This window comes from Mixophyes fleayi, chromosome 3, assembly GCF_038048845.1.
Source record: "Mixophyes fleayi isolate aMixFle1 chromosome 3, aMixFle1.hap1, whole genome shotgun sequence".
Classification (NCBI taxonomy): Eukaryota; Metazoa; Chordata; class Amphibia; order Anura; family Limnodynastidae; genus Mixophyes; species Mixophyes fleayi.
This window is the reverse complement of record NC_134404.1, coordinates 120530856-120667738: the sequence shown is the minus strand read 5'-3', so window position 1 is coordinate 120667738 and position 136883 is coordinate 120530856. Positions and strand designations below refer to the sequence as shown.

Genomic DNA, 136883 nt, shown 5'->3' with positions numbered 1-136883 from the left:
GGGGCTTAATGACGCAAATATCGTGCCATTTTAGCTCCACCCCCTGCTGTAATTGGCTAAAACTGTGACAATCGTTTAGGGGGCGTGCCAAAATGATGCGATTTGTCAAGTCCCGCCCCTGCACGCCCACCTCTCCCTGAAGCCAACGAGAAAAAGTTGGCAAGTATGCTTTATCTGAGGCCATTTTACTGTAAAGTTCTGTAAAACCATAAAAATACTAGCAAAGTCATTACGTGGTTAAAGTCCTAGCTTCACAATACACCTCACTGACGGGGTCATGTAAAGTCAGACCAAAATCAGATTAATAGGCACAAAAATAACTTTTACTTATTGGGCCAGCTCACAGACTGACACGTAGGGGGAAGTAGCTGCAGGTACACCACTAGGAGGGGTAACTGTTGCAATTGCTTCCCCCCTGGAACAAGATCCATAATGATGAATATGATCATCAGGACAGATCGTACTACATTAATAAATACAGTGGTCAAAAATGAAAGATTGATTTTTTTTACCACTGTATTGTGTACATTTATATACATATGTGACCAAGTTTATTATATTTGTCATTCATATCTTTTGTGAATTGGCTGTGCGCTGTAGTATTTTTGTTTATGTGGTATATCTAGGAGGTTGGGAATCTCCACTATTAGCAGCACGCCAGTTGATTGTTGTCTACGGAGCTAGTGCGCTGTTGTCATATTTTTGTCTTTTATATAGCAAGTAAACCTGCATCGTAGGATCCCCCTGCCATAGTGACAATCAGCAAACCTGTCTAGAGTTTAGGGGAAAGGGTATTTTGCCTGACTTTATTTTTGTATTTTATTTTAACAGTACATGGTATATGGGGTCTGTTTTATGAGCAGGTGGCAAACACACCTAAAATTCTTTTCTCTACTGAATGGTTCCCATAAAAGGTTTAGGTGCATTTCAGTGTGCACACATAGAGCAAACGTAATAAAATTATTTACACACACACAAAAGTGACACATGTAATAAAAATAAGTTAAATTGGAAATGGTGACCAGCCAGGAAAAAGCTAAGCTTGCAGCTTTGCTTCTCTAGTTCATCTATTTCAAAGGGGAGGGTTACTAGAGCGCATATAGATCCTTAGATCTCTATTACAGAATTGAAGATAAAAAGAAATACAATAGTGTGGTTTGCGTGATAAATGTATTTAGTTTTAAAAAATTAAGAGCACTCACACATTAATGGTGATATTAACACTTTGGACAATACTGCACTGATGTCCGACATGGTTGTTAGATATAACAACACTGGATACAGTGTGTGGTTCGTCGGGTATCAATCTACTATACCATCTTGGTTACTCATCTTTAATCGGTTGCTTTGCCAAAGAAAAGATAAGCTTTTATTACACTATTCGTTTTTGTGATTCATCTTATGGTATAAAAAAAATTCAGAAAAAATATCTATGATTTATGTGCATAAAATATTACTTTAAAAAAACAGAATCCCTGCAAACCTTATTTAGTAAAAAAATTCAATTTATTATCTAAAGAGAATTTAAAATGCAAGATGTATGAAATACAACACATTATAGATCAAAGTATTCAGAAATAAAATGACATAAAAATAAAGTAAAATAAAATCCTTCTCCACTCATCAGATACAACAGGTTTCTCAGACCTCAGCTTTGTCATGTAAGTAGGGAGGGCAAGAAAGTGCTGGTATATATAGGAAATCCTTAAGAATGATTGATAGTCAATTTAATTAGCAGGTCAGTAATGCTTAATCATATATATCTCAAAGAAACTGATTCAAATAAATAGTGGAACTTAGTTACATAGAAAACATTTCAATAATAATAAAGATATGTAGAAATTAATTATATATGGCAGCCTAATCTAAACTCAGCAATTTGAATTAGTTACCGTTCAGCGTATACTGGACAATTAATCATTGAATAGTCATTACTTTCAACATGTATAAATAAATTAAATAAGTAAATTAATAAGCTAGTCCATTATTGCCATTAACAGGTTATGTCTAAATAAAATCATATGTGAATAGTTCTAAAATTCAAATATATGGTTGATCGCAGCTTTCATAGCACTGTAAACGCTAAGGAAAAAAAACCCACAGTAAAATACTCCGAAGAACTATTTTGTAGAATACGTGCAAAAAAATAAAAGGAAATCTGTGATAGGAGACACTGGTTGTCATGATAACTGAAATGAAGCTTAGCTTACCATGTCACCAAGATTCCAGTGAATATAAATAGTAGACAAAGACGTGAAAGTACAAAAGTGGATTTAATATATGAGATGCCCAGATAGAAATGTCAATTGATAGAATAGGATTTAGAAAACTGATGCCTTATAACGATAGAGACCTTCTATTGATTAGGATAGACGGACTAGGGGAAATGAATATCTAGGGTATCAGGCTAAAAGCTATACTACTATGCCAATTACAGAATAGGAGGTGTTACTAGATCAGTCCAACACAAAAATACTAGTAGAGATGGAATAAGGAATCCTAATACCTAGGGCATGAATGATCTAGACATTGGTTATATTACCACTGTCAAAATCATAAGGCATGTTATTCACAAAATTCTATTTACTTGATGTTGGAGAAATGATTTTTGGATATTAATTCAAATTCAACAATCTTATTATAACACCAACTATGTAATGACCCATGTATGGTATACTAGGTAATCATTATATAATTCTATTGGATTATTCCTTAATCAAATCCTTCCATCAATTTAATAATTACACATAAGTCATTTGTGTTAACATATTATATTGATATCTGAAACCTATATACCAATGCAGGTTAATCTGCAATGTGAGGTATATAATACAGAAATATAATAAAGATTACTTTGTCATACAATAAAATTAAACAACACAGCGAGGCTTGGCAATCTTTTGCCATTTTAACAATTTTTATTTAATATTTTTTATTTGTCACATTTTCTCACCTTTTTTTCTTTTTATTTCGCTACTAACGATATTCAGGTTTACTTAAGGGAACAGTATTTTAATAAAACTAATAAAAGGTATATTTTAATAAAACATGATCATCACTGAGTGCCTTTACTAGACATGTTTCTTCTTACCCTTTGTCTTCAAATTTGAATTAATCTACATGTCAAAGGTGCACCATTCCAGTCACATAATAAATATATAAATAATAAAGTATCGGATAAGACTGGAACTGTGATTACCGGGTGCGGTGGTATAAATCTTCTTTTGCATGCCCAGATAGTTGTAGTACATATTTGCAACAAATACAGGTTTTATAATAGACCTGAAAAGGATCCTACGTTAGTATAAGTATAGGAACTGTTTCATATAGCATAACATTTAATCAGAATGTCGGTGCGCTGTAGTAAAAATAAACTTTCAAGCCGCATCTTTTATCTGTATTCTTGAAATCTGGAGAAGGGCAAGCAGTAAAATATTCAAGGAAAAATTAATTATGTGTAAAATGTGCCTATTATACAAGTAAAATAGCGGTGATGATGACAACCAAAACAATACCTTGGTTGCTGTGTCAGTGACATGTGAGAGAGATTTACCACTATAACCTACTAATACAAGTGAAAATATGTGAAAATATCCAGCTCTAAACAGGGAGTAACAGACAGTGATAGTCAAGAGATGTGGAAATATCAGTGAGGAATAAAGGTTATGACAAATAATCCCTTTCTAGTTTGATATAGTCTCATTGTGTGGTGGTCGAGTACTGATGGGAATCCTTCCCTTACCTTGTCTTCCAGACACGAGTCAGGTTCTTTTCTGTTCGGATATCCGGTGGTCAGGAGATAAATACTTCAATGAAAGGGACAAGGATTGGTCAAACAACTTGGGTTTATTGAGAATGCGGTAAGGATAGTTTTGGTAAGCCACCGCGCCACTGACCTCTTCAGCTCAATAGTAATGACAAAATAATGCGTCTGATCAGCATAGAGCACAATAGCATTTAACATATGACATACACCCAGGGCCGCCGAGAGGGGGGGGGGAGCGGGTACTAATTACCCGGGCCCGGCATGTCAGGGGGCCCGGCCCGGGCCCTTGCGCTGCTGATTTTTTTTAATTTTTTAATTTTTTTTTTCAAAACGTTTTTTTTCCTTTCCTTTTTTTTTTTTTTTTTGGCGGGGGGGGGGGGGGGGTGGGGGGGGTCTCGGTCGTTGGTGGGGGGAGCAGGCTAGTTTAAAAAAAAAAAAAAACATACTCACCTGATCGCGGAGCCGGCATCCCTCCTCTCTGCTGCTCTGTGCTCTATTCAGACTGTCTGAATGCTGGGTGTGATGTCATCATGTCATGCCCAGCATTCAGTCAGTCTGGAGCAATGGAGCACAGAGCAGCAGAGAAGACCAAGAGAGGAGAAAAGGTAAGTGAAGGGAGGAAAACGAGGGGGGCACAGAGGGGTTAAAAAACGGGGGGGGGGGGGGCAGCATGACAGAGGGGTTAAAAAATGAGGGGGAGCACAAAGGGGTTAAAAAACGGGGGGGGGGCAGCATGACAGAGGGGTTAAAAAATGAGGGGGCACAGAGGGGTTAAAAAACGGGGAAGCAGCATGTCAGAGGAGTTAAAAACGGGGAAGCAGCATGTCAGAGGGGTTAAAAAATTAGGGGGAGCACAGAGGGGTTAAAAAACGGGAAAGCAGCATGTCAAAGGGGTTAAAAACGGGGAAGCAGCATGTCAGAGGGGTTAAAAAATGAGGGGGAGCACAGAGGGGTTAAAAAATGGGAAAGCAGCATGTCAGAGGGGTTAAAAAATGAGTGGGGGCACAGAGGGGTTAAAAAATGGGAAAGCAGCATGTCAGAGGGGTTAAAAATTGAGGGGGGAGCACAGAGGGGTTAAAAAACGGGAAAGCAGCATGTCAGAGGGGTTAAAAAATGAGAGGGGCACAGATGGGTTAAAAAATGGGAAAGCAGCATGTCAGAGGGGTTAAAAATTGAGGGGGGAGCACAGAGGGGTTAAAAAATGGGAAAGCAGCATGACAGAGGGGGTGAAAAAATGAGAGGGGCACAGATGGGTTAAAAAACGGGGCAGTATGGCACAGTGGGGTTAATAAACAGGGGTCAGCATGGCACAGTGGGGTTAAAAAATGGTGGGCAGCATGACACAGTGGGGTTACAAAGGGGGGGGGGGAGGCATGGCACAGTGGGATTGAAAAAGGGGGGGAGCAGCATAGTATAGTCTGATGAAGGGGAGCCAGATGAAGGGGGCAAAAACAGCATGGAGGGCACAGTGTGATCATAAGGCATGGCGATGATGAAGGGGCACATTATTGTAATATTGGAGCTGGAGGAAGGCCTAATTATTAATCGTGGGTGCTATTGATTTAACGCTGGGGCTGGCTGTAATTTTCTAAATGTAGCCATTTTTTTTTCAAAATAGGTCCTTCAACATTTCTGGATCCGGACAAGCCACAACTAAAGAAAGCAGCAGCCACAGGTGGAGAAAGTGAGAAGAACAGGTAGGAGAGAGCAGCACAGTGTGTGAAATGTTGTGATTCTAGTAGGGACAATACCAATTTTTGGTGAATGTTGTGTCCAATGTAAGGTGTAGGCCAAGACTGAACTGTTTGTGTACACACTGCATTGTTTGTATACTACCCTGTGGTGGTAGATGTCCTGAAAGTCAGGAGTGCTTAAACATATGTGACGCTCCGGCGAATTGAGAGCCTAGTGGTTTTTATGTTAGCCACGCCCCAATGGCACGTTTGCCACGCCCCCAAATGCATGACCGCACCTCCCAAAATTTTTGCACTGCCGTTTGGCTAGCCACGCCCCTGAATATATGACCATATACCTAATCTTTTTTGCGCCGCCGTAAGGCGGCGCAAAAAAATTTTGGGGCTTACTTCACTATGAGGGGGGCCCCATGAATTTGTTGTACCCGGGCCCTGAATTCTTCTTGGCAGCCCTGCATACACCTGGTGAGTATAAGGCAGAATAACGACAACATCTTCAATGCACATTGTCTAATAAGGCACACTGGTAATCACAGTTACTACTTTCACGTTACCAATATCTGACTGGTGATGATGCAAAAACCATCAATAATAACCCATCAAGACTCTTACGGTCACTACCGCGCCCACTAGAGGGCTACTTCTTATTCAGGTGTTTGGGGTACCGTGCTATTCCCTATGGGTCAGGCGCCCCACTTTTACCATCTACTGCTGAGTAAACTTGAATTGCAGCAGTACCACTAATACTGAATGTCACACCTTCAATATTAATAAATCAATTCTTAGGTAAATCACATAACATTAACATGCATCTCAACATTTGGTGCACCGATATTATCCCTGGTAACGTTACCATATTTTCCACTCAGTCCTGGGCTGACCTGTGCACAGGAATTTGGTAGTGTTCCAATGTCCTGCAGAGGTTTCCATCAAGGGTTAAGTATTATAGTAGAAAGCAGGGCTGTTGCTCATTTCAGCCACAAGATGGCGCTGTTCTCTCAACAGTCAATGAATCTCTATCAGCACATGTGCTCTGCAACAGGGTATAATGTCCAGATATCAGCACACACACAGGATATAGCTGAAACGACCGTCTTAATTGTTCCCTGCAGCCTGTGTAAAGGTATGATCTGGGGGGAAAAGCTCTCACAATTCTTCCTTGTACAAGAATGCAATGTCAGTTTTGGATAGATTCTCTCATCACTCTTCCCTCTGACACTGGGGTGTGTGCAGTACACTGCAGGCTAGGGTTTTACCTTGAGACGGTTCTGCAGTTAGTGGAGACTGTCTTTGGTGCCCCGCTGCGTGTCCCCAGCTGTTCTCCATCCGCTTTGCTGGCAATGTCACAGTTCTGGCAGCAGCTTATCTTCTCTCTGCTCGGCTGCACATCCTCCCCATTGTTATTCTACCATGCTGCTCTCTCTCTCTCTCCTCCTTCCTGCACATCCTCTTCCTGTTACTCCCCCAGCCAATCAGGGCCTTCATCCTCCTCCTGTCAATCACTCCTGGGCTCAAGTTTTCAGGAGCACAATTAACCCCTTGTAGCCCTGCATTTTAAAAGCGTTTATGCACTCCTCTGTGCTGTTCAACAGGGCTTTGGGGTAGCACAATTGTATATCTAAAAGTATCATTAGTGGACACTGAAACTGTCGACAGTCAGACTGTAGATTCAGTGTGTCTACATGGTTAAGGTCGAAGGATTGGAGAAGGTAGAATCGTGATGTGGGTTCCAACAAAACAAGACTTCTTCAAAGTACAAGCAGAACAATTTTGTTCCTGCAAAGGTTTTTAGAACTGAGTGACTTATTAAGGCTACAAACAGGTGAGATTATTTTTTAGGATTGGCATAACCCTCTTCACTGAAGGACTTATTACAGAGTTAGCAAATGTGCTGATTACAGGAATTGAGAAAAGGTGTTTATAGCTGTCATTGTGAATTATTATCTGTCATCTGGAGCTACTGTGGAATCCTCACAGTAATTGTTTTCTGACAGCTGTCATCTGGAGCTAGTGTTGTAAATCCTCACAAAATGACTTGAGCTCGGTCACAGCCAGCTTGAGCCAAGACATACCCTAATCAAACAATTGAAAACCAGCTAGAGAAGCTGAAGGAGAGTATGAAATTAAGTGATTCTGCTAAGTATCTTGGCCTTGAAGATCAAGTACTTTGTTCGCTTTACTTGGACCCAAAGATTTTCAGCATCTTTAAATTGGATCACTAGATTTTGGCAACTATGCTTGATATTAGGTTTAAGTCATATGCAATATAAAAATAGTCAGGTTCTGGGCGCTTGTAAAGGAAAGATATATCAATTTAATATGGATAGGTCCACAATACGCTCTGGCCGTGAACGAGACAGCTTAGATGTGTTAAACAATTAACATGCATCAATTGACACTGCCGAAAACAATGATAATGGTAAAAAACACTATAAACTCAGTGTGATTGAAAATATGGTTAGAGTGCACTTGCAAGCTACTAAAATATGAAATGACAATTGATATGAACCGCAAAAAGGGAATGTAAGGAAATATAATGTCCAGAGTTATAAAATAAAAATGTTGGTGATGATGAAAAATGCAAGCAAAAATGAAATTGGTAGCCGTTACTCACATGAAGCAGGGATGTCTGGCTGTCTATAATGCAGACAGGCACTTAGTAGCGGTCCCAGAGTCTGTGCTGATGAGGTTAGATATAACGTTGATTTTAATGATAAAAAGCACCCAGCAGAATGCCAATTTTTAAAACAAGAATGAGGAAGAAAGTTCTTCTAGTTCCTAAAGGGAAATCCTCTCCTTCTTGTTGAAAGAAAAAATGATCCCGCTCAAATAGCGTGTGCACGCTGTGGGATATCTTCGTGTTGAGATTAAATGTATGGATATCAAAATGCCTCCAATAATGGACAGGTACCCAGCAGAATATAGGTGGTGATGATCCAAATGTAGTCCTCCTAATCCCCAACGTAGTCTCTCTCTTTCTCATAAAGTTGAGGCTAAACAGGGGAAGCGGTAGTGCCACTACGGATGAGCGCATACACGCTACAGGCTGGTCTCCGATGTGGATGTCTGTATATGGTAATGTAAGATGCTAGCATGCTAGTAAGTTGAATAAAACTGAGTTGAGGGACAGTCTCCAACGCGTTTCGCCCGGTGGCAATGGCCAGTGGGCTTCCTCAGGGATAGTAATGTCCAACTGGTCTTCCTAGCCAGTTTTTAAAGAGATCCGGATGTGCCAATCAGCCAAGAGGCAATGGAGTAATTAAGTAATTAGTGAATAAATCTGAGTACTGGTGATTGCACAACAATCCAACAGGCATGATGGAAAAAAACAAAAGAAAACGATAGTGCACTAGTTGCAAAACAAAAAAGAGCATGTTTGAACATATATAGAAAAATATATATAAATAGATCTGGTTGCATAAATATTAATTGGTGATGTACATGGTATATATATGAAATGAACAAAAATAAATAAAAATAAATAAAAATAAAAATAAAAATAAAAAAAAAAAAAATAAAAAAAAAATAAAAAAAAAAAAAAAAAATTAAAAAAAAATAATATATATATATATAAAAATAATAATAATAATAATAATAATAATAAAAAAAATAAATAAATAAAAAAAAATAAAAAAATAAAAATAATTATAAAAATGAAAATAAAAATAAGTATAAAAATAAAAATAAAGTGGGAATATGGTATAGCTGGCATATTATTCCCATTGTATCAATGTGTATAAGGACAAATATAGTGGATACATTATGAGTGGAGAAAATAACCCAGGTCAAAATCCACATTCAATCCTTTTGGGATCAGGGTTTTAAGATTAAAAATCCATCTCGCCTCTTCTTTTGAAATGAGGGAAATGAAATCTCCACCTCTCCAAGGTTTATGAACTTAACATATTCCTAAAAACTGAAGTTTAGTGTGGTCGTGGTTATGATGTTTAAGAAAATGAGATGATACGGTATGATTATCTAACTGATTGGTGATGTTGCGAAGGTGCTCTGAAATTCTAACATGAAGTTTCCGGATAGTGCGCCCTACATATTGTAGTCCACACGGGCACTCCAACAGATAAACCACACCCATAGTATCACAGGTGATTTTGGTTTTGATCTGAAAGGAGTCACCTGTGGTATGAGAGTGGAAGTTGGTGATGGGCTTTGTTCCCTTATGATTAATAGTTTTGCAAGCATGGCACCTATTGCAATAATAAAAGCCCCCACTTTTCTCTTCCAGCCAACTCTGTTGGCATTTTTCTGCAGTTGTTTTTGGAATGCAGCACTTGACGAGCTTAGTGTTAAGCGAATCTGATTTTCTATAAATGATCCTTGGATGTCCGGGAAGGATGTCCTTCAGATGCTCATCCATGCGTAATATGTGCCAATGCTTCCTTACAATTCTTTCAAGTTCTTTATGATTGGAATTGTATTTTGTGATGAGGGCCGGTGGTAAAGGATTTGAAATGTACTTATTTACTTTTGATGGAAGTAAGGTAGCTCTGTCCGTGTCTCTAACTTGTTCGAATGCTTTATGTATTTCAACATCATTATACTCTCTTTCAAGGAATCTAGTCTTCAAAACCTCAGATTGTTCCTCATATAGTGCCAGATTAGAGCAATTCTTTTTTTATTATTATTATTATTTTTTTTTATTATTATTATTTTTATTATTATTATTTTTATATATATATTTTTTTTTTATTATTTTTTTTTTTTATTTATTTATTTTTTTTTTATTTTTTTTTATTTTTTATTTTTTTTTTTTATTTTTTTTTTTATTTTTATTTATTTTTTTTATTTTTATTTATTTTTATTTTTATTTTTATTTATTTTTGTTCATTTCATATATATACCATGTACATCACCAATTAATATTTATGCAACCAGATCTATTTATATATATTTTTCTATATATGTTCAAACATGCTCTTTTTTATTTTGCAACTAGTGCACTATCGTTTTCTTTTGTTTTTTTCCATCATGCCTGTTGGATAGTTGTGCAATCACCAGTACTCAGATTTATTCACTAATTACTTAATTACTCCATTGCCTCTTGGCTGATTGGCACATCCGGATCTCTTTAAAAACTGGCTAGGAAGACCAGTTGGACATTACTATCCCTGAGGAAGCACACTGGCCATTGCCACCGGGCGAAACGCGTTGGAGACTGTCCCTCAACTCAGATTTATTCAACTTACTAGCATGCTAGCATCTTACATTACCATATACAGACATCCACATCGGAGACCAGCCTGTAGCGTGTATGCGCTCATCCGTAGCGGCACTACCGCTTCCCCTGTTTAGCCTCAACTTTATGAGAAAGAGAGAGACTACGTTGGGGATTAGGAGGACTACATTTGGATCATCACCACCTATATTCTGCTGGGTACCTGTCCATTATTGGAGGCATTTTGATATCCATACATTTAATCTCAACACGAAGATATCCCGCAGCGTGCACACGCTATTTGAGCGGGATCATTTTTTCTTTCAACAAGAAGGAGAGGATTTCCCTTTAGGAACTAGAAGAACTTTCTTCCTCATTCTTGTTATAAAAATTGGCATTCTGCTGGGTGCTTTTTATCATTAAAATCAACGTTATATCTAACCTCATCAGCACAGACTCTGGGACCGCTACTAAGTGCCTGTCTGCATTATAGACAGCCAGACATCCCTGCTTCATGTGAGTAACGGCTACCAATTTCATTTTTGCTTGCATTTTTCATCATCACCAACATTTTTATTTTATAACTCTGGACATTATATTTCCTTACATTCCCTTTTTGCGGTTCATATCAATTGTCATTTCATATTTTAGTAGCTTGCAAGTGCACTCTAACCATATTTTCAATCACACTGAGTTTATAGTGTTTTTTACCATTATCATTGTTTTCGGCAGTGTCAATTGATGCATGTTAATTGTTTAACACATCTAAGCTGTCTCGTTCCGGCCGGAGCGTATTGTGGACCTATCCATATTAAATTGATATATCTTTCCTTTACAAGCGCCCAGAACCTGACTATTTTTATACGTATCTAACATTGTTGGGAGTTTAGGGGTCCCCCACACACTCTCAGGTTCGCATTTGGCTGCTTCATATATTTGGAGGAAGCGCAGCCTATCCCTCTTTTTCAACCATTAAGTCATATGCAATGTCATTTTTTCCAACTGTCATAAATCATCACAGATGGAAATAACTCCAAGTGAGCAGCAAGCTGTCAGCTCAAGTTGCACATTACATGTCCTTTGCTTAACCTTCTCCTAAAACTGGTACTGCTAGAAAAAAGTTACCTTTTCTAAGAGTCCTACTGATGATGAGTCAACACAGCGCACCAATGTAGAAGATTATTATAACATCTGGTCAGGCTTAAAAAAAATAATTAAATCAACTAACATTGACACCTGAAGAACATTATATAATTTGTTATTTTATATTCCATTCTCCCTATGTAGTAGAGATTGAGAAGAGACTCTGCACATATCTCTCCCCTTAAACCATAATTAGAGAAACAGGTTTTGGCCTTGAGACTACATGCCGTGAGAAGCTTCCTGTGGAAGGTTAAATCCACCCAGAAGATAGGTATTATCTCATGTAACACAAGACAACGGACCTCTCTCTCTTCCCTGCTTCCACCCTGATAGGACATACAAACACAGCTCCTAGCTGAACATGTTGGAAACTGTAAGCTTAATGGAATGGAGGTCTGTGCATGTGAGAGGCCTGCATTGCTGTGAATAGAGTTAGTGAGACAATGTGATGTTGTAGATCTGATACAATCATGGGAATATATATATTTATTTATATATATATATATATATATATATATATATATATTGATTTTTGAGACACAGTGAAATAGGATTATGGTGCTTGAATGGAATATGTAGAGTTTGCATTCTTTGTATTTGGTTTTTAGCCATTTCACAATCCATATTTGGAATGGACTTTGGAATGGCTGAAGGTAGTTTGCAATGGGAAACTTTAAAGTAATGCAGTTTATTGCTGGAGAAATTGAGTTTATGGAATCATAACTACTATGGCAGCGAGATGATAAACTAGGCTGAGTTTCAGACAATAGAGAAAATTGAGGTTGATCTAATCCCTTCATGCCTCAAGATGGCTGCCATTGTAAGTTAATGTGATCATCATGATTAGACAAAATGGCTCCTATGTGAGGAAAGTAAAGTCTTTGCTGTCATGCTAGAAGTTTCCATGTGAATGAATGTGAATAGTGAGCGATGGCTGAATAAATGGTAGAAGTTTATATGTGAATAAATGGTAGACGTTTATAAGTGAGATAAATATATATAGTGTGATATGTTGTCAAATGGATGGAAGAGTGAAATTTGTTTTGATTGCGTAAAATGGAGTTTAACCTTAGAGACTATCTCTCTCTTCCCCCACACACACAATATACAGTCATGGCCAAAAATTTTGAGAATGACACAAATATCATTTTTCACAGAATCTACTGCCACAGTTTTTATGAACGAAATTTGCATCACTGGTAGTCACTCTCACGTCACATTCCAATGACCAAAAAAAACATGAAGACTGTAACAGCGACCAGAAGAAAATATCCACTGACCATCGTTGGAATGTAAGCCGGAATTATCACTGATGTGAATTCATACCTCACCCATTTGCATATACTCCAAAATGTCCTGAAGAGTGATCAGATGAATTGCAATTAATTTCAAAGTCCCTCTCAGCCATGACAATGAACTTTATCCCAAAAACAAAATTTCCACTGCATTTCAGCCCTGCCAGAAAAACACCAGCTAACATCAGGTCAGTGATTCTCTCATTAACACAGGTGAGAATGTTGGTGAGGACAAGGCTGGAGATCACTCTGTCACGCTGATTGCATTAGAATAACAGATTGGAAGCTTTGAAAGGAGGGTCGTGCTTAAAATCAATGTTATTTTCTCCAGGGAGGTGTGAAGGGAGCTCATCTTTAATTAAGTCTGCCAATCCTCTCTGAAAGGAGGCAGATAGTGACATGTTGTTTTATATGGTCTCTGATGTAAGAATCCAGAATTCAAGGACATACTGGGTTACAAAGCAGCATCATTGCGCAATCTGGGCCAATTTTTAGTCGATATTGGTAGGCCAAAGCCTGGCCAGTCAGCAGGGAGATGACATGTCCCACTTTAATCTGGAATATGAGCCAAGAACAACAATAGTACAGCGCTTGTAATCATCAATTGTCTGGAGCAAGGAACTAGCACAGTGCCTGTAATCACCAACTGCCCAGTGCCCGAAGCTATCACAGTGTTTGAAATCACCAATTGTCCGCAGTCAGGAAATAGTGGAGATTGATGCTGCTTGTAGTTCAATCTGCAAGCAAGACGGTGCCAGGAATATCCTTGTAGCTTTTGGAGATGCTTTCAAAATGTAAGGATACAGAAATTTGAAGCTCAAAAATGAGTAACACTATTTGTTGATCCTAAACAAAAAATCTGGGATTCTGTAATCTAACGTACCCTGTAAATGCCCATCAGACCTCCCGACATGCCATAAGATCTCTACACATGCCTCTTACATGGTCATCAAACCTCCATACCTGTCACCATACTCCTCAAATTTTATTTACATGCCCATCAGACCAACCCACATGCTATCAGACCACCCCACATGCCCCTTACATACTTATTAGACCTCTCCACAGACCATTAGTTATCAATCAGATGGTGATTCTCCAGGATTCTCCGCCAATTGGTCTTCATATGCTATAGCCTCCTTTAGAGCCATTAAATAAGCATTTGTTTTCACTCCTGTCTTAAGACGTCCTAATCCTGACTTACCTTTTGTAGTGGAGGTAGATAACTCTGATGTGATCACAGACTGCATCCCTGTGCATATTTTTCTTGTAAATTCTCTTTGCTGAAGTTAATTATGATGTGGGCAATCAAGAACTTCTGGCAATAAAATGGGCAGCTGAAGTATAACATTATTGGCTAGAAGGAGCTTTTCATACCATCTCTGTCATAACTGACCACAAGAAGCTGTTATACATCGAGTCTGCAAAGTGGTTGAATTCCAAACAAGCATACTGGGCATTATTTTTCACACACTTTAAGCTTGTCATTACCTTTTGACCAGGTTCTAAGAATATCAAGGCGGATGCACTGTTTCAAAATTTCATCTCCCATCATTCCCCAGCTGCTGAACCACTGCCCATTATTCCGTCCTCGTCTATTCACGTTGGACTAGCTCAAGAAACGAATGTAACCCTCAGCCAATTCCAGAAACTGGTTCCTCTGGAAACTTCTGCAAACCGATTATTTGGTACAGTCCATCTTAACAAGGCAGTTCTTTCTTTTTTTTCAGTCCTATGAAAGCAAGACCTCTGGACAACCTGGTATCTTGGTATCTCCGACCATTGAGATCCTCTCACGTTCTGTCTGGTGGCCTTCTTTGTCCTTAGATGTCAGGGACTTTGTCCTTTCTTGTGAAAAATATGCTAAATACAAATCCTTCAGAAGCGGTCCCTTGGGCCAGCTTATCTATTCCTTCAAAGCTCTGGACACATCTGTCAATGGATTTTATTGTGGAACTTCCTCTTGGTCATCTAGTCCCAACACCATCTGGGTGGTAGTAGATCGATTTAGTAAAATGTTCCATTTTATTTCTTTAGCTAAACTTCCTAATACTCAAAATCTTGCATCATTGTTTACCCAACACGTCTTCCAACTCCATGGTCTCCTTACAGATAATGTCTCAGATCGTGGCTAGCAATTTATTTCCCTGTTATGGAAGACCTTCTGCTCCCTCCTCAGGATTAACATCAGTCTCTTATGGGCATATCATCCCCAGTCCAACAGGCAGACTGAAAGGGTCAACCAATCCCTGGAATAATTTCTGCGGTTATATACCTCTGAATATCATGATAATTAGATGTTTTTGCTCCTGTGGGCTGAATTTGCATATAATAATTCTTGTCATTCCTCCACCCGCACCTCTCCTTCTTTGGCGATCTCGGTTTTCATCCCAGGTCTAATTCTTTGTGCTCTCTCATCCCTTCCGGAGATACACCCTGCTTCAGGTCTCCTTCTGGTCCAAATCCAGAACTTGCTTTTTCAAAGTGAGTCAAGAAGTCTGGCTCTCCACCCGCAACATTAATAAAGGGATTCCTGTAAGAAATTTGGTCACAGGTTTATTGGCCTTCAGGTTGAAGAATCCTTACACTCTGAGAATTCCAAATACTTTCCATTGCTTTCTTCTTAAGCCTGCATTCTCTTAAAGCAAGTTTAGACCTTGTTAACCACAGAGACCTCGCCCCATCAGGGTGGATGGATGTCAAGAGTTTGTGATGGAAAAACTTTTTGACGCCAAGAAAGGTCAAGGGCACGTCTATTTTCTGCATTGGAGGGGCTATGGTCCCGAGGAATTGTCCTTTATTCTGTTGAGGCATTTACATTCTGACAAGCTCATCAAGCAGTTCTTCAAGAAATTTCCTAGGAAACTGGGACGTCAGGGTTCCTTAACCCCTCCTTAATGGGGGATACTCTTGCGCGGCAACGGTTCATCTGTTTGTATTCAGGGCCGCGTCCCAGCTGTTATCCTGAAAGCCAGGACATCACTTCGCCTCTTTAATCACAGCTGTCACCAGGGCAACAGTTGGAATGCTCTGTTATTCACTACTGCAGTCCAGCCAATCTGACAGTCGGATGCATGCTAATTAATTAATAGTCTTCTGAGACTGATTGTAAGCTTCTGTGTCTCCACTTTATTGATCTCCCATCTGTGTATTTAAGGCAGGGAGGGCTTTGTCTCCCTGCTGGTTATAGCGTCCTGTGTGCCACACACTGTTGACCAGCTCCACTCCTGTGGATACTCTGCTTACTTACTTGATTCCTGATGCCTCCCTACTTAGGTGCCAGATCTTCAGATCTCCTTTCCTGCTAGGACATCTCCCCCACTGGCTCCTGTTTACTGCTTCCACCTCGCTATTTGTTAAAATCAACAACCATGCTGCAGATCGTTGCGCATCATCTCTGATTCTGCTCCAGAGCTTCCAGCTCATCAGGACCTCAGTGCTTCACCATCCTGCAGCCTGTTGCTTTCCTGTGTATTTCTGAATTACCTCTGCATTCAAGACGCTGCTGCCACTCTGCAGATTGTTGTGCATCTTCTCTGATCCTGCTCCAGGGCTTCCAGCTTATCAGGATCTCAGCGCTCTGGCATATCTGCATTGCCACCTTTATCTCCTGTCAACTCATTTAGTCTCGCTCATTTCCCCCCCTCCCTAGACGACCGCGACCTGCGGTTAGGGAGCAGCTAAGTCCATATCCCTTTGCTGGGATCCCTTTTGAAAACCTTTCTTGCATTATACTCCATGCCTCTCTGGGAGTAGTATCCACCTGAGCAGACTTTGAGGCCCATCCTGACTCCGTGACATTTAGATTTTTGCCCATTTTTTTAAACCTAAAGGAAATGGTACTAGATCTCAAGCTCTAAGCGAAGGGAGCAATTAAACAGAGAACAAATGTGAAGTGTACAGGGTCAGGGTGGCTTCCATCTACAGTCACTTGATGCAGAGTACCAAAATATTTGAGGAAGAGAACATGAAAGGCAAATTTAAGCATAAAAAATTCAGTTATTAGACATATATTATTCAGCACCACCATAATGTGTTTAGATATGAGTCACTGTAACATCAACAAATACACTGTAGGTAATGTTTTCATTGTATTCTGAGGCTTCATAGTTGTCACTTATGCTAAATGGGTGACTCTCTGTGTATTATCAAACTGTACAAACAGACATCAATAAATGTGTTTTCGTGTTTGGCACATTTTCAATTACCCTGAACTAGCTTAGTTTAAACAAACTAATGTAGATAAGCCTCTGCCTACTGACCTGGCCTCTGTAAAAGGGAAGACATGCAAGTGTTCAGTAGCAAACACAATGGACAGATTCGTACAAAATTCCATAATGACTTACGTTATCTATAGATTTTGTCTGTTTGGCCAGGCTCAGACCATTGTGAATTATTAAAACATTACAGGGTAGTTAAGTTATTGAGACAAATGAGCGCTTGGACATCCGTCACTAGTCGAACTAGATAATGTGTTGTTGTGTATTTACAAGGATAACAGGTTGTTGTTCTGTGACTGAGGTAATAGCAATATTCACTGTGTCATGTATTACTAAACATTAATATACAGACACACAGCAGACAGTGCACACACCACTATAGCCTTAGGCTCTTTGCAGAAATATCTACCTATTGGAATAAGGACTGGAATGACCATTGATCTTAGTTGTTCTGCTAAAGTTAGGCCATGTCTGCTGATTAAGTGTGCTTACAAACAATAGGGTGAATGTGAAGCACTGGCCCGGTGCCAGCCACTGTGCCTTCACACTATCAGAAAAGGGTAAGGCTTTCTTATATTTTAGAAAAATGCCCATAATCAGACCAGTACTGATTGGAAGTTACGATTCATGACCTTGGTGCATACCTTGAATGGAATAAACTAGTCCATTAGTTGCTTTAGAACCTGTGATTGGTGTAACATTATTGAGAGATCACACATTAAACTTATGAAATCAGCTTGGTTTGAAGTATTTCCATACGTAGCAAGGAACACTGTAGGTTGAACATCCTTTGGTAGACACCATTTACTCACACAAACCATGAGACACTGCAACTGGTGTAAAATATGTTTGCATTTTGAAGCCACAACCCAGTATGAGCAAATTTCAAAATCCACCTAATGTCTCTGCCATTCACATGACACAAATTTACATTATAACAAATTAAAAACCTGAATGGTTATGTACATTTGTGCAGACATTTTGAACTTTAGTCTCCTGTTCAAAACCATGTTTAAATAAAATACTTACCAATGTGATCACTATGTAGAAATTAATGTTATGCATGGCTGCTTTGTCATGTAGGACACCACTAAATAGTTATTTTGCAAAGACTGATATTTAGAGTTGACATTTGTGTGCTACATGACAAACAAACAGAATTGAAACTAGGTGCAAATTCAACAAATATATTTGCACATTGGCATTTGCACATGGTTTAGTCCAGCACACTTCAGTAATAAATGTCGGGACTAAGTTGGTAAAGGAATCAGGCCCTACTAGACAAACTTTGTAGGGACAATTTCCACATGGATTCAGTTTAAAAGTCCTATATTATGTCCGTAAGGGTTTAAACTAAACATGTACATGCAATACAGAGCCCAGGACAATGAAACCTTGCCTTGCACTACAGATAAGTTGGGAAGACACAATAAGGGGCAGACAGGTCTAAATATCTTGCTATTTGTCTGAAATGTGTACATTAAGCATCCATGATACTCACTCAGAAATTTTGTAGACTACTGTGACATTATACACTTGTCCCTGTGGAACAAACTATTGGAGTGTCCTCCTGGATTTTCAGTACTCACGTGTGTACCTTGGAGGTTTGGGCTATTGGCTTGTTGTGGGTGAATGCTTGGGTATGTGTATTATTTCACTTCTCACAATCTTTGACACAAATAGACATAGGATGACAGGTTGGCACTAAGTTGGCTGACCATTTTACACATAAATGTCTTGTAAGACACTTTGCAAACATTTTATGAACGAATGTAGACTCAGTGTTCTGAGATAACAATGTCATGAGACTGGGAAAAATGTCTGATTTTTTTACATCAAGAAATGGAAAGTAGATGGGCTAGGGTCTGGGCAGGGAGAAAGGCAAGAGACTGGGCAAGGAGGGGGGAGGCAACAGACTGGGCAGTGAGGGGGAAGTCAACAGACTGGGCAGGGAGTGTGGAGGAGACAGACTGGGCAAAGAGGGTGGAGGCAACAGACTGTGCAGGAAAGGTGGAGGCAACAGACTGGGCAGGCAGGGTGGATGCAACAGACTGGGCAGGGAGGGTGGAGGCAACAGACTGGGCAAGGAGAGCGGAGGCAACAGACTGGGCATAGAGGGGGGAGGCATCAGACTGGGCATGGAGGGGGGAGGCAAAAGACAACTGGTTTTGGGGGGTGTGGAATGGATCAGCTGAAAAGGGGAAGGTAATGTGCTGGAGGTGCGTTGGGAGTGGGCATGCAAGAGATCACCCAGGAGTGTTGCAATATGAGTAAAGGTGGAATTGAGAGTAGCCATTTGGATGGTGATTGTGCTAATGAAAGTGGTAAGTTGGTGCTTCATGCGGGGTAGAGTGCTTGCTATTTGTACAACATGAGTGTTCAGTGATTCGGTGATGGCTTCAAATGGATGAGATGAAAGTGAGAGTGACTGCACCCTCGAGAGTTCAGCCTGCTCCCACTGAGGCTCCTCCACATCACGGGCAGCTTCCTCCTCCACCTCCCCAGCAGCCCGGTCTTTACGTTCTGTATATAGAGAAAAAGAGAAGAGAAGATATTAAATCCAAACTTTTACACTAAAGGTTACCTTTTTAAACATTCGGCCACAAGCCTGATGTAGCATTTTACAAGATTAAGATTTCAGGGAATTTGCAAACAAACAGCCCTTGCCAGTCCCGAAAATCAGGCATAGGCATGTATTTTGATAGCATCTTGCAATGGGCCGACACATTAATACAATTTCTATTCAGTGTGTACATTTCATTTGCTAGTATGTGATAGACAAACACATTTTGACAGTAACGTTTGACAGAAGACACATCCTGAGAGTTGTCACATGTGCGGATACAGAACACAAACATTCACATACATTAAAAAATTATGATCATCATCTACCTAGGGGAGAGAGCTCTCCTATTTGTGCTGGGCTCGAGCCAGTGTCTATGTCGCCCACGCCTTCTATTTCACACATTGAAATGGCAACACTTGCACGCTCCTCAATTGGTGTTAATGTGTCCTCCAGGGGAGGGCCCCCGCCTGTCCCTTGGGCATGGTGATGTGCCTTACGAATTTTACGTTTGAGCCTTAGTTTATAGTCAGACCATCTGTGGAAATGAAAAAGAATATGCAGTTCAATGGCAAAATAGTACTAAACATGCAACTGCATAGAGTCCTTTTGCAATTAGCACACCAAATAACAAAAACAATACACAGTGAAATGTGTGTGGCTTTTCATGCGTGGATAATATATAACATTGAACATGTTTTTGTATAAAAGTACCATGGTAATTTTGTAGTATAACTAAGGCCTTGCTAGAGACTTATACAGACACAAGGATGTGTTAAGCTCACAGACATCTAAATATTAATATGTTTTGAGTCATCTAAACAAAAGAGTGCTTTTGAATAAACATTGGAATTGTACTGTTTCTGCACTTCTGCAGGTTTACACTGGCATTGCGAGACCACATTTATTTTGCTGGTTATTTCGGCCCATTTCAGGGCTCTATGATAACCAGTTATCGCTTGTTCACCAGAATGAAATGCAGCAATCACTTCTTCCACCATTATTGCGATGTCAGTGTCTGAAAAATTTAAGCGCCGCCGTTTGGGCACCGCTGGCGGGCCTGAGCTGCTGGGTCAGCCTTCTTCGACATTTTACTATATAAAAGAAATGGAGGGTGTTTAATTGCAAAGCAAAGAGTCAGGTGCAATTATACATTGTAGGCCAACCCACCCCCTTAAAGAATGCATTTGTCAGACTCCAACCTGGTTATCCAGCACATGCACCTTCTTCTAAACAAGCTTGTTCTTTCTATATATACACACATAACAGTCACTACTCAAACTGACACCAAAAATTAGTTTGGCAAATTAACTGAATTATAGTTTTGCAAATACTACCACTAGTCACTGTTGACTTCATTACATTGTTATTTACGTTGACAACACAGTTAACTCATCTATCTTCCATTCCAAAATCAAAACAGGAACAAAAAAATGTTATTTAAAATGTAAGGTAAAGGAAAAATAAATGCATAAAGAGGATTAGGTGTATACAATATATAGTCCTTTTTGTTTTTAATAAAAAAAAAAGTGCCTAGATACATTTGCAGTAATCTGACCAACAATGCTATAATCTACTTAATAGTGGGTTTTGTGGGGAGAAAGCCATTAGCAGAGTGTTGCAGTAAATTAGATACTTTGCCTGTACATTTGGAGGGCAAGGCCACTCCTAGAAAGTTGCATGCACAGTACAAGGTTGGGCCCTATTCTTAAGCAAGCATGTTGTATCTATTGCAACATATCACATCAAATAGCACTTACTGTCAAATTTATGGTTCCAAATTCTGGGTTAATATTCCAAAATTCAAATGACACAAAAATTGCACAACACCATAGCCTGTCACGGCAAATAGCACATGAGCAAGAATGAAATAAGAGTCCAGGGGGGAAATGTATGAATCTCCGGATTCTTCATCTCCGGCGTGTTCAGCCTCTTCAGCGCTTAAATTTAAAGCGGCGCTGCATTGTAAAGGGAAGTTTCCCTTTACAATGCAGCGCCGCTTTACATTTAAGCGCTGAAGAGGCTGAACACGCCGGAGATGAAGAATCCGGAGATTCATACATTTACCCCCAGGTAGGTTTAAATGTATGATTTCATTAATAGGCCAGGTGTACAGAGTGTACACTCTCTTCCTAATTGCAGAGCACAGAGTACTCGTGTCACCTGCGACGGGCGCAATGTTTTTGGATGGCGAGGCAACCATTACAGACACAGGTGTCTGAAATATCCGCGTAAGACGTGAGCGCGCCCATACGTGCTCAGAGAACCAATCAGAGCATAGAGTACTGCAGAGTTAGCTTCCAGGAGAAGAATGAGGTCTGCAGTGTTTGCCCGACGTGAGCTGAGGGTTCTAACCGAGGGCATGGACAGCATTCCCTTTGGCAGATACATCAGCAATGAGAGGAAGCTGCAGGCATATAGTAGGGTTCGAAGATATCTCAGGCTGCGGTTCAATAGGCGCAGGTCTATAATCCAGCTCCAGAGGTGCTGGAACGACCTCCGGCGACATCAGCCCCAGCTGCTCCTGGAGCTACGGGAGGAGATCGTAAGAAGTGAGTTCTCTATTAATTGCAGAAAACGTGTGTAAACATATATTTTTGGTATATGTATCCAAATATGTTCACCCAAATCACCTGACATGTCCTACCACTACATATCAATCTTCTTCCACAGTGAAAAGGTCATTCCCCTTCCAATGCACCCAACCTGCTTTGGCTCCTGTCTCGTAAATTTGGCTAATGAACATTTACTTTCCTAAATGATTTATTGAGAAACTTCAGAACATTAATGAAGGTTTTTAAATCGAGCTCTCCAACTCTTGACTACAGTGCTGTGACTTGATGACCTTAGCTTGAAAATCATTCAAACATTATAGTGGCAGATGTGTTTTTAATATTGTCAAAACATTTGAAAGGCAGCTTGGAAAACAAAGTCCGTAACTCCTTTTCAGAGATTTGCAAGGTCCCATAAGGTGCAACTGGCTATTTGTAATGTGAGGGAGTCCCAACAAAGGACGACTTCAAAAGTATTGTCATCATCCACAGTATTTGATATCCCTTCACTAATTAAGTGGCGCTGTACAGAGAGAACTCATTCACATCAGTAACTGCCCCATTGTAGCTTACAGACTAAAATTCCCTACCATATCCACACAGACTACTGGCAATTTTTAATTTTTGCTAATTCAACGGATAGTAGTATGTTTTGGGAGTGTTGTAGTCAACACATGCAACTATGGAGCAAACATGCAAACTCCACACAGATAAGGCCATTGTCGGGACTCAAACTCCTGACCCCAGTGCTGTGAGACCAAAGTGCTAACCACTAGGCCACTGAGATATTCCACATCCTTACAGCAACAATCATTTGTTACAGGTCATATGAAGTGTTTGTGTCTATCATGTTTATTTTATTTCTTTTGTAGCTATAAATATTTGTCTGTGCTGGCAATGAGAAGTTTATTTCTATTGTCTAATCACAAGATTATTGTACTACTATCGTATATTAAGCTGTTGATTCTTTGAAGAATATCCAGTTAATTTTTGGCTTGTTTCAAACAGACCGGGCACGTTGGGAGCGGCGGCAATGCCGACAGCCGCTGGTGGAGGAGGAGGAGGATGATGAGGAGGAAGAGGAGCAGCTGCAGCAGGTGCCAGTCTGGGCCGAGGGGGATGGAGACGCAAATTCCGAGGACGAAGCCGACACAGAGACAGAGGTGGAGGAGCAGGGCGAGGGCCAGGGCCAGGCAGAGGAGGAGTCAGACGACAATTCTGAGGTCAAGTCCCAACCTGAGCCCCAGTCCTCCACCTCTGGTGAGGCTGAGTAGGAGTTGAAGGTGGCGGAGGCGGAGCCAGACCCTGAGGTCCAGCTGGACCAGGAAGCCTACGGGCAGCTGGTGGTGCCTCAAGTTGGTGAGGCATTAGGAGATAGTAAGTATTTACATTAAAGGGTTTTCAGATTTTGATAACATTGCAATGTCCATTAATCTTGTAAATAATCCCTGCTGTCACACATGTTGATTAAAAGTCACAGGTTTCAATCATAATGACCATCCAAATGTGAGTTTGTGTAAACAAGAAAACAAAAGTCAGAGCCATCTTAACACATGGGCACGCAGGGCAGGGGCCACACGAGCAGAGGGGCAGGCAATAAAGAGAGCTAAAGGTTTGTTTGAACAATTGATTAATAATAAAAAAATTGCTAGTAATGTGGTACTGTGCCACCTCTTTCTGTATGATGGAATGGAAAATCTTGCTTTACCAAATCAAGGATCATGTTATATTAGACAAACATTTATATATTAATGTCTGCTCCTTTTCATCATCATCATCATCATCACCATTTATTTATATAGCGCCACTGATTCCGCAGCGCTGTACAGAGAACTCATTCACATCAGTCCCTGCCCCATTGGAGCTTACAGTCTAAATTCCCTAACATACACATTTTAGTGGTAAAAAAATGAATTTGTTGGAGGTACCAATAATGATGATCTGAATTTTCGATACAATTTTGGATTAATTCCTGTGAGTGATTGTGTAGGTAGGGCCCCAGTGTACTGCTTTGGCCTGGGGCCTATAATGCTGTTAAGACGACCCTGTCCACGGCCCTCTCCCCAGGGCACATCATAATTTTGTACATCTTCAAAAATGCCACACCAAAGCCTTATCAACGTCTAATGTGCGGTCAAATGCATTTGGAGCCAGAGGCCTAACAGTTTAAAGTAATGTAAAACTACACATCTGTAGTAATTCCTGTCTGTTTGACAAAATAGGTTTGCATGTATTTTTTTTTTATTTATTTCTTTCAGCACACATGACAAGCTGGCAATTGCCCCCCCCCCCCCAACATTGACCGAAATGAGGGCAAAAATGTCCAACTTTCTGCAAAAAATAACAAAACTACACAAAAAAGAAAAATGGCCTACTGGTCTACACTGTCTGCATATTTATTTGTTTTTTCGTTATGTTATTTTAATGTAAATAGTTTCATTACAAAGTGTAAATATGTTTGTATATTTGAATAGATTTATAATTATATAAGTTAGAAAAAAAGATTCATTGGTGTGTGCTTTTATGAATCTAATTACCCAACATGTGGGTCTGAGGACAAAAGAGAATGTATATAATAACTCAAAAAGAGTAACATTTAAGGAAGATGGTTTGTTTAGAACTCCATCATCATTTCTATAGCAGAAAAGGTTTGCATTTGCTCTTTGCATGTCATCAAAAAGGAACATGTGCCCTCCAGCAACAATCCACCCCTCTAAGAGGTAGGCCATCTGTAATTAATTTTAAGAGGTATATCGCAAATGCCCTAGCTAATAAACTAGTTCCCCAAATCATGTTCCATTGTAGTGATGGTCCAAGGTTAACTTCAAGTGTCAGAAAAAGCCAATCACACATTGAAGAGAATATCCAAACTGTACACAGATGAGTCCATGTTTGGTATTTGAACTCATGCCCTCAGTGGTGTTAGGCAGAAGTGCAACCGATGGAAACCACCATGCTACTCAACTGTGGTGAGCCAGGGGCGAACGCAGGATTTAGAAGGGGGGGTTTCCGCCGCCCCCCCGGAAAAAAAAAATATTGTAATATTCGGCGAGTCTGAATTCTACAGCAGCCGCAGCGCTGTCAAGCAGCATCCGCGGCAGTGCTGTATTATACTACAGCTGTACAGTTCCGTTGGTTTGCGGAGGGGAGGGGTTTCTGGAGAACCAGAAACCCCCCCTGCCCTGTGTGCGCCACTGTGAGCGTTCTGTTTGGGTAAAGCTGAGTACATCACATAACCTGTCAGCCGTAGATCCAGATAAAACTAGTGTTGCAGTCAATGTGACATTTAACTTCAGGGAGCCTGTCCCCTCCAAATCCACCCTCTCTCTTCCCCCTCTTAGGCCATTCGTAGTAATAAATGTCAGCATGTGCATAATAATGTGCATGTGAACTGTGGTCCATGCCACTTTATGAAAGTTCAAACATTGACATTGTCAGCCATGAAAAAAGGAACTTGCCATAATAAAGTTGCATTAGAGTGGTAGATACATGTTAAATATGAGGGCAGATTTGACAGTGTGATCAAGCGTATAGGACAAATTTAAAAAAAAAAAAAAATTGGGATTAGTTCCTGAGGTGTTTGTTAGATGAATGATTGCAGTCCACAATCTGCACACAAATGTTATGGGTATTCTTGGTATTTGAACTCATGCCTGCAGTTTTGTGAGTCCAAAGTGCTAACCACTGAGCTACCTGTGAGATTATTATTTTCTGTGTAATTTGTCTGAATAATGAAGAGTATTATTAACTATCAGTTTCCTGTGTAGCACGCATACTGTACTGTTGCTCTTCTCCCTGTTTTTATCAAATATCAGTTTGTGTTAGTGGTCAGATATCCTACTTTCCAAAAAGGCAGTCATGAGTTCTAATCCAGACACACCCCCTTCATCTGTGTGGAGGTTGTATGTACTCTACTATGTTGTGTGTGTGTCCCTTATGGAAGAGTATGCTATGCATTTTTCATAACGACCCAGATGGAATTATACAACTACATACATTTCCATTCTTTATTCATTTTATTTTATTCTAGCGATGTGCATACATTTTGCGTATTATACGACAACTTGAAGTCCAAAACATACAGAACCTCTTAGGGAAAAGTGTGGATTACGCTAATTAATAGCAAAGGACAAACATTGTTAAAAGTGTACCACGTCTGTTAAATTTGGCAATGAATAATTAGTTCAGAGCTATATTATTAAAATACCCACAGGGATTGTGTTTTGATATGTGTAAACAAATTTGTCGGACCTCCCACATTGGGCATGACGTATACATTGCTAAGCTTAACGTCAATTGCTTGGGATCCGTTGCTTGTGCTTCTACCTTTTCTAAAGAACCGCAAATGGGTGTGTTTTTCGAGTTTGAAATTCTTATTTCTCTCGCATAAGTGTCTGTGTCTCTTAGAGTGCGCTACGCACCGTACGATGCGGACAGATACGTTTCCGTACCTTGAGGAATCAGGCCCTTGAAGTATTCCATTTAAAAATATTAAAAAGCTGCCACAAAAAGAGTTGGGCACTTCATCTATAAATAATAAGATCGTTTATAAAAGCTGGTGCTATTTTAAAATGATATATTATCAAAATGGCACTTTCAATTATTTTCTGATGTCATTTTGTAATTTTTTTTGGCTGACATGAAATCAGAAGTTTCCAGCTAGTAATCATTTGGAATAGAAACCTTGTGGATTCTTGCCAATTACTCCATCGATTTGACAGTTCGGTTGACCTGTCTTGACAAAGAAACTCTGCAACATCTTTAAATATTTAATAAACATAACTTTTACATAATGAATCAGTGTATGGAGTCTGACTATGTTCATTATGGATCTAATAGTGAATGCTATTTTAGTTGCTATTAGATACAGCTGTATTAAAACATGTGAAATCTGGATTTTCATGTGCAACAGGTCTCCCTTGTCTCTATAACTGTCTCAGACCATTAATTGCATGCACATATTTGTTACTCCTGTGTCTAGGGAAACAGATAAATATATTCCAGGGTAAGTTTGTTTTTAAAATGGTTACAAGTATATAAAAGTAGCTGTAGAAGGAATTAAGTAAAAGTGTATTTTTATGATTTTGCACATTTATCACTAATGCCATATTGGAAGAGTGATAAATATATAGATAGATAGATAGATAGATCTATATTCCAATGTGTAAGACTTATATCTTCCAAATAACAGTGCAAATTCAAATTGCCTTTCTTCAAGACTTGGGAACAGGATCTCTGAAAGGAAAGGAGTCTTGCATCTATCAGGAAAAACTCTGGGAGAATTTGTGGGAATGACAGATAAGCATTTTATGCCAAATCAATTATGTTTTGGATGTGTTTTTTTATATATTAAAGTTTGTTTATACATATTACACTATTAGCACTTTCTCATCTCTCATCTCTTCCTCATCTCATATATGACCCCAACAGCATTGACTTTACAGTATATGAATAGGAGGGCAACTGAGGAGAAAAGAGAAAGAGGGGACCAAATGGCAGATCAGAGAGTCTGACACTCAATATATAAGCACATTTATATTTAGCATTTGTATGTGCGTATACCTATTTCAATAAATTAAAACATTATCAAGAAATTAAGTCATCATTGGGCGCCCTCTTTTGCTTTTTTTTACCCTATAAGGAGGCTGCGGTCCTCGCAAGAAAAGATGGTGGCTTTTATAAGAAAGATAATCCTTGGGCCTTTGGACGTTCTGATGAACTTTTATTGACTGGACATCTACATATACGATTTCCGAGCACCCATTAACTTTATTTCTATTTAGCACAAAAGTTATGAAAAAGACATTGGCAATAATTACACTTTCCATTCATGTAGGAATGATAACATTTTATGTATGATGTTGGTTACACATACTATGGTGCAACACATTTGCATTAAGTAAAAAGTCCTTTTTGGTTTTTGAACTGTAGCTGTAGAAGTCCTTCTCTTCTTTTTCTAGGCCCCATGATTCCCATTTGTCCCATTTTTTCCATTTGACATAACTTCATCAAATTCAAATGCAGGATTAGTGTAGACTTTAGAGCTATCATTGTCCACCTTACTTTCTCCATATACTGTGGTTTCAAGAGGTGGCCATTGAGTGTCCTCTTCCAAAATTGTCCTTAATTTTTTATAGTTACTGCCAGGTTTTAATTTCAGACATTTTTTCAAAGCCAACCACAGAGCTCTGTTATCCAGGATAAATTCCTGAAAAAAAGATAATGTAATCTGAAACAGTAGGTCATTAAAGTAAACTAGATAATACACTTATGTATAAATGTCTAAATTATTAGTGGATTAGCAAAATTACATCCTGTAGTCCCTGCTTTCCACAATGTAGGGTTGTAAGATTTTTCATTGCTGTTTTTGTTCCTATAATTGTACATACTGCAAGATACCACTTCACTTGTCCTGAAAGTACAGTATAGGTTAACGTGTATCAAAGAGTATCTATTCAATTGTGCACAACAGGAATGAATAGTCATGTTGGGTTGTATAGTGAGCATTTACCTGTGTATTTTCTGCCTAATAGTGGATATCATGTTTAGGGATCCACTCCTTTTAAGCTAATAAATATAAAACTAAGTGTGACGAAAGTGGAATACCGGGCAATACTAATAAATGTAGGGGAAAATGCCAGTGGCACTTCCCCACAGTTTTTTAGTATTGCCATTTAGTTTATGTATTGTTAATGTTTCATGTTGGATATGTGTAATCCCAAAAGAAGCTTGTCAATCCTGGGGTACATTGTTCTAGCCAAAACTGATCTGAGTACACACACTAAGTATTTGTGCTGTGGGCTAATATGGCCTTTACCATAAGGACTGGTCAGCTGGGTTGGGGCAAGGATAGGGGACCTAAGAGAGCCTTCAGCCACAGGACTAACTGAGGTTTATGGTTCCCGCTGGACTGTTGGATATTGGAATCCCATAGACATCAAGGAGAATTGAGATGTGCTCTCTTTAACAATGTAGATGTGGTTGAGTCCATGCTGTGGTGTGGTGTGGTGTGTGCCCACAAAAAGTGGGATGACACTAGACAAGGCCACTACCTTGCTGACAGGATGAAGTATGATTGTGCCCCAGGGATTGGCTATATTGTGTATGTATAAAACTGGTTCTGTTCCCCTCTATTACTACTGTTTCCTGATTGTTGCGTGAATTTTAACGATTCTTGAAAGAGCCATCTACTCCCATTATATATTTTGCCTGGTTTGACAACTAAAATAATAAAACTTGAAAAATCATTGCTCTGAACATTTCTTTTGTCCACATTAATACTGACCTCCACCACAAATGATACAACAAGACATATAACCAACATCACTAACATATGGATCCTCCAGCTGGTTGGTGTGCAGACAAGCTAGGAGAGAAAAACATTCCCTTATTAATGTGATGTAAACAGGTTTTTTACACACACACTTCATTTCATTAAGTCAATCATCTATTACTTTGTCTTAAAAATGCTTACCTCCAAAACAACGTACATATTCTTGAAATCAGCAAATATGAAGAACAGGGTGAGGGCAAATTCTACTATTAGCGTAATCACAAATATGTCTATAAAAAAGGAATAATGGGTGTCAAATCTGAATTATATAAAACAATTGTGATAGAGGAAAAAGAGAGAAAATAATATCCCTAGTCCCAGAAATGGTGAGAAATAAAAACATTAAACAATAGTCAAAAATCACTATAGTAAAAAAAAAAAAACTGCTTCACACAGAAAATGAATAAACCATCTCAGAGCCAAAATCACTTTACTACTGAAACAACATACTTAACTTGAGATGTTGAGCAATTTAATAGACACATAACACTTCCTATTAGTAGATGGACATTGCACTCAATCCTACCCTAAGATAACTGAAAACAGAAGACAACAGCTTGCATTATTAATGTTAGCTATTTGGTCAGAGTATGGAAACATTTCTAAATATTTTTGCGAATGCTACTTGTTACTATTTATTTATATAGTGCAACTGTTTGGAGGAACCTTGGTTGGGACAAGTGCGACAGCTCCTTCCCTTACAACTGGACTACACCTTGGTTTTACCTGGATGTTGGACAATTTGTGAGGGAGCACCATCTGGAGGGACTTAAACCAGACTTGTGGAAGCCTAAAAACTATCCGCAAGATCATCAGAGTGAAGGACGCTATGGAGTCTGTTCCAGGGCTCCTGTGGCTACGGCCAAACATGTTTGGGAGAATGTGGCCTCTAAGAGGTTGACTAATAGACACAAGAACATTGCATGGATGGCTATCCAGGGGGGTCTGCCTCTCAGGACATTCATGCACTCCCGGAACCTGTGCAGATATGTTCACTGCCCCTTTTGTATTACCAGAAGGGAGACTGCTCAGCATTTCTTTTGGGACTGCCCCACTGCACAGGCATTGTTGGATGCCCTGGAACATGAACTTAAGGACAATGTGCCCAGGACTTGCCTTTCATACCATTCGGTATTTTATGGATTATTTCCTTGGACACACACCGTTGGGGCAATCCAGGAGGCCTGGCGCCTTATGAACTGTTTTAAGGATGCTATGTGGCTTGCCAGGAATCACCTCATCTTGAAGCGGGAGAAGATGACCATCCAGGACTGTCGCAGGCTGATCCACAGACTGCTAAGAGACTATAACACCCTTGACAGTCCTGAGGAAGATGAAGACGGCGATTGATTATTATTGATTGTTGTCTCCCTCTACTCCTTCTCCCCACTGTGTCTATTTTCAATAAAAAACTTTGGTTTGTGCTCCCCCCCTTCCCCCCCTCCAACCCATACCCCCTTCACAGCTTGAAGTTTTATTGAATGTAATGTCTATTTATGCACCCTTCCCTTTGTGTCTGTCCTCAATAAAAACTTTTTGCTCGTGACTCCCCCACCCTACCCCTCTCACCTACCTCCCCCTCACATCCAATGTTATTTTGTTGTACTGTGATATTGGTTAAAGTTTGAATGGTTAGTGCAGTACTGTGTACACTTGAATGAAACGCATGACCTGTGTTTTTTGTACTTTATACAAATAAAGCTACTTTTTCAATCAAAAAATCAGTACTCTAACCCCGGTGTAGGGTTTTTGTTTTTTCTCTACTCTGTCTCTCTACACAGATCCAGGTGCGTGTGGATGGATTTCAGTGAAACTTTACCTGCATTCTACACAGGTTGGGACAATTGATTCATCAAATCTCATTATCCAGTTATAGTTTTTCCGTTTATCCTGTGTTCACAATTGCAAGTGGATGTGCACACAGAGCTGTGCGTAGCATCTCAAGAGCCAGTCTCTCTATCACTGCTAAAACACCACTTCTCTATATGATGCTGGACATTTTAAATCTATTTGACTCTGATTCTCCACTTTAACATGTACACCAGGCATTAGGACTGTGTTATCAATATTGTTATGTATGGTCACTTTATTATACCCATATATACAGTTTGTCTGTATTTTAAACTATTTTATTGCATGTTAAATTTAGAGATGAGCGCACTCAGATTTCCTGAATCCGAGCCCACCCGAATGTTGCTGATCCGAGTCGGATCTGAGACAGATCCGGGTATTGGCGCCAAATGAAAACTTGAAACCGAGGCTCGGAGTCATAATCCCGCTGTTGGATCTCGCGATACTTGGAACCTATAAATTCCTCGCTATTCGCCGCCATCTTCACTCGGGCATTGATCAGGGTAGAGGGAGGGTGAGTTAGGTGGTCCTCTGTCCTGGTAGATCTCGTGCTGTGCTGCTTAGTTCTGTGCTGTGCTGTTTAGTTTTGTGCTGTGCTGTGCTGTGTTCTGCAGTATCAGTCCAGTGGTGCTGTGTGCTGTGCTCTGTCAATTTTGAGTTCAGTGGTGCAGCTGGGTCCTGTGCTGTGTCCTGTTCAGTCCAGTGGTGCTGTGTCCTGTGCTCTGTGCTTCTAAGGGCATAGTTATTTCCCCATTATTCCCAAGTGTTTAAAAAATTAAAAAAAAGTTATAAAAATTAAAAAAAAATACAAAAAAAAAAAGTAAAAAAAAATTAATTACAACAAAATTTGCAAAACCAATCCTGCAGTATAAGCCCATTGGTACTGCAATATTACCAAGTTCGCTGATTCAGCAGTATAAGTCCAGTGGTACTGCTTTTACAAAGTTCACTGATTCAGCAGTATAAGTCCAGTGGTACTGATATATTACAAAGTTCACTGATTCAGCAGTATAAGTCCAGTGGTACTGCTATTACAAAGTTCACTGATTCAGCAGTATAAGTCCAGTGGTACTGATATATTACAAAGTTCACTGATTCAGCAGTATAAGTCCAGTGGTACTGCTATTACAAAGTTCACAGATTCAGCAGTATAAGTCCAGTGGTACTGCTATTACAAAGTTCACTGATTCAGCAGTATAAGTCCAGTGGTACTGCTATTACAAAGTTCACTGATGCAGCAGTATAAGTTCAGTGGTACTGATATATTACAAAGTTCACTGATTCAGCAGTATAAGTCCAGTGGTACTGCTATTACAAAGTTCACTGATTCAGCAGTATAAGTCCAGTGGTACTGCTATTACAAAGTTCACTGATTCAGCAGTATAAGTCCAGTGGTACTGCTATTACAAAGTTCACTGATTCAGCAGTATAAGTCCAGTGGTACTGCTATTACAAAGTTCACTGATTCAGCAGTGTTTAAGTCCAGTGGTACTGCTATTACAAAGTTCACTGATTCAGCAGTATAAGTCCAGTGGTACTGATATATTACAAAGTTCACTGATTCAGCAGTATAAGTCCAGTGGTACTCTCCTATGCCGCATATAATTTTTAAAGGCTTTGCTGAGTGTGTGTGGCTTAGGGGTATGCTCTCTTGTGCTACATATAATGGAAAACCAAAATTTGGAGTATAAAGTAGGGAAAGATCAAGAACCACTTCCTCCTAATGCTGAAGCTGCTGGCACTAGTCATGACATAGACGATGAAATGCCATCAACGTTGTCTGGCAAGCCCGATGCCCAATCTCCTAGTACAGGGCATGTAAAATCCAAAAAGCCCAAGTTCTCAAAAAAAACGTAAAGTTGGCAATATGCCATTTACGACACGTAGTGGCAAGGAACGGCTTAGGCCCTGGCCCGTGTTCATGACTAGTGGTCCAGCTTCACCCAAGGATCTAAGCCCTCCTCCTCCCCCCCCCACAAAAAATTTAAGAGAGTTATGCTGTCAGCAACAACAGCAAAACAGCAAAGAACTCTGCCTTCTAAACAGATGACATCACAAATCCCCAAGGCGAGTCCAAGGGTGTTGTTGGTTGTGAACCCTGACCTTCCCATCACTGTACGGGAAGAGGTGACTCCATCCAGCATTTGCAGCACGCCCTCTGCATATGCTGGAAGGATCACCCACAGTCCAGTTACAGATTTGGCTAATGAAGGTGTGAATGTTGTACACCGGGAGGAGGATATTGATGTAGCTGGCGCTGAGGAGGATGTTGATGATTATGATGCAGACACATACCAAATTGCCTTTCTCAATTTCTATTTATATTCTAGATTATATAACGGCTGAATAGTTTTCTATTTTACTCCTAGTGGAGAGGGGATCTGATGCAGACAGATACCAAACTGCCTTTGTCCATTTCTTTGTATATTTGAATTTCTAGTTCTACAGTCTATGCAGGCTGCTTTTTTTATATTCAAGTACAAGTGTAGGGCAGGGGGGGGGGGCATAGATAGCCACAAAAGTAACGTGGTCCATTTAATTTCACTTTCTAGCTCCACAGTCTGTGCAGCCTGCTTTTTTTATCTTCAAAGTATTTACAAGCCTTGCAATCTAAATTAACTAGAGGTAGTGACGTGGTAGAACTCCAAAAGGCAGTTTGGAAGCCCCTGTACAAACTGGCTCTATTTTACCTGAGTTGTCCCCCCTCCAGTGTGTACTCCGAAAGAGTTTTTAGTGCAGCAGGGAACCTGGTCAGTGAGCGGCGAAGGAGGTTGCTTCCTCACAACGTTGAAAAAATTATGTTTATAAAAATGAATAATCAATTCCTCAATGAAGTACAGCACTGCCCTCCAGATAGTACAGAGGGACCTGTGGTTGTGGAGTCCAGCGGGGATGAATTGATAATGTGTGAGGAGGAGAAAGTACACACTGTAGGGGGAGAGGAATCAGAGGTTGAGGATGAGGATGACATCTTTCCTCAGTAGAGCCTGTTTAGTTTGTACAGGGAGAGATGAATTGCTATTTTGGTGTGGGGGCCCAAACAAACCAATCATTTCAGCCACAGTTGTTTGGTAGGCCCTGTTGCTGAAATGATTGGTTTGTTAAAGTGTGCATGTCCTATTACAACAACATAAGGGTGGGTGGAAGGGCCCAAGGACAATTCCATCTTGCAACTATTTTTTTGGCATTATGTGACCACTCAACAGTCGTTTGCCATGTTCAAAAAGTAAAAGAAAATGTCAACAAATTCAAAAAATTTAATCAAAAGTTAAATGCCCTGTCATTATTTAAAACAAGAGGGTTTGACGTGCTAGAATTAGTGTAGTGTAAATATGTTATAAACACTACACTTGGAACTTGGAGGAGGTATTGTGGCCCCGGTATCCAATTTAGTACCGGGGCCACCCCACTACGCAGTCCAGATACTTGTTTGGTGGAATTATGACCAGTTGAGGGTGTAACTATTTATTATAATGTGGCCCCGGTATCAAAGTTAGTACCGGGGCCACCCCACTACGCAGTCCAGATACTTGTTTGGTGGAATTCTGACCAGTTGAGGGTGTAACTATTTATTATATTGTGGCCCCGGTATCAAATTTAGTACCGGGGCCACCCCACTACACAGTCCAGATACTTGTTTGGTGGAATTCTGACCAGTTGAGGGTGTAACTATTTATTATATTGTGGCCCCGGTATCACATTTAGTAACGGGGCCACCCCACTACACAGTCCAGAATTTTTTTGGGGGAAATTCAGAGCCGTGGAGGGTTTTTTATTAATTATATTGTGGTGACCACTCCTCCAGGCAGTTCAGGTACAATATTCGGTGCGATTCAGACCACTTGATGGTTTTCTTATTATGTATATTGTGGTGACCACTCCTCTACGCAGTCCAGATACATTTATTGGTGCGTGCGAATCATACAAGTTCAGGGTTTTTAATTTATATTGTGGTGACCACTCCTCTACGCCGTCCAGGTACATTATTCGGTGCGATTCATACCAGTTGATGGTTTTCTTATTATATTGTGGTGACCCACTCCTCTACGCAGTCCAGATACATTTTATCGGTGCGATTCATACCAGTTGATGGTTTTCTTATTATATTGTGGTGACCACTCCTCTACGCAGTCCAGTTAAATTTATTGGTGCGATTCATACAAGTTCAGGGTTTATAATTTATATTGTGGTGACCACTCCTCTACGCAGTCCAGGTACATTATTTGGTGCGATTCATACCAGTTGATGGTTTTCTTATTATATTGTGGTGACCACTCCTCTACGCAGTCCAGATACATTTATTGGTGCGAATCATACAAGTTCAGGGTTTTTAAATTATATTGTGGTGACCCACTCCTCTACGCAGTCCAGGTACATTTTTTGGTGCGATTAAGACCAGTTGATGGTTTTCTTATTATATTGTGGGGACCACTCCTCTACGCAGTCCAGATAAATTTATTGGTGCGATTCATACAAGTTCAGGGTTTATAATTTATATTGTGGTGACCACTCCTCTACGCAGTCCAGGTACATTATTTGGTGCGATTCATACCAGTTGATGGTTTTCTTATTATATTGTGGTGACCACTCCTCTACGCAGTCCAGATATATTTATTGGTGCGAATCATACAAGTTCAGGGTTTTTAAATTATATTGTGGTGACCCACTCCTCTACGCAGTCCAGGTACATTTTTTGGTGCGATTAAGACCAGTTGATGGTTTTCTTATTATATTGTGGGGACCACTCCACTACACAGTCCAGAAAGATACCTCGTTGCAACGTTTTGGACTAATAACAATATTGTGAGGTGTTCAGAATACACTGTAAATTAGTGGAAATGCTTGTTATTGAATGTTATTGGGGTTAATAATAGCGTAGGAGTGAAAATAAGCCCAAAAACTTGATTTTTAAACTTTTTATGCCTTTTTCAAAAAAAATCCGAATCCAAACCCTTAAATCCGAACCAAAACCTTTCGGCAGGTGTTTTGCGAAACAAATCCGAACTCAAAACATTGCGAAAATCCGAATCCAAAACAGAAAACACGAGACACCAAAAGTCGCCGGTGCACATCCCTAATTAAATTGTTATATTTAGATTCCAAGCTTTGCGCTTTTTCTGAATCCTTTCCTTGTACTATTGTTTTTAGCAGGACCCAGAACCTGTACAGAAAGCTGCAGCTTCAATCTAGTATATATAGGTTCATTAGCGCCCACATATATAGTTGTTAGTAATCACTTTCCACTGTCCGCCTATCAGCGGCTGGAAAGGTGAACCAATCCAGACTCCTGTCCGGCCATTTGTATTTTTGTTGCCTCAGTGAGTCAATCATGGCATAGTTTCCAAGTGGCAGCATGCAGGCGGCTATCAAGAGGAAGTGACCATTTTCCAGATGAGTACCATTTTCCTGCTTTGACTCTCTCTTGGTAGGGCCCTCACAAATATCCTTATCCATGCCCAGGTCTAGAGCAAATTGAGGTGTGGGCAATTAGAGTAGAGTGAAGAGTCTCTACTCCTGTCCTTCACCTCGTACACCTCCTCTCCTTCCAACAGGATCCCTGACTCCCAGTTATTTGTTTGCTTTTCTCCCCCCTAAACCGCATTGGTGTGGAAAGCGATACTGGTCGGTCCGTGCAGACAGTAGTTGGTCCTTTGTGAGCAAGTTAGGATATCTGTGAGCGTCTCGTTTCCCCTCAGGCACTATATAACATTTTATACTGTCCGACTGTCAGTTAATACTGTGAAATTTACGGTCACATAATGATGATCTGTTGCTCATAAATCTAGGTAAGTCTTCTTAAAATACAAAGCAACATCTTTAGAAAAACACAAATCTTGTGCTGAGTTACAGATCACTAGACATGATGTTAGCTTCCAGAAGAGGTGACAGAAATCTTCTCCTAAAGCAGTCGACTTTCTCGAAGAGCCTGTTGGGCTCACAGGTACTTGTATGTCCCCAGGACTTAAATCTTAGCAAAGTGGAAGCTCATATACAAAACCGCAGCAGAGAGATAGGAGGCAGTAGCCAAGACAGGAGCGGAGGTCAGGAGCAGTCCGGGGTCAGGAGTCCATAGCAAACAGAGTAATCAGGGACAGGCCAAATGGTCAGGACTGGCAGCAAGCAAGGATATATAAATAACAGGCCAAAGGTCAGGGCAATCAGAGTACAAGCAGGGTCCAAGAGCAAAGCCAAGGTTCACAACAGAAATCAGACAAAAGTAGGTATCCACAGGATAAAGAGCTTGTCAGCAACTGAGGTACTATATAACGGCAGGGAGGCTGAACCCTTCCTGCCTGGTATACATAGGGGGGCAAACAAAAGGAGGGAGGCACATATGGAAAAATCAGCCTCAGAAGTTTGTTAATTAAGTGAAAATATTGGCGCACGCGTCCGGCTGCCCATTCATGACGGGACACGGTGCTAACTGACAGAGCATCCCGGCCTTTGCCTTTCTGATTTAATATCGCCAGTACTTTCTAATTGTGAAGTTTTCTGGCATGTCTATTGATCTATAACTTAGCACAGGGTTTGTGTTTTTCTCAAATTTTTGTAGTAGTTTTCTAGCTTGGGTGGGGAATTTAAGCACAGACTACCCTAATTTTCCTGCTGCTACTTTATACTAGTCTTTTAAATGAAATGTAATAATTAATTCTAGTCACCTTTTGGTGAGCCATTAGCACCTAGATATCTGCACTTGTTTGGTGTTTGCAGTTGCTACAGAAACATCTTGCAAGTGAATATCAAAAATATTTAAATATAATACTTTCGGTTATGAATTGCCAATAACATGGTGAATAATTATTAATCCTCTTTGGTATATTACAATATATTAATGCAATGTGGTTGGATCCTTTTATATCTGTGTCTTCAATATAAATAACAATATACACTCTTTGTACTTTTTAATGTAAATCATGATGTAACTCACAGTTTGTATACAATGGTTTGCGGAATGGTTTTCCTTTAGAGAAGACGAAGGCCAAGATCACCAGGTGTACAGCAGTGAGTAGCCACAGGGATGAGTTCTCAAAACTTTCATAATTCTTCTTAGTTCTTTTTTCGATTAGCTCAGTTGTAAGTTCTTGGTTTACGGTTGTGTTTCCTGGATAACAGGCACTGTAAATAATAGAAACAACAGTCATTATGTTAGAACAGAGATGTTCATTCAGAACTGAACTCTTTCTACCTAGCTGACCTTTGTAATTGATATTGACAAATATATATTGCTATTGAAAACTATAACCTATATCTTAAATAAAAAAGACATATTTAGACAACACTGAATTCAAAATGATTTCAATCACCTCATTTTATGCTTATAAGTTTATTATGTTATAACACTTTCAATTTCTTTACATCATCTGAGAGTTTAGCCTTAAACAATACATTCCAAAAAGGAGCAATATCAACAATCTACAAAATTTACAATACCTATAACGCTGAAACACCTTCTAAGGGTAACTTTTGATGAAGAAATCAAAGAATAGACAATCAAAATTATTTATTTTTGATATTACACACCAGGCAAATTAAAGAAAGCATACCAACATGTTCCAAATATTGCTTCAGAGGATGTCACGCTAGAGGGCATACTGAGCACATGTAGTGGTCTTGTCCCAAAGTTCAAACAAATAATAAAAAGTTTTCAACTTTAATTTCCAACATTTTAGATTAATTTGAACCAACTTTTCAATTATTGAAGAGAATTAAAAAATTGTCATCAAAACTTAATAGTATAATGTATGGCCTCTAGACTCATCCTGGCAAACACATAGGTCACATAGGGAAAATAAAAATTACATGTAAAATATAAAATATTAACATATTTGAACATAAAATTGTGACCAAGGTCTCTATAAAAAAGCTAAAAAATGGTGGTTCCTGTGGAAATACATTTTACATAACAAATAAGTGTCTTCTCTGACTTGCTTCAGTGTAATTCCATTTATTTTTCTTTACTACAATAAAAATTTTCATTGTCTCATTTTAATGTTTGAATTTTAGGTTTATATTATGTAAATTATTGTATATGTTCATCTACAAAATAATTGAAAATTAATAATTTATTATGAATATCTGTTTGGATTTTGTCATCTCAAAACCTTCTTGTTATGCTTATGTTGTGAATTGTGCATTTGCTTCAAGTAAAAATATTTTTTTAAACTAAAATTATAAGACAGAGCATAAAATTAAATGTTAAAAAAAAAATCAAAAAGTAAAAGTGCATCAATATACAATTCTAGGTCACCCTTGGTGTGCACAAATGAGACACAGTGCACAGAGCACATGCCATTTCTGAATGGAAAGAAGTGTATATATTGGATCATACCCTCTTGATGATGGTTCTCTGCACAAACATATTTAGCAACATTTTACAGACTTGTGGCCCATTCCGGCAAAAGTAAAAACATCACCTGGAAGTAGCACATAATATACCATTTGGAACGCCCTGTGGTGAAATCTGGATACCGGGTAAGTGTAGTGTTCTGATATTCTTAAATGTCCCTAGGTGGGTTCTATAAGTACCGCTAGATTCTGTTCTAACATGTACCCTAAGAAAGCTATTAACATGGGTTTATTAGTAAACCTAATCACCTGGAGACACTGGTGCTGGCTAAAGACTTTGTGGGACTTCCTCGACTAGCAGTTAGCCATTTTGAGCATGAAGTACCGATCAGCTGGAGAGCAGCTTTTGCCCAAAAAAACATAAATGGGTTAATTCACCGATGCGACCTGTACTTAAGTGAACTATCTTTTATGGTTTAACAATTGGGTGCCCATTGTTTTTCTCCAGCAAGTACCACACTACCTGGTGCCTATTTCTGCAGGATTTCTGCAGCAATCCAAAGACTTGGGGAGGCACAGTAGCCACTCCCCATGATGCATGTACCCAATCCAACAGGGAATTGATATCTGGAACCAGCCCTGCCGAGCCCACAATAGCGTAGTAACAGGGTTGGGTTTTATAAAGGGAGCCCAGCCGTCCGGTCTCTGTTCTACATCATACTTTGGACTGGCTGACTGGAGGTAATGACTCCTGTTAGACTGGTTCAGTAGAATTACGAGAAGCAGATCTTTTAATCTTCCACAGACTTTGATACCTGTGGATTTGCCAAAAGCAGGAGGACATTTGGATTTTTCACTGCCTTGTAGCAAAGGAGTAAATGGCGTGGGTTGGTGGCTGGGACAGCACTCTAGAGGAATGATGACTATAGCCCCTTAGGATAAGGTATTCTAGTTGTCTCTCTGTTTGGTGAATCCTTTTCCTCTATGACTTTTGTAAATACAGATATCTATTTTTGCTATAAAATGAAGATGTATTTGTATATTTCTAGTTGTTGTTGCATAAGTTTTCAAACTCATTGAGGTATTGGTCACTCTCAGTTAGCCAGCCTCAGGCTGACCAGCTAGCACTGAGTGGGCAAAAGAGCTATCTTCACACGCCCCTGTAATTAATTTGAAAATTTTCTTTTTTCTCCTAAAATACTGCTAACTTAAGTGTTTTCTGTGTGCCTACCACTATAAAACGTAAATAGATGGGGCAGAATGTATTCTTGTGAAAGTTGTACCTGATTATGGACATATTTGAGGAGCTGTATAGATGTGACCATTTAACATAACTGAAAAAGTTCATTAGCTTCCTGCTAAGTTGGGATCACCTCCAAATACACACAAGTTTCACCACCTGAAGTTATTCAAAATTAGAGATGGGCGGGCTCAGTTCCCCAAGATCCGAATCCTACCGAATTTAGGGTATCCGAATACCGAGCCAAGCAGGCTCGGTACTCTTCTGCCCATTCGGTTTCGAAATCGAGGCAAAACGTCATCGTGACGTGTTCGTTTTTTCTGAGCTCGGATGTCGGGAGATTTAAAAAGCATAAATACCAGCCTCCACAGCAATCCATCGCCATTTGACAGAGGGAGAAAGCAGGGTTACGTCACACTGGCTATATCAGTGCAGGGACAGTGATTGATTGTATTCAACAGCATTGAAAGCTTAATACCAGATTGTTACAGCAGTAAGAGGAGAAGAGAGGAGGGTTTTTTGTTCAGTTTCTGGCACTCCAAGTGCTGTTGGGGTGTCCCCATTCTTTTGCAGAAGTGTATCTGGCTGTGAAAAAAGTACTATATTCCAGCACTATAAAAACAATACATTTAGCACTTCCATTTGCTTTTGGGGTGTCCCCCATTCTTTTGCTGAAATTTATCTGGCTGTGAAAAAATTACTATATTGCAGCAGTGTCAAAAACAATTTGTAGCACTACAAGTGCTTTGGGCTCAGAATGGATTCAAAGCAGTCCACATATGAGCAAAATGAGCAACCAGGTTCTGTCACCAGTCCTGATGGTAGTGTTCCCAGCACGTCATCTGGGAAAGGCGATGTCAAACTACACCGTCTTTTGAAATCAGCCAAAAAAAACACACACCAAAAAAAATTTACTGTGTTGAAGCGAAAACTAAGTGTAACTGAGGAAAAGTTAACTGCTGATAAAAAAAAAATTGACAACATGCCATTCTACAGAGAGAATGAGGCCTTCGCCTTTCTCTATTAGTGGCAGATCCAAAAAATGTTAACAAGCCTACAAGTGGTGCACAACTACTATTACGCGGGAAAGCCGAGCTGCAAGATAACAGTAAGGCATTAGAGGATAATGTTTGCTCTGAATCAGAAATGACACCAATACCTGTGGAGAGTCCATCCAAAAGTGGGATGTCTAATCGTGAGCATTCTGTTAGTGTACCCATAAAGAAATGCCCTTTTAGCAGTTCTGCTGATGTGTGCCCTAAAAGCCCGAGTGTAGCCGGTGATACACCAATTGAGGATGCCACTTTGAAATTAGAGGAGGATGAGGGGGAGATTTGTGTAGGCAACAAGGGCGTTAATGAGGATGTTGATGAGGATGAGGTTGTTTGTGTAAGTCCTGCACCAGTGGCAGCAGTTCTAGCACGTGACAAGAAAAAGGCCATTGTCATGACTGGGCATAAAACAAAAAAATCCACTTCTTATGTGTGGAATTATTTCTACTAAATTCATACAATTGTCTAGCCATTTGCAGTGTATGTCAAGCCACAGTCAGTGGAGGGAGGGACCTTAACCATCTTGGAACCTCGTCTATGTTACGCCATTTAACTAGAGTTCATGGCAAAGTGTTGGGAAAAGCTGAAAGTTCTTCCAATAAAAAACCAGCACTCCATCATCAGCTAAGACCCTCCGGTCACCGACATCCCGACGACTACAAAATACACCCACCACACCATCCTCATCAATATCCTCAGTAGCGCTTGGAGTTAGCCCTGCATCCCACTTATTAAGGCTGGATGACTCCTGCATTCTAATTGATTCCTCTGAAGAAAGCGTTAGTCCCACTGCTGCTGCTGTTGCTGCTGCTGGGGGTGAATCCTCAGCCCAGAGGCAGGTCAAGAAAATGAGCAGTCCTACATTTCAGCAATTAACTGTGAAATCAATCATTTGCTAGGGGAAGCATATATGACAGCAGTAACCCAGTCGCCAAGCTAATCACAGACACCATGGCTGCCATGCTAGTGTTAGATCTGCATCCAATCTCCATAATAAACGCATCTGGTTTTTCACAGTTAATTGAGGTTTTGTGTCCGCGTTACAGAATTCCATTACGACACAATTTTCCTGTAAAGCTATTCCACAACTATACCAAAAAGTGAGTAAAAATGTAGAGATTGAGCTGAAAAATGCCATTCTGTCCACAGTCCACTTAACCACTGATATGTGGACAAGTGGAAGTGGCCAAACCAAAGACTATATGACTGTGACAGCCCACTGGGTTGGCCATTCACCTTCACCAGCAGGAACAGCAGCAGCATGTACACCACTACGTAACATTTGTCACAGGCAAGCCATTCTTTGTATCACCGGCTTCACTAACATGTATACAGCTGACAATTTGCTACGCAAACTGAGAGATGTGATTGATACATCGCTTATACCACTTGGACTCTCCCCAGGATATGTCATTTCTGATAACGCCAACAATATAGTGTGAGCATTACAGCTGGGTGATTTCCAGCACATTCCCTGTTTTGCTCACACCATCAACTTGGTGGTGCAGAGCTTCCTACGAAATAACCGTGAGGTGCAGGAGATGGTTTCGGTGGCCCGTAAAATTTCAGGCCATTTCAGGCATTCAGCCACAGCATGTAGGAGATTGCAGCAGCTCCAAGAGCAGTTTAACTTGCCCTGCCACCAACTTAAGCAAGAGGTGGTAACTAGGTGGAATTCCACCTTGTACATGCTTCAGAGGAAAGTCATCCAAGCATATTGCACAAGCCATGACATTGGGAAAGGAGGGGGGATGTATTTCAGTCTTGCACAGTGGGGAATCCTTTCAGTGCTGTGCAAGGTGCTGAAACCATTTGACGTTGTGACGTGTGAAGTGACTGCAGACTCTACTAGTTTGAGCCAAGTCATTCCTTTAATTAGACTATTACAAAAGCAGCTTGAGAAACTGAAGGAGGAGCTGAAAGCAAGCAATTCAGCAAAGTATGTTGGCCTTGTCGATCAAGTACTTCATTCTCTTCACAATGATCCTCGAGTTATTAAGATCTTGAACTCAGATCAGTACGTTTTGGCCACTGTGCTTGATCCAAGGTTTAAGACCTACATTGAGTCTTTACTTGTAAATAAGCGAGATGTGAACTGTTGCAAGGAGCTATTGCTCAGCAAGTTGGCCGCTGAACTGGGCCTCGGCTTGACTACGTGTCCTCCTTCACTTTCTCAAGCTGCTGCTGCTCTTAAAAAATAAAATTTCCAAAAAAGAAGCAGGGAAGACGTAGAGGGCAGACCAGAACTATTTAACATCTGGGCTGGTTTGAAGGATTTTTCTAAAAAATGTGTCACCTTGCCCATAACTCCATCCAATACGAGTATAAACATGCAAAGGATGGTGGAGGATTACTTTCAAGAGGTAGTTGATATGGAAATGTCAGCCAGTCCCTTTCCTTACTGGGAGGAAAATTAGGCCATTTGGAAACCCATGTACAAACTTACTTTGCAATACCTAAGCTGCCCACCCTCCAGTGTGTACTCTGAATGAGTGTTCAGCACAGCAGGGAACTTCGTCAGTGATCGCCGTAGAAGGTTAATTCCCAAAAATGTGGAGAAAATGATGTTTATAAAAATGAACTACATCGTCCACGAGGAAGGCCTTCACCATCAAAGACATCCAAGCACTGACTGTTCTCTAATGGCGGATTCAAGCGGCGATGAATTGATAGTCTGTGTTGATGAGGGTGAGGATGAAGATCCAGATGATGATGATAACATCTTTTTAAAACTTTCTATTTAATTCTAGGGTTCAATCTACCCCCAAAGAGGAAAGGGACTTGGGACATTTCCATATAACGTACCATCTTGAAAGGTTGCTGTTTTGGCAATTTCTCATTATGGGTAGGGTGTCATACACAGACTGACCCCAAACTGCCTTTGTCCATTTCAAATAATATTGAACAGTCTATAACGGCAGATTTTTTTGTGTTTTCTACAACTGGAGGGGGGCCTATAGAGACAGAAACCAAACTGCCTTTGTCCATTTCTTTACATATTTAACTATAAGTGTAGGGTGGAATATACACCCAAAGACGATGGCTGCATTGCCAATATGCATAGATGGAGAGAAAGACAATCTGGTTTGTGTGTAGAATTAATGAAGGCCTACCTACCAGGAATTAAACTGTTTTTTTGATAATTTATTAGCTTTACAATTACATTACTTATCCAAGAAACAGGTGGAGCACTAAATTTGGTTATTTTACGCCCAAAAACATTGATTTTCTAACAAAATAGCAAAACAAAACCAAAACCAAAACACGCAATGGCGGTTTTGCAAAACCAAAACCAAAACACAAAGGTAATCCAGATCCAAAACCGAATATAAAACCAAAACACGGTGGTCAGTGACCATCTACTCAAAATAGCTCTTATGCAAAATTAAAACATTATATTGAAGTCTTAGGGACAATGCTGCATCCATCCTGCATTCAGCATTGCCCAATGCACCCATGTCCACCAATCACAAGGAGCAAAAAGTTATTCTTGTCATGCTAATCTGTGCCTCTATCTGTATAAACAAATATACAAATGTAGCATGATGCATTTAGACTGAAGGTATAACCGCAATGCTCAGTAGGGATTCCCTGATCAGTAACTGAGAAAAAATGAAGCCCAGGACAGAAACTAACATAAATGGAAAGGGGTATTTTGGAAGATTATGCAAAGAATGTTTTTAGACCTAGCAATATAATCAATTAAAGGAATCAAGACCAGTAAAGACAGGCTAGAGCTTGGAGTCTAGAGCAGGCAATCATATAGATAATGGTTTAAAACACACAGCAGTCAGTCAATCAGGTGTCAATAGCAGGAGTCAAACTACAGCATAAACAGGATGGAGACAGATCAAAGGATATCAGACAAGACTGAGGCTGGAATGATTCCTGTCATCCAAACCACTACTGGAAAAACGGGCTCCTGGTCTCCATGTGCTCTTAGGACTATTAAAGCCACTTTTCACCTCAGGACTATCCTAATGTTGTGGATGCCCCCAGGACTTGGAATAGTACAAGGTAGTAAAGCCTGAGGACTACAGGACCAAGACATAGAAATTACATAAGGTGGCAAGAAAATCAGGTCAGATTTTAGCAAGATTGCAGCAATTAACTGCGGATTATATTGTTCTATTTAATTTAGAACATTTTATGCTCCTCCCTGAAGATGACGCAGAACACTGAAACTGGTCGACAGGACAGCAAGAAGTTTGGATAAAGATTTGAAAACAGGATTTGAGAAGGTCAAATACACTTTGGACTGCATTTTGAATATGGCCTCTTAATGAACCATAACATATAGAGATTTGATAAGGACAAAGTAAATGATAATATAAAGTGATTAACAGTTGATTATATACTGCACTTTATGAGTACTATGAAGTTTGAAAGTTGTTGTTTTTTTTACAGTGTCAAAGTTATTTTTGGATGAAGCCAATATATTAGTAAGAAATATATTTATACACTGTTTTGCATAATTTGATGTAGTATTTTTTTGATCTGTGTGCAAGCTGAGAAGACAGATATGTAAACAACAGTGAACTTAATTCTAAGAACAGATGTTTCTAATCAGTGTTGGTGAACAAAGACATTCTAAAATTTCTTCAATAACCCCTGTCACAATCTGCCTCCTGCAGCTCCTGTCTGCCTGGGAACTGTGTTGGAATTTTTCCATATATATAGCTTGCAGGACCACCATGCCATCAAAAAGGCCACTGTGGCGCTTGAACTGTTTCCCTTCCTGCTGAGCTAAGCTCGTTTTCGCAGGATGATTTTCACATGCCGCTACTCCTTAAAAGACAGCATCGCCCTACAGTCTGGGCCAGATCATCAGGTCTCTCTACCTGATAGGAAGCTATCACCTCAGTCTCCTGTTCCTACTTATTCTTACCTGTGTACCTGACTTTGTGGTTTTAGCTGTTCATTCCATTGCTGTAGACACAGCTCATTGTCCCAGAGTTATTCACCTGTGTGGATCTCTGTGATTCAGCTCTCTGCAGCTCATTGCTTCTCAGCATAACCTATTCATCTCACTTCCACCATTACCTGCTTTCTGCTCTCAAGTGTTTCAGCATTACCCGGCTCTTATCTCATCACCTTTCCAGAGGTATCCAACCCTTCACCCCACAGGCTATTCATCTCATCACCTTTCCAGAGGTATCCAACCCTGAAACCCACAGACTATTCATCTCACCACCTTTCCAGAGGTATCTGACCCTGCAATCCGCAGGATACTCATCTCTCCACCTTTTTCCAGAGATATCCACCCTTCAACCCGCTGGCTACTGCATCTCACCAGTGCTTCACATTATTGCCTATTTCGCTGTTAAGAATCGTGATTATATTACTCCCTTACTAGTTATTACATCCTGAACTTGTATTACCTGTGTTTCTAATAAAACCACTTTGTTCACTTACTTTCTCTTTGTGGTCTTACCTTGGGAATCGTGACCATTGCAGACATGAGATTCTGAAGGGTCAAAAACGCCTATATGCTGTCTCAACCAATTGTAGTACAACATTTGTGAATTGTAATACAACTTAATTTTGTTACTGAAAAACAGAACTGTCTGATCTGTGGACAGGCATAATTTCAGGATTGAAATTTGAATGTGATATTATCACAGCGCAAGCTTGTATTTTATAAATAAACAATTATGATTTTTTTCATAAAGTTCATTTGCTTTAGAAATAAATCCTTATTTTTGATATGTACAATATTTTATTTATTTTTTTAAAATTATTAATTGAATACTGAATAGCACAATCAACATAAGTATTTCAACCAGTGGCTTTCAATGTGATGCAGATTATATTTTTCTCATCAATTAAGGAAGATTTGTTTCTTGAAAAAGGATGAGTTTTGTTTCAATCAGTGCATGAACTGCATTAGTACTGAATTAATCAGAATAAAGAATTGTGATGTTATATCATCATTTTTTGAATAATGAATGCTCAATAAACATAACTAATTATTTTAACAATGATGGTGTTTTGCAATTTTTATATATCACACTTCTTTAAGACCTCTGGTTTCAGATTCCCATAATTTTTCGGTACTCTTCCATTGCTTGTTTGCTAAGATTTTTTCTACCCAGGTTGATCTAGATCATAACATTGTATAAATCCCTGTTTTCAGCAACTACAAAAACAGAACATGTAGATTCAGGTTAACCAATGATACAGGCAAAATGAGATATACAAGCCATGGTTTAAAACAAAGACTGAAGGCACAAAGCCATAGGTTAAGACAATGACTGAGACAAGAATGCAAAGCAGGGCTGGACACACATGAACAGGTCACAAAATGCTCCAGCAACCTCCAATGCACTAACAGGCATTATATACACTTGTAGGTTGCTGGGGACTCAGTTCAGCTGGACTCATTAGGGCAGAGAAGACAGAAATAGAATTGAGAGACTAGACGCACAACAAGTGAACATGAAGAGAGACATACCACATCACCTGTTCTAATAGCCTTTAGGATGAGGAGCAGGCACTGAACGTCAGAGGTCTCCAGATTCAAAACCCCAGAGAATTTTACACTGATCAAATGCCTGTCAATAACCACAATGATCCGGCAGTTTATAATAATACTTGTTACTAGTTTTGCTCACCTTGGAAGCAGGGCCATCTTAACAACATTATGGGCCCCCGGGCAAAGCAGTGCACCGGGGCCCCTAAATATAGATATATAGATGGATACAGATACAGATATAGATAACGATATATAGAGATAGAGATATAGATGTACTTGCTCAGTGACCCTTGTAGGGTTTTTTTGCATCATTTTTTCTTTTGCCGGATTATTTATTCTCATTAAGAGCCGTGCCTATGGGGCCCCCTTGCCCGTGGGGCCCCCGAGCAGCTGCCCATCGTGCCCAATGGAAAAGATGGCCCTGCTTGGAAGGCTCAGATCTGTGATTGTTGATCTAAAGTTATTCATAATGCAGGAAATAATCAGCTTCCTTTTCTCTACATCATTTTTGAATTTAATAGCATTAATACTCTAAAATATTAATGATAGATCATAGACCAAGCTAAACTACCACCATCATTATTTACATTTGTTGATAGCTTTATATGTTTCAACTATAACTCCATCTATATGAAATTTAACCCTGCATTTTCAGAATTGCCCTATGTGTTTGCTTTCCAATCTTAGTACACTTATTGACAATCCCTTCCATTAATGATCTGATCAAAGAGTTACCTATAAACATCATCCTTTCTGTACCATGGCTGCTGCTGGATTATGAGAAATGCATATGTCTGCATGGCTATCGTAAAAAGAACATTGTAGACCACTGAAAACAGCATAGATGGAGAAATCAGTTGTCCTGGAGGTCTGTATGGTGCCAGTTTATGGTACGCAGGTGTGGAGCTCACTGGAATAGAAGATAGAATAAACATACAGTGATTGGAAACTCTATGAGTAGTGCATTAATACGGTTGATTATTAAAACTTCTGGGTGACAGCAGTTCCCATGGCACATATACTTTCATAATTACACAAAGTAATTCATCACATCTAGGTACTCATTCTTCTCCATAAGCCTCATAATAAAATTAATTAAGCGGTTACACAAAAAGTTTGAGAGACAAGTTTAAAGAGAGCTGACAATGGGATTTCAATCAGAAAGTTCTCCCACTGTCATCTACTAAAATGAATGAACTTTATTCAATGCTGTTGTTTGTAGTAACATTTTTACTCACTTGTTAAGAAAATTACAAACATAATTGCGAAATCGTGGACCAGAAATTGATTATTACCAAAGATGTTTCGTTGCTGGAAGACATAGAACATGTTGAAATGTTTTTACTTATTGTGCAATAAGCATTCTTGACAGTTACTGAATTACAGCTCTTATCATGATGTTATGTTTCTGTTTACACTGAGGTGTAGAGAGTAGATCTGGTTATATCAATAGGTGCCTTTAGGGGCGCATAAAATTCTGAATGAGTAACAGTGTCACTCATTCAGTGTTATCAATTTAACCACAGCCAAGGTGTGGGATTCTGACATGGAACAGCAGCAGCCGGCAGCTTCTTAGCTGAGAAGTTTTTGGCTGCTGCTCCTCCATATTAGTGAGTGTGGCTGGTAGTGTTGTGCTGCACTATAATGTCACAGGCCAGCACCACACTCCTAGTTTGACACATAGTAGCAGGCTGGCTGCACAAAGACAAAGGGTAAGAAGTGAGGGAGGCCAGGGGACAAGTGGCTGAGGGTGGCACTCAAGGAGGAAGGCATGCCTAGGGTTCTCAGAGAGCTTCTGGGAGATAGAGACATAACAAATTTTATTCCTACCAGAACTATATAAATGCAATAAAAAAACAACCACATGCTAAGTGCAGAGACATAATAAAAAAGCCTTACCCAGTATAGCAGCAATGTATTGATATATTCAATTAATCCAAACATAGCCATGTATTTAAACATGCAGAAAGATGTGACTAGGGCAGCTCGTCCTTCTCTGTTTAAACAAACAAACAAATAAAAATAGCATTCATTCTAGTGTTATTGTAATAATCCACTATTGTCATGCTAAAGAACAATTTGAAAATAGAGAGGAAGGGTAAGTGAAGGGATGGAGCTTATTAGGAACTGGAGTAGAGCAGGTGAGGAAAGGGCATACTTGCCTACTCTCCTGGAATGTCAGAGAGACTCCCGCATTCCGGGAGTCTCTCGGACATTCCAGGAGTGCAGGCAGTTCTCTCACATTCTGCCCACTTCCTAGTGAAGGGGGCAGAATCATGGGAAATTATGAAATTTTGGGCCTGACCCTCGCAACAAAATGTTAATTTTGCAGCAGGGGCTGGGCCAAATGACTTGATCGGCCCATCCCACCCCCTTCCGCCCTCCAGTCACTCTTCCTTCCTCTGGGATCTCCCAGAGCTAACAAATAAAAAGTCAGCAAGTTTGGGAAAGAGTGAGAGATCTGAGAAAACCAAACACCCTGAGAGTCAAAACAAACCAGGTAAAAGGTATAAAGAAACAGATAAAGAATATAATAGCAAGTGAAGTAGTAAGAAAAGTGGGAAAGTGTAAAAGCAAGCCAGAGAACCACACAAGGGAAGCTTATTAGAAAGAACTCAGCAGCAAGTGAAATTGGTGAAATCAGCAAATCAAAATCAAAGACAGAACTGCACCTAAGAGTGAGTGCCACAGTGTTGAAAGTATGCATGACACTTTGCATGCCAGCCAGCAAGAAATTTACAGCATAGAGAGCCAGGGATTATCCTTAACAGTGATATAGACTGTGTCATATTCTGAAAAACACTGATTTCTATAAAACAGAATTTACATAGTAACATAGTTGATGAGGTTGAAAAAAGACACCAGTCCATCAAGTTCAACCTATTTTGGATCTCCTGCGATCCTGCACTTATATTTGAAATTGATCCAGAGTAAGCAACAGCCAATCTGTTTCAATTGTGAAAATCCCCCCAGACTCAATATTGCAGTCCTATTTTTACCCTATATCCACTACTATCCTTCATTTTAATTAACGGTCGTATCCCTGGATACACCTTTCGCTAAAAATTTGTCTAACCCTTTCTCAAACATATCTATTGAATCTGCCATCACAACCTTCCCTGGCAATGAATTCCATATCTTGACTGCCCTTACTGTAAAGAACCCCTTCCTTTGCTGGTTGTGAAATTTCCTCTCCTCTAACCTTAGGGGGTGACCACGTGTCCTATGTATGGTCCTTGGGGTAAGAAGTTCCCATGAAAGTTCTCTGTATTGACCCCTAATGTATTTGTACATAGTAATCATATCTCCCCTTAGACGCCTCTTTTCTAAAGTAAACATGCCTAAACTGGGTAACCTTTCCTCATAACTTAATGACTCCATACCCTTTATCAATTTTGTCGCCCTTCTCTGAACCCTTTCTAGTTCCAAATTATCTTTTTTTATAGAGTGGTGCCCAGAACTGCCCTTGCAGCTGCTGCTTGACATTGAGCACTATTGCTAAGTCTACTGTCTACAAGCACTCCCAAATCCTTTTCCATTATAGATTCTCCTAAATTAATTCCATTTAATTTATAGATTGCGTTTTTGTTTTTGATCCCTGAATGCATAACCTTACATTTATCTGTGTTAAACCTCATATTCCATTTGGCCGCCCAATCCTCCAGTTTATTTAAGTCCCACTGTAGAGAAGCTACATCTTGCTCTAATTTTATTACCTTATAGAGTTTATTGTCATCTGCAAAAATAGAAACTTTACTCTCTAAACCATCACCGAGGTCATTAATAAAAATATTAAAAAGGAGTAGCCCCAGCACGGAACCTTGAGGTACTCCCCTTAAGACTTTTGACAAATTAGAAAATGTTCCATTTATCACAACTCTCTGTTCCCTATTATCTAACCAGTTTTCGATACAAGTACAAATGTTGATTCCTAGACCCAGTTCCCTTATTTTGTAAACCAACCTCTTGTGTGGCACAGTATCAAAGGCCTTTGTTGATTTGTTGATTTGATACTGTAAACAAGTTAGTAATCAGTTCTGTTTCAGTCAATTGTGAAACTGTAAAGTTAAACTGTGTCATCTGTATAGGTACAAGCTGCCTTAAAAGTATAAAACACAGAGGGCCTGATTCATCAAGGTACGCATTCAGAGCGCAACCTGCACTCAGTATTATGCGTACCTAATCTAGGATTTGCCTGCTCGTGAATTCATCAAGCCATGGAACAGGTACAGGGCTGCTTTTCTCTACTATACAGAATGCAGCAGGTACATATGTACCTGTCAGCGTCTGCAGAGCCGGCGGATCGGGGGCATTAGTAAACAGTAGTGAAAAAAAATAATTAAATAAAATAAGCATGGGGTGCCAGCCTAGTAATAATATTAACCCTTGTGCTGCCAGCCTAGTGCTGGTTGACATGAAATTGAGGGTCCCCCTGATTTAATGAAAACCAGCACTAGGCGAGCCAGCTGATGCTGGTGGGAATATAGCAAGGGAACTCGCAGCAGGGGATCCATCTGTCATAATGACAATTCAGCTCCAGGCTTTTCAGCACGGCGCTGAATTCCCTGGGGAGTGGGGTTTGCAAAAAAAAAAATGTGCGGGCTCCCCCTCTAGGGAGACCCAGCCTCATTCTGAAAGCACTAGGACTCTTCCCACACCCCTTGGCTGTGGGAAAACCCATGCCAACACGGTGAGAACATACAAACTCTACACAGATAAGGCCATGATGTGGAGCTCCTCCTAACACCCTTGTCCTGGCTCTCTCCCCAAGTTAGTACCACCCTATTTGTGTCTCCCCCTTCCCTTTAGGATGTAAGCTCTCAGGAGCAGGGCCCTCTTTCCTTGTGTGCTTGTTCTACTAAGCATCACCCTCTGTACCTCTTCGCTAGCTCCGTTTTCTTAAGCTTCGGCCTACTTCTCTGATTTCTACCATTCCTTTCACTATTTGTTCCAGAAATAATCTGATTTGCTTTACCTTGTTACTGTGTTTGTATATATTTTTGTTCTTTTTGTATCATGTTGTGTCTTTGGTCTCTGTTTTCTGTATATGTAATGTACGGCACTGCGGACCCTTTGTTGCGCCTTATAAGTTAAAGATAATAATAATAATCCCAGCGTTGTAAGGCAGAAGTGATAACCACTAAGCCACTGTGATGCCCATTACCTTCGTAGTAACATCCCAATCACCTCTATAGTGACACTTTTTTCTTAATTCCCAACTCCACTTCCTGTAGCAACATATTCCCTGTACAAACTTACTTATCCCCCCATGCTCTAGGAGAGGGACACTTAGTCTCGCTAACGAGACTAAGCTCACTAGTAGTAAAGGGACAGTCTGGCAGGAAATCAGAATGAAGCTCCTTCATTCTAATTTGCTGCCAAAATAACCTCACTGACGGTTGGCCTGGTCTCAATGTAGCTGTGGGGGGAAGCTTCTTGGCTCTCCCTCTGTCTGCCCTGATTCCTGCAGGCCATTTGTGTAGATTGCTTGGAGCAGAGGCACCAGTTAAAGTGCCAACAAAGTTTGAGTCAAAATATACCTATATTTCTCTACAGAAATATTCTCAAAAGTATTTATTTCAGTAAAGCTTCCAAAAAAGTAATTTGATCATCTTGTTTTAAGCTTTTCACCACTATTTACAGAATATACTGGAAAACAAATGTTTATTTTAAAAGTGTCACATTTCTGAAGTTTATTAATGACATTTCACTTCTAAAAAATAACATTTCAAAATAAGTGTAAGATGTAAAAGACTTTTTATACAAATATATGTTACTTTAGTGTTTTACCATATTGGAGAATACCCTCAATAACTGAGACATGGTATGCTATGTGTGTTTAGATAAGACATTGCTTACTTGAGTAATTCTGGGACACACTGAATATTTGTGATGTGAGAATTGAAAGGAGCAGCCACAGAGGCCTCTTGTACTGACAATGAAATCCCAGCGTTGGCCATTTTCAAAGCCTGAAAGTAGAGCTTAAGGGTTATTTATATCCCAAGTCACATAAACACCATCAGTAAATCACATTCCTACTGAGCTATATTACATGTGAAGGTCTACATTGATGTTATAGGGCAACGCTATTCAACTAGTTTCCTTAAGGGTTAGTATCCTGTAAACCATTTCTCAGTTACACAATTTTGAAAACTCACTGCTGATGACTGTACGACTGATATATTAGAGATAAAAATATCAGAGACATACAGTGTTATACATTTGTACCATAATGATGCACTTTCTCATGAAATGATTTTACAGGGGAGGGGGTTGCATGGACCATTAGTAGAGATTGCTGCTTCCTATTAGTCTTTTCAGTCACTTTTGTCAGTGCTTAATACTGCAACACAGAAGGTCTGGGAAAAACTGGCTATAAGTACACTTACTAGTTATTTGCTTTGGAAGACTACCCTTCTGACTCCTGATCCTTGTCTACAGCACAGCTGCATAAAGAAGTTGCATTTGCATAAGGGAGAGCAGTTATCTTGAAGGAATGACAATACCTCATTAGATTGCTGCAGCATTTGTCAAAACATGTAATGGCCTACCTTTCCTTGGCTTTTTTTTATGTCGGCTAAATTGTATCTCTTTGCCATAAGTTCAGCATTATTCTACCAATGTCTCATAGCAAATAGATGCTTATATTTGAACTCAAGTCTGGTGATTGTATTGATGTGACTTTGCATAGGTTAAGAGTTTGTATATTGCTATTATGAGAATTGGGGTGTATTAAAATCATTGAAAATAACATCTATGAAAGAGAACATCAATGAAATGTGCCATTCCCAGGGACAATTATTTATATGGCAAAACTAGGTGGCTGTTAAATTCCAGGATAGTTAGCAATTGGGAAATACTGGACTTTATACTAAATGAAAGAACACAAGTGATGTAAAGGTAAAAATATAAAATTGTGTATGTTAGTGTACTTACTGCACAGTCATTGGCTCCATCTCCACACATCCCTACATAATAGCTGGAAAACAAAATGGTTCAATTCATTTAATAACTCATTTTATGTATCAGCAGCTTTACAATTTGTGACACTGCATTAAGTATATAAGAGTAAAATAGAATATGTCAATAATATCCTTTTTAGCTCACCTTATATGAATAAGTAAACTTTCATATATTATTATTATTATTTATATTGTTATTTATATATTAAGCACTGACATATTATGCAGGGATGTACATTGAGGGATCATGACACATAAATTAGACACAATGACATATAGGATATTTAAAGATGGCCCTACAAATATGTGCTGGGGAGAAATTGAAACATAAGCAAGTGGAATAACTATTGTAACTGGTTTGCGGGGAGTGGCTGCTGTCAGGCAGAACCATAATTATTTACCAATATAAAAGCAGTCATTGTGAAATAGCATTTCTGCTCAACTATCGGTGGTCTGTTATGGTTGGAATGAGAATACACAGATGAAAGAATGAAAGTCAACTGCTGGCAACCATAACGATCCCCCTCATCATTTATATCAACCAAACCTTCTTCTTCTCGAGAAGTCTTTCACTTTTGTGCTGCATGGTCACTATTGTGGTTATCTGCCATAGTAGCTGTGTGCTTGGTATTGTTCTTTGGCATCCTGCTCTCTCTCTATTTCATTTATTTATAGTTTATTTTTTGGTTAAGACCACAGGGGGAATGTATGATGAGATGTAAGTTCATATCCTGTAGCTTTCTACAAAACTGTCAACTATTGGTGTTTTCACAGAAAAGGTCAACTGATAGGATAAATGCCTTGTTTTTGCACTGAAGAAGACAGAAGTCTGATTAGAACCAAAGAAGCATAAACGCCAAGGCTGTGCCAGCCCTGCACTAGCTAAGAGAGGGGAGGGGAGGGGGGGAGTACTAGGGGAGGATATAGGGGAATGGGTTAGGTAGATCAGGTGTGAAGTAGATGGGAAACTAGTTGGAAGGGAGCCAATGGAAGAAGAGAGAAAGGAGGGAGTAGTAGCAGGGATGGTTAGTGGGCTAAACTCAGAGGCTTAATTGATGGAAATTCAGGAGTGTAGAGTAGAATTGTTTTACAGAATTACGTGTGGTGGAAGCTACATGTTTTGGATAAGATGCTGGGAGCTACATATGGACAAGTATTTCTCTACCACTAGGAAATATGTTTTTCACTACTTAATTTCATATCCTGCTATTTTTCCATCAATTTCTATTTGGTTTATATTTCTTTGTTGCAATTTTCTGACTTTATCTTTTATCTGTATTTCACTATATTCTATATTAGCTAGTCATTTTCTTGTAGCTTGTTTTGTGATTCTTTTTGCGTTAATTTGTTTCGCATTTTATTAAGCCTTTCGGTTTTCCTTTGACAATTTATTGTTCCTTTTATTGACCTCTTTCTCTACCTAAACTCCACCAGATCCATGACTGAATTTTGAATTATTGTTGAGTATTTGTTGCAGTTGTGAGACTTTGTCATACTGCTTCCTTCTCCCCCTGATCATTTCCCATATGTATTTTGTATAAATTCATAACTGGCAATTTTCATCCTGTAGTTTAGTCTTAGACTATTTCTTTTTTCTTGTAGCCTGTTGCCTTTCTGTTTGATATTCCATTTCTTTGTTGTGCTTATTGTTGTTTAAATTGTAGTAAACTTGGCCTGTTATTGTAAGGCCTCTGAACGACATTGTACCACCATGAAAGTTTTAAATAACTGGGGAAGAGCAGGACCTGCTCCAAGGACCGTGGCAGATGGGGAGATTGACTGGGGCCATACACCTGTCAAATCGTAGCGCAGGTGTCCTAAGGCGAGCTCAGGGAGGACAGAAACCTCCCATTGAGCACTGTGGGGTTGGTAAATATGAATTTATTAAGTCAAAGGAAAGATAAAAAATGTTATATGATGCTTTTAGACAACAATTCTAAAAGCGCTATTTTTATTTGATTCATTTAACATAGTCTTTTTAATTCTACAAAGTAAATGCATTAAAATAAGCAAAAGTAGAAAACTATGAAGTATGAAACGGGCAATAAATATTAGTGGATTGGTATTGCACCCAGAAATGTCTAGATAGCAATTGTTAAGCAAAAATGCCTGGGTTAGGACAATCGTAAGTTAATGTATCTATAAAAAATAAATAATACTGTCTAAGTTAAAACAATGCAGAGACACAATTGGCTTATGTCAATGACCTGCACTTTGTTTTATATGAAATAATGTTGCCATATACAAACATGCTAATTGTACAAACAATTAGTCTCCCCCTTTCCCAAACATTCTTTTATTTGACATTATTAGTTTAAGAGAGAGGGAGTGAAGAAGTATGTTGATTGGGCTGATTACCAGAAGGGGCAAGGTGCTATATCCGGCTGTGTTTACAATTACAATATGGAATAATCATGTATGTGGATTATACTTTATTAGTAGTAAAATTTGTATTCACTAAGAATATGTCCATGCTGTTGCTATTTTTGCTCTGTCTATCCATACCACTTCATTTCTCTCCTGTGCTGTAGTCTTTTAGATACACTACATTATATTACTACTTGTGATAGATAGATAGATAGATAGATAGATAGATAGATAGATAGATAGATAGATACTGCAGATGCCATGCCTAGCATACATACATTATTTACAGAACTGTATGCATATATTATTTATTAGTACACAGTGAGTTTGTTAAATATAATCAGATTTCGTCAAATCACCTGAAAATTGATTTCCAATCAAGATGAATGAAAAATATATCTATGATACACAGGTTAATTTATTATGTGGGTAGACTACTTTAAATCATATCGTTAGCAGCATTTTAATCATCAATTATAAACTGGACTCAAGATGTCATTGTCAAAATAAATAAGAATGCATAGCTATATACATTAGGATGGTGGGTTAATTATAGCAGGCATATATTTTGTTACTTTGTAAAATACTGGCTTTGGACTGTAACTATAGAGTATGTATCTTAGTGATTTTAATAACAATTAAAGTACCATTCAAGTTGTCTGATAACTGGTTTCCTCATATATGCCTGTGTTTAGTCCTTCTTGTCCTATAGACTTATTAGCTGTTATCATTAGTAATATGCAACACATTTCTGAAAATTATACTTGAAATAGCATGTTATGAAAGATAAATTTCAGCTGACCAAATATAAGGACTAGGGCCCTGATTCATTAAGGATCTTCACTTAAGAAACTTCTTATTTCAGTCTAGTGGACAAAACCATGTTACAATATAAGGGGTGCAAATTAGTATTCTGTTTTGCACATAAGTTAAATACTGACTGTTTTTTGATGTAGCACACAAATACTTATTTGTACACTGAAATTTAAAGTTGATATTTGTGTGCTACATGAAAAAACAGTCAGTATTTAACTTATGTGCAAAACAGAATACTACTTTGCACCCCTTGCATTGTAACATGGTTTTGTCAAGGAGACGGAAATAGCAAGTTTCTTAAGTTAAGATCCTTAATGAATCAGGCCCTAGGATTGTATTTTCTATAATATAAGTTTTAATAAAGATTTTACTGATTTATAGAGCGCCATGTTATATTCTAGTGAGATTTTAGTGATACCAACTTTATATTTTCTTAGTAGAGCTGTGTTTTATATACCTAATTTTCAATATATGGCAATTTTTTGTGCTGATGCACACATGTGTTTGTTATAGATTATATAAGCAATCGCATTGCAAACTACCGTTATGACATATAATATTTACTAGCAGTAATATGTCATAACTTATAAACTGGACTCATTATGACATAGGCAACATGATAAGGTTACGGAGATTTACACCTACAATAGTCAGAGCTTTGCACATATGTGCTCTTGAATAATCATCAAAAGCCCTAGCTTAAACTTAGCCTGATGTACATATACCATTATTCTACCCACCGAAAGTCGTGCTCTAATTAATTAATTGGGACTTGGTTGGTATATTTCTCTGTTAACAGTTCTACTCTTTTACAGACAAAGTGTAGAGGAATCGGCACTATACAGCTAAAGCCTCACCAAAGGCTTCAAGGTATCAAGCAATGGCAGCAGGATCAGGCTGCTCTGGGAAACAGATACAATTTGGTTAGATGGGAATGTAATTGTTACAAGATATATGTTAGCATGGAATGCCAAGATAGATATTGAACGAGTGTTCAGGTGTCTGCCAATGCAAGATTTAAGTTTATGAGTTTTAAATTGGATAATAGTTAATTTAATAGTTAATTTGTGGATAGATGTTTGCCTACGGGTTGTTCTGTTTCAGATGCTCTCTTTGAGAAATTCACTACATTTCTACATTGGTGTATTGAGATGTGCTCAGGTTGGTAGGTCAGTAGCACACTATGATTTCTTGATGTTGGTACTTGTAGGGTCTTTGAAGTGTTTATTGTTTACAGTGAAGCCTTTCAGAAAATTGGAGTACCAGTGGCCAAGCAAAAAACAGAGGGGGCCAACTACAAAATTGTCATATCTAGAGATTAAAATGGATAATGAGAAGTTGTGTAGAGAAAGAGTGTAGAGGCTTAAGAAGGAGCTCAACAGGTAAGAGGAGGCGAAACACTTGCAATCATTGCTAGGACTGTTGAATTTTGCAGGCACAGTGATCCCAGTAGGCAGAATTGTAGAAAATTAGAAAGTACTACAGTGGGAGCTAAGAGACCACATCATTATATAAGATTGTGTGAAGATATGAAAGGGGACATAAAGAGATGGAATAATTTTGTGAAAGAGTTTAGAATTTAGCTGATTCCACTAGCAGCTAGTATGGAATTTATAGCTGTTATAAGGTCAATATCTCACCACTTTAGAAACACTCTTTTTATTAAATAACATTTTATTTTTTTTCCCAAAATACTGGTTATTTTAACCTAATTAATGGCTTAAATTCATTAAGAGAATGATGGGAAGTTGGAGCTGTCTTTAGTACATGTAGCACTTTTGTGTGTTTGAAGATTTGTTTTCATTGGGCAAATAACACCTAGAAAAGCGCTTCTCTACCAAAGTGCAAAAAGCCCCTATTCTTGCTCTACTTCCATAGTAGATCACTACAGTATATAACATATTGAGCTTCCCATTTAGTTTCATTGTAGCTAGAATGGATAATAGTTGCCTTTCTGTACATTTGAAAGTGAAAAGTTTGACATTTTTAGATAGGTAATTCCATATTAAATTACAGAAACACTTACTCAAGTTTTCGAAATTCATCTATAATAGTTGATTTCTGCCCAGGGGACATTCTTGCAAAAACTGTACCATTCATTAGTAGCTGTGTAAGACAATGCAACAAGTTATTTTGTTACTTTGGAATTTAATGCAAAACAAGATACCAAAAGTAAAAAAAATAGGAATGTGTTACCATATTATTGTATGCTATTGATGTCTTATGTACACTGTATATTTTTCTTTCTCCTATTGTAAATATAATGAACAGTAAATCATATTATATGTACACCAGAGGCATTCCTTAATGCCTTTCACAATGGTGGAATCCATAAAACAATATGCAGACATAGGTGGCTTTGTGTATGTGCAGATGCTCCTGTTTTTCTCTCAGCCCAGCCCACTTATGCTTCAGGGCACCTTAGCTGGTGCCTGAACTGCTATGGCTTTAGTGGTGTCATTGTAAGGGTTGTCTCTTGCTGCACTGTTGTAACCACTATGAGGCAATTAGCTCAACGTCTACTCTCCACACTCAGGAGCAGCCGTTGCAGACTAAACCTATGCCTTGATATGCAGGGAAATCAGTACACTGAGAAAAAGTTCAAACATTGCATCAAAATTCAAACATCTACCTTTTTTTTTAAGCATTTTTCTCAGTTGAACAAACTTTTCAGTTTATCTCCTAGAATTCTGTTTGTTATAACCCTATTTGTGTGTTAAATAATTACAGAGTGATGGGAAATTTTCATGTGTCACTTTTATGTGTGTAAAGATTTTGCATTAAATGACTTGGTGTGCATCAATAAATGCACATATCTGCTGAAGTGCAATATTGAGGTGTAAAATAGGTCTCAGCAATTGTGCCAATTCCAGAAAACTACCCACTCAGGGCCAGCACTCCCCCAAATCCTCAAACATGAGATGTATGTGTTATAGTCCCTAAAGAATAAGTGTGCTAATCATGGAGTTTTGTCATGTATTTTGTGTCTCTTTCTTAACTGAGCAAGTATTTTCTTAGTTGTGTTTGCTCGTCCTTACAACCTTGTTCATTTTAAAAACTAATGTGGTGAACTATGCCCCTGAAACCTCGGCTTTCTTCAAAGATTACTTACTAATTCAATGTAAAATATTGAATTAAGACAGAAACGATTTGAGTGAGTAGTTATATATTCTTAAGTATTGTACTTTGTCCTGATTGTTGTATAAGCTATATATGTAAATTAATTATGGTGCAAACATAGCTGTCATATTTAGAATAATACTATCATCTACTGGCTAAAGCCTGTATTGCGTCAGTATTGACATTCACAAATGGATAATACAAAGAAGGCATTGTTCAGCGGTTCTTGGTCGTGAGTGATGAAAGCTATACCAGATCTCCTCTGTTACAATATTCTATGATGCATAATTCAACCTGAGGGCTGCTCATTGAATATGGGTTCTCCACACAGTGATTCCAAGGAATGCATTTGTTTTACAACTTAATTAAAGCTAGTTTACATATCTGATTATTACTGTTAAATCATTTTCTTAAGCATAGTTTCATATCATATCCTGATACATATTTGACACACTTTTAATGAAGATAAAAGCTGATGGTAATCAGTTTGCTGATGATAATTGACCTATTCTAATTTCAGCCACCTAAATATAGTTTTGGGTGTATTTTGTTACAGTGTACTAATACATACGTGAGGCTGAGATTTTGCAGTCATAATTTTACACTTACATTCAGACTATAAAATTCTAGTGATCATTTATTTAGTACATTCTACAAAATGAAAACTAGAATCTGATTGGTTGCTATAACCAACATCTCCACTTTTTCAAACCCACAACTTGATAAATTTACCACCTAGTGTGGAATATATGGCATGTGTTGTATCAATCAATACTAATGTGATGGGAAATTAGTGTTACAATAAAGAATAAATTAAGTTACATAGCCAATATAAAAACCTAACCACTTGCCTTTGGTAATAATTGATCAAAGTGTTTCTCCAGATTTGCATATGTTTTTCCACTCATTGAAAAATGATAATCATTGTTCTGTTGTTTGGTTTCCAAAATGTCTTCCATATTGATGGAAATTTCCTGCTAACAATCAAATATTTTATTTACTTTTTTTTATTTATCATAGAATCATTACACTAAAATCCAAAACAGTATGGTAAATCCTTTAGCCAGATACTGCAGAAGGTTTTACATTATACAGGTCTACCCTGAAACTAAATGTAGGAATACATTTGTTGGATTATATTTTACACATGTAACTAAGCAACATAAATATCCTAAACCTAAACCATTTAAAGTGTTATCTAACAAATTATCTAAATAACTAAATCCATATACATTTAAGCTACCCAGTAGAGCACAACAAGTATTTGTGTAAGGGTCTGTTTGTCTGTAGGACTTCAATTTCAAACGGAAGCTTCAATTTTCTCTAGTATTTCTAGCCTGTTGATAAGTGTGTTTCTATATTTTCACTGCATATTTGAATCAGTTTATATCAGGACTTCTCAATTTCAAACAAGATTGAGGGCTAGATTTACTAAACTGCGGGTTTGAAGAAGTGCAGATATTGCCTATAGCAACCAATAAGATTCTAGCTGTCATTTTGTAGAATGCACTAAATAAATGATAGCTAGAATCTTATTGGTTGCTATAGGCAACATCTCCACTTTTTCAAACCCGCCATTTAGTAAATATACCTCTGAGTGTTGGCTGTAGAGGAGAATGTTACAATGATAGATAGTTCCCTATTCCTAAAACATGGTAATAATGAAGATAAAATGCTGCCACCACCTGACATACATATTCATTTTGTTCACTCTGTGGATATTCCAGAAGTTTGTAGGTAACAAAGGCTGGAGAACAGCCTTCGGGACTACGAGCCTCCACCAGAATCACTTTGCTGCCTTCAGGAATCATGCCACAGTTTTTGGCAACTGTAGTCGCTGTTTGTATATTGTCACCTGTAGACCAGAGAATGTAACTGTTATTACTGTTGTGTACCATGCTCCAGCTAATCTCCATATCAATTTCTTTTTTTTTTACTGCAATGGTATCAGAAAATATATCCCATTTACATGCAGGTAGTGAAGGGTGTTAACTAAAATTGCTCAAAAATACAAATCTGCTCTAAAAGTAGACAGATAAAAGTTACAATTATTGATTGGTTGCTATAGTTTTAGATTCAAACATTTGAGCAATGTTAGTTAGTAGTTAACCCTCAAAATCTTTATAAGTTGTCCTGCACAGAAAACCACAATTTTTCTAAACAGTTGATTTTATGAACAAATGTAAGTTCTGCCATATTACACTAATGTGATATATCCTGGAAGATGGTGCAATACATCAACACATATGTCATGCAATATATAATGTCACTTACAAAGACTTGAATTGCTCTTTTGTTACACAATGTATTCTTGTACATACATTTGAATTATAACTATAACTATAATATATATATATATATATATATATATATATATATATATATATATATATATACTATTCCTCACATAAAATGTATATTCATGTATACTGTAAGCTGAAAGTATGTCTCTTTCCTATATTCACACCTGTGATCATAACAGTCCTGATGTTGGCTGCATTCAGTTCATCCAGGACTGGCTTGGTTTCTGGTTTAAGACGATTTTCTAATATTAGCAAACCGAGAAACTCCATGTCACATTCAACTTCATCCCTTCAGAGTGATACAAAAACATTTAAACAATAAGTTATTTACCAGGTACATTTATAAACTTAGTTAATTAATCTAAACTGGCCACACATAGGTCAATCCTGTTCACACATAGATCAATTCACCAAGAGACAGGATTAATTTCCATTTTGGTTACACACGTGGGTAGGCTAATTGGACAGATTCATCTACTTGATTCTTAAGTCGAGTAACCAGTTCTCATGGGAGCCTGTTTTTGTGTTTGTCAGATGACCACACATAGTCAGATGCGGGGCCGGATTAAATATGGACCTGATGGGGTTGCAGCTCCAGGCCACTTCCCACAAATAGGCCCATCAGTAGTGAGTACAGATGAATGGTCCTGCCGCCACACCAGGTACTGATAGTTATAGTTTATGATAATTATTGCTGTCAGTGCAGATATGCAGTCACACTATATAGTAGTTACATCAGTGTTCTCCTGTGGGGGAGGGCACACTGTTGGAATGAATAGTGCATTACTGCCAAGCCCTAGATGTGTTCCACAGTGCAAAGTATAGATTCAGGCACAATGCCATGGCTGTTCTAACAATGAGCAGGCTTGTTTTGGACTTTTTATTATATGTGCCAACTGCACTATATTATTTTGAGACTGTAAAGTAACAGCACTGTATGCAATACATTTATTTTATCAATACTGGTCAGGAAGTTTTGTTAGCTAAGATCCAACACATACATGCATGCACATGCAAGAACACAGGAAGATTGTGGAGTAAAGAGGACCCCAACACAGCAAGCTACCAATGTCAATACCTGGATAACTTAAGATGCCACCTATCTTTCTATGGGTAAGTTCTCATTATCTTAATTTGTTGTTCCTTCCTGAAATTATACTATCTCTGGAAATGTGTTTGATCTCCTGTGAACATTGGGTGCTCGAAAGCCAGAGCCAACATAGGAAATGATACCTGACCACATTAAGGAAAGACTGTTTCTGGACTATAATAACAACTGTTTCTTGTCTACTGAAGAACTTGTGGATAGCTATCCACCGGACTGCTATAATATACTGAAGGACTTGTACCCAATTTACTCATCTAGTACACATACTAAGAAACTACACATATTTTGCTTTACAAATCCCCACCAACCAATTGGGACACACATTATAGTAATAACATATTACTTTACCTCTATCAATTAGATATTATAAGGTGTAATGCTTAGTTGTGATGTTGTCGGATATATTAGAGGCTGGACACCACTTTTCTACAGCCAACCAAATGATTGACGCTGTGAGCACATTCTCTTCTGTAACAACTTATTGTGCCAGGAAAAAGAAGCATTGATCTAAATCCTGGGCTTTACCCAATGCTGAAATAGTTTAAGAATGGTACGCCTATAACTGGGGTTAATTCATTTAGCCCGAGATAGGTGGGCAATGGCACAAGCATATAATCACGCCTACTGAAGCAGACGCTGGAACTTGAATATAAATAGGTTTGGGATGATGTTTTATTTGTTGATCGGTGTTCGAATTCAGCAGCCAACCAGGTTAGGAAAACATTAATACTTTGTTATGTGGGTATTTATTAAATACATTTACATGGATTTACAATGGACTTTGTGCAGATAGCTCATACATTTTATGGCGGTTTGGACCATATATATATATATATATATATATATATATATATATATATATATATATATATATACATATATATAACATAGATAGATACACACTAGTACTGGGTCTCTCTAGTACTGGGTAGGATACCCTTTTGCCCACAGAACAGCCTGAATTCTTTGTGACATGGATTTAGCAAGGTGCTAGAAATGTTCCTTAGAGATTCCATATTGATATGAAAAGATCACGCAGTTGTTGCAGATTTGTCGAATACACATATATAGTGCAAATCTGCTGTTCCACCTCTTTCCAAAAGGTGGCCTATTCAACCGAAATCTGATGACTGTGAAAGCTACTGGAGTACACTGAACTCATTATCATGTTTATGTAACCAGCTTGAGATGACGTTTGCTTTGTGACATGGCCCATTGTCCTGCTGGTAGTAGCCATTAGAAGAGTAGACTATGGCTATAATGGCATGCACATGGACAGCAACAATACTCAGGTAGGCTGTAGCATTTGAGCAATGCTCAATTGGTATTATGAAGCCTAATGTGTTCCGCGAAAACATTCCCCATACCATTACACCAATAGACTGAACAAGAAGGGTAAATCAGTAGATTCTTTTTGTTAATGCAAAATTCTTACCCTACCATCTGCATGTTGCAGAAGAAATCGAGATTCATCACACCAGGAGATATTTTTCCAAATGTCAACTCTCCAGTTTTGGTGAGCCTGTGCCCACCGGAGCCTTAATTTCCTGTTCTCAGACAGGGTTACATTTTCCCTGGGATTCTCTTTCAGTACATACACACACAGGTGTTCCACATGAGTGTAATTGGTTTGTTTTGCTGTGATTTGTTTGTAGTGGTTGGGTGGAGGATAAAGACACTGTTTGCATTTGTGGGTGGGACCACCGATGCCAGTAAGTGGCCGGCTAGTAGTCGGTGAACTACTGTTTAGCCAGATGTAGGTGGTGGAAAAATTTGTGATACTTTTGCTGGATAAGACTGCTGTACCATCGCTGAAACTATTTAGCCATCTTGACAACTGCTAATAAGCACTGAAATGGTTCAGCAAACTTGTGTGAGATTCCAATGAATGCAGTACTTTATCACATGTGGTGTCATCATGAGGTCTGTAGGGCATCTAAAACACAGCGATTCTACCAGCCTCCAGATGCAAAGGTGGTGAGTGAAGTCTGTTAAAAACCACTATAATGCATCAAACTGTTGTAATGCTTTGTTTCAAATGTTGCTGCTGTGAAGAGACAAACCTGTGTACTGGGAACTGATTAGCAGCTGTGTTGGTTGAAAAAGAAAGCAAAAGTTTAAACACTGCTGGTCATTATTGTGCCACACTTGTTAAAGGTTCAAACTATGAGTTGGGTGTGGTCCAAAAAAAGTTTTTTTGTTTGTTTGCTATTTACCAGTCAAGGTTTCTAAAGCACATGTCAGCTTTGGAATTTTTATTTAATTTTCTGGTAATTGTAGTACCACACCTTGTGGGTCACTTAGTTGTGAGTTGGGTGTGGTCCAGAAAGTTTTGTTGTTTACCAGAATGCTGAGAGAAGCTAGGTTTCATTTCCCAGCACAAACTCCTGTGGGAATGGAATACATTTTAAGAACCCTAGTGAATGTGGCAGCAGTGCAGGAGGAAAGTACCCGTCTTCTCCGTGAAGAGATCGCTCAGGGGAGACGGGACAGGGAGGCTCCAGCTACCCCCACACTACAGAAATTAACTTCTGATGATGATGTGGAGGCAAATCTAATAGCCCTTGAGCGTGCCGCCACCCAAGCCAAGTGGCCATCTGGGACTTGGTCCGAACACCTGACTCCCTATCTTTCAGGAGAAGCACAGCGCACCTATAAAGACCTAGATGAGGACCAGGCTGGCGATTATCAGCAGCTGAAATCACCATCTTAGCGAGGGTTGGAATCACCAGAGCAGGGGAGGCCCAACGATATCATGCCTGGAGACTCTCAAAAGATTTACCGATTCGGGCTCAGCTTGCTGAACTTGGTAAAACGCTAAAGAAGTGGTTGCAGCCAGAAAAGAACACTGCGGGCAGAATGATCAAAATTCTGGCCATTAACCATTGTATCCAGGGTATGGACTGAGGGCTTCCAAGGTGGGAGCTGCAGGCAGACCCTCAGTCGTATGAGGAATTGGCTGCCGTGGAGAGATACAGTGCCTTGCAGCATATGCCCAAACCTCTGTTGCCCGCTCCAAAGTTTGTGCCTCAGTCAAAATCTGGCATATGGAACAGAAGTCCGGATGTTGGTGAGGAGAGATTGCCTGATAAAAGGGCAGCCAAACCTTCATTAAGTCCAATCTGCTTTGAGTGCAACAAGCCTGGACATTTGAGGGCTCAGTGCCGAACATTAGTAGAACCTATGGATTGTTCACTAGCGCATACACAACCAAACTATCCGAGCTGCTGTACATTAAGTCCAGTTACCACGAAGTCCTGCTGGTTCTGCATGACTATGTTTGTGAATCACCATCTGGTAGATTCGGGTAGTGAACTTGGTTTCCAGCTCCATATTACCAGAGAAACTGATGGATAATCTCCCCAAAGTGAAGGTACCTTGTGTCCATGGGACTGCCGAGGAATATATGCCGTGGAGCATAGGCCAGGGAGTCTGTACAAAAATGCAGACGACCTTTCTCGCCGAGATGTGCTCTCTGCAGTGTCAGCATCACCGGGGTTGGCTACACTAAGGGGAGGGGTATGTGGCAAAAAGGCATATTTGTCACAGTTCCCCTATAAGAAAATAGGTAAAAACTAATCTAGGGGTAAATGTATCATACCCCGGTTTTGTCAACTCCCGCGATTTCGGCGTCTTCGCAGCTTAAATTTAAAGCAGCGCTGCCTTGTAAAGGGAAACTTCCCTTTACAAGGCAGCGCCGCTTTAAATTTAAGCTGCGAAGACGCCAAACTCGCAGGAGTTGACAAAACCGGGGTATGATATATTTACCCCCTAGTCTGCAGCAGCAGACTGCGGACAGGTTTAAATTCTCCCTGGGAACCTCTTTCAGCACATACACACACATGGGTTTCATTGGTTTGTTTTGCTGTGATTTGTTTGTAGTGCTTGGGTGGAGGGTAAAGACAATGTTTGTATTTGTGGGTGGGACCACCGATGCCAGTAAGTGGCTGGCTAGTAGTCAGGGAACTAGTGGTTAGCCAGATAGGTGGTGGGAGATTTTGTGATACTTTTGCTGGATATGACTGCTGTACCATCGCTGAAACTATTTAGCCATCCTGACAACTGATTATAAACAATGAAATGGTTCAGCAAACCTGTGTGAAATTCCAGTGAATTCAGTACTTATTTATAATATATATATATATATATATATATATATATCTCATCATTTATTTATATAGCGCCACTGATTCCGCAGCGCTGTACAGAGAACTCATTCACATCAATCCCTGCCGCGTTGGAGCTTACAGTCTAAATTCCCTAACATACACACAGACAGACATAGAGAGAGAGACTAGGGTCAAATTTTTTTATTTTTTTTATAGCAGCCAATTAACCTTCTAGTATGTTTTTGGAGTGTGGGAGGAAACCGGAGCCCCCGGAGGAAACCCACGCAAACACAGGGAGAACATACAAACTCCACACAGATAAGGCCATGGTTGGGACTGAACTCATGACCCCAGCGCTGTGAGGCAGATGTGCTAACCACTGAGCCATCAATTTTTTGATTGGAAGGATGTGCTATCCATGCCTTCCATAAAGTTGACCACATCGTCTGCCATAACACAGTGCTACTCACAATTAGAGCTGCTCAGTTTTGGTTCCCCGGGAACCGAACACACCCGAACTTAGCAGATCCAAGTACCGAGCTGAGCCGGTAGTTTTGCGTGCCCTCAAAATTTAAAATGTGGCAAAACATCATTGTTACCTTGTCGGATCTCAGATTTTGCGAGTTTTGTAATCTATAAGTATCGCCCTCCATGGCAATCCAGCACCATTTCACAGAGGGACACAGGAGGGGAGCATAGTTCTTGGCAGTCTCTTGTGCAGTTCGGCAGCATCATTGGTAGAAAAGAAAGAGGAGGGTAGCAGCGTTTTTCCAAGTCTCCAGTAACATTCAGGAGAGCTCCATTACTCCATTGCTAATTGTCATTGATGAAATAGAAATAATATGGCTGGCAGTCCTGGTCTTCTAAATCTGCAGTCACATTGTACTGTGTTATATAGGTAACACACAAAGAGGAGAGCTCCATTGCTAATTGTCATTGATGAAATAGAAATAATAGGGCTGGCAATCTTGGTCTAAACCTGCAGTTACATTTTACTGTACCATCGCTCACTCAGAAAGAGGAGAGGTGGTAGGGTTCAGTGCTGAAACAGAAATTGTAATAATAGGGCTGTCAGTGTTCTTAAAAGTCTCCAGTGACATTCTACTGTGCCATAGCTCAAACAGAAACAGGAGGGGTGGCATTGTTCTGGTCACTCTCCAGTCTCAGTCATGATGATACTAATCCCTCTACCTCATGTGCTAAAGTCTATGTTCAAGTGCATTGTGGTTTTAAGTCAGGGAAACAAAAATGTAAATAAAAAGCTTGTACCTTTGTCAAGAAAAAACACCTCTCTAATAAAGGTGAAAGTTTACTGTAGAAAAACATAAAATTGCCAACATGCCATTCTACCCAAAATATTACCAAGCATACCAGCATCAGCTAGCTCCCTTCTCTCAGCTACATCTCAGCACCTACAATCTACAATGTCATCATATTCACCCTCATCAGTGTGTACATCATCCTCAAACAATACTAATTCATCCCCACTGGAATCCACCATCACAGTCGTCTGTGTACTTTGATGTAATTGCTGGTAATGGCCTTCCTCGTGAAATTCGTACTTCATTTTACGAAAGAGCTGTCATGATTTTTGGGAAATTCTTTTAGACCAGACCAAATGTCAAAATGTTGTGCAGACTCATCTGCATCACTACTGGGTGCCTAGGGAAAGCTAAGATTTTTCATAGCAGCAATTTCCAGAGAAACTGAGGGAGGAGACGTCATTGTGTCATGTACTACTTAAGCTGTCAGCTTGCTGACCAGGAGCTCATTGCATCTCTTGAAATCTGGGTCAGTTGGAAAGAAAGAAAAGACATAGTTCTTAAACCTAGGTTCAAACACAGTTGCCAAAATGTAATGATCCGATTTCAAGATGTTGATAACTCTTGGATCCTGGTGAAGGGAATAAAGTTCTTAATCTACAAGTCCAGCATAATTAGCGGAATTACTTTGTTTCATTTCCTCCTTCAATTTCTCTTACTGCTATTCAAAAAGTCTAATTATGGGAATCACTTGACTCAAGATAACAGGGTCTTCACTCTCTTCACAGGTGACTACTTTGAGTGGTTTCAGCACCTTGCACAACGCGGAAAGTATTCTCCACTGCGCTGGACTAAAGTACATTCTCCCTAAATTCTATTCTTCTTGCAGCTACTGCATTCTTCTACATGCTGTTGCAGAATCCCAAAAATGACCCTAAATATTTCTGACACAGACAGCATCTCCTGCATGTCATTCTCATATTTTAAAAAGCTCTGTATCACCAAGTTGATTATGTGAGCAAAACAGGGAATGTAATGCTCTAACAATATTGGTGGCATTATCAGAAATCACACATCCTCAGAAGAGTTCAAGCAGGATAAGCCATGTTGCAAGGACATCCCTTAGTTTTTCAAACAGGTTGTCAGCGGTATTACCTTTGACCTGCACATTGTCTCGTCTCTGATAACCACCTCTTACTCCCGCCTTCAAGACTTCTCCCATGCTGCTCCCTACTTATGGAATTCCCTACCACGCTCAATCAGACTTTACCACAGCCTTCAAATCTTTAGATGCTCTTTGAAAACAAATCTCTTTTTTAGAGATGACCTTATCCTCAATAACACAATTCACACTAACGCACCCTCACAACTATCCCAATCTCCACTCTGAGCCTCACCCGCTCCTCTTTTTTCAGCTGTGCCTTCTTCCATTTAGAATGTAAGCTCTCTAATGAGCAGGGTCCTCCATACCCTTTGTTTTCATATATCCATTCATTTTTTTCTGCCTTGTCTATTCTTGTTTTACGTATGTCTTGTTTTATGTATGTCCTTGTCTTCCCTACTGTACGGCGATGTGAAGCACTGTGGTGCCTTAAAAAAATCTACGATAATAATAATAATAATAATAATAATAATATTAATAATAATAATATGCCTCTTAGTGAACCAGATGATACACAGAGTAGCTTGCCTCTGAGAAATGCAACGTTATTGGGTACATGCTGCTGCTGTCCCTGCTAGTGAAGGCGAATCACCAACCCAGTGGGCTGTCACAATCATATAATCTTTAGTTTTGCCCAGTTCCGCTTGTCCACATATCTGTGGTTAAGTGTCCAGTGGGTAGAATGGCATTTTGTAGCCCAATAGTTACATTTTTACGAACCTTCTGGTAGAGGTGAGGAATAGCTTTTCTAGTAAAATGGTGTCGTGATGGAATTTGGTAACAGGGACACAAGACCTCAAATGACTGTCTAAAACCAGCTGCATTAATAGTGGATATTGGATGCAGATCTAATACTAGCATAGTCGCCATGGCATCTGGGATATGCTTTGCAACTGGGTGACAGCTTTCATACTTACCTCCCCTTGCAAAGGATTGTTTAACAGTCAATTGTTGTAAACTACTAGTAGTCTTCTTCTTGGTCTGCTTCTGGGTTGAAGATCCACCCCCAGCAGTAGGAACAGCAGCAGTGGGCCTAATGCTCAAGGATTGTTCTAAGGAGTCCTGGATCGGGGAGGATTCATCTTGCCTAAGAAACTTGGATGCAGGACTAATTCCGATCACATGTGAGGATACTGATGATGATGAAAGTGTTGGGGGTGTAGATTGCAGGTGCTGGGATCTAGCGAGGAGAAGGGAGGTAGCTGATGCTGGACTGCTTGTTGTTATTTTTTAGCATAAGTTTCTGATTTTCACAAAAGCTTTCCATAAATTCACTTCAAATGGCGTAACATGGATGAGGATCCTAGATGGTTAAGGTTCCTACCTCTACTGACTGTGGCTTTACAGTGCTACAAATGGCTAGACAACTGTTGTCAGGATTTGGGTAAAAATAAGAGGTGGATTTTTTGGTCTTATGTTCAGGCATGGCAATGGCCTTCTTCTTATCACTGGCAAGAACTGCTGCAGTCTTTGTTTGAAAGTGTATGAAAATAATATTGTGACCTGTGTGTGAGATGGTGAAATTGGCTGCAAATGACTTGAAATTAGTGGTATTGAGGTTAATAATAATATAGTGGGAAAATAAAGCAAAATTATGTGATTTTAGAAAAAAAAAATAGGGATTTTAGAAAAAAATAGGGATCCAAAACCAAAACACAGGGTCAGTGAAAATGCCTACTCACAATAGGCCTTTCATAGTTTTCAGCTCCAGGCCTGATTGGCCCTTTATCTGGATTTGGTCAGATGGCAGTACTCTGCTGACCTGATTTACAAGTGTGTTTAAAAAGGTTCAATATTTTTGAAATATTATTGGGAATTGTACTCATTTGGGGTGCAAATATGTGGCAATACTGGTGACAGAGTTATATATAACAACTGACAGGTGACAATGCCCCATCATCTATATTTGACATTACAGGGCAGATCTGCAGCAGACACAGCATTGGCATATGTGTGGCAACTGCCACTGCAAATAGCAGCAAAATGGCCATAAAGACAGCACTAATTGGTTTGTGGAGGATCCAAAGCTGGCACAAGAAAACGAGGAAATCTAAGTAACTAAGGAAACAAGGAAATCTAAGAAATCTAAGCAACCCAGAAAGTGTTTTGTTTTAATCAATATCAACATATCAATATTTTCTAAATAAACAAAAAAATGCTCACATCTTCTGCAAGGGTATAAAAAGCATATGCCTCATGGATACAAACATGATGCAACTGTAACATAAACATAGCAAAAACATATTGGGAAAACTGAGTATATGGTTGTATATAAAGCATTTGTGAGGAAAGCAAATACTTTTGTATCCAACTACTGTTACATTTTATAGATCAGAATTTACAAGCTATACATTCAATGTAGCCACAGGGAGGACCAATCTATTAGGTCATAACATATATAAATGCATGTAGCAAAATATATGAAGTTGATATTTTTATCTCTAACACTTTAGACTCAAATTAAAACAGGTGAGCTACACATTTCAATTATATTCTATTCTTATTGTAGATACATATAAGCAATGTTATAGTTCTACATCTCAGACTAACATCAACCTGCATTTGTCAGTTATCTTTAACTTACCTATCAATACTCTCTAAATCTTCCCGATTTCCATTTTTGAGAATTTTGGATGCTACCCCAATAACTCTTAAACCCTGAAACGTGTAGATCTCCAGTTCCGCCAGAAAATCTTGAGGAACTGCATATAAGAAAAAGATAAGTAAAATAAATTGTTGAAATGAAAAACAGATTTCAAAAGTAAGTGTATTATTTCCTTTTACAGACTAGGGTGTATGTTTACTAAACTGCAGGTTTGAAAAAGTGGAGATGTTGTCTATAGCAACCAATCAGATTCTTGCTGTCATTTTGTAGAATGTACTAAATAAATGATAACAACAATCTGATTGGTTGGTATAGGCAAAATCTCCACTTTTCAAACCTACAGTTTAGTAAATATACCCCTAGGAGTTTTTGCCACTGATATTGCTCTCTGTCTGCAATTATGATACTTTCCAACATGACCTATTCCTCCAGGACACAATGCTCTGCTCCCATTCTTCCTACTTATTTTAAAGTTTAAAATTAGTAGATAATAAATCAAAACTCCGATCATAGTATAGGATTTGTTACATATACTGTACATTTGTAAATGTTAAAAGATACTCTTTTGATATTGGATCAAATTGGATTTTGTTTTAGTGGTCTTTTAAAATTAAATGAATAAAAATATGTTACTATACCTGTTTCTGGTCTGCAAAAACTGGCCACCATCTCAGGAGCTCCCTTCATGTAGACAAGCAACTCATCCCCTCCTATAACCTCAGTAATAACAGACATACGTTGCATGGCGGAGGAGAATGGGTACTGGAACAAAACCTTTACTCCTTCCATTGTATTCTATTAAGAATGTAATAACATGAGCATATAATATAATAAAATAGATAATTTTATGTTGCTGAATATACTTCAAAGAATGGATTAAAATACACTTTTATTAGCTTTTTTATCTTTTTTTTTTTTAAGCATTATTTTGACTTCAAAAGGTTTTTAATCCTTAGTCTCCAAAGGCAGAAAGCAGAAAATTGCAACTGGCATGTATGAGTAATGTACAGCTAACTGATGCTTATTAACATGCACTAATCCAGCTGGACCAGATTAGTATGAAGGCCAATTATTCATTGCCCTTAGTTCTTGCTCTTGCCCAGCTAAACCCTCATGTATTCATTACTTCGCCTTTACTGCAAGTGGATTTGTGCATAATCAACATCATTGCTGTATCTGATATATCAAATTGCTGCTATTGGGATTAAAACTTTGAGTTTGACCAGAATACCCTGAGTTCACATTTGTGTTCTGTGAAATCATTTGAAAATCAACAAGTAGAGAAGGGTAGAGGTACAGCTCAGAAAAAGAGATACAAAATACAAATACAGCCGTTATGTCCTAAATACAAACAGTTGTTGTAAAAATATTGTTTTATAGCAGTGTTAGTATCTCCCCCTGATTAGAGAACTTACAATCCATGCATCTGACCCAGGTCGGATACTCATGTTCTGGGATGTATCTTCTTCATTATTGTCAGTGCAGGTATCTTCTAACACCTGGAAATAGAGAAAAAACATTAATACAGGCTCATAACTATAATTCTATGAAGCTAAAGTAAGTGGTAGTATGATGCGTATGTAGTACAATATTACCCAGCCAGTGGCTTCAAACATTTTCAGATCCAAAGGGTCACCTTGTAATTTCCCATCAACCGTGATCAGAGAGTGACAGCATGTCATAGCACAAAACATATGCCCCCAGGTTAGCTCCTTCATCTGGTCGTGTCTAAGCATATCCTGAAAACTAAATATTGAAATAATAAGATTAAAATCAGTAAATACATATCTAAAAACCTAAGATGTACTATGAGTTCTAAAAGTAATCTATACAATCTCTATACTGACCAAATATTTTGGAAGCAGTCTGATTTTCTTTAAACATTCTATTCAAACACCTATGCAGTAAACTAACAGGTATAGATAGTAATAAACAGTACCATGTGCCATCTGATAGTATAATGCCCATTAAATCAAGTCCATCTTCAGTTAAAGTGCCAGTCTACATGAAAAAGAAAGTTGAAGAGAACATTCACAAATTACATCGTAAAAAAGCATTACATAAAATGGTTATATTAAACATACAAAAGTAACAGGATATTTACAACTTTTCTTCCAAGGTCACAAATTGTTTTGTTTTGTCTTTTCTACTATAGGTTATCAGTTATGTCTGCGGGTGATTAGCTAAAGGCTAACTTTGAAGTTGGATATTAATAAAAACAATCTGATGTTGTAAAGATGATCAAGTACCAATTTCTCAGTTGTAGTTAATTAATATGTGTAGTCATTTTTTTATGCTTAGAAAACCCCCCACCCAGGTTTGCTGTAATTCACTAGCCACTAACCCAAACTCCAAGGTACGGTGCAGATATACCTGGCTTAAATCAGCAGCACACACATAGAAACAACATATTATTTTAATGAATAAAACATCATAATTGTACTTGTTTGCTGTTGCTTTAACTCTTCCATTGAACTTGGGTCATTTACAATTCAGCAAAGCAGCGCAAGTGAGCAATTGAGGATTTTTATAATGGGCTGCACATGGATTTTCATTGCAAACTGGCATCCAATGCAGAGCTAGTAATATTTGCATATAATGCTTATGGGACATGGAGATGAGGGTTTTTCCACATGGGCAATTTAGTAAATCTGCTTTAAGCATAGAGAATTCCACCTGTCAGAGCAGCTGGTATGATTGGGCTAATTGCAGATGTCAAAAGAACGGGTGACTTCACCATAATTCCCCAAGCTGAAACCTATTATCAAAATAATGAGCTGACAACTATGTATACAGTATATTATTTTATTTATATACAACTACAGTGTAAAGCAGTGGTTCTCACACCTTAAGAAAGGCCTCACTGGTAATCCTTGACCCAGCTTTTGTACCATGGAGCTTATCTGCAAAATCAAGATTTTGTTTTGTGTGCAGTAATATTTACATTATCAGAACATAGGGGAGTGTTCATACTTGAAAATATTGTATTCCTAATTCCCACAACAGCTCCTATATAGATGAGATGAAATAAACAAATCCTTGAGCTTCCTGAGTCCAAAGCATAATTATGAATACAATTTTCTTTAGGACCCCCAGGTACTGTGAAACAATGTAGGAATATGTTTTATTACACATTACTTGACCATAGTAATTAATTGGCTTTTTTATTGTACAATGTCAATGTAAATTTGTGGGGCCTGCTCTCTCATGACAATTTTTTGAATGTCCCTGTTTCATTAAATCAGTTCCAAAGTGTTTATAATCTCCTAGGTGTAACCGAAAACAAAAAGTGATAACAATAAACTGTCATGGTGGTTTAATACTTTGCCATTTGTGTAGGAAATGGTTCTTTGTTGTACTATGCCCTCCATCTATCTTGGCATGTCTCCCTAGAATAACTCCAATGACATCAATTTCAATCATATATTTAGTTTAAACATTCAGGTATATCATATGCAATTTGAAAAAAACATCTTTATTATTACTACTGTTACCAGTACTACTACTACTACTAATTATTCCAAATTTAAAAAATAATTTAAAATATATTACTTAGACGTCAATTCTCCTAAAAAGAAAGTGGCTTATTTCTATAGTGTGCCTTTCGGTGAGGCTGTCTCCGTAGGGCTTCACATTCTGACCACAAAGTTCTTTCCTGAACTGAAGAGTCCTATGAAGGTTGAAACAAGTTTTCTTTGTGTGGATTTTCTGTGTCAGCTACAATCTATTTCACACTGAAAATTCCCAGTAGGTAAAGCATTGATGTAAGGGACTGCCATAAAATGAATGCAAGTGGCGTATTTGCATAAAACATAGGGATAACAGAGTAAGACAAAATGTGTAGAAAAAACATTAATATATATTTACTTTATCAAAGCAAAAGAGGTTGAGCTGGCCGCACATATTGATTCTGTCTGGACTGATGCAAAATATGCTCTTTTTCTTTAATCTGCTTTGTCCGTAGAGAATCCCAACCGTCAAAGCAGCTGGTATGATTGGGCAAATTGCAGATGTCAAAAGAACGAGTGACTCCACGATAATCCTCCAAGCTGAAACCTATATTTAAAATAATGAGTTGACAACAATGCATACAGTATATTATTTTATTTATATTCAACTACATTGTAAGCAGTGGTTCTCAAACCTTAAGAAAGGCCTGACTGGTAATTCTTACCCCAGATTATGTAAGGACCACTTGCCTGAATTAGGTTAAAAAGGAGAGAAGGCATAAGAAGCACATATTTTATGGTTTTTTTTTATAGAATGTAATGTAAAACAAATTAATCTAAATGAAGTATGAAAATCATTTCACTAACTAGTGTTTGTATTCTGTTGACAATGTGGTGTTCCTCATGCCTGCCTGTGTGGTATAACTGTGTGTAAAGATTGTGCATACCACTGCTCTGCAAATCCCAGATTCTAGGTAGCCAATGTGCCTAAAAAGTATCGTGGCCACCTAACTTTTCAGAGTTTTTTTCTATTGAGGTCACTGGATACACATCTCCTCTGAATCCTAGTTTTGATTGACTGACTCTTGAATTATATATTATGCTTCCAACCCTGATTATTATTTTATACACGTCAGGAATTAATCCATCCCTGATGTTGGACTAGTGCCACAGGGAAGTTATTTGTGAATCTATCAGTGAATGAAATGATTGTTGATTTACAGCAGACAAAGGCTTAGTTCTTGATGGTATTAAGTGTGTGAGGCCTGCTAAAGAAAATGTTTAACAACCACTGCTATATACACTGTTTTTTACACAATACAGTACAATTTTTTTTCACTCTGTAGGAAATTAATTCATAATTAGTAACTTATGTTAAAATGATAGTGGGAAGTGTAGTACACATTTTCTAGGTTTCCTTCCTAGATTAGATTTGGTACATAAAAACAACAATATTTTCTAAGAATGTTTTTTATTATTATTTTTAAGACAGAGGCAAAAAAGACAGATACTTGTTAGAGGGAAAAAGTACCTTTCCGTGCCCTGTAATTCCATTGCCAGATTGAATAGTTTGATTGAGATACTCTAAAGAGGACATTTATGAAAATTGTTCCATAGGTATAGGTGCAGACAAGCAGGAGTTACCCACATCAATCAGTTAGTAATTGGCATTTATTTTATAAAGAATATAAAAAAAAAAGATCTACAATTCTATTGGTTGCTATGAACAACACCACCATTTTGCAATGTTTCCTATCGACCAGATATTATGTACTGTATGTACCCTTTTATGCTCAGTTATGTTGTTGATGTTCTATTACATTATAGAATAAAATCACATCTCAATGGAAAAAAAAAATAATGTTAAAAATTGTATTACCTGTCTCTGTGCAAATATGATCACAGCATATAAAATGCCAACAATGGCAAGAAATCCCAAAAATATGAAAAACCATTTAACATCTCTGTGTAGTTTGAAGTTTAAGGGTTTTGGATACAATATAGATCTCACCATATCCCCCTTAGTTGTATTAAAGCCTAAAAAAAAGAAGAGAAAATATTGAATTATAAGTTGCACATATCCAATACAAATTTCCCTGTATAGAAATAATGGTACATTACATTTTCCATATACAGAGGCAGACCTATATTACACATACACACATAGAAAATATAAATTACATACAAGCATATGTGTAAACATCACAAACATATTAAATACATGCAAAGACCTAAATACAGTATATGTACTGTAACTTTTCAAAATCAACATATCGTAAACAATATTCACACATCTAGTGCATTGTTATTATGATAACATCCTATCTGTTACATCAATGTTAGTGTTCCCAACAACACTTGTTGACAACAAGTGACGACACTTGTTACATTCAAGAATCAGCACTCTAATTTCTAAAGAGCTGAAGCACAGATAAAACTTCTATGTAACATGTGCAATAAATGAAGCTGGTACACATACAAGTATTTAGTATTGTCATATAAAGTTTGGTACATAAAGACTACAAGATACAGGCCAAGAAAAAGGGTGTAGATTTTTTTTTATTAACCAATGAAGCAATACTAAATGAGAGTACACAGAAATGTTGCAATGACTATATAATTGCAGTATTAGTAGATGATATGTACAACAGTGAAAAATATTTATAGGACGATTATATAACATATACAGTGGGAGGTAACGTGAACAATTAACTGATACACAATGCAAAAACATAAGAAAAACCACATAAGATTGAATGATCCAAATAAATAATTGAATCCATTATTTAGCAATACATTCTGCAATCAATCAAAATTATGCGAAACGTTTAGTATTGAATCATTAATATAAGAATATCACTTGTATTTATACATTAATCAAATTAGATGAATAAGGTACATAAAATAAGCTCTTTGGCGTATTCTCTGTCTGACAGGATCGTAGTAACTACATTTTAATATTTGACAAGCACTCTTTTTTTCTTAATTCACTTTATCTATTGTTTTACAATATTTCACTGCCAAGTACTATAATAAATGTGAGAAGGGTTTGATACCTTTTATAATATAGTTATAATATTTAAATTTTCAGTGACTTGAGTGCCTTGATCTAATATATTCTGAACTTCTAGTTAAAAAGTAGTCTTGAGCTAATGTTGAGAAAGTAACCCCTCTAAAAATCCAAATGATCCATAACAAAAATTAAATATGATAATAAATATAATACGATATTTTGATCATTGACAAATAGAGACTAATCCTTTTTTCAGGTGCTGGTTAAAATATGAAACAAAATATAATAGAGTCCACAAGCCCAGAGATGTACCAAAATTGTACATTTTTAATATAGAAAGTAATGTTTGAATATCATTTTCCTTGAAAATACATTATCCTGCAGGGATGAGATATTAGACAGTAATGCGGAGCATTTCTAATGACCTCTGTCTGCAAGTACAACAACCATAGCCAGAAGCTGCTAAAGACATTAGTGAACCTAGGGTAAAGTAGTTTGCAGTGTAAAATCGGTTGTTTAGAGATTAGAACTGTCCTATCCCAAGTGTGAGCACAGCTGCTGGTTGTCGACAACACAAAGGATATCTGCTCTACTGTTACAGACAGCTTACCAATAGACTTCCCAATAATGAAGCCTGGATATAAGAGATCCTTGAGGAACAGGTTCCAATCAGGTGTCCAAGGAAGGTAAGAGACACCTTGTTTGAAAAGGAGTTTCACATTTAAAGTGGGTTTTTGTTTGCCATATATAATTATAAAATATATAAGGTTTTTACAAGAACAATATGCGGGATATACAGAAAGGAAAAAAGGGGTAGGGTATGGGAGCATGATGAAATAAATGTTCATAACAGAACAAACATTGATACAGGCAATACTATAAATCGTGCTATCATTAACAATAACATATTTCCAGCATTCGAGAAAGTGCATGGAAGGCATTAGAGGAGAAGGTATAGGGTTAAATTGGAAGGACAGAGTGAGAGGATCCAGGGAAAAGTTAATAAAGGGGGAGGGTTTTTTTGGAAACTGGAATGTGGAGTGTATACAATTGTAGTGAACAATAAACAGAGAGCTAAGTGACTGGTGAAGGGCATAATTATTATTATTTATTTATTTATTTATTTATAAGGTGCCACAGATTCAATAGCACCAGATACAGAAGCAAGTAACAAATAGATGAGGTAATGCACATAAGTAGCAAAAATGAGTGAGAGTAATGCTATGGGGACTCACAAAGAGTGCAGAAAGAGCCATGGCAGGATATACGAGGGAGTCAGACAGTAGACAGACATGTAACAAAAGGTAGAGAGGACCCTACCCACGAGAGCTTACATTCTAGAGGGAGGGGTGGTAAGAGAAATTAGGATCAACGGGGAGAAAATGGAGATGGCAGTCGAGGAAGAGGAGTGATGGATAGAATGGCTAGGAGGTGGTAGGATAGGTGAGCATGAAAAGGTGAGCTTTGAGTGAGCGTTTGAAGGACTGAAGTTTGGGGAAGAGTCAAGTGAGATGGAGTAGGGAGTTCCAAAGAATCGGGGCAGCACAACAGAAGTCTTGGAGGCGAGCATGGGAAGAGGTAATGACAGATGAATTGAAGCAGAGGTGAGAAGCAGAGCAGAGTAGTCGGGTAGGTATGTACCTTGAGACAAGGCCAGTGATGTAAGGGGGAGAAGTGTTGGTAAGGGCTTTGTAAGGGAGGGCAAGGAGCTTGAATTGAACTTGAAACAGGTAGGGAGTCAATGAAGGGATTTACGCAGAGGAGTAGCGGAAGAGGTGTTGTGGGAGAGGAAGTTGAGCCTAGCAACAGCATTCTGTATAGATTGAAGGTCAAAAAAAGTGAGAATGAGGAAGGCCAGTGAGAAGGAGGAAATGAGAAATGATGAGTGAATGGGCCAGGATTTTGGTTGGTTCCTGAGAGAGGAAGGGACAGATTTTCATGATGTTATGGAGAAGGAAGTGGCAGGATTTGGGGATGGACTGGATGTGAGGGGTAAAGCTGAGGGCTGTCTAGGGTGACTCCAAGGCAGCAAGCTTGGGTGACCAGAGAAAGAGTGAAGTTGTCAGTCAAGAGGGAAATATTGGGAGGGATTTGGCAGGAGGAAATATGATGAGCTTTGATTTGGAGATGTTGAGTTTCAGGAAGCACTGTGATATCCAGGTAGTTACAGCAGAGAGACAGCTAGATACCTGGGTTAGGAAGGTGAGAGAGAGGTTAATGGAGGAAAGATAGATTTGCGAGTTATCACCATAGAGGTGATATTGGTGGTCAAATGAATGAATAAGACCAATGAAGAGGTGGTGTAGAGAGAGAAGAGCAGAGTGATAAGGTCAGAGCCTTGGGGGACGCCAATAGATAGAGTAAGGGGGGGGGAAAGGATTCAGAATCAGACATGCTAAAAGAGCAGCCAGGGAGGTAGGAGACAACCCAGGAGAGAGCTGTTCTTCAAAGACCTAGGGAGTGAATGGTGACGAGGAGAAGAGAATGATCGACGGTGTCAAAAGCAGCAGAGAGGCCGAGGAGTATGAGAAGGGAGAAGTGACCTTTGGACTTAGCTGAGTGTAAGTCATTTGTTACTTTAGTGAGGGCAGCTTCAGTTGATTTAAGGTATGGAGGCCAGACTGGAGAGGGTCACGAAGAAAGGGGGAAGAGGGAAAGTGGGTCAGATGATTGAAGACAAGTCATAGGAGAATTTTAGAAGCAAAGCGAAACAGATATAAGGGGCGATAGGTGGAGAGAGGATGTAATAAGATGTCCAAGTGTCTCAGATGGTAGAGCATTTAGGGGGCAGTCAAGTATACTACTAGCAATGTGCTCTAACTCGTATATTTGCCAAACTTTATGGATATGTGTTTGAATGGTAGGGGAGGTGTCAGTTTTTTTTCAATTTGAAGAGATGAACGATCTTGCTGCAAGTAGAAGGTGACCAATTACGTTTTGTGTGTTTCATTGGGGACCGGACGAGGGTGGAGAAACCTTAAAGGATATATATATATATATATATATATATATATATATATATATATATATATATATATACACACATATATATATATATATATATATATATATATATATATATATATTTTATTACTGACAAAAAAACAAATATCTCCTCTGCAGCTTTGGGAATAAATTGCTTTATACAGAGCTTAATAACAGTCATGACTGTCTGCCAAGTCTTATTGTAGTAATCAGGAAAGGCAGGGTGTTTAGAACTCAGACTTTCCTTTTTTTAAATTTCTGTGATATATGTCCCCAGCTCTCAAATATATGTTAGAAAAAACTTTAATACATGTTTATTCTTTCCATTAGATGAAAGCAGAAAGGCTAATAACAATACACATTTGGGGATATTAATTAAAAAACAAATCATGAATATACCTTTTTATCTTAAAGCACACAATTATTTTTTTTTATGCTAGCCCAAGTACTAAGTATTCAGATACTATATGCTTTAGCCCAAACCTTAATAAATGCCTAGATCTTGAAAGTAAATTTAGCTTAAAGTAAATTCTAACAAACACTGGAGTGGAGTTTACTATATGTTAAGATATTAAGTTTTACTTACCTTTTATATACAATTTTGAACTATCAATGTTCCAGTCTGGATACTTCCTGCAATGTGCTATTTCACACACATCGTAATGCCTCCACTATTTAACATCGAAAAGACATGCACTGGGCAATGCACGGGGTGTGGTGGGGGGGCACTAACAACACTGATGTGTGTTTGAATCAGCATATTTGTAGAAAACCTATACCCTCCATAATCTCTTATAATTGTGCCTTTATCCCAAACATTATTATTTCCTATAAATGGGTAAAAGACCTGTTCATGGCTAGTGTACCTATAATTAGACTCACCAGTCCTTAGCACAACAGCTCTGGCTGGGCCCTGTGCAGTAGATTCAGTCCGTATCACCTCAGTTCCACAGAACAGGACATGGCGCTTATAATCTTCTCCACTGTACTGTTTCCATGGCATAGTGTCATCTCCATGTGGCAGTTGTGTTTTAGTCACAGGAATACATTCACCTGGGGAGTCCAGAAAGTTAAGGTTAGGCACTGACTTCCAGTGTAAATCAGCATATAAAAAATGCAAAATACATAAGCAAAAAAACACTACATCAAAGAGTGAATATGATTATGTTTAGGAGTGTAACAGATACATTTGAGAGTAAAAGATTTAACTCATAGATGGGGATAATTGGCATGCAATGTTGAGACAAGATACACTATATAGACAAAAGTATTTGGCCACACATGTAAAGACCACATAAAATCGCAGACTGGGGTCAACGACTGCTGAGGCACATGGTGAATTTAAGTTGCCAACGCACTGCTGATTCCATAGCTGAAGAGTTCTGAACTTCCATTGGCATTAATGTAAGCAAAAAAACTGTGCGGCGGGAGCTTAATGGAATGATTTTCCATGGCCGAGCAACTGCATGCAAGCCTCACATCACCAAGACCAATGCCAAGCGTCGGATGGAGTGGTGTAATGCACACAGACACTGGACTGTGGAGCAGTGGAAACATCTTCTGTGGAGTTACGAATCACTCCATTTACCATGAGAATGTGCGGTCGCAAAGTAAATGAGATTATATTGTCAGGACTGAAATCCTCATTTTTGCATTTAAGACTTTAATATTGCAATATGTACTTCCACAAGAAGGATTGCTGCATCACAAGTACTTGTTGTCCAGCAATGAAGCAATTAAACTATACACTGCTGCAGATTTTCCAGCAGGTAATTACATTTACCTGTGTCTGAACTTTAAATACTTGCCTCTATGAATAATCCTTAATATTTCATTGAGTCTTCCATAGACCAGGGCCTGTAGCTATTTTAGGCAGCCTTTGCCATCATCTGTCTAGTACAATCCTGCTTTCCAGAGATTTTTGGTAACATTGTGTTCGCCTAATGTTCAAAATCCCGTGCTCCAGATACTGTGTTAAGCCTTGTGCTTCAGAGATTGTGCTTCATACTTTCAGTGACCCAGTATACCCATTCTTCAAGTTCCTACTTACCTTCCTATAATTATACTTTCCAGAGATTCATTACCAGAATTGCATCCACTGTGTCAGAGCTCCTGCTACTGGTGTACTCTCCAATATCTCATTGACTGTATCCTGTACACCTTGTTACATCTGTGCAGGCTGTATTCTAGAGAGTTACTACCAGTATATCATCCACTGTGTCAGAGGTCCTGCTACTGATATCATACCCAGTATCTCACATACTGTATCCTGTATACCTTGTTACATCAATGTTAGGCTGTATTCTACAGACTTACTACCAGTATATCATCCACTATGTTAGAGGTCCTGCTACTGGTATTCTATCCAGTATCTCACTGACTGTATTCTGTATACCAGCAGGGCCTGATTATCCAATAGGCTGGCTAGACTGCATCCTAGGCGTAAAGATTTTTTCTTTTGAGGGGGGCAACATTTTTTGGGGTGCAAAATTGTGACAGAGAGAGGTATAAACTGAAATAAATTTTAAAATATAAAACAATAGTTCTTCTCCAAAGTAAAAATAAAACTAAGAAAAATGTAGTAAGGTTTTAATCATGATGTATTCCCATGGTACAGATGGAAGACAATGGGCATGATTCATTAAGGAAAATAATGGCAAAAAATTAGTAACTTTGAACCTTGGCAAAACCATGTGGTTATGGAGGGGGAGGTCAATTTAAAAAGTGGGGACATATTTATAATTGGGGTAGAGCATGTCCTTGATCAATTTTAAGTTTCAGTGTACAGTAAAGCTGTCAAGTATTTGTGTGCTACATGAAAAAAGACAGGCCCAATGAGTCATCCTTGGGCAGGCTTGAGGATAAGAGAGTATGAGAAATAAGAAGAGTGAGAGGCACAAGCGTAACAGCCCCCTCCAACTTCACCCTCAGTAGATCTCCTTCATGCCTCTGTTTTGCTGTATAGTTCTGATTTTAATAAAAATGAAATCAGTGGCAAAGATTGCCAGGACTCTTCTTTTTTATGGGGGAGGGGTGGGGTGAAGGAAGCTAGATTTTAAGTTAAGGACAAGTTCGTTTTTACGAACTGCAGTGTGACATGGAATGCGAAGGGATGCTACAAGTACATTAGCCTAGTACAGTCTAAACCCTTAATCAGGCCCTGTGTGCCAGGCTGTATTCTAGAGACTTACTAACAGTATATAATCCACTGCGTCAGAGGTCTCGCTACTGGTGTCTTATCCAGTATTTCACTGACTCGCTACCTGTATTCTACTATATGTCCATTGACTACTCCCATCATCAATGGATATTTTACCAGTTCATGGCTACTATAATTGTCTTGTTCCTTCATCACAGATTGTTTAACATTTATTACAGTTAGCATTCTGCTCTCCAGTCACTGTATATTTACTACCTTGTTTAAATATGTATGTTTATGTAACATTTTAACATCTCCTGAACTCGTGACACTATATATGACACCAGTAACACACAGAATTGTGGTATATATATTACTGCTCTCTAGTCATGAAAAAGATTCTGGGAATGCCAGCTCTCACCTACCTGTTAGCATCCCCTCATTCACAATACACGTTCCATTGAGTAAAATCGCATCGCATGACATGAAAAAATTTTTGCCGGATAAAACAACAATATCCCCTGGTACTAAATTTGGAGATTCGACTTGGCTGCAATCTGCAAGGGGGACAAAGGAATAGAAACATCAACTGATTGACGGATTAATAATTTTATTAGGTCAGGCAGAAATGATGTTTGTAGAAATGTGTATGGCTAATATAATTGTAATAATTTTTAGTCTATGCATTTTTAATTTTAGTTATATGTCAAATATAGATAAGTCACTACTTAGTAAACTAAAGTAATCTTAAATATATCTGTAGTTTATTCATGAACAATAATCCTTTAGAGCAACAGGGCACAGAATTGTAATAGCAATATCTTTATTTATGGAGGTTTTCATTCTTTGATTAACTGTGAAATGTAACTTATGCATTTGTGAATGACAATGACAAATGTATTATTAATACCTTACTAGTATACATAACTAACAATAAACTTTGATATTGTTACTAGTATATAACATGTTATCTCAACAGAATGACTGTGTAGTGACCCAAGTGACCCAATGACATAATATTAGTTTATGATTCCATATGTATCTTATCCAGGCCCGGTGCTTCCATTAGGAAGCTTTAGGAAGCTGTCTAGAGAACTGGGTGGAGATTATCGGACTTTAAGCTGAGTGATTCAATTCCATGATGGCAGTGGCCACAGTGATTAATTGAAGTAACTTCAGAAGCCGCCGGCCACCGCACAGCTATGTTACTAATTTATTTGTGGATGACTCACAAAAATAATTTATTAGTGTCATCATTCCTGCATAACAAGGGAACAAAATCACTTACAAGGCTCTGAGATCAACATAACTAAACATAATTACATGGGTCCACCTTTTGGAGCAGATAAAATATTATAGATAACATTGTGTATTTACATCCGCAATTTCCATGTTTGTGTGCAAAAACTCAGGAGGCAAAGATGTACTCTATGATGAGCTGCAGGACCAGCCAGGAGCGCACCCTCTCCCCTGCTGACATATGGAAGGAGGTAATAGAGATATAGTGCTGGGATGATTTGGGGGCTATTAATTGAATATTGGGATGAGTTTGGGGAGATGGGCTATTTATTACATGTCAACAATACTATTAATTTAATGTTGACGCTAATTGCAGGGAAATAAGTCTATTTATTAAACATGAATGCTATTAATTTAATGTCAAGGCTGGTTACAGACAGGGAAACCTATTTTTTAAACGTGGGTGCTGTTGATTTAACGTCAGGCTGAGAGGAAGGAAGCCTTGAGGGTTCACTCATTGCTAGACTTTCCATATTTCATATACCTATCCATTTTCCAAACAGGGACCTAACATTCCAGGATCCAAACAAGCAGCAACTGAGTTTAAGGCACTGGCAGCAGCAAGTAGTGAAGGCTGAAAGAACAGGTAGGAGAGACCAGGACAGTCTGCCAACTGTCTTGATTCTGTTAGGGTAGTCCCGATTTTGGGTAACTGTTCTGCTCGGTCTGGTTTTTTTCCACTGCAAGGACATGTCCTGCTTCATAATGCTCTACTCATAAAGGACGAGCTGTGGGCACAAACAATAGTTCACACAACATTGCTCATGTACTCGATGGGGATAGGAGGGCGTTGTAGAGCAGCCTAGCACTGTTTAAAATTATATCCATCCCCCTTGTATGATGCTCATACCCAATCTAGCGGCATGGCATGGAAACCTCTCTCTATAAATCCTGCATTTGTACCTGAATAATAAATGCAGAATTTATAGTAATTTATTCTCAAAAGTCAAGTGTGTGTGAGGGGCTAAGAATAGTCTATTGGGGGGAGCAGGGAAGGTAGGCGCCATGAAACCATGCACTGAGCCTAATCTTATCTATTGTCAAGTGTCTAAATTCTAAGCATAGAAGACAGCATTACAAATACAGTCGTAAAATAAAGGCATTTATTCACCTATACAGAATAAGGACAATGTTTTCTGTATGGATAAATAAATACTTTGCACTTTGTGGCTATATTGTCATACATATTTAGATGTTGATGAGTAATGTTGGTTTATTTCCCAACATTGTGCGTTAAGCTTTTTCTTCACTACACAAACTGACGTGCTGCCTGGACTATAATTAATAATTAATTCTACATCGTAGTCTGCAACTGTTTATAAATAAGTTCTTGTTGCATTTGCAGTCTCGCTATAATCTGTTACACTTCACTTGTTTACATAACAGATGTGTTTTGTAATTGTATTTGCAATTTTTGAAATATGAAAAGTAAACTAAAGGGTCGTGCTTTTCAATGTAGATTTTTTTTTTATCTCAGTTGAAAAATCCCAGTGTTTTTACATCTCATACATTATATTGAGTTCTTAAAGCGTTCTATATGACAGGGTCTGCTGAAATATAATGAATTTTAATTGGAGTACATTAATGGAAACTTTGCACACTTGTCTAAAATGCTGCGGTCAGCATTTTCAAAACCGCTAAAAGTGAATGAAACACTCGTTTGACATCTTTGCATATATTGTCTTATTACTAAGTAAGTTCTCATGATCGTGTACATTGAGCATTCTACACAATTGTGCATGTTGATGTTTACTCCACATGACTTGTGTTTTAGAGCATTAGGCATACTTGCCAACCTTTGAAAAGTTAATTCCGGGAGATCCCGGTCAGGGGTGTGTGATTGGAGGGTGGGAGGGGCTGAGCGAGGTCAATCACATCATTTTGGCCCCGCCCCCGCGATCAAAACAGCATTTTGATGCAGGGGCGTTGCCAAAATGACACGATTCAGCAGGAATCGCATCATTTTGATGAGCAAGTTGCAGTACGCGGGATACTTGCCTGCTCTCCCGAATATCGGGAGTCTCCCGGACATTCCGGGAGAGTTGCCAAGTATGGCATTAGGTTCAAAGTTATATAGATATTGCACCAGGAAAACCTTTTTTCTTCATAGGGTCTAGTTATAGATCATTTTCATAATAACACCCAAAGAGCCTTAAAAGAGGTCCACCTACACATATAGAACATTTCAATAATCCAGTAGTGAAAGAAAGAAAATGTGTCTATTTGGGCACTCAAAGGTTAAGTTGGAATATTTTTTTGTCAAACATAAAAACAACTTTATTGGTATGCGTTAAAAATATCAATATTATACAATGTTTAACGCATACCAATAAAGCTGTTTTTATATTTGACAAAAAACATTCCAACTTAACCTTTGAGTGCCCAAATAGACACATTTTCTTTCTTTCACTACTGGATTATTGAAAAGTATGGCATTAGGTCGTGATCCATAATTTAAGAAATGTTGATACAGAACAATAAGTGTCAGCATCACATTATAATTTATTGCACTATTAAATACTAGACTTTGATTTGAAATTATTGTTATAAGAGTAATAAATTCTAAATATTACCTTTGTCTCGTGAACTCACAGTCACCTTCATGTTATTATGAGCTTTGACCAAATTGTGGAGCTTTGAAGATTGCTGTTTAATAAAAATATAGAAAATGTCTGTAAAATCATATCCACTTCTTTACTACAAGGTAGCAAACAAACATATGACACTTCAACCTATAATGGAAAATGTAAGGAATAAATTCCTGACAACTGATTGCTGTTGCCACAGGTTGTCCTGGATCAAGCTGGAAAAAGTTGTGCAATATTGTGTGTACTGCACTGAATCAGCAATAACGAGGGTTAGCATCCTTATATGCTCAGGTGGGGTGCAGGCGGATAAAATACATATTTCCTAGTGTCAGACATGTAAGAGCTCACTAGTGAGTCCTCTATGCCTAGGAGTCTCTCATGGCAAACAATAGCAAACTCCTAAGCTGGTCACAAACATGACACTTTTGCAAGCCTATTTAGATCGGTTTGAACCAAAATTGCTGTTTGTTGACACAAATTGATCAGATCTACTAGTCTAACGTGATCACACAGATCTGAAAATCCTGATGGCTGATAACCACTTTTTCATGTGTGTATGGTCTGCTAGTATTTAGAAAGGTTTCATGGGTCCACTGATATATGGTTGCTCTGAGGTTAAGCTTAAAGAATTCATAGCCACTGCAAATTATGTCATTTATCTGTATGTGTGTGGTCAGCATTACAAGACAAAAAAAGTAGGTTCACATGAGTTCACCAAAACAAACTTTTGATATTAAATATTTATTCAGTAAAATATATTGGTTTTAAGGATCATGTTTGAAATGTGCATTTTCCATTCGGCCATTATTCTACATTTATTACGAGGAATTTTATTAAACATCATTGTTTTGCTAGTGAGAAAGCAGAACTGTGTTATCAATATACCTGTCTGAGTTCCATCAGAGATAAGGTGATAGTACAGATACATAATAGTAGAATTGCAATTGCATAACCCAGGTATCCTTCAGCCAGCCACAAGACCACAGTGAAGAACTGATACACGTAGAATAAATTTAAAACCTATATATGAAAGAAAGAGATAAATATCAGTTTCCCTCACCAGTCTCATTACAATAAACGGTTAATGTAATTCAGTAATATTGTAAGATAAATAAATAAATATGTGTACATACTTTATTAATGAATAATTTCCAGAGTGGCGCAACTTCAACTTCAATAGTGTTATGTCCACACACTAATCTCCTATAAGAAAGAGTGAAATAATAAATAACATAAAATCTCAAATTGTCATTGCTTAAGCAGATTATTTCATACTTCATATCAATAGATTTTCATCATCATCATCTATTTATATAGCGCCACTATTTCCGCAGCGCTGTACAGAGAAGTCATTCACATCAGTCGTTGCCCATTTGGAGCTTACAGTCTAAATTCCCTAATATACACACACCCTGAGAGAGAGACTAAGGTGAATTCAATAGCAGCCAATTAACCTACTAGTATGTTTTTGGAGTGTGAGAAGAAATCGGAGCACCCGGAGCAAACATGGGGGAAATATACAAACTCTACAGAGATAAGATCATGGTCAGGGTCAGGAATCAAACTCATGACCCCAGTGTTGTGAGGCAGAAGTGCTAACTGCTAAGCCACCATGCTGCCCATTTTACCTACTGTATTAGATGTAGTATAATGTATAGTAATACTATATATTGTATTCTATTTATTTAGATACCAGGAGGGCCATTTTCAGATATAATGAGTGAATATCAGTATCCAAAGATTCCAATTCCATTTGTAAAACATATACAATAAAATGCTCTTTAGAGTTGAACAGTACGTCATTTTTTTTTTTTTTGCAATAAAAACCCATTTCCATGCTGCATACTCACACCCAAAACACAATTAGACATCGAAGCATCAGAAGATTCATATTTTATGAAGTGATTCTCTTGTGAGTTGCTGGTTCAAAAATACACAATGAAGGTGATAATTATAAGCAGCACTATCTAGTGACTTCTGATTGCCTGTGTGTATTAACCCCGTCAGCTGAGTACCCAAATCATAAACACTGCAGCTATATTACATCAAGTAGGGAAGTGTATTCACATTACTAAATTGACATTTCTATTTGGATTTCTTCTGGAAACAAGATTCCCCTTTGACTTTCAAAGTGGAAAATAACAGATGTTTGTATTTCATTTGTATTTTGTGTTTGTATTTAATTACAATTTATATGTAAAATACGACTTTTAAAATGTATTAATAACTGACAAACAATATTCCTCCTTGTGTATATGACACCTCATTACATTGTTATACTGTGTACAAATAGGGTAATGCAACTTCAGCATTTACTACTAACACAGTCCGGCCACATCTCGTGCATCTTTTCCTACATATGTTCGGGACACAAATGCTCAACCTCTAAATAAGCACCTTGAATATGTACACTTTCAATATGTAACAACCTTCTTATTAAATTTGATAAACACTGTTTTTCAAGGTGATTCAAGGTGAACTAATGAACTAATCAGGCTGCTATTGCAGAGTCATGAAATAATTTTTCCCTAGCAACTTTTAACTGTAAGTTGCTTTACTGGGTGCTATGTGTGGTGGTGGTGGTGGTGGGGGGGGGGGGGGGTATTGTTTTTCTTCCACTGAGTCAACATACTTAAAAAATGTTGCACTTCAGAGACAATGTTCATTTGTTAACCTCACTTACTGTTACCATCTTTTCAGGAGAATAGTACATAGCAGTATTCTTTTTTTGTTTTTTGTTTTCTACCGATACAATATCTAATTTGCAATTAGAAGAGATGCTAAAATTATGAAACCCTGTTAAAAAAAAACTAAATCAAATTTGTTTGAGGTACACTTGTGATTTTTGGGCTGGTTCATTTTGGGTTCCACTGCTGAGTTCATAGCTCACAATGAAAGCAAAAGTTAATAAAGCACATAATAAGATATTAGCTGCTCAAGCTTAAATGGCTACATTTTATCGTATTTTTTTTTAAAAAATTTTTTTCAAAACTTACTGTGTATGTTTACAAGTTTGCATGAAAAATATTTAAAAATACAACACAATGTAGCCATTTAAGCTAGAACTTGTTCAAACCTACTACATTTTTTAGGCTGTCAGAAGTTTGTGAATTTGAACAATGTTTTTGAACTTTAGAGCTGATTTGATGAGCCAGATTGAAAACTATTTTGAAACAAATTCAAGCATCTCTAGTGAGTATGTGTTACATTTTTTTAGCATTGGTATAAACAAGGTATAGGGATAGCTTGATCATACATTAGGGCTTGGATACTTTTTAAAATAAGCATATTTTTTTTTTAATGTTTTGTTACAAAGAGACACAGAACGAAGAGACACAAAGAGACACAGAAGTTGAAGTTCTGCTAACCTGATGTCTTGCTCCTCTTTCTTCAGACCAGGTCCATATTTTGTATGTATGCTATGGCAAGAGTGTTCTTCTTCCAAAGTTCTGCCATTACAGAAATAATTGCATGTAAACAGAATGCATACTTTGTGTGCTATATTGTCTATTTACTAAAAATAAATTAATATAAAATGTATCTTCTTCTATTCTGTGTATCATACCTCACAATATTTTAAGCCGACAAAGCGGAATGCATAGGTTTAAGAAAAGCCAACACATTATTTTACTTTACATAACAATAAAGAGTTCAAATTCATAAAGTTGAAAGCAATACATGGATGAATGTTATCATGAGGAACATAGGAGCAGACTGCAATTTGGAGAGCATATACTAAAAGCAGTGCATGGTATTATAAGGTTGATTTAAGGTTTCAGGACCATGGGGAAAATAAAGTATGGCCAGAATTGGGGTGAAGTTGGTGGTCAGGGGGTGAGAGGGGTGGCGACATATTTTACAGGTGGAAGCGGCAGTCAAAGGACTTGTCTTGAGCGGTAAGTGGGAAAGAAATGATCAGGGCTGTTTCATTTCATGCCTTTAACAATGTTTCTGCCTATAGGAATAACCATTCCCATTTGTGTTCCGTTTCTATTCTATGAGTGTTGTGACTAAAGGAACGAGTAGAGCATCATGTGAGTGGAGTATAGTACATTAGGGGCTTATCTCCTAAGCGTAGTTCATTATAGAAGACCACCTGAGGAAAAGTATCTCTTTTTACCTATGTATTTGTCTATAGCAGTGCCATAGACCAGGTAATGCTGTAGAGACTAACAAAACATTTTAAATTACTGAGATCATAGTCTAGTAAGCTGACAGCCACAGCAGAGAAGCAATGCCACTCCCTTGCTATGGGGCTTCACAGGTTGGTAAATTGAGATCAGAGCCAGCACTGTGTATGGAGATACATGTACAACACTACAGTGCTCTATTACCAATAAACACAATGAGCCTGATTCATTAAGGAAAGTAAAGCAAAAAAAAAAGAGTAATTTTGCACCTTGGCAATCCATGTTGCATTAGAGGGGGAGCTAAATTTAAAATGTGGGGACAGATTTATAGTTGAGGAAGGGCATGTCCTAGATCAACTTTAAATTTCAGTGTAAAAATAAAGATATCAAGTATTCTGAGTGCTACATGAAAAAGCAGCCAGTATTTAACTTATTTGCAAAATAATAATTTAATATGCACCCCTTGCATTGTAACATGTTTTTTTGCCCAGGAGAAAATTTACTCATTTTTTTTTTGCCTTACTTTCCTTAATGAATCAGGACCAATGTTATGATTCCTTTGAGTTTACTACTTACCCAGTTTTCTCAAATTTCTTTTTATAATAGTTCCAGACATATCGGATTTTCTGCACACGTATGAATTTTACCTGTAAAGAGAATTTTCCTTTAGAGTGAGCATAAAACATATTTAATAGCCATTTTCATAAGAATGCAACATTTTCATATACTAGGAAATCATATGACATGATACAAACCACTAAAATATAATATAAATATATATATACATCCCATGTACAGTACGCATTAAAAGCACCTTGAGTTATATTTTTAATTTAGCATGTCTCAAGGTGGTGATAAGTGAGGAAAATTAATGGAAGAACTATTTAAATAAAGCATTTTTTCTATGGTGAATACTTTATTACTATTTAAAAAAATTTATCATCTTAAATCGGTTTCTACACTTTTTGTTTGCCAGGTAGAACTGAAAGACCAAGTGCATAACCCTGAGACTGGCCCAGTGAAGTGGTGAGTTCTCAATTACCCAGAATCAGCTGCCCCAGTTATATTCAATTAATAAATTGCACCTGTAGGCGGTAAAATACAATCAACCTTAGTGCCACATATTAAATAAACCCCAAAATCCCCATTTTCCTTGATTAAATACAAAAGAACTTTGTGAAAGATGTGTTAATAAAAACTAATGAGCTCCTTTGGATTTCAGTATCATCTCTATGCGGATGATACACAAATTTATCTATCCTCTCCTGATCATTCACCATCTGTTGTCTCGCGTTACTGACTGTCTCTCTGCCATTTCATCTTGGATGTCTTCTCGCCAACTCAAACTCAATCTTTCAAAAACTGAATTAATAATATTCCCACCCAAGAACAGAAGGTTCCTGCCTGACATTTCTATTTCTGTCGATAACATGACCATAAATCCCACTCTGCAAGCTCGTTGCCTAGGTGTAATCCTTGATTCACAACTGTCGTTTATTCCCCACATCAACTCTATATCTAAATCATGTTACATACACCTAAAGAACATTTCCAGAATACGCACATATCTGACACAAGACACCGCAAAAACATTAATTCATGCACTCATCATCTCCCGCATCGACTATTGCAATTCCCTCCTTACTGGTCTTCCCAAAGCCAGACTTGAACCCCTACAATCTATTTTGCACGCAGCGGCTAGACTGATTTTCCTTGCAAACCATTATTCCTCTGCTGAGCCACTCTGTCAGTCTCTACATTGGCGGCCTGTATTTCAACGAATCCAATATAAAATTCTTCTACTAACATACAAGGCCATCAACAAAATTGCACCGACATACATTTCCTCACTTGTCTCGAAATATCTCCCTACTCGACACCTCCGTTATGCACAAGATCTACGTCTCTCCTCCGCTCTCATCACATCCTCCCATTCTCGGTTACAGGATTTTTTCCGGGATGCACCTACTTTGTGGAATTCCCTCCCTCGCACAGTAAGACTTTCCTCTAGTCTTCAAACCTTCAAGCGTTCACTGAAAACCCACCTCTTCAGACAAGGTTATGATATTCCTCAACCATCATCTTAATTTCCCTAGATTACCCTATTGCCATCCTCTACACTGCTAACGCAAGACAACAACCTTCTGACCAACATTGCAACACACACAGCCCACTCAGTACTTTTACCTTTGCAGTCTGGCTGGTCCATTGTGCAATATGATGTAGCACATGCTCTTGTGTTTCTAACTCCCATTGTCCTATAGATTGTAAGCTTTCGAGCAGGGTTCTCTTACCTCTCTGTCTGTATGTATTACCCAGTATTGTCTTATTAATGTTTGTTCCCAATTGTAAAGCGCTACAGAATTTGCTGGCGCTATATAAATAAATGTTGATGATGATGATGAATAAAAGCAAAAGTAGGAGAAAATCATTCATAATTTTTGAAGGAAGTGGCGGTTATTATAAATACTAAGAAACCTGCATATAAGAAATATAGAAAAAACCAAATCAGTAAAGGACACAATAAGCATATAAATATGGTCTAACTAGGCACAAAATAAATGTGCTAAAGTATAAACAGATGAAAATATTGCACAACCAAGAAATGGAGACAAAATGTTCTGTAGATATAATCGTGAAATGAAAATAGATAAACAAAGGAAAATAGATAAACAAAGGGAGGACTAGTATAAGGGAATAATGTGTGATACGACTCCTTATAAATAATATGTGTGTTAAAATATATGTATTCAGATATATGACTCCTTATATATATATATGCACAGCTATATTTAAGTGGAAAAATACAGATATGTGTAAGTTGCAAGTGAGCCCTTTGTGAGACCTTTGTGACAGGAACAAGCCCGGAAGGTGATAACATCTATTTCTGCGGTCGAGATGCAAGATCAGACATATGGCAGTTGTTCCAACCGCAACTGGCACTGGCAGATGTTTCCACTCAGAATTAATAAACAACTCTACATATGGACATGTTATACAATAAGTGCTTTTGCAATAATCTGCAGACTCTTTTTTGCTTTGTTGTCTGCCTATAAAAGGCTCCCCGAATAAAGGAGCACTAGCTCAGTTTATCTTGACCTCAATTGTGTATATCATGATTTCTGGACTCCTGATGGATCAGTAAAGAACACATACGATATCTGAAGGTAGTTGATTTCAAGGACAAGAATTGCCTTAACATTACGAAGGCTAAAAACTGAAGGTGATCGATTTGTTGAAGGATAAAAAGAAATTGCAGACTAAATAAATACTTTTGGTTTATATTTACTGTTGAAATCAAAAGGGTCATATACAATAGAATGGAAGTTATAGTATACACACACATACACTATATGGCCAAAAGTATTTGGCCACACCTGTTAATGATTGAATTGAGCTGTTTTAATGAGACCCGTTGCCAGAGGTGTATAAAATCAAGCACCTAGCTATGCAGTCTCCATTTTTAAACATTTGTTATACAAAAAGGTATATTCTGAGGAGCTCAGTGACTTCAAGCATTGTACTGTGATAGGATGCCAGCTTTGCAATAAGACGGTTCATGAAATTTCATCCCTCCTGCATAATCCACAGTTAACTGTAAGTGATATTATTAGAAAGTGGAAGCATTTAGGAACAACAGCAACTCTGCCATGAAGCGAAATACCACATAAAATCACAGAGTGGGGTCAACGACTGCTAGGGCGCATGGAGGGTAAAAGTCACCAGTGCTCTGCTGTTTCCATAGCTGAAGAGTTCTGAACTTCTACTGGCATTAATATAAGCACAAGAACTGTGCAGCGGGAGCTTAATGGAATGGGTTTCCATGGCCAGACAGCTGCATGCAAGCCTCACATTACCAAGACCAATGCCAAGCGTCAGATTGAGTGGTGTAAAGCACACTGACACTGGACTGTGAACCAGTGAAAGGTGTTCTGTGAGTGACGAATCACACTTCACTGTCTGACAGTCAGATGGGCGAGTCTGGGTTTGGCGGATGCTGGGAGAACGTTACCTGCCTGACTGCATTATGCCAACTGTGAAGTTTGGTAGAGGACGGATAATCGTATGGGGCTGTTTTTCAGGGTTTTGGCTAGGCCCTTTATCTCCAGTAAAGGGCAATCTTAATGCTTCAGCATACCAAGTTATTTTGGACAATGCTATACTTCCAACTTTGTGGCAACAGTTTGGAAAAGGCCCTTTTTTATTCCAACATGACTGTGCCCCAGTGTACAAAGCAAGGACTACAAAGACATGGTTTGATGACTTCTATGTGGAAGAGCTTGACTTGCCCACACAGAGCCCTGACCTCGAACACCTTTGGGATGCTCTACAGAATGAATAGGCAAAAATTTCCACAGAAACACTCCAACATCTTGTGGAAATCCTTTCAAGAAGAGTGGAAGCTGTTATTGCGGCAAAAGGGGGACCAGCTCCATAATAAAGTATATGTATTTGAATACAATGTCATTACAGTCCCTGTTGTTGCAATGGTCAAGCATCAGAATTCTTTTGTCCATATAGTGTAAATTCTATACAGAAGAGGTATTACTTAAACTCTCAAAAGTAAAAGTAGATAAGAAAATAGGTCCAGATGGTATCCATCCAAGAGTATTGAAAACACTAAGGGTAGTGCTTGCAGTGTTGTTAAATTTTGATCAATCACTGACAAGTATAATTCCAGGTTATTGGTGAATTGAAAATGTAGTTCGACTACACAAAAAAAATAGTAGAGAAGAATCTGACAACTGTAGACATCTGCGTCTTGCATAGATAATAAAGAATTTAATGGAATCACTTAAACAGAAAAAAATTGTTGACTATTTAGAGTCAAACAAATGACAAGATCCAAGGCAGCATACATTTGCTGCAGGGAGATCATGCCAAACAAATCTACTTTTTTTAATTCTTAATCTAAAATGATAGATCAGGGGGAAATCAGTGAGTATAATATATTTAAATTTTAGCAAGGCATTTTAAACTGTATTCTACATGATATCAATTTAGAAACTAAACATACATGGATTTGACTTAAAGATATTGGAATGGATAAAGGTTTGACTAAAGAACAGGAGACAAGGGGGGAATTCAATTGGCTAGCCAATATGGTAAGAAAGCTCTGCTCCTTTAATCCTCACACCTCTATGGGACGTGAGGGAAAATGAGCTATGAGAAATAAAATTGAGGCGATGTGTCTCCACTGACTTTTCCAGAGACTCATTGTGGTTCCTTGCCGTTAGCTAAATTCCCCCTTTACTGTTGTAGACAATGGTGTATACTCAGATCAATCATGAGCAGTGTACTTCAGGATCAGTAGCAGGGCCAGTTTTGCTTAATGCATACAATACACAGATACAGTACATACATACATATATTACTTGTGCTCTACAAGGAAAGCTATGTCTTTTTGCAGATGATACAACAGGTTGTTGCCCCAGAACATGTAAAACAAATGCATAAGGATTTTGAGAAAACAGGAGTGAACTAAAGTGTGGAATCTTGAATGTAATACAATAAAATGTAACATAATGCATGTGAGAGACACAATCCAAAAGTAAAATACAGGATAAATGATGATGTAATCTCAACAATATAGGAAAGGCACCTTGACCATATGTTTTAAGCATGCATGCAGTGTAGACAAGCAGTGGGAAAAGTAAGTAGAATTCTTGGTTGTATAAGAAGAGGATTTTAGTAGCAGGAAGGGGGAAGTTATAGTGCCACTTTACAGGTCACTGGTAAGATCTTACCCCGAGCACTGTGTACAGTTCTGGAGGCAATACCTGCAAAAATACTCTAATAATGTAACACCCCTTAGGCCATGCACGGCATAGTGGGTTTGCACATAGTAAAGGTGATAGTTTTATGCTGGCCGAAGGGATCATTAGTTAGAAGCAGGATTGAATGATTTCAAAATGGCCCTGTCTAATCTCGGGGAGACTTAGATGTGTGAGAGACAAAGGAGATAAACAAGTGATAGAGAAAAAGGTGCAGAAAGCTGCTAGTCCTCAAAAAGATGAGTTCAGAGTATGTGATCCCCACTAGTGAAGATAGACATTGAAGTGCAGAGTCTCAAACTCCAGTAGTTTACCATGCTACCCTAACCACACTACAGAGGTTTGTTTGGGCATATGTAGTGCCCAACTTGAGTTCAAGATCAATCCATCAGGACAGTCTTGACCATGATAGGTTGTAGACTTTAAGTATGCTTAGCTGAGGACTGGCAGAAGAGGAAGCCACTTCAAGAGAATCACTACCACCTTTAAATAGGGGATTTAAAGTTTGAGTTAAGGACTGACAGCAGGGACAGAGAGATGTGTAGTCCAGAGATACAATAAGCAGATTACCAAGTGAAATATTAGAAAGAGCCATGTGCACCTATACTGCTCCAAACCTAAAATGGTCGGGTCGGCCCGTTAAGTAAAAATTTGCGCTTTCCTGCAAAAACAAGTGAATGACTTACTTTAAGATCTGGCCTTCTTATGGCTCTATTCACTATGGAGTCTTCATCAGAAATGACAGAACACTGTGAACCACTCAAAAGTGAGTCTTTAAATGCCTCCAGGGTAATCCCACGCACTTTCTTCCTTGTGTATTTCTTTCTTTCATCCTACACAAGGTGGCAGAAATTCATGCTTATTAAATGTGGGACTAAGTCTCAGGATTTTTAGTAACAGAATATCGGAACACCCATGTAGTGAACTTGATGGTTTATATATACCACACCTTTTTGTTGTTTATTCCAAGCAAGCAATAGCATATCTGAGGAATTACATCAATGTACAAGGAAGTACACAGATTGGGACTCATGATGAGTCTGACACCAATTGCATTTTTGCCATATAATACGCCATTATACATCTAAGTAAACCAATAGTTTCGGAAGTAGTGATCTGTGTGCGCTTGTGCAGAAGCAATAACGCATGTTATAAGTTAAAGCTGCAATTTGCTTTCAACTCAAAATGAGCAAATTATCTTTTTTATTCAGAGCATAAGAAAAACAATGGTTAATTTACACACATTACGAGTTTGATCTCCCAGAGCAGAAAGATGTTTGCAGTGCATGCATGTAAGGCAGTTGTAGGTTTGTTAGGCTTTAATCATAGAATTACAAAACACACTTCCATCTGTTTCAATTTGATCCAATCACTTTACTTTGATCAAATTATTGAATTATTGATAGTTTTAGTGTTCTGGAACGGCCGCGAGAAACTACGCGACAATTTTTTTTAGTGAAAGTACGACTCACTTTTGCTCACGCGCCATAGAGGGGCAAGCAAAAGTAAGCGTTACTTGTTTCCGTATAACGTGTAATAAACGTGTAAATGGATCTCTCTTCTGAGAACATAGTGGCCAATTGAATCTGCTCCAAAGCATTCTAAGTTAAATATGACTTTGATAAAGAGGGTCCCATATGTAAAGTATTTGTGATAAAGGAATAATTTCCAACATCTCAATGAAAAAAAAATAGGACTGGATTTCACTCCCTCACACCCTCCAATTTGCTCAACTACTCATGCAGAAATATCTACATGTCTTTTGGGGCTTGGGGAAAGGATTTTAAAGATGGGAGGCATGATACATTATTTATTATTTAATACTCACGGTTGATCTTAATAAAACCACATTGGCTTTCTCCAGAGAAGATGGGACACAGTTTGCCCACACGCTCCACTCAGGCTTCCAATAAAAAAGTAGTAGAAGAATTCCACCTGATATACAGTAACCAATCACACACAGGATAATCCAGGGAACACTCACTCTGTAGCCAAAGATTTCCTATTGACAAAACACAGTTAAGATTTACATTTGTAGTAATAGCCATAGAGGGCTATATTATCTGATAACAAACAGTTCAATAAACAGTCAATAAAGGTAAAAAGTCAATAAAGGTAAAAAGTCATTAAAATGTTCTGTAAAATTTATATCCGGACATTTTCTATGCTTTATGCTATACATAAATTCTAATGTCCCTCAAAAGTTATAGCTGAAATGCAAGCTGCCGAAAACTTCAGTTATAATTAAATAATAATAAATATTTTAGTAACATAAACTTCAAAAGTCTCTCCAAAGTTTGTCTTTTTACAGTGTACACTATTTATATACAAATATTTGTTTATCAGTATAAGGAATGAGGAGGATCGCATGAATTGTGTTTACCCTGTTTTTACTATTACTTTGTATAGTGCTTTTGTCTTGGTGGTGTATCATAAGCAATGCAAAAGCCCCAAAAACTGCCTCTAGTGCCATCTAACAAGCTTCTGCTAAAACTAGGGTAAAGAGGTAAGAAAGATGACATAATAGTCATGTAGCTGGAAGGATTTTTTTCATTACTATTATTATTTAAGAACCTACATCAGTAGTATGATTATATCTAATGCCACAAGCTTCATCTAATGTACATATGTTTATGATTTTGTGATCAGCTTATATGAAATATGATTGGTTCAGTAAAACTAAACATCTGAAGATATAGAAAGTGTTACAAAATTTCTTCGTTTATTTGTTGAACATCAAAAATGAAATAATGCACTGTGGGGAAATGCAGGCATAAAATGTAATACAGGGTGATCACAGACAAATACATCAATAATACATATGGAATATCTACTCTGTCCTTGATCCATCCTTCTATGTTTATTTTCTAATAAACATTTTACTTGCAGTCTTTCTCAAATACTTGGTTGCCTTCAGGACTTCACCCATAGTAATAGTAACACTAGTTTGAACCTCAGGGTATTTGTGATAATGGACAGGACACAGGAAGAGAGTAGCAGACACAATGTAGTAATTGGGTTATCCTGCGAAGGAGGCCAAATTTACTGACAGATAAGTTCCAAGAGCACAGTCAGTAAGTCAGAGGACGGCAGCAGTCCACATAGAATTGTGCTTGCTCCAGCCCAGTTGACTGTGTACCTTACATCTCAACTGCTGTGCGTGTTGGAGCAAGAGTTATCATACTGCTGGATAAAATGATATCCCCCAAGTAAATGGAGGCAAGGCACTCTACAGTAAGGAGGTACTGGTGACAGGCCACTTTATGTTCCAAAAACAAAACTTATAGAAAATGAACCTTCTATTTTGTAAACTGCTCTACCTGAAGATTCTCCTGAGAATTTAGAACGAAAACAAATTGGCAATGTATCCCTGTATGCCAATTATCATGGAGATTTATTCTATGATTCCAATTATTAGCATATGAATATAGGGACTTTTAATACACATGGTTTTAATATATAGTATGTATTAACTCCTGTAAATAAGATTTGTATAAACCGTGAATTTTGATGTCATCACTCCATTGTTCATTAGGACACCTTGCCTATTATGAAAACTGCACTCCCTGCTGTAAACTATTACAGACATTAGAATTCACTTCTGAGTTTTGTGACCTATATAAAATTACACAACCTTGTGCTTTTATATTGCCACATAACTCCTTGATGAATTGTAATATTCATACATCCTACAGTAGGGAGTTCATTAACCCATATAATAAGAAACTGAATACCCAAGGAAGTGAATGAATGGAAAACTACCTGTAACATTCATACAATGTTACGCAATCTGCTTATGCCCTTTGGGCTGTGTACATAGTGTTTATGACAAGAGCTTACATCCTGGTGCCTACATTAATGCTGTAGCTATTAATGATGATATTGTGAATTACATGTGATACCTGGCAGATGTTCTATCCTGAAATGTTGAGGTTCTGAAAATGTTGAGGTCTTGAAAACACACTCATTATTTCTCACTCATTTTGCGACTTTGGCTCAAGATATCTCTGACCATATACTTGAAGGTCAAGGGCAGGCTCCTGTAGACGATTGAGTACCTCTGATGAAACCGCCCGCTAAGAGGCAGAGTAATGCGTCAAAACCATTCGTAATGCGACGCTAGTTAGTGCAAGCTTTGCTAATCGTTTCAGCCCCTCAATCAATAGCATTTATTGTAGAGATGTTCCCTGACCCCCATGTTTTGGTTTTGGATCTGGATAAAGTTCGTGTTTTGGTTTTGGCAAAAGCGCTCTCGTGTGTTTTGGTTTTGGATGTGATTTTTTTATAAAAATAGCTATAATATGCTAAATCACATAATTTTGCTCGTTTTTTGTTCTTACATTATTACTAACCTCAATAACAAGCATTTATAGTCATGTCTAGTCAATTTTGACCACCTCATAGCTCACAATATTATTTTCATACACTTTTGACAAAGACTGCAGCGACTTGGCTGGATACTAAGCGACAGAGCAATGACATAAACACACGGCAGTTCATAGCACATCTAAGAAACATTGCCACACAGCAGTGGCAGAAAAGAAAAGTGGTGCAAGATGGAATTGTGCTTGGGCCCTCCCACTAACCCTTATGTAAGATATTGGACATTGTACAGTTTTACAAACCAAGCACTCCAGCGACAAGTCGACAAGCAGAGCCACTTTTGTGGCTGAAGTGCTTGGTTTGTTTGGGCCCCCACAAAACAAGCTACCAATAGCTTAGCTGCCTTAAGCCTAACATTGCTGTCAATGAACTCTACATTATTAAACCATGTCTGCTCGTGCTGCATCTTTAATCTCCTTCTCCTCTCTGGATACCTCCCTCTCATCCCTGAAGAACTGACAAACTTATATAGACACAGGAATGGATATTACAACTGGAGTGGCATTACATCTGCTTCAGACAGATTGTGACACGGAACATGTGGGCAGCATGGAGTCCATCATCGTCATCTTGGAATGTGCTGCATTGAACAAAAATTTAAACCAATATATAGATGCCATTGAGGAGACTGTACTTAAATTAAAATGTGACCCACCAGATGAGATCCCAGACTTGAGAGCTTGTACACGAGAGATGCGCTTCGGAAGATTAATAGAGAGGAGGCACTGAGGCAGGATGATAAAAATGTTCAGTTTAAAGAACAGCTAAGAGACCTGAGAAAGCAAATGGTTATGTTACCGGCCCCTGCAGACGTAGATTTGGAAGATGAAGACGAGGAGATCGCCACCACCCAGAGCACTCCTATAACATAGTTGGAGATGGTGAACCCAGTGAAAAACACAGTAAAAAAGTAACATGTACAAGAGAGAAGCAATTGAAAGGATGATTGAAAACAAACTTCAGCACTTATAACACATGTAGGTAATATTGGCACACGTAGCTAAAAGGAAAAGTGGTGCAAGATGGAATTGTCCACCCACCCTTATAATGGATTTTAAAAAGGACATGCACACTTTAACAAACCAAGTGACAAGGAGTGCCACTTTTGTGGCTGAAGTGCTTGGTTTGTTTAGGCCCCCACAAAATAAGGTAACAATGGGCTTAAGGCAGCTAAGGTAATAGTGCCGTCAATGAGCTGTACAGTGGCAAGATGTTGTTGTCATCATCTTCATTCTCATTCTTACCCTCATCAGTGTGTACATCATCCTAACACAATACTAATTCAACCCCAAAGTAAACCACCATTATAGAAGTCTCTGTAACATAAATGTCAAAAACAAAAATGTAGAGAAATGCTTGTATAAAAAAAACACATCTTTAATAAAGGTGAAACTTTACTGTAGAAAAACATAAAATTGCCACCATGTCATTTTACCCAAATATATATATAAGCATTCCAGTATCAGCTATATTCCTTCTCTCAGCTAGATCCCAACACCTGCAGTCTTCATTGTCATCATCCTCACCCACATTGTCATCATTCAATACTAATTAATCCTGGCTGGAATCCACCATTACAGAAGTTTCTGTACTTTCATCTAAATGACAGCAAAAGCCTTCCTCGTGGAATTTGTAGTTCATTTTACGACATAGCTGTCACAAATTTTGGGCAATTCTTTTAGACCAGACCAAATGTCAAAATGTTCTGCTGAATCATCTGCATCATCCTTGGGTCTGTCGTGCCAGGTATCGGCTGTCAACTTGCTCACCAGGAGCTCATTGCATCTCTTGTGATCTGGGACAGTGGGAAATAAAGAGAAGACATAGCTCTTAAACCTAGGATCATGCATAGTCGCTAAAATGTAGTGATGCGATTTCCAGAAGTTGATAACTCTTCGATCTTGGCGAAGTGATTAAAGTACTTCATCTACAAGTCCGACATACTTAGAGTAATTTCTTTGTGTCACCTCCTCCTTCAATTTTTCAAGGTGCATTTACGAAAGTCTAATTAAGGGAATCACTTTGCTCAAGCTATCAGTGCCTGAAGTCATTTCACAGGTGACTACTTTGAATCGTTTCAGCACCTTGCACAACACGGAAAGTATTCTACACTGCGTTGCACTAAAATACATTCCCCTTCCTTTCCCAAAGTCATGGCTTGTGGAGTAAGCATGGAAGGCTTTTTGCTGTTCCTCCATCCTCACAAGCATATAAAGTGTGGAATTCCACCTTGTTACCACCTCTTGCTTCAGCTGATGGCAGGGCAAAATGAATTGTTCTTGCAGCGGCTGCAATTTCCTACATGCTGTTGCAGAATGCCGAAAATGTCCAGAAAATCTCCTGAACATCCCTTTCATTTTTCAAAAAGCTCTGTACCACAAAGATGATTGTGTGAACAAAACAGGGAATGTGATGTATTTCACCCAGCTGTAATGCTCTCACACTATTGGTGATATTATCATAAATTACATATCCTCAGGAGAGTCCAAATGGGATAAGCCATGTTGCAATGACATCCCTTAGTTTTTCAAATAGGTTGTCATCGGTATGCCACTTAGTGAAGCCGCTGATAAACAGAGTAGCCTGCTCTGGCGGTGTTGGGTACATGCTGCTGCTGTTCCTGCTGCTGAAGGCAATTCAATAACCCAGTTGGCTGTCACAGTTATATAACCTTTAGTTTGCCCAATTTAGCTTGTCCACATATCTGTGGTTAAGTGTACAGTGGGTAGAATGGCATTTTGTAGCCCAATTATTACATTTTATGGAACCTTCTGGTAGAGCTTAGGAATTTCTTTCTACTAAAGTGTTGTGTCATGATGGAATTTGGTAATGGGGACACAGGACCTCAATTACCTGTCTAAAACCAGCTGCATTAATTCTGGAAATTGAACGCAGATCTAATACTAGCATAGTCACCATGGTGTCTGTGGACCGCTTTGAAACTGGGTGACAGCTTTCATACTTGCTTACTGTTGCAAAGGATTATTTAACAGTCAATTGTTGTAAGCTACTAGTAGTCTTCTTCTTGATCTACTTCTGGGTTGAAGATTCACCACCCCAGCAGCAGCAGCGGGACTAACGCTCAAGAATTCTGCAGAGTAATCCTGGATAGGGGAGAAGTCATCTAGCCTTAGCAACTTGGATGCAGGACTAACTCTGTTCGCTAGTGAGGATATTGATGAAGAAAGTGTTGTCAGTGTGGCTTTACAAATGCTACATATGGCTAGACAACTGTTGTTAGGATTGGGTAAAAATAATTGCACACATAACAGGTGGATTTTGTACTTCTTCCAAGCATGACAATGGCCTTCTTATTATCACTGGCAAGATCTGCTTCCACTGGTGCAGTATTTACACAAACAACATCATCCTCATCAACATCCTCATTAGCACCATCATCAGCTACACAAATATCCCCCTCATCCTGTTGCAAATACAAAGTGGTATACTACATTTGTGTATCACCGGCTGTACTAAGAGGCATTCCTCTGACAACCTGTTTGAAAAACTAAGGGATATCATTGCAATATGGCTTATCCCACTTGGACTCTCCTGAGGGGTATGTCATTTGTAATAATGCCACCAATATTGTGACAGCATTACAGCGGGGAGAATTCCATCACATTCCCTGTTTTGCTCACACAATCAACTTGGTGGTATTAATCTTTTTTAAAAATGACAGTGACATGCAGGAGATGCTGTCTTTGTCCAGAAATAATTTGGGTAATTTTCAGCATTCTGCAACAGCATGTAGGAGATTGCAGCTGCTGCAGGAAGAATCGAAATTGAGGGGGAATGTACTTTAGTCCAGCACAGTGGAGAATATGTTCCGTGTTGTGTAAGGTGCTGAAACCACTCTAAGTAGTCACCTGTGAAGTAAGTTCAGACTAGAGATGCTCACTGACCACCGTGTTTTTTTTTTTGGTTTTTGGTTTTGGATCTGGATTACCTTTGTGTTTTGGTCTTGGTATTTCAAAACCGCCCTTACGTGTATTGGTTTTGGTTTTGTTTGGTTTTGTTTTGCAATTTTGTTTAAAAATCAATGTTTTTGTGCATAAAATAACCTAATTTAGTGCTCCACCTGTTTCTTGGATAAGTAAGGTAATTCTAAAGCTAATAAATTAGGAAGAAAACCATTTAATCTCTGGTAGGCCGTTCTTAATTCTCCACACAAACCTGGTTGTCTTCCTCTTCATCTTTGCCTATTGGCAAGGCAGCTATCGTTTTTAGGTGTATATTACACCCTCCACTTGTATTTCAATAGAACAAAAGCAGCCTGCATAGACTGTGGAATTAGAAAGTAAAAATAAATGGACCACGGTAGTTTGGTGGCTATCTATGCCCCTCCCCCCCCCCGCCCTCCACTTGTAGTTGAATAGAAAAAAAGCAGCCTGCATAGACTATAGAATTAGAAAGTAAAAATAAATGGACCAAGGTAGTTTGGTATCTGTCTGCATAAGACCCCCTCTCCACTAGGAGTAAAATAGTAAACTATTCAGCCGTTATAGAGTCTAGAATATAAATAGAAATTGAGAAAGGCAATTTGGTATCTGTCTGCATCATAATCATCAACATCATCATTAGTGCCCTCGTCGCCTACACAAATCTCCCCCTCATCCTCTTCTAATTCAAAAGTGGCATCCTCAATTGGTGTATCACCGACTGCACTCGGGCTGTTAAGGCACACATCAGCAGAACTGCTGAAGGGAACCTTCTTTATGGGTACACTGTCACTTACAGAATGCTCACGATTAGACATACCACTGGTGGATGGACTCTCCCCAGGGATTGGTGTCATTTCTGATTCAGAGCATACATTATCCTTTAATGCCTTACTGTTTTCTTGCAGCTCGGCTTTCACGCGTAACAGTACTTGTGCACCACTTGTAGGCACAGTAACATTTTTTGATCTGCCACTAATAGACAAAGGTGAAGGCCTCATTCTCTCTTTGCCACTGCGTGTATAGAATGGCATGTTGGCAATTTTTTATTTATCGGCACTTAACTTTTCCTCAGTTACACTTCTTCTGCGCTTCAACACAGTAAAAAAATTTTGGGGGTGTGTTTTTTTGACCGATTTCAAAAGACTGTGTAGTTTGACATCGCCTTTCCCAGATGACATACTGGGAACACTACCATCAGGACTGGTGACAGAACCTGGTTGCTGATTCTGCTCATATGTGGACTGCTTAGAATCCATTATGAGTCCAACGCACTTGTAGTGCTACAAATTGTTTTACATACTGCTGACAAATATGACTTTTGACAGCCACAAAAATTAATGCAAAAGAATGGGGGATACCCCAAAAGCACTTGGGAGTGCTAAATATTATATTTGAAGTCTGCTGACAGATGGTACTTTTGACAGCCAGAAATATTAATGCAAAAGAATGGGGGACACTCCAAAAGCACTTGTAGTGCCAAATATTTTTTTTTTAAAAAAAGACTCCTCTATCCTCCTCTCTTCTCTATCGATTGTTAGCAGAATTGGAATCAGAAATGTATTGTCTGTCCCTGCTCTAATCAGCCTGTGACTACACCCTGCTCTCTCCCTCTGTCAAATGGCAATGAATTGCTGTGGAGTCAGGTATTTATAATTTTCAAGTATCGCGAGAACCGAGCCCCGAGATCCGACGACGTCACGATGACGTTCGGCCTCGATTTGGATTCCGAGCGGGTGGGAGAGTACCGAGCCTGGTCGGCTCGGTACTCGGATAGCCTAAGTTCAGGTGGGTTCGGTTCTCGGGGAACCGAGCCCGCCCATCTCTAGTTCAGACACTGTTAGCTTGTGTCAAGTGATTCCCCTAATTAGATTTTTGGAAAAGCAGCTAGAGAAATTGAAGAAGGAGATTAAACTAAGCAATTCTGGTAACTATGTAGGACTTGTAGATCAAGCATTTTATTCACTTCGCCAGGATCCGAGAGTTATCAACATCTTGAAATCGAATCACTACATTTTGGCAACTGTGCATGATCCTAGGTTTAAGAGCTATGCCTTCTCTTTCTTTCCAGATGACCCAGATCTCAAAAGATGCAATGAGCACCTGGTCTGCAAGCTGACAGCTCAAGTAGTGCATGACACGATGACTCATCCTCCCTCAGGCACAAATTCCACGGAGAAGGCCCTTATCGGCAATTACATCAGACTTCTGTAATGGTGGATTCTAGTGGGGTTGAATTAGTATTGTGTGAGGATGATGTACACACTGATGAGGGTGAGGATGATGACAATGTAGACTGCAGGAGCTGGGATCTAGCTGAGAGAAAGGAGCTAGCTGATGCTGGTATGCTTATTAATATTTTTGTAGTATGGCATGTTGGCAATTTTATGCTTTTCTACAGTAAGCTTTCACCTTTATTAGAGAGGTGTTTTTTTCTTTAATAAGGTACAATCTTTTTTTTTTTTTTTTTTACATTTTTGTTTCCCTGACTTAAAACCATTATGCCCTTAAACATAGACTCTAGCACATGACATAGAGGGATTAGTATCATAATGACTGATACTGGATAGTGACAAGAGCAATGTGACTGAAGACTGGAGAGTGACAAGAGCACTGCTACCTCTGTACTGCGAGACCAACTGCACCGAGACTGGAGAGCGACAAGAACAATGTGACTGGAGACTGGAGAGTTTCAAGGACACTGCCACCCCTCCTGTTTCTGTATGAGCTATGGCACAGTAGAATGTGACTGGAGACTTTTAAAAACACTGCTAGCCCAATTATTTGAATTTCTGTTTCAGCACTAAACACTGACACCTCTCCTATTTCTGGGTGAGTTATGGCACAGTAGAATGTGACCTTTTTAGTGCAGGCATCTGTAGTTCTTGGCCTGTGTTAACTGCCGTTTCTGTCAGAGGTGTTTGATTGCCGATAGTTTTATGATATTGGTTCTGGTTCTGGTTCTGACATTGCCTAGATACTGACTATTCTGTGGATTGCCATCTGTCCTCACCTTTTTGCCTCACCTTTTGCCTGGACTTGATCATTCCTTAGATTACCAGCTGCCCTGAACTTTTGCCTGAACTTGACCATTCTATTGGATTTACTGCCAGCCTAGTCTGGTTGACATTGTGCTCAACTCCAGCCTGTGTAAGTTCCAGCTTATACAAGACTAATCCACTACTACTGGGTACATAATTCCTAGGGCAACTGACTACTGTTGAGCACATTCAATTCTAAGAGAAACGGGGCTGCTATAGGTGAATCCGTCGTCACATAGACGCAAGATGCCAACTCTATAGGCTTTATAGACATAGTCAGTGATGTTGAACTTAAGGTTAACTTAACTTGAAGGTAGGTAATTTATTTCATTTCTTTGCTGACTAGGAACTTGAACTTCAAATTTAAACTTCGAATTTGTGTGTGAACAGCTTAGCTGTTATAAAATGCACACCATGGTGGTTGAACCAGAACCCAATTGTGATAGCAACAATTTATTATGACTCATTTATTTATTGCACTGGTTTTCCGTCCGTGGCAGTATTTTGAGGAAGAGCACACATTTGCACCATCTAATGGAAGGAATTGGGTGGAGCGAATGTGTTCCTTTCTAAGTGCAAACTAAGCACACGAGTGCACATAATTTTGCTGATCAGTGTAAAAACAAAATTGTGTTTGCTAGAGTGATATTATTAAAACAAGTTAAAGGGGTGGACAGGCTACAATTATAGGGTCATTCCTTGATATGCAATAGGGCTCATCCATTTCCACACGACAAATTCACTTGCATTTTGCACTAACTCAGAGCTGGTGATACTTTTTGCACATTCAATTTGTACTTTAACAAACAGGTACATTTAAAGGAGCATTTTGCCAAACATAAAAAATGCACAAAAATGTCATATGCAATACATTGTCTCAATGACCCAACACTCTCATGATTGATTTAAGACATATAAGTTAGTCTACATTGAGTAGTATTTTTAGAAAGTGGTGGTAGTAGGTTGTACTTTAATGAGATGTTTATACTTGCACGATGCACATTTTCAGTATTGTTTCTGTCTGCCTGCAAATTTGGAGCACATCTATTTTGTGTGTGTATCTCTAAATAAGGAATGGAAATTAAAACTCCCTGGGCTGTCCACTTAGGAAGATACGATTATATTGAGGCACCCACAGGCTACTTGCTCGCATCAACTAGCGGAGAGTGTACCTGGAGTTACCCGACACCAACTCCCACAACAAGTCAGCGATCAACGGACTTCCTTTCACCTGCCTCAATACCATGGTGTTGGAAAGTATTTTCACACCCAGGCAAATATCTGAAAAAAGAATACTGAAAGTTTATTTAACACAATTCAAATACAGAGCATTAGTGCTTATGTGAAAGTGTTAAACAGAGAATAACAAAGTGTCAAATCAGAGAATAACATACAAGGGAAGCAGTATAAACCAATAGCAGTCTCTATAACCAATCTCTGGGTTATCCACATGGGGCAGAGTGCAGTAATGGTAAGTTTTCTTTAGCTCTTGCTGCTAACAAGCCCTGCTACAATGTGGATTGTTCACACACATCTACAAGATTCGCAGGGAACAAGGGGAAAGGAAGAAGTTCGCTGGTCCACGCAGATCTTCTTGATCAGTCTAGCAGGAGCTACTATTAACTCTTTCCTCATTAAAGCTAATACGGTGAAATGCACATCACCATTAGCTGCGAGTCTTATACTTTGCTCTCCTACACTCTCCTGCTATCTAATCATGAATAGGAACAATATGTATGAATACTTGAATTGGGGAATGAATAGAATTAAGGGATGAATACAGTAGATGAAATTGTAATAAGATTGGATCAATAAGTAACAGTGCTAAATGAATACTGAGATACAAATTACAATAAAGTCAGGTTCTAACAGCAAATCTAACAAATATGTTGATGCAACTACCCAATGATTTGTCAAAGTTAAAGGATAATTTATTCAAGAATTTTAATACATACTTAGGAACAATTGATGTCCTCAGTTTTAATATATGAAACAGAACAGGTGATCCCTTTTATCCTATGCATTATTAACAAAATATACAGGAGAGTCCCTACTCTGAATACTCAGTGCTATTCCATATGTTTGATATACACAGTCATGCGCTGCAACCAGGGCCGGTGCTAGCCTCCATGGCGCACTAGGCATTTTTACAAAATCGGCGCCCCAGCCCCCCCCCGCAACAATCGGCGCCCTCCTCCAGCCGTGACAGTTATGGTCAGCGGTCGCCGCACAGTTTTAAAGTAATTTTCATTCTGGAGGGCGCCCTCCAGAGCCCAGCGCCCTAGGCAAGTTTCTAACCTTGCCTAATGGGGGCGCCGGGCCTGGCTGCAACTGTCACAAGATTCAATGTCCGATGCACTCGCTCAGGTCTCCACTCTCCACTGTCTCATGCACTGCTGCTCCACTATGTAGAGCAAGGGGCTCAAGGCCCTTTAAGATTTCAAAGCTTATGGTCATGTGAATGCTGACATTAGAAGCCCACCCTATTCAATCTGCTCTGTGCACAGTTTTGTGACAGAGTATTAGACCATTTACCTGTACCCCAATGTTCCTGTGCATCTTGTGATTTCTGATTCCTTCTGCATATATTCTAAATTATTGCCAACCAGTCTTGTTCTAACATTACCTCCTGTATTCCAATTTGGCACTCTGCAGTCCATCCGTATAATTTCCGTCTACATTGACCAGTCCATTTTTCAATCCCACACCAGCTCGCTACACCTAGAGATAGGCCGAGGGCCATGACTTGTGAACCCATCAGCAGAGAAACCCAAAACCCCTTTTGGGGCTCCTTGATAAAAACCTGGATTGCTTCTACAGCGTTAATCCTAGTTAGTGAAAATGGAATCCACTAAATCTGCTAGAATCATGACATACACTCAGGATAGTAGTTGGGGTGTGCAGGGGCTACCTATATATTATATGAAAGGAGTACTTATCAGAACAAACCTCTAGCCTCCATAATAACTGCAACCTAAACTGATAACCTGAATGTATACAATATTGGTGGGGAACACTATAATTAATGAACCAGTGAGCAGCTGAGAGATATAATATAACTATTAAGCTATGTAGTTGACTATATAAGTATATACACTATATGGACAAAAGTATTTGGTCACATTCATTATTAATTGAATTGAGGTGTTTCAATCAGACCTGTTGCCAGAGGTGTATAAAATCAAGCACCTAGCCATGCAGTCTCCATTTGCAAACATTTGTGATACAAAATGGGTCGTTCTGAAGAGCTCAGCGACTTCAAGTGTGGTACTGTGATCGGATGCCAGCTGTGTCTGTGTGAGGGCAGGGGCTTGTGGCAATGTAATGTACGTGTGCGAGAGGTAATGGTGGCTAATTAATGGGTGATCTTTTGTTTGTGGGGTGATGGTGGGGCAACATAATTTAATAGTGGGGACTATTAATTTAAGATGCGATGGTTTGGGGGCTATTAATTGAATGTGGAGGTGAGTTTGTGGAGAATGAGGTCTATTTATTAAATGTGAATATGAATTATTTAATGGCAGCGATGGTTACTGGAAATGGACATATTTATTAAATGTAAATACTATTAATTTATTGCTGGGGTTCTTCTGAGGGAGGGAACTAGGTTTATTTATTAAATAGGAATACTATTATTTTAATGTTGGGGCTGGAGGAAGGCCTAAGTATTAATTGTGGGTTCTATTGATTTAACGTTGCGTCTGGTTGGAATTTTCTAAATGTACCCATTTTTTTTCCAAATAGGGCCCCAACATTCCAGGATCCAGACAAGTCGCAACTAAAAAAACCAGCAGCCAGAGGTGATGAAAGTGACAAGAACAGGTAGGAGAGAGCAGGAGAGTGTCAAATGTTCTTATTCTAGTGGGACAATCCCGATTTTTGGTGACTGTTCTGCCCAATCTAAGGTGCAAGTCAAGACTGTATACTCTGTATATGCACACTGCATTCTTTATATACTACACTATGATGCTAGCTGTACTTCGTGGGCTTACCACCCCCCCCTCTTGTGGTTTGGTTACACCTCTCTAGTGGCTGCCCACACCCCTTCTGGTGGGCCTCTACGATTGTATTCTCCCTGTGGGCCCTTTATGCCTCAGTCCAACACTGTCTGTAGGGGACAGGTAAGTATAATAGAATAGAAGATAGACATAGAATAAAAGATTTAGTCAAAACCACCCATTTAGAGATCTTCCCCTTACAGAGAATTGGGGAGAGATATAAGACACAGATCAGTGAGTGGATAGTGAAGAGAAGGAATTGAAGGAAAGAAAAGCAGATTAGAGACAATAGTCACTTAGTCAGGAACAAGTAAGGGGGTTTTAAGGGAATAGTGACCATTTGATAGGGGAGACAGGACATTAGGAAAGATAAGAGAATAAGTAAAATGTGAATCCAACACATATTATATTTTTTTATAGAATTTATATTTTGCAGGTGATTTTTTTGTAAATAGTGGTTTAAAAATTTCCATTGATGAAATTAAGTTTAACTTATAGAGATCAGAAATTCAGCTTTGTTATCTGACTAGCACACAATTATCCTAAAGGTTAGACAGGGATACATCCCTTTGTCTCTAACCCCTGAGATCTCTACAGTGAGCCACAATTTTTAATCTCCCTGGTACAAGTCAGGGATAGGAAAATATATATTTAAAAATACATTTTGATGGACATCACGTTTTAAAAATACATTGCTTAAGATTGTTTCATAGCAGCAAGAGCATTATTCACAATCTTTAACCTTGTTTTGCCACAATAATATTGCAATGTGTTTTTCATGAATAATCAGTTACATGAATGTTTTTCCTGTATACACAACACATTGTCTAACAAGAAGGCTAAAGAATATAATGAATGCCCCTTCAAGAATGTTTTTTTATTTTTTATATTATTTTGCTAATAATACAAAAAAGTTATTAGTAAATAAGCCGGCTGTATTTTGCAGTGAACTGAAAGATGACAATTACCCAAGCCCACTGGCCAAATGCATGTAAATAAAACTTTGACTAGAGTGACTTTGGGTTTTGTATGGGTTTCAAAATATAAATTTTTACAATTTCCATAATTAAATAAACTCTTCAACAGAAGACCAACTTAAACAAGTATGAATTTTCAAGTAATACTGTATTATAGTTTTTGACAACTAGACATTAAAAATCATTCAGATAAGACTAAACTCAACATCTCATTCTCTTCTCCTTTATTAGTTATTGCACGGCTGTCTTCAGGTAAATTGGATTTCATGTTTCAAAAGAATATTAAGACAATAGCTCCACAAAGTCTGGAGATATCAGACTTGCACAATGATCTCGACAGTGGAACCTAATCACTGATGATTAAGTTAGTTGTGGTAACCTCTCTGAATTAACCCTTTACAGTCTTTTCATGAGATCCAGAGCTTTATCTTAGTCAGTCCTGCAGGATCTGTAACCTCTAACCAGTACTGACTTCAAGCCTCCACTAAATGCAAAGCCATGGCTATTTATCTTGGCTCTGGTTTTCACACTTGCTTCTGGGAGGGGAGCTATCTCTGCTGGCTACTTGACTGGAAGCCATTATCTCCTGGGGACTGGTCAAGGACCAAGGCACTGCCCTCTAATATCTGAACCCCCTACCAGTGTGGGCAGTGTTCCCTCTAAGCTGAGCAATCTGGAAAGGAAAGAGTTAAAAGGTCATTCTAATGAGGGCTTCACCTGAAAGATTTGCATTCACAATCTGCAGGATGTTTCCTAGTAAGATACAGGTTTAACTCTATCATTTCCAGATTGCTCAGCTTAGAGGGAACACTGAGTGTGGGCTCCACAAAGCAGCCTAATCACTGATGTTAGCTGGGGCAACCTCTCTGAATTAACACTTCCAGTCTTTCATGAGATCCAGAGCTCCAGACTCAATAGATGTCACTTATGGCACCCTTGAAGAGGGATGTGATCAAGGCAGTCCTTTTAGTACAAGTTACCCCATGGTCTTTCAAAGAACATTTTACAGTACAACATAAACTCAAGATATACATGATACCACAGACAAATGCAAAGTAACCATATCTCATTACCACATACAAGATTTCTCGAGTGCTTCCCCATTCTCTGGAACGACCTCCCATCTTTTATCAGGTTATCCCCTAGCCTGCTAATCTTCAAACATTACCTCAAAACCCACATGTTTAGGCAAACCGACCCTTCATCTGTGTAACCTCCTCTGTCTGCTCATCAACCTGCCTCTTCTTGATATTTCTTCACTGACCATAGTACACCCCTCTTTCCCTCTTCTCTCTTCATACAACCCTCTATTCATACAACCCTCTTGCTCATCTCTCCCCCCTGAGCACTAATCAGTGTGTCCCTTCCTTTTAGATTAAAAGCCCCTGTGAACAGGACCCTCTTTTCCTCGTGTCCTCCTCCTCCTGTTTACCTTTGCCTTCATCCCCCCAGCACCTTGACATTAAGCCCCTGCCCTTGGTTCTCCTCTCCTACCCTTTCCATAGCATCCCCATAACTGCACTGTTCCTGTTAGTTGCGTGCTGGGCACAGGTCAGCCTGATTTAGTTCACTCCCCACATCTCTTACTTTCTTTTCGTAGTTTCTATATGTTCTGGTATTCACTTTTACCTATTTCTCTTGGTCACCTGTTCTCAGCTGAGTTGTTTTTTCTTTTATTGCACTCTGTTTTTGGTTTTGTACTGCCCCGTACTGCCTAGTATGCAGTGTTTTGTCCATGCTCTATGTATGATGCCGTGAACCCTGTGTGCCGCCATATAAGATAATAATAATAGTAATAATACATTTAAAGTGTTTCTAGTGATGCATTCCATCATTTGGCTAAGCTCATCCAATTCATTGATTGGAAAATTAATACATAGTTTTTCCTCTCTAATCCTTAACTCATTTCCTTTACTTTTCTTCTTCTTGAGGTCATTGAAAGTTTCAGTTCTAACACAACATCGCAGACCTGTCAACTTATTTTTTTCACAGTATTTTGATCTAATTACCGTGACATTCATAACTTGATGTGAAAAAATAAATTGCTGGTGTTCCTACAGCATGTCAGTTTTATTAATCTCCCACAGGTTTAAATATCAAGGGAACTTCCTGGTTGGCAATATAAGGAACACAAGTGCAAACAATGAGCAATTGGACTCCACAGCAGAGAACTGGAGAACCAGCAGCAGATCAGTAATATAACTGCCTGTGGACAGTGGCTCAAACTCAGGGAGAGATAAAGGTAGACAAAGTATATAGGAATGAGTAAAACAAATCAAAACAAAGACAGAAGCCAGCATTACTGGGGCTGCCACTCACTGAAAGTAATCTTAAGGAATGTGTATTGTCATTGGCTAAATCCCCGTGCAGGCTTCATTAGACTCTGTTATTAAATTCAGTGTCCCAAAGGAGACAGTCCAAAAAGATTTCAAGAGGTGTGACATATTTAGAATAATACAAAGTCATGGTTTATAGGTAGCTATCTGCAATGTTATCAAATTCTATGGTTTTCCTATATTGAATTTTGAGCAGCTGCTACAGTTTACTATGAGCAAAGCACTACATAGTACTAACAAAGAACAATAAAGACTGCATCCAACTACTTACTGTATATAAAGATGTGCGGCCTCAGTATTTTTGATTACTGTAATTATTTTTACTCATGTGGCACAGCATCGAACTGTGTCTTTGAAAGCTGTGACTGGAATTTCACATTGGTAAGAAAGCTCGAAGTCTGAGTCGTTACTTTCATGCTCTTGCCTACCTGCTGTATGTGCAAAAGAGGGCAGTATTTTCCTTTTATGGCAAAAAAATTGCATTTGCACCCAGGCACCATAAGTTGGTTTCTCCGGTTGGAAGTTCTGCCTTTTTGCTGGATATACTCCTCACCTTGTCTCCATAATTTCTCTCATACTGCATAAATTCTCTGAAAATCTCATCCTAATATCACCAGACTTTGATAAAGTGCACCATTTTGAGTTGGATGCATTTTGCAGTGCAAACTTACACAGAAAAGTTTGAACGCAATAAATGTGTACTTTAGTGCATATATTGATTCAAATTTAAGAATGTTGTACTTAAAATGTGTCCAAAACAAAAACAGTAATATTTATACTATGCATATATCAGGCTTAGAAGCCTGTGCACATATGACTAACGATAGCATAGAGATATGGCTTGACAATCTTAATATTTACGACAATGGCATGACCCATTTCTTAATAAAAGGGAAAGTCCCATTTACCACATAAAGTATAATTAAACACAAACACTTCCACACCCTTTCTTTAAACCTTTAAAAAGTAAACGACAATCATTCTTTCTGCAATAATCCAATTAAGAAATGACAGATAAGTAATTTGAATAGACAGCCGTGAAGTGAAATCATATAGCCAAAACACTGCCAACTTGAGACCAATACACAGAAGCCGCTACCTAGTGCTACTGATGGCAATCATTGCTTATGTTTACGCCAGCACTCCAGTACCCAGAATAGATATCGCTCCTGAAAATATCTGGGAATGCATCCGAGTCTAATTCAGTAGCACTTGTATGTGAACATGCCCTTACTGTAGTCAGCTTACTCTTTCTCATCCCTACCCAAATGTAATGGTTTCAAGTCTAAGATATACAAATCTAGACATTGAAACATGCATGCAATTTTTGTGTAACTGTGCAGAGCGAATAATGTGTTTCCTACCACTTTTCCCAATCTATCAGCATCAGTTCCCCTCAGAGCACTATGTCACCTGTCCTACTCTGCTGAGCTGAACTCTGCACTCAGAGGGCACTGATGTGTGCATAATTTAAGTGGTGGTGACAGGGGGGTGTCATGGTGCTGGCAGCTTCCAGGAAAGAGCCACTAGGCTGGGTTAGCTGTAAGAGACACACCACATCTAGCCAAACGGCTTAATCCTGAGAGGACTGATAGTGAGGTACAAGCTGAAGTCAAAGGATTCTAGAAGATAGAATAGTGATGGACGAAGACAATGTCAAGGGATTGGAGAATGTAGAATAGTGCGAGACAAAGTCGAGGATTGAAGTATTGGAGAAGGAAGAATTGTGATGTACAGTCAAACAAAACAAGTCTTCCTCATGTCTTTGAAAAAGTCACTTTTGAGTGGGGAAACGTGTCAGTTCCTTGGCTACTAGATCTAGGTTCCATATGGAACCTAGACCGTAACTTATTGGATCTGAGAATTAGAACAAAATACCGTTTTGGATATAATTACCTCTGTCTACAAACATCTTGCATTACCCTGCAGGGATATTCTTTTAATATGATGGCTATTAGTGATTACAAGGTTTACTTGCGTCTGATAGTATGTAGTGAAAAGTATCCCTTAAACATCCACTTGTTCTGCACTATATTAACCCTTGAGTCAGCATGCTAAAATGGGGAAATTAAATGACAGTGTTCCTTTCTCCTACAGTGATACATATATTTGCTCAAGTGTGGCAGCTATTCATTTGTGGTTCTACACCCTCCCTGTACATCTTTAACACTGAGTGAGCACAAGACAAAACACCAATCATTTGAATTAGATTATTATTTTCCTACAGATCCATTTGGGCTGCAGTAGAAGAAAGGATTATTTTTTTTTATTCCTATGAGGCAAGATAAAATGTTCACTATTGTGATTATCGGCAGGTTTGCCGGCCACCTGCTATTAGACTTTGGTTGAAAATTGTGATCACATCTCCACTAAATGTGGGATACTGCAATATAGAACATATATGGTCCATATTATAAGTGTATTATTTACTTTAGGTACTGTTCCATATTAGAATTGGTATTAGATTGATTTTATATATTTAGAATATATCACAAGGTTTTATTAGCCTTTTGGTTTGATTTATGGCAGTTTGAAATGTGATGTGTTTTAATAAAGTAATATTTTTGTAAGTGCAATCCAGGTGTTGTTTTTTACTATTGCACATTATAATTTGGCGCCCCCAATTGTCTATTCATTTTGCTGTGTTACTCTTTAGAGGAGGCGACATAACTCCCTCTATTGGGGAGCAACAAATTAGAGTTCCATAGTAATATCAATAAATTGTAGATTTTTCAATATAGTAGTGCCTAGGAGTTTTCAGTGCTTTTTAGTAAGTCTTCTTCAAAGCACAAGTAGAGAAATCCAAAATAAAACTCTGTTCCTACAAAGGTTTGGTAGAACTAAGGGACTTTCTAAAGGCTACAAACATTTGAGATAAATTGTACCAACTGACTTGACCTTTTCACTGAAGGTTTGATTATAGCGTAAAGGAAACTGCAGTAGCTTAGGTGAGTGTACTAGCTACATTACTGTTGTTAGCAGATTGCTGATTACAGAAACTGATAGATGGTATTTGTAGCTGTTATTGTGAACTGTTTTCTAACAGCTGTCATCTGGAGCTAGTGTTGAATCCTCACGGGGGGTTGATGAAGGAAGGGTGAATGATAGAAAGTGATGAATGATAAAGGGTGAATGATGAAAAGGGGTGAATAATAAATTGTTATTTATAGAAGGGGTGATAAATGATAATTATTATAAGGAAGAGACTATATATGGAGACTGATAGAAGTGGGAGAATAAAAAAGGGAGATTGAGAGAAAGTGGAGAATTATAATGGAAGATTGATAGATGGGGAAAATGTTAAATGTGGATTAATGAAAGGAGGAGAATAGTAAAGGCGGTTTTACAAGAGGGAGAACGATTATGTTGGTGATATAGGGATGAGAATGATAAAATGAGTGATTGAAGTGGAAGAATAAACAAGGGGATGATAGAGAGGGGAGAATAATAAAAGGGAGTGATAGAACCTTCACCCCCCATTGTTATTTCTACTCTCTATCCCCACTTCTTCAATTCATCTAGAATAATTGAGAGTGCAAATAAAGGGGATAATGATAAATGATAAATGGGGAATATGAAGTGAGAAAATGATCTATGAGGATTACAAAGGGGGTGAATGATAAAAGTGGGTGATGAAGGCGAAGAATAAAAAGGGGGGTGATAATGGAAGGGGCTGAAGATGGAAGATCGCATGATAGAAAAAAACAACAAGATTTGGACCTAACCTTTCTTCTCTTTCATCCATCGGTTTGCATTCTAATGCCCAACCTAACTCCAACTTCTCTGCTTGAAACACATCTCTGTGCTATCAAAATCTGTAATTCATATGAACAAGGGGAGGACTGGCAAATTTTAGCCCAGGGGGGCAGGATGCCACTCAGCAGCCTATCAGGAACATTTAAAAAGAAACAAAAATGCAGGTGTCCCAGTCCAAGGTAGCCCACTAAAGGACCAGCCGGGGAGCAGATGCCCCCTTCCCCCCAGCCCAGCCTGCCCCTGCATATGAATGTGTTCTGATCTGCATTAAATATACCCTCACAGTTATAAAGAATAATTATTCCGATGCTAAACTTTTGGTCAGTGATGACAATGACTCTCCAATAACAAGCCTAAATCTCAAAAATGAAACCTGTTAAGTATGATCTCTCTTCTTAATTTGATTTTTCGTTTTATTGCCTCATCACATATTCACTAACCACTTTCAAAGCTCACAATGTTTTTCTTACTTTACTTCCATGCCATTATTGTTCAAATTGCAACATTATTTACACCCCCTGTATCACACCCCTTTGTCTATATTGCCCATTCACTACTGCACTCCCAACTAACCAACACTCTGGAACTCTTTTCCTATCTTAAATGCTTAAATGTTATATCTGAAAACTGACAATCATCTTTTTTATCTCCCATTTCTTTACTATTAGCTGGTACTATGTCACCAATCCAGGTCCCCCCATGTCTTTCATAAATATCATTCTGATTTATAACACTATACGCACCATCTAGACCCTGGACCATTTGGACCCTGCATCATATAAGATCCACTGGCCTTTATAGGGCACTGGTAAGACCTCACATTGAGTACCATGTACATTCCTGAAGGCCCTATCTCCAAAAGACATTAGTTAAATATAGAAAAATGTAGAGACAGTCTACTAAATGGTCTACTCAAATGGTATGCATGGGTAGCACAAAAATAAATGTATTCTTAAACAATGGTACAATGCTATCACTAAAGAAATTAAATATATAATGCTATCCATCCAAGATTGCTTGGACCTTGCTAGGATCCATTAAAAACCCATCTGGACGAGGAAAAGATCAAGATGTCATCCAGGTATACCACAACGAAGTGGCCTAGGAATTCCCTGAGAACATCGTTAATTATGTCCTGAAAGACAGCGGGTTCATTGCATAAACCAAAAGGCATAACCAAATACTTATAATGACTTGAATGCGGTCTTCCATTCGTCCCCATCTCTGACACAAATAAGGTTATATGCACCACGTAAGTCGATCTTGGTAAATACTGAAGCATCTCTGAGCTGATCAAAGAGGTGTAGATTTAGTACCAAAGGAAATCACCGCAGGAACCAAGAGCACATTTTTAGAAGAAATAATTTGCAGACCTAGACGAACCTCTTCCACGTTCTCTAGGCCTGTTCTTTTCCCGACTTGTCTGATTTGTTGGGACAGCTTCGGAGGAGGTGGCCCCTGTTGCCACAGTATAGGCAAAGGCCTAACGTACGTCTCCGGGTTTTCTCTTCTGAAGTGAGACGATAAGCACCTAGCTGCATGGGCATAGCGGCTTCAAATGGTGCAGCAGGAGGGGTAAGAAAAGAGCACGAAGAAACAGAGGTATCCCTCTCGGCCTTTTTTCTTTAAGCCTGCGGTCAATTTTGATGACCTGTTGCATCAGATTCTCCATTGTAGGGTATTGCACAAGAGAGTCTTTTATCTGTTTGGAAAGACCCAAACGAACTGACTTCGGAGTGCCAGGTCATTCCACTCGCTGTCCGTGGACCAGCGGCTGAACTCTGCACAGTATTCCTCAGCAGTGCGACGACCCTGTTTGAGAACCCTGAGGTGAGATTCAGCTGAGGCCACTCTGTCCGGATCATCATAAAGTAACCCCAGGGCATTAAAGAATGCATCAATGGTTTGTAATGGAGGGCTCGTGGGAGCAAGTCTAAATGCCCAGGATTGGGGATCACCCTGTAGAAGGGACACGATGATGCAAACCCTTTGAAGCTCCGATCCTGATGAACGAGGTCTAAGGTGGAAATAAGTTTTACAACTTTCTTTGAAGTTGAGAAATAAGGTTCTATCTCCGGAGAACCGGTCTGGAAGGTTCAATTTGGGTTCCACGGAAGCAGCCAGGGGAGCTTGCTGGGCTTGTGAGGCTCTTGCAGATTCCTCTTGCGCAGACAAACGATGCGCCAGACCTTGGACCATCTGGTAAAGAGTCTGGATTTGGCCCGCCAAAACTTGAGCTGGAGAAGGATTCGTCCCGCTTTCATCCATGGAGATGGCTACTTTTCACTGGCTGGTTATAATGTTACGACTAACGGTCTTAACATAAACCCGTAGAACCAGATGGAGAGGTCTTCACCTATAGCAGCTCATTATGCTCACAGGTACTCGGATGCCCCCAGGTCTTATTCTCAAGGTAGTACAGGTATATGAATGTACTGTAGCGCAGAGTAGCAGGGGAGTAGAATCTAGAGGAGTCAGGAACAGGCCGAGGTCATAGGTCAGAAGCAGGCAATGAGGTTAGGGAAAGGCAAAATGTCAAGGCTGGCAGTGATCAAAGGAGGTCCCGATCACAAAGCAAAAGGTCAGGGCAACAGGCAAGAATCAAGTCCAAATAACAAAGCCAGGGGTCATACACGGAAAGTCCAAAAGAGCAACAGGGTCAAAGGCACTGGAGCAGGCTAGGCCCTCTCTGCCTTATATACCAACACTAACCAAAGGCAACAGAGGGGACTAACCAGCAATCAGCCCAGGAGCTGAATAATAAATAAATGATTAATGTTGCTTTGTGCATGCGCCCGGCTGCTGCTGGGATGTGGTGCTCACGCACACAGCGTCCCGACCGTTGTCTAGGCAACGACCGGGGCGAAACAGGAAGTGACGTCCCAGTTGTCATGGAGACGGTCGGGACGCTTCCTGCAGGCACAGAGAGTCGCGGTGGCCTGAGGCACCGCCGCAACTCATTACAGCTATATTAGGATTTCAGCACTCAGAAAATTCAACTTTTTTATAAGGGTGTATATGAGACCCCAAACAAATTCAGAACATGACCCACCCTCCTATTGCTACTCTATCACTTTACCTGCTCTATACTTTGACCTAATCCTTCTCGGTCCCTCTCTCAAATGGCGCTAGATCACTGTGGAGGTGGGTATTTATTGATTCCAAAACTCCCGAGATTCGACAACGTCACTGTGACGTTTTGCCTCGTTTTGGAATCCGAATAGGTGTGAGAGTACTGAGCCCGCCCATCTCTAATGACAAGTATCATCCATATGCAAATCTTGTTGCATGTTACACTTAAACGGAGAGCTGGTTCAAAGAGTCACAATGATAATGTGAAGATGACAATCAGGAACTTCTTCTGATTTGCAGATTGCATTTTGACCCATCCCACTGATAGTACTTAATTAATAGTACTTACCTCAGTGCCATATTATATGTAATCATGGCTGTCTATTCACATAACTTAATTAATATTTATATTTGTACCACTGCAGGAAAGAAGATTCCCATTTGGTTTTTAGAGCGGAAATCAGTAGATATTTGTTTTTAATGATACTTTATATGGTAAGTGTGATTTTGCATTTATTAATAACACTAGTTAGACACTGTTCTCACTTGTGTATATGATACATCATTACATTAATATACTGCGTACAAATAGGGTAATATGATTTTCAAATTCACTATTGCAACATCTCAACGCTGTTGTGGGGCATATGTAAATATACTTGTTGTTTCTAATGTGAGGCTGCATTTATCATACTTACCAACTCGAGAGGGGGCGTGACTGGAGGGCGGGAGGGGGCGGAACGAGGCCAATCGCATAATTTTGGCCCCGCCCCCCGCAAAACCCGTAATTCACGTCGCGGGGGGCGGGGCCAAAATGACGCAATTGGCCTCGTCCCGCCCCCTCCCGCCCTCCAAAATGGCGTGATTCACCAAGAAACGCGTCAAATGACGCGATTCTCGGTGAGATTGGGATGCGGGAGAAATGCCAGCTTACCCGGGAGCCCAGGAGACTGACCCGAATTTCGGGAGTCTCCCGGACTTTCCGGGAGAGTTGGCATGTATGGCGTTTATGTTAGTGTTTAACAGCTGGATGCATCCGATTGAACATATTCACATAACTGTTTTTTCATGCATGCTCCTTTTCCTTCTTATGTTATGGGAACAAATGCATCAAACTCTACATAAGCCACTATATGTTTCTGAGTGTTGTTGTATATTTCTGGTGTGGTCCTACTTATCTCTCACTCTCTGTTTTGTCAGTTTGCACATAACATCTGGTCACAAGTTCACAACTTTTTTGTTTCTCTTTTAAACCTTTCTATTAACACAATCCTTTGTAGGGTAATTGCACACAAAAGAGTATAACCGCACTAGAAAATCTTGAACAAATTACTACTCATAAATTCCCAGAGTACTCCATATCTTAGCTACTTATAAAGATGTAGGGCCTGATTCATTAAGGAAAGTAAAGCAAAAAAAAATGAGTACCTTTTTCCTTTAGCAAAATCATGTTGCATTGGAGGAGGAGGTAAATATAAAATTTGATGGCAGAATTATAGTTGTGGTAGGACATGTCCTAGATCAACTTTAAATTTCAGTGTGCAAATAAACCTATCAAACATTTTTGTGCAACATGAAAAAACAACCAATATTTATTTTATGTGCGAAATAATAGTCTCATTTGTGTCCCTTGCATTGTAGCATGGTTTTGTCCAGGAGAAAACTTACTAATTTTTTTGCCTTACTTTCCTTAATGAATCAGACCCGTAATGTCAAATGTGAAATGCAAATGTGTTGGAGGCAGGAGAGACAACTTACAAGTGTGCCTGAAGAAAGGGAGCAGGGAGAGGCTGAACTGTGGTACTCTCATTTGTGTCATACATTAGCTAAGATATAGCAAATTATTAAAATAGTAAAATATGTGACATTTATTTAGTTATTCCCACCTCTATCATTTTTGAGGACATGACAGTGGTATTATTGCAGTTTGTACAGCTGGAGAAGACAAATCGTTTTCTTTTAGTTTCACTACCTTGTTTCATACCTTATTTTTTTCAACTAGAAACACTCTACAAAAATATAACTGGCATGCATGCCTTGTAATTAGCAAAAATATGGCAGGAAATAATCACCATCTAATTCTGATTATGATGATTGCATTGTTTAGACTTCAAGATATAAGAGCCCTGCAAGATATTTTCTATTGACAGGATAGAACAGGTCACTTTGACCTCACTGAACTGTATTAAATCTGAAGAGAGATTAATCTCCCCACTTTGCATAGTGCACACACCTCTTTAATTGACACTGTAGGAATGCTTAGCTGCTGATTCTCAAATTCATTATAAGATGGATTGCAAAATTGCTGAATAATGTATTACAGATATAAATATATATGGGATTGTCTGTGGCTGTTCTCTCTAATTTGTGACTAATCTGTAATCAGAGGCCCAAACTATTCTAAATTTTATACTTCTGTGCACTTTGGTATAAAGTTGTCTGACCAGAACTACAGTATTACCTGATCAGACATTGTTGTTTTACACATCTTACATCCAGGGCCAGATTAACAATGAGACTGATGAAACTACATCATACTTGCCTACTCTCCCAGAATTTCTGGGAGGCTCCCGAATGTCGGGGAGTCCTCCCAGACTCCCAGAAGAGTAGGCAATCCTCCCAGACCCTGTAAAATGCCGAAATTCACGGCATTATTGAATAGCAGGTGTAAGGGCTTAATCGTGTCATTAAGCCCCGCCCCCCGCCATTCAATAACTTGAATTTCTGTATTTCATAGTAGGGGTGGGGCTATAATTACGTAATGACATCGTCACGCCACCTCCTACCCTCTGTCACATGATCTACACTCCGATCTCCCAGAGTACAGATTTAAAAAGTAGCAAGTATGAACTACACATCAAGGCCACCGCTCACAAATAGGCTCATATGACCAGAGACCCGCCCATGGCCAAAAACTTTAGGTTTTCTTTCGGGCATTTAAGAGAGAGTACTGCAGCCACTGTGTCTACATTAGTGAAGTAGCACTGCTGCTATTTATCTTATCATTGGTCGATTGTGATTGATCTTGCCAGTACTGAGAAGAAAGACTACAGATTCTCATGACTAAGAATTGCCAAATACACTGCTGTGAGGAGCCAAATGTTAATAAATTACTTCTGTGCTGCAATGTGTTTACCTAATAGCAGTTCCGAGCAGAGCAAAAATATGAATGCTTTGAATGAGTGATAAATTACATTTCAGTAACGTAAATGTTTCAGTGTGATTTCAATTTAACAAGACATGCTTACAACGAAATAATAATATTATTTTTGAATGGCAACAGGCGAGCAGAGAGGTAACATCATATTTGTCTACTCTCACGGAATTTACGTGAGGCTCCCAAATTTTAGGGAGTCCTCCCGGACTCCTGGATCATAAAAAATGTAGAAATTCACAGCATTGAATATCAGGGGCGGGGCTTAATAGCATCAGTAAAGAGGGTAGAATACAGGCTTTACAGAGGGTTCAGTGAGACAGTGGCATTCTCCATCCTGTCTGTTGCGGGTAAGAGGGAAAAATAGAAGCAAGGACAGGGATAGGCAGAGTGGAACATGGTGTAAGGAAGGAGCGAAAGAAGCAGGTGGTGAGGCACAGGGCAGAGGGAGAGAGGGGGTTACCTGCAATGAAGATAAGGACACATGGAGACAGTGGGCAGAAAAATAAAACAGATAAGGGAAAGGAGAAGGGATGCATTAAAGACAAAAGGGAGAGGTGAAGAAATACAGGGGAAACATTAGCAAACTTGAAGATACACAAGAGATATGAGGGAAAATATAAGTGCACAAAGGAGACATGCGATGGATGTGTAAACACATGAGACATTAGGGAAAGCGGAAGGAACATAGAAGACATGAGGGAAAGGTAATTGGCCACAGGAGAGGTGGGGGACACAGGGTGGATAGCCATGCATCATTAAATATATTTAATATTTTACTATATAGCGTTAAAATACATTAAAAATTAATTCTACATTGCGTAAAATCTTTAAAGCTTTGGGGACCCCACCTATTCATTTCAAGTTTCCATTCCAGCACTTCTACATTCTCACTGTATATCATGAAATAAGGCCAGTATCTCAGGGCCAATAGAATATATGAAATTATTTAAAAAAGTTTCTAGCATTTTGTTCAATATATATATTATTTCTATATATATATTCTATGTATAAAAATGTGTTCTTGGTTGATGCTATGGTCAGTAAAAGAACATAACTTTACTACTAAGCCAGCAGCTGTATATCAGTGTTGCTGTTACCAACCATGTTTTTTTTAAAGACAAACTATCACCTCTGTGACAGGTTCTCTTGTGTGAAGTACAGGCGATTAAAAGCCTGTAGCAAATCTGTGAATTATAATATTTGAGAGAGTAAGATCTTTTATCTGATAATATTTCAGGTATATTGTCCATTGTGTCCTACATTAGCTAAAATATAGAGCGTACCCTACTCCCACTGATACTACTCACACTAATGCACGCATGCACCCTCACAACTGTCCAAACCCTCATTCTGAGTCAGTCTACCTCATCTTGCTCGCTGTGGCCTCTGCCAATTAGAATGAACAGGGCATTTCCTACCATTTATTTCAGAGTGGGACAGCAGAGCTAGAGCATTGGGAGAGAAAAAGAGAGGAGAAGGTTACTGTAATCAAGGCAAGAGATTACAAGGGAGTGAATAGGGGCTTTGGTATCTGGTAAATATGGTAAAATCAGAGACAGTACAGAGGTGGGAAATGATCAGATCAATTGAGTGGTCTCTGCTGGGAGGGAGAGCAAGTCCACTGAGAGAGGCCAAGGGAGGAGAGGGAGAGAAGTTTGGAGGCAGCATGGTCACAGGGATTGTCTCTAGGGATAGTAAAGTCCCCCAATATAAGGAAAGGAAGGTCAGAGAAGAGAAAGTGAGGATGCCAGATGTAGAAGTGATAAAGAAATTGAGAGACAGTATCGGGGGTGGGTAGATAATGGCCACACGGAGGGTTTAGGGGTATAACCCAGAAAGTGCAGCAGAGGAAAATAAGTATTCCAACACAGCCACCTTACAGACCCCCACGGCTGATTGTATGGGAAAAGGACAAGCCCATGAAAGAGTGAACAGTAGGAGAGGTGTTGTCATTAGTGAATATGCAAATTTCAGTGAAGGCAAGTAGATTTAAAAAGCTAGACCTAAATAGATAATGGATGGAGGGCACATACTGATCTAGCATTCCAAAGAGAACAGGATAGAGGGAGAGAGGGAAGAGTAGATATGTGGATGAGGTTGCTTATTTACGAGGGTCGGCAGGGTTTTGAATGAGGGGGAGATGGGGGAGGGATGAGAAACAGAACTGGGAGTGGGGGCTAATGTGGAGGAGAGAAAGGGAGGAGGGAAATTGTGGTTAGAAGAGTATAGGAGATGGTGCTGATCTGGTGGAGGGCATTGATGGTAGAGACAGGAGTGGCAAGGAGAGGGAAATGATTTTTGGAAGATAAGAATGAGGGGATATGTAGGAACAGAGGGTAGAATATAGAAGAGCAGTGAGGGGGAAAAAGCGGGGAGGGGGTGAGGTGAAGTAAGAGGAGAGAGGGGTAGATGAAGAAAGGGACATTGAGGCAGGGTGCGGTAGCTAAAATAGTAAACTATAAAATAGTTATATAAAAATAGTTGTATAGTAAAATATAAAATAGTAACAAAATAGTAAAATATATGTGCCATTTATTTCAATATTCCCAACTCTTTATCGTTTTTGAGTACATGACAAATATAATATTGCAGTTTGTACAGACCGAAAAGCAGGTAAAGAATTTAATTTTAGTCTTCCAAAATGTATATTTGCACAGATAAAGTACAACAAACTAAAACTGACCTGCATTATTGGCATATAATCATAATTAGAAAACAAATAAGGCAGGAAGAACTCACCATCTCATTTTCTTCACCTTCATTAATTATCGCACTATGATCTTTGCATTCTTTAGATTTCATGTTTCAGGTAAAAGAGCCTTGCAAGTTGTTTCCTACTGACAGTGTAGAACAGACCACTTTCACCTCACTGAGCAGCACTAGATCTGGAAAGAGATTATATACACCACTTTACATAGTACACACGCCTCTTTAATTAACACTGTAGTATTGTCTCACTGGTGATACTTTGGAAGTCATTCTAAAATGTATTGCAAAATTGATCAACAATGCATTACATATATAAACATATACATGTTTTAGGTTTAATAGTTAAATATATTTAGTGCAAATGTGATGCAGATTTCCTTCTTATTGTTGTACTACAATGTATAGAGAGTTCATTCTGATTAAATAAAGAGTGTGGATCGCTCAGGGAAATGAAGATAATTTAATCACCTTATGAGTACTAAGTGGACACCTTTTCCTGAGGTGTGGTAGAACTATAAAGAACCATATTTGAACAGGACAGCTATAGTAATTTTGTGTGAATGAATGTGTGATTTAATACATGTTGACTGAATATACGACTTGTTACGATCACATTTATGACACCTACAAGTGCATTACGATCACATTTATGACACCTACAAGTGCATTATGATAAAACACACAGATATTTTAGAAGTGTCCAGGGCCTGAATAAGGATTCTGGCCGCCCTAGGCTAATACACCCGCAGCCCCCCCCTCCCCCCCCAAAAAAAAAAAAACTAAAGGGAAATTCAGGAGTATTAGCCAGCAAAAAAAAATTTAGACAGACTCTCTTACCTGTTCTTGCTGTTCTTTCTTGCTTGTTCTTGCAGCTTTGTTGTCGTTTAGCTGACTTTTGGAAAGTTGGGTTCTGTTTTGAAAATGTTCAAATATTACAAACCCTCAATTATTAGGCTCTTTAGAGAGCATCCTCATGAACGCCACACAATACAGTACAGAGATCATGCACCTCCACACCAGCCATTTCATCACACCCCAGCGGCCAATTCATGACCTCCTCCCCCCCAGCCATTAGATCACTGTGCCCTTTATCACACAGTCTTTCCCCCTTATTACAATATGACCCTGCATAAACACAAATTTTTACTTATACGGATATTAACGATGAAGTGCGCACAAGTTAATTGAGATAGACAGAAATGTCTCGCTAAACGTAGCTTTGAAAATCACAAGATGATCCTAAATCTTGCTGATTCAAGTCCAACATATATAGAAATTAATCCAGCGCTAGGGCAGCCATTTTCTTACTAGCGTAAACAGTACTTTGGTGTTGATAATGTTACTGGGTGTGTGAATGGGTAAAAATTATGTGATAAAATGTAAAGGATTGTGCGGTTAGATATATCACACTAGCGGTCATGTAGTGGAAAAAAATCTCAATAAGGTGTCACGAGCAGCGGCGGCCGCGGGCACCGCCGCGACTCAGTTCCGGTTTCTTCTGACGTCCCGGCTGTCGCTATGGCAACCAGGACGTCACTTCCGGAAATCCGGCCCGACCGTTGCCAGGGCAACGGCCGGACGCCGAGAACTTTACCCAGGCGCTCTGGGCGCAATAAACAGCTGGGCACATGCGCAGTCTAGCGCAACCTATAGGAATTAATCAGGCAGGGGCTGTGACTTGTTTCAGAGCTAGGCTCTGATTGGCTAGCAGGGGTATTTAGGGCAGTGAGGACTGAGCCTCACTGCCGGTTATAGCGTTCTGTCCTCAGTTCTGCTTCCTGCTTGTGCTCCCTGTTTGGTTACTATTACCGTTGATTGACTACCCGTGTTTGACCTCTGCTTGTTCCTGGACCTTTGAACCCTCGCTCCTGACCCTGACCATTTGCCTGAACTCCGGATTTTGCTCCTTTCGCTTGTGCACCTGACCTTTCGCCTGTCCCTGGATTTCGTACCTGTGCTGGTGTCCTTTTGACCTTGGATCTCTTCCTCACTTCGGCCTGCCAATCACTCACTCCTGGGTTCTCCTTTAAGTCAGTACACGTTACTCGACCCTCGGTCGGCCCGCAGCCAAGTCTGTCCCCACCACTAGGGGCTCCAGCGAATACCGGACCTTCAGAGTAGTCCCCGAGTTTCACTGTACTGGCTTGGGAGTTCCTAACATAAGGATAGCAAAATAATATAACATGTTAACATTTATATGGTTAAAATAAATTATGCACATGTGCCCCACAACAATGATGAATTTAAATATTGTCATTCCACAGTTAGGGACCAGGTTATACATTCATTTCAGTTCATATGATCCAGATTGTTAAAAGATATGAACAGGTATGAACTGAAATTAATTTACAACCTGGTCCCTAACTGTGGAATGACAATATTTGAATTCATCATTGTTGTGGACAATATTGTATTTATATATTGCTCTGTACATGTGCATAATTTATTTTAACCATATAAAAGTTAACACCTTATATTCTTTTGCTATCCTTAGCGATTCTTTTCCACTACATGACCGTTGGTGTGATATATGTAACCGCACAATCCTTTACATTTGATCACATAATTATTACCCATTCACACACCCGGTAACGTTATAGACACCAGAGTACTGGCTACAATAGCAACGAAATCGCTAGCCTAGCGCTGGAATAATTTTTATTTATTTTACACACCTGGCTTCCTGTCGGCAGTCAGTTCTTCACCGCAGCTCCTCACTGACACTGTTGGGACGTTATGATGACATCACGCCCGGCAGCCAGTGAGGAGGAGTAGAGAGGAGAGGAGAAGAGTGGAAAAGAGGCGGGGGGGAGTGAGCGTCAGTGGAAGCGTGGTGTCGGCAAAAGGGGCGGCTCGGGGGCACAGAATCGGTAATAAATAAAAAAAATTAAAAAAGATCTTGCATGTTGCTGTCGCTGCGCCCCCCCAGGTCCCAGCGCTCCAGGCTGCAGCCTGATCAGCCTATTGGTTGATCAAGCCCTGGAAGTGTCATATCTTGAACAAAAGAACTTGGTATATCTGAGAGATATTTCTAATGGTATATAAAACAAATAACTAATGAATAAGGTAATAAATGAATAACCAATGAACATCCATATAACTCTCTAAAGCAAATAGGTGGCTTGTTGTATATCTGCAACATTTTAAACACTTATCAAATTCTCTTTCTATTTTCACTTTTTTCTACTATCTATATTTTAAAATATTTTGTTGACTATAACTACTATGAGGAGGGTAAAAATATATAAGAATTTTTAAGGAATTGTTAATAAAGAATCATGATTTTAGCATGAATTGATGACAATCAGTAGTGAACTACAGAGTGCTCAGATTATAGGAAAACTTTCTTCTTCTCAAGACTATATAGTTTTTTAGAATTCCCCAGTGAAGAATCATAGAGTAATTAAAAATTAATAGCATTCAATTCTTTGCATGTAAACAAAATCTTTGCATGCGCCCTTTAGTCAAAGATAAAACACAGTCCAGATATACTGTAGAAATCACCAAATAAGAGACTCCTTACTCCAGGTAACTTAAGCAGTAGCTGGTTATTTCAGCATAAAACACAAACAATAAAGATTCCATGGCTTCCTGTCCCACTAGCTTAGCCCACAGTCCCTCACTATTGTCCGGCCACTAATCAGCACCAGAAGTTCCGCCCACCAGATACCACAATCCTATTATACACACACACACACACACACACCACAGCAATCACACCCATGTTGTGCAATTGTGTGTCTGTGTGCTGTGGCAAAGACTAAGGGCTAGATTTACTAAGCTGTGGGTTTGAAAAAGTGGGGATGTTGCCTATAGCAACCAATCAGATTCTAGCTTTCATTTATTTGGTACCTTCTACAAAATGACAGCTAGAATCTGATTGTTTGCCATAGGCAACATCCCCACTTTCTCAAACCCACAGCTTAGTAAATCTAGCCCTAAGTGTAATTTAACCCTGCTGCACCCTGTACCTGCAAACTCTCTGGGATTTTACCTCTCCATATACAGCAGAGGTGTGGCAAATAACCCTCTTTGTCACAATACAAACCTGGTGTGGCCCTGGAGATCCCCCACTATTTTGTGAGTCTCCAGGAAATTCCGGGAGAGTATGTCAAATGGTGAGAAGCCATGTCTCAGTTGTGACACTATGTAAAACAATTAGTAAACCTTCCACCAAAGCAGGACCTGATTAAGAGCTCAGGCCGCCCTAGGGTAATACACTTGTAGAACCCCTCGCCTTCCATATCCATCTCATAGTTAGGACTCTGTCCTTATTTAGATTCAAATCGGTGATACCTCTGTGTTACCAGAGATGCTGCTGTTATACTCTGACATGTTCTCCTCACCTACAGGAGTTAATCTCACTCACCTATGTAATTACCTGTGTCTGACCTTTATAAGACTGCCTCTTCCAGCAAATTGGGCAAGTTCAATTGTCTCTGCTTCTGGTCTCTCACTGATAATCCTGTGATCTGGTCCTCATATCCCTTGGCATCTGACTTCTGTTTGTGCCATCGTTTGGCACATTTTCTTGTCACCCAGAGTGCAGCTTCATATGAATTTGCTCCTCTCTTCTCCCAGGTATTGTTGTGTATTTTCCGGCTCCTGACCCTGTCTTTCCTGTCCTTCCTCCTGCCTGATTCTTCCGTGGATCATCCAGTGTCTCCAGCTTCCTCAGC

The 136883-nt window shown here is 38.9% G+C and overlaps 1 protein-coding gene across 4 annotated transcripts; it reads right to left on the bottom strand.

The window, feature by feature from the left end:
• Nucleotides 1-28107: 28107 nt before the first annotated feature.
• LOC142143972 (putative cation-transporting ATPase 13A4) lies at nucleotides 28108-132367 on the bottom strand. 4 transcript variants are annotated; one of them, XM_075202270.1, is made up of 30 exons: nucleotides 132235-132367; nucleotides 102663-102836; nucleotides 101521-101667; nucleotides 95637-95707; nucleotides 94299-94379; nucleotides 92064-92133; nucleotides 91816-91950; nucleotides 90916-90988; nucleotides 87469-87600; nucleotides 84787-84957; nucleotides 79786-79943; nucleotides 78325-78513; nucleotides 76397-76458; nucleotides 76053-76203; nucleotides 75873-75956; nucleotides 75096-75252; nucleotides 74437-74554; nucleotides 64376-64500; nucleotides 63594-63763; nucleotides 62760-62885; nucleotides 60815-60894; nucleotides 55580-55622; nucleotides 54503-54612; nucleotides 50543-50639; nucleotides 49882-49954; nucleotides 49379-49553; nucleotides 38519-38706; nucleotides 29881-29969; nucleotides 29692-29772; nucleotides 28108-28614 (listed from the first exon to the last, which is right to left on the bottom strand). In XM_075202270.1, the coding sequence occupies exons 1-30, from the start codon at nucleotides 132295-132297 to the stop codon at nucleotides 28363-28365; spliced, it is 3645 nt and encodes a 1214-aa protein (XP_075058371.1). In that variant the 5' UTR covers nucleotides 132298-132367; the 3' UTR covers nucleotides 28108-28362. The 4 variants fall into 4 exon arrangements, with proteins under 4 accessions (XP_075058371.1, XP_075058372.1, XP_075058373.1 ...); XM_075202271.1 differs by having other exon boundaries at nucleotides 62760-62882; XM_075202272.1 differs by having other exon boundaries at nucleotides 63603-63763.
• Nucleotides 132368-136883: the final 4516 nt, after the last annotated feature.

Excerpts from the sequence above, each read along its gene's own strand:
- LOC142143972 (XM_075202270.1), bottom strand. The coding sequence starts at position 132,297 with ATGAAATCTAAAGAATGCAAAGATCATAGTGCGATAATTAATGAAGGT. Across the intron at positions 94,380-95,636 it reads AAGAAATTTGAGAAAACTGG|AACTTTGGAAGAAGAACACT; the intron begins GTAAGTAGTAAA and ends CTGTAATGGCAG. Across the intron at positions 54,613-55,579 it reads ATGGAGCCAATGACTGTGCA|GCTTTGAAAATGGCCAACGC; the intron begins GTAAGTACACTA and ends CTCTACTTTCAG.